The sequence below is a fragment of the Pagrus major genome, chromosome 4, assembly GCF_040436345.1.
Source record: "Pagrus major chromosome 4, Pma_NU_1.0".
Taxonomy (NCBI): Eukaryota; Metazoa; Chordata; class Actinopteri; order Spariformes; family Sparidae; genus Pagrus; species Pagrus major.
The window spans coordinates 36382162-36487368 of record NC_133218.1 but is presented as its reverse complement, the minus strand read 5'-3'; the positions used below and the strand labels follow the sequence as shown (position 1 = coordinate 36487368).

General features: G+C 41.8%; 2 protein-coding genes across 8 annotated transcripts; one reads left to right on the top strand and one right to left on the bottom strand.

Annotated features, from left to right (window-relative positions):
* The first annotated feature begins 15038 nt into the window (after positions 1–15038).
* Positions 15039–50948, top strand: ppip5k1a (diphosphoinositol pentakisphosphate kinase 1a). Of its 7 annotated transcripts, XM_073464642.1 has the most exons (31): positions 15039–15088; positions 19748–20283; positions 20781–20976; positions 21346–21436; positions 21547–21632; positions 22937–23091; positions 23775–23876; positions 24279–24440; positions 24547–24668; positions 24781–24882; positions 25396–25482; positions 25573–25648; positions 25791–25900; positions 26661–26746; positions 26872–26997; positions 28115–28236; positions 28927–29109; positions 30414–30555; positions 30885–31108; positions 31587–31714; positions 31801–31915; positions 32185–32292; positions 32755–32871; positions 32972–33112; positions 33410–33503; positions 36098–36223; positions 38274–38336; positions 43328–43507; positions 46101–46238; positions 46317–46430; positions 47555–50948. In XM_073464642.1, exons 2-31 carry the CDS (start codon positions 20140–20142, stop codon positions 48166–48168), a joined length of 4254 nt encoding a protein of 1417 aa, XP_073320743.1. In that variant the 5' UTR covers positions 15039–15088; positions 19748–20139; the 3' UTR covers positions 48169–50948. The 7 variants fall into 7 exon arrangements, with proteins under 7 accessions (XP_073320743.1, XP_073320738.1, XP_073320737.1 ...); XM_073464637.1 differs by lacking the exon at positions 43328–43507; XM_073464636.1 differs by lacking the exon at positions 43328–43507 and having other exon boundaries at positions 32755–32883.
* A 6816-nt stretch (positions 50949–57764) lies between these two features.
* On the bottom strand, positions 57765–100809 carry map1aa (microtubule-associated protein 1Aa). The gene is made up of 7 exons (XM_073464981.1): positions 100563–100809; positions 98111–98212; positions 67061–67143; positions 66256–66396; positions 59235–66147; positions 58902–59128; positions 57765–57920 (listed from the first exon to the last, which is right to left on the bottom strand). The coding sequence occupies exons 1-7, from the start codon at positions 100807–100809 to the stop codon at positions 57765–57767; spliced, it is 7869 nt and encodes a 2622-aa protein (XP_073321082.1).
* Positions 100810–105207: the final 4398 nt, after the last annotated feature.

The window sequence follows — 105207 nt, the reverse complement described above, 5'->3', positions numbered from 1 at the left end:
CTGATTGATTTTCTGTCAGTCACGTGCATGCAAAATTCTTGTACAGGCGAAGAGACTTAAAAAATAAAAAGATATAAGATAAGAAAGAAAGTGAGGTGTTCTTATTCTCTCAAAGCCGAGAGATTTGCTCTCTCTTTAACTGGGAGTCTGGGATATGTCTGGGATTGTAATTGGGATGGATGGATATACTATGTGCCTAGCAAGAGCCATGTATCTACTTGCACACAGAAATTCTAGTGTCAAAACGCTCCAAAAAGCGTAATGTGCATATTTGGTTTGGTTTCGGACCTTGTCACCTTCTTCACTCAGGAGTTTGCAGGTCTGTTCTTATTAATGTGTACTAAAATGATGATTATATTTGGTTATTAAAGCCACCTACTCTTGCCTGTTTTTGTTTTATGTAGGACACGAACCAAAACAGAAGATCAGCTGCCCTGATTGGTCTTCCACGCTATCTTCCAGAGAAGTCCTCCAACATAATCAGGATGTGTGATGTAAGACACTTTATTTACACATTTCATACTACCCTCACTTGTTTTAAGTTGAAATGTGAATAAGGTGTTTTTATATAAATGTTCTGGTTCGGGCATGTTTAAGACGCATCAATGTGCAACATAGTTCTTGTTATATCAAGATTTTTATGAACTGGTTATCATCTTCTGACATTTGCCTCATTGTACAGTCCCACACCACCTTTGTCTGTCTCTCTTTCTATAGCCCCGCCTTTTGTTTCTCTGTCTACAACCTTGCCTTGTGTCTCTGTCCATAATCCCACCCTCTTCTACAACCCCACCGTCTCTGTCTGTCCGTCTGTCTACAACCCCAGGGTTCCCGCGGGTACAAAATCGAACAGTTGTCAAGCACATTGTCAATGAGTTCTGTTGTTGTTTGCATGTCCAATTGGTTACTTTGATAATTTTTGCCCCAAATTACCTACTTTCCGCCACATGTTGGCTATTTGATCTCTCTGCTTTTTGTTATAAGTGTTATATTTTCTCTGTAAGCGTTGATATTTTCCTCAATTCCTAATGTATACATTTAATGAAAAGAAATTAAATGTTAAATAAACCTGATTTAACATGGTAGATCTTTTTGTATTGTTTTTCATATGCAGTTATATTGCTATATATTACTAACCTTCTAATCACCTAATGATGCAATTTCCACTTCCTTTGTGTGGGTCCAGTGCAGTTGAACATATGAAATAAGTTGAAGTAGGCTTACTGTATATTCCTGTAGTTGCAGGGAGATATTGATATAGATTTCTAACCATCTAACCTTCATTTTGAACCGCTTTGTCTATTCAGACTTCATTTCCTGTTATTTCACGACCTAGTAGATGACCCTTGGATAGTTTCACCCCTGTAATCATTCATTGGTATCACATAATTACAGAATAATCAACTCTGGTAACAAGTACTGATTGGGAAATACTATGTGCATGTCTTGTACAAGAAAAATATGTTTCTAGGCATTGTACTGTACACATCAACACTTAAATATAAAAGTGGCTGGTAGATTATAGAATTTACCAGCCACAGTAGCAGGTGGGCAAAAAAGTTAATTTCCATCCCTGGTCTGAAGGCATGTTTAAAATGTACTAAAACCCAATGTTTAAGTGCATTCATACTACTTTTAAATAAATATTTGAGATTCAAGAATTCAGTGTGTTGTTTAAGACAACATGCAAACTTGCAATTATTAGTCAAGATAACGTATACATGTAAATTGAAACAAATCTGGAATTTAAATCCCCTTAACTTGAAATGGCAAGTTGTATAAATGTAGTTAAGTTATTTTACCTTGAAACTGTGAATTACAATAATGCAAAAATGTGTGTTTGTACAACTAGGTTATGAAGGTTTTTCTCACATTGATAATGTAAAATCATCCTTTATTTAACTCACAGTATCAAGTTGAAACAACAAGTGATTAAAAGTTCGGTCAACTTCATAACGTGATAAACACTGTTGAGACAACTGTAACATTCTAGTTAAATCAACTTTATTGAATTTAATTTCTGAGTTGAAACAAAGATGAATGTCAAGTTGAGTTAACTTGCATTTTCAAGTTAAACCAGTATGAAATGCTTTACAGTGTAGAGATATTTTATGTTCCTGCAGGCCTTATATTCAACCTCTGACATCAGCTGATTACTGATGATGGGATGTGAAAGTTGTCATTTTCATCACTGCCACATTGAAAAACAGTTTGCATTTAATATTTATTGAATATTTGTTATATTCAATATTCAGTAAAAGATGTGAAATAAAATATTTTGGGACCTGAAACTTTCACCAAATGTTTTAACAAATCTTGTGAATTTAAAAGTGAAAAAAGGGAATGTGTCTGTTTTCCATGAAATGAAATGTTTCATACAACGTACCCTCAGTCAGCTGTTTCTTTCTTTCTCCAAACACAGACTGAACACATTAAAAACCTGCCAGAAAGTTACATCTGTTTGTTCAGAACACATGATGCTGAATTTTCCAGTGATGCTGCAGTTTGAACTTTGGTCTGAATGTCTGTTCAGTCACATTTTTTCAGACTCAGATCCGAAGTCATTTAGGTTTTTTCAAATGTGTCCACCTTGTTTTTTCCACATCTCCACCTTTAACGTCTGAAACATTCCCAAAACAGACACGATGCCAGTTTCCCTCCACAGTGAGGAGTAACACACAACAACCACACACCTCTGTAATGTTCAGTGATTACTCACTCGCTCTAACAGACGCCTCTTATTTTCTCACAGGAAAACAAGGAGCAGCAGTTCTTTCAAATGTAAATATTTGCTGTTATTCCATCAGAGGAACACTTCCTGCTCCTCCCTCCATCGACAGGCAAATACTCTCCCCAGATTCACTTTGTATATTTGTTCACATCATCAGAGGTGACAGGTCCAGGGGCTGAGTGGTCGGGGGGTCTAACAGGACTCAGCCTGGACAAGATACATTTTAAAGTATTTTCTCAATGACACTGAAGATTCAAAACTAAATTAACTGAAGAGTTTAACAGTAGCAAACAAATTTGCTTCACCAGAACTGATTGATTTACAGCTACGAGAGTTACTTTTCCGATTAAAATGTGCATCAGATGATTAATGAAGTTATTAAAATGTAACATTATGATGCTGCGTGCATGTCATCAGCAATAATAATCCAATAATGTGCTCTGAATGATAAAAGGACTTTAGGACAAATTTTCATATTTTGAACTGATGGAGTTTATTTTGCACCACTTGCTAACATTAAAAATGTATTAACTGACAATCAGAGATGAGCACACATACATCAAAAAAGTATCCTGTTACTAATTGGAAATACTTGTTTCTTAAATATATCAAAATAAAATACAGAATACTGCTGTTTTAGAAAATGTATTTCATTTAAATACAAGTTAATTTTAATATTTAGAATACAAAAAGGTGGACGGGAGCGCCGCTATTAAAATGATTATTTTGTTTATCATTCCAGTAACCTGGTGTTTAATCTATCTGTTCCTTTAACTCCTGATGTAGTTTACTCTGATTTTGCATTGAACATAGATCAATCATGTCAAATATTTACCAATAATCAGTTGTTGAGGCAGATGATTATCGATAAAATTCCTTAAAATTTGCGTCCCTACCTCTAACTAACGTTTTCCAGCTTCTTCTCTGAACTACACATAGTTTCAAAAATCAAAAACTTTAACTTCCTTCAGACACTTTGTAAAGAAGCCTGGAGGGAGTGTCTCCTCAGGACCGAGCGGCGCTGTTTGGACTAAGTGACAGTTCATTATAGCAGCTGAGTTGTGTGTGTGAGCCGTGCTGGTGGCCGGCTCCACACTGAGCTCATTCAGCTGCTGCTGAGGTCCACTCCCAGAGAGACCTGGGCCCATAAGACCAGATCTGTTCCCCCTGAAGCAGCTCTGACGACACCAGGGCGTATATGTAAACAGAGTCCTGCCTTTTCCATCACGTCTCAACACTGCTAACATTCAGCCAGGAGAGGTGGAAAAGTGAGACGTGATGGGAGGAGTGGAGGTGTGGTCAGAACCGGGCTGTGACCCTCACCTGTTTCTTCACGTGGGTTTTGTAGAACATGCTCTCTACATGACGCACATTTCTCAGAAGTTTAGAAACTTCAGGTTCATCATTGTGTGATGATTTACAGAAATACTGCCGGGTACATTAGACACACCTCCCTAATGGAAAGAAGTCACTGATGTTCCTACTATGTTGGTGACTTGGTGAAGTCCAGTTCTATAGATTTATTGGCTTCCTGCAGTATTTTCTCCAACATCATCTCTTTTTAAATCAAGAGCCAAATCAAAAGGTAGAAGAAGTGAGTTTCCTGACTTTAAGATACTCTGTTGTACTTTATCTCTCCAGAATCCAGGTGGGAAGTAACAAAGTACAAATACTATACTGTACTTGTACTGTAGAGTTGATTTTTCAGGTATCTGTACTTTACTTGAGTATTTATTTTTCGGACAAGTTTTGACTTTTCCTACATCTGAACACAAATATCTTTCTCCTCCTCACATTTTCAAAACAGGCTTGTACCTATCAGAGCACATCACGCAGACGTAGCGAGATGAAACAAAGACGTAAGAAGACGTAAACAGACAGAGAGGGAGGCTGGAATGGGGAGAAAAGGCGTGTTAGTGTCTCGTATCTGCAGAGATTTTCTTATTCTCTCTCTTTGTTGCTGCTCGGGACGCTTTACCAACCCAACATGTGGCTATTTGACGTCCTGGGAATGAGACTCAACAATCAACTATCTTTGTGGTGCGTTCAGGAACAGCTGGGACAAATCCTACCGACTCTACCTTTAACTTTAATAGTCTTTGAATTATATTAATATGATGTGAGCTTCAGTTAGCTTTGACCACAAACGTCCTTCAGAGGGAGACTTTTTACTCTGATACTCTGAGTACATTTCAGAGCCTGTACTCTATTACTTTTACTGGAGTAAAGAAGTTGAATCAGTACTAGTAATATCTGAACTTCTATTGGAGGAAAGGATGTGTGGACTGTTGACACCTGTCAGTATTAAGTAAAATAAATGAAAGCTTTGTTTTTAGTTTATCTAAGTTATTATATTAAATGCATTTTTATTCTAAACATTTTTATTCTGTCTTGTTTGTGTCTTAGGGTGGATTAAATATCATGAAATTGTACTGATACTGAGATTCTGTTTGTCCGGTAGAAAAAAAACAGACCTGGTTTCAAGTAAAAAAAACACAGTCACTTACTTAGTTTTAAAGTTATTTTTCCTCTTTAAAAAACTAAAATCCATAATGAACAAAAAGAGAGACGATGGAGTATTAATCCACAGGTGGAGTCTGAGGAGTTTAAACTCGTCTGAACTGCAGATTATTCAGCTTAAAATCACAAAGATGTGAATTAGCTGAAATCAATAATGTGAATAAAACAAAAAACAACTCATAAATACACAGTTTTAACTTTCTAAACCCTGCCAGCCTCTCATGCTGTGCACACAAACTAGTAAATACCAAATATATAAATAATACAAGGATGAATTTTTGCATAAAATTATGCACATGAAATCTAAAATGTGTCTCAGGATGGTTACTTGGGTTTGAAAGTGTCATAAAGCTTCAGTGAAGATTTTATAAATTGGAAGAACCCTAAATGAAAACTTGAGGGGATATTTAAGAGTTTAAGACATTTAACAAATCTGTCATATGAAAGCAGCCTCGTCTCCTTCGTTACTTCCACATTTCATTTGACCAAAACTAAACTTAACTATACAACAAAGTGTATAAAAGTGTTTTACCCACCTGTTGTAGGATTCTTCACTCCTGTTGAAGTCAGACTCTTCTTCAGTGGCGTATTTTTGTGTCAGCTGAGCTCCAGGTTGTGAGTTTAAAAGTCCCGGTGAGCAGCAGCAGCAGCAGCAGAGAGCTCAGGATGCTCGACTGTGTGCAGAGGAAAGAGACTGGGACCAGGTCAGCCTTCAAACCTCAGAGGGAAACACCGGAGTCAAGCTGCTCACAGTGAAGTCTGAGCTGCTCTGCTTTCAAAATAAAAGCACACACAAACGTTCCTCAGTTGATTCTCAGATTTTTTTAAAATCTTGAACCACTGACATGAGTGAGTTTGTGTACCGACACACTTTTCTTAAGCTCAGTTGTTGTTGTTGCTCAATTTAGAGAAAATCCGGTTTTTATTAGCTTGAAACCTGAAGACCACAGATCTTCTGAATCAGTGCACAATCTTATTCACATGTTTTTAAATGTAGTAACATCATTAACAGTTTCAAAAATGGGTCTAAGGTCTTTCAAAATGACACTTCTACTTTCAGTAAGATGACTCAAAAAAATCTACTTAACCTTACACCTTGTAGCCTTTGAAAAGTGATGGTCTCATATCTTTCTGACCATATCACAAAAATGTGTTTTATTTTGGCAGAAGACCTGCTACACAAGTTTTGTTTTTTGTTTAATTTTAGTGACAAAACACCAGATTTATGATAAAAACTTGGACACAAAGCTGCCACAGATGTCACATGATCCTCTGCTCTGCTGTCCTGCCCTCACCTTTGGACTCTTCATTGGCTCCTTAAACGTTTTCAGAGTATCGTGCCTCGCCCCTTTAACTTCTCTCCTCCCGCTCGCTTTCACTCGTGAATAGAAAAAAAAAAAAGCCTCCAAAAACTGGAGACAAAGCTGCTCTTTCAGTCAGGTACCGCTGAGCGCTCGCTGGGCAGGAAACGGCAACATGTGTAATCACAGTATTCACACGCCTAAAGATGTTGTTGCTACGGATACAAATGAACCCCACTTAGCTTATAATGGGAGTCCAGGTTGAGTTTAAGTGCCACATAATGAGAGTAATGCTCTGTTTCCAACTGCAGCACATGGTGCATTTAACTTTTTAGGTATTTAAGTTTTTGCACAATTTCTGTCCACATCATTTAGTACTTTTTTAGTGAAATATAAATAAAAGAAGGTTTCAGCCTGATTGTTTTAATGCTCAGCGATTCCTCGTTGAACTCTCCTGTACACGAGGTGAAGGGATCTTTATTCCTAAAATGAAAGATTCACAGTTTGGGTCTGTGTCTCATGTCAGTGAGGAAGGTATGTTCCTCAGCGTCTTGGCTCAGAGGCTGGCTAGTTATTAAGAAAGCTGCAAGCCGATCGATGCCTCAGTACAGAGAGTCTTAATGGGAGGTTTTCTGGACGCTTGGAGAACAAAAGCATGATCTGGCATAAAAATTCAGTTAGCAAAGAGAGAGAAGAGACATGTCACAATTGGGATTCATAGATTTAGGAAATGCATTTGGTTCTTTTGCAGTTTACTGTTCATCAAAGTAGACACAGTCAAACAACTAGTGAGGGAATATCTTCAGGACTTCCAGAGATGTTTCTCAGCTGCATGGTTTACTACAGTGTGGCAGCAGTGTGAGATGGAAAGGTGCACAACTTGTGGTTGACAGCCACAATAAAAGTGTTTTCTGCAAAGCACAGATATGTTGAAACTTTTCTTGTTCAGATTTAAATTTTATGTCGTGACAATGCTGTGCTTATGGATTCTGGTTAAGTTTAAGCTTGGTTAGGTGGTTAGGTTTTAGGAAAATATCTGGTTCTGTTGCCCCAAATAGTCTGGAAAATCTCCCAACGTCTCTTCAAAAATACCCAGTGGTTTCACTCTTACAAATGTTGAAATGCCATCTTGAACAGTGGTCTGGCTTGGCAGCTTTCTCACCTAGTTGTAACTAGTGGAGCTGATAAATTGGGATGACAGCTTCACTACTGAGTGGCATTAAAGGGATAAGCCAGTAGGCAGCAGTTAACACCAGGTCAAGCCTCAGATGATCTGCTCCTTGCTTGGGTCAGTTACAGGGTGCGCTGGGTCAGAGTTAGTTAGTTAAACATCATTTAAACACTGACCCAACTCGATGTCCTTCTGATTGTCTCTCCATCTCTACATGAACGCTGCTGAGAGGCTGAAGGGATGCAGGAATGGGGAGAATGCTGACTTTGAGCGGTACAGGGTGGACTTGTTCTCTGTGTGTCGGCCTCGCTGGATTTAAACCTGAATAGTGTACAGTAACTGGACCTGGACCAGGCTTCAAAGAGGGTGGAGGAGGTGGGGGTGGGTGGTTCGGGCTGTGCTCACTGTTCCTTTATTGCGAGATTGTGCCAGCAATTGTCCCATATTTCCACTGCCATGTTTGGATTTTTCCACTTTTGGAATATTTGTCCTGAGATTTTTGGGTCGGGGTGTGCCTGCAAACTGGGCTATTTATACTGGACGCAGGGTCGGGTGTAATGACTGAGTGTCTGACTAACTGAACACATTTTCACTCAGCAAACTGTCAACAAAGGAAAACTGTTCTGCAACGATGCAAAAATAACGGTAAACTTTAAAGTTCATGGGGCGTCTGAGGCAGACTGTATTTGTGTCGCTGGTTCTGGAGTTTCCTTAATCAGGTGGCAGTGAAGTGACCCACAGTGATGGATCAATGACAGAGTTTCAGTTGAGTCCTCGGGGATCAGCAGACATTTAACTTTATTCACTCCGTTCACAACAAAGGCCGCTCTCTGAACGGGACCGCTGTCTGAGAGCTGCAGCGATGAACACTGAGGGCGGTTGTTTGCTTTTGCTTGAGGGGGGAGTTTCAGTTTTAGACACCAGTGTGGTATTCTGGTGATTGTATGAAAATGTTGTTTGTGACATTATATTTAAGGGATTAATAATAATAATAGTAACACAGTCAAAAGTCAGATTACAGGAATAGTTACACCAACCCAGCTGCCAGAATAAATGTCGGCATTGTACGTTTCTGCAAACCACAGATATGTTGAGATGTGTTGTGACAACACTGTGCTTGTGGTCTGGTTAGGTTTGGGCAAAGAAACCACTTGGTAAGGGTGAGGAGAAGATCACGTTGGTTCTGTCCCGACGTCTTGTCAAAAGTCTCCAGAACACATTTTGAAGCTCCATCTCAAACATTCTCACTCGGCAGCCGTCTTGTTCAGCTGTGACACCACCAGCAGCCCATCATCCCCCTGCTGACATGACAGTCAGCTGACATACGTGTAACTTGAATGTGATATGACATGTTTTGTAGAAATGTTTAATATATCTGTGGTTTTTGCTGAAACATTTTTGAATTCAAACTTTTTGGCCTTTTGTTGCATCTACAAGATAAACCTGTGGAGAAGCTCACCTGTCTTACTCAGTAAATCATCACTGTTCATTGTTCTGTCTGGTGATTTGGGATTTTCCGAGCTGGTGAAGAAACTTCAACTAAAAACTTTTCCGACAGCTGAAGCTTCCCTGCAGTCGGGAAGTCTGCTCTCCTCTGCTGAAAGGATTTAGTTGGAAAACCTCTCAGGAGAACATTTGTTGAAAGCAGAGTGTGTTTATTTTTTCATGCCTTGTAACTACATGAATAGCTGCTGTGTGCAGAGCAGGATCGAGTCTGCAGCTTCACCTGGAGACTGATTCCTGCTTGTACACTATCTACAACGTGTCTGAGTCTGAAACTAAACAGGACCAATAAAACAAACTATCTGCAGGGTGTTTACTTTGGACAGAAGTGGAGGCATCTTGGATTTGACAGGATCAGAGTAAAGAGGGAAAACAAATACTAGCATAGATTTACTTTAACACAGGAACACAAGCTTCAGGCAGTAATCAATAATCTCTTTATACGGGTTGAGTTGAATAGCACAGCGTATTTTCTCTGCAATTCTGGTATCTAAGAAAAACACAGTTTTAGCGACATTAGCTTTGTAGGGACAGAAATGGGTCGTTGCTTGATGCCGACTTTTATCCATCTTAGAGTCGTCTGCAGTCGTTACAGCCACACGGAGCTGCTGGCACGGCTGGAGACTCTTGTTGTATCATGTTTGCATGAAACGTTTCTGCAAACCACAGATATGTTACAGTTGTACTTTTCATATCAACATTTCTGAAGTGACTCAGCAGGTGTTCTGAGTGAGACTGCAGGACTTTTCCAGCTGTGTTTGAGCCAACAAAAGCCAAAACATGATCTTTTACTCATCCTCACCAAGTGGTTTTTGTGCCTCAAACCAACCAGAGCATTAGCTGAGCAATGTCACAACATGAAATTGAAAATTGACACATAAAGTTGCAACATATCCACTGCAGTACGTAAGATGTGGACAAATTAATCATATGAAACTTAAAAATGTAACATCCGTGGTCAGCAGAACGCTCAGTGCCAACATTTATTCTGGAGATTGGGTTAATCATATCCTAAAAAAACTACTGGAAATCTACATATATCACAACATACGGTTATGAACTGTTCTGACAGCTGTTTGATCCAGGCTTAGCCTTAGTAAAGTGTGCAGTAGTTAAAAGTTTAAAGCAAATTCAAGGGTGTAATTTGTAAAAATAGCTCCAAAACTATAGGGGGCAGCATAACTGCTAGCTGCTGCTCACTATACTCTTTGCTGCAGCTATCTCACGCTGTAACAACTAGCTGCTGCTAAGCTCAATTAGCCATGAAGCTAAATTGCCCTGTTAGCTTACAGGAGTCTGCCTGGATCGCGATCTCAAAAGATGGAGAAGTCACAACGGCAGCAGGGCTCAGCTTAACTAAGTCAGGCATCAGCAGCTGACGATAAGAGCATGTAGGATCACTTCACACCTTACTCTGTGAATTGGGGACGTTTCAACCAGATTGTGGGAAGACAAACCAAGAATATTTTGGCAATGAAGCTCGTCTTGGTTCAGTAAAAGAGAGGAACTTTAATTCAGAAGGTGTAAAGTTGTATTTTTCTGTTTAATAAGATGTAGAAATATTCTTTTGTTTTCGTTTTAAACTTGATGACTAAGCATTTGTTGTTTTCTTTTCTAATTGGGTTTTGAAAGCTGTTTTCTAACCCAGGTGGTCTCTGACTGACGGCAGGTAAAAAGGTACAGTTACAGTTTTCCTGTCCACAATATGCCTGAGTAAGTGTGTTCACGCATGTCGACTCTTCTCTGTCAGAATGAGAATAAATACTTGTTTCTGACAGAACTGAACAGTGTTTCCTTTCGGCAGAGAACAGAACAGACTTTCTTCTCGCCGAGCAGAGCTTGAAAACACAGCTGATAAAAGACGACGTCCACCGTCGACCAGACCTCTGCCAGCCTGCGTTTACTCGACACCCGGAGTCATTAACCGCCACGTTACTCACATAGCTGCTCGGGTGTTGTGACACGTGCCTTCAGCCTCTGAAAGGAGTCTTGTACATGTTTTATATGGCTTTCAGACACCATACACACTGCACTGGTCCAACAGGACATGTTCACATTAAGTGTTAAAATAACTTTAAGCAACATGTAGCTCCTTGATAAATGCAGTTAGCTGTTATAATTTGCACCCTCTGTGGGCACTTTTTGTTTGTAGAAGCAAAGATTTTACTGAAAGGAGCACTTTTGTGTTTCATTACAACACATTACTTCCCCATCTGTGGAAATAAAAAATACAATGTGAATGTGTTTCAGGCTACTTCACATGAAGACGTGTAAATTTGTGATAAATGTGAGATATAGGATAAAAAAAACCGGTCTGAGTCCAATTTGAATGTGTCTGATTGTGAGCTGATATCAGAGTCGACCCTGAAAATTAATTTTCTCCATTCCAGCTCGCTTCCAACTGCCTGTGATTGTTTTTTTTATGTCTCAATGCATCTGATCACACAATATGAGTATTTTAGACAACAGGACGGCTGTGAAATGTGATCCAGATGAATTTTGCACTTTCTTTGTCTGCTGTGTTTTTAGAAAAAAATCTATTTCTCTGCTGTCAAAAGGAAATCAGATTTTTTTAGCTCTTTCCCATTTTTGCTTGTCAAACAACAAAACAGTTATTTTCTGTCATCATCTGATGAGACGTGAACCAACTGAAACTCTAAATAAAGGCTCTAAAAACATCCGGCCACCGTTGTTTTTAGCAAACATTGTTTAAACAGGAATGAATAAAGCATTTGGTGGGGACTGTTTTCAGCTGTGGATTTTGGGTCCTAGTGGGCAGCAGGACAGTGTATGTAGGATGAACTTAAAACATCGAGTGTATAAAATATATAGACTGAGCTTCTGGCCAGCAGGGGGCGACTCCACTGGTTTCAAAAAGAAGTCTGGTTATACATAAGCTTATGAGAAAACCCAACTTATCACTTGATTTATTACCTTAGTAAACAGTTTATGAACATCATGACATTATGATCTCAATCTCTAGCCTGAAGGCTTTTTCAATACATCAAACGTCTTTCCTCCAGTAAAAGTAATAGAGTACAGGCTCTGAAATGTACTCAGAGTATCAGAGTAAAAAGTCTCCCTCTGAATTGTTTTGTGGTCAAAGCTAACTGAAGCTCACGTCATATTAATATAATTCAAAGACTATCAAAGTTAAAGGTAGAATCAGTAGGATTTGTCCCAGCTGTTCCTGAACGCACCACAAAGATAGTTGATTGTTGAGTCTCATTCCCAGGACGTCAAATAGCCACATGTTGGGTTGGTAAAGCGTCCCGAGCAGCAACAAAGTGAGAAAATAAGAAAATCTCTGCAGATACGAGACACTAACACGCCTTTTCTCCCCATTCCAGCCTCCCTCTCTGTCTGTTTACGTCTTCTTACGTCTTTGTTTCGTCTCGCTACGTCTGCCATGCGTGATGTGCACTGATAGGTTGAAATCAGTCTTGTGATGTTGGGAAGGCGGCGTGCGATGACGTCAAATAAAAATAATCCATAATTCACCTCAAATGCATCAAACTAAAGTAACGAGTGTTTGTACTTTATTACTTTCCACCTCTGTCCAAGGATTCTGCCATGTTTCTACAGCAGCCCAGACCGGACAAACCACACACTGGCTTTAGAGAGAGCATTTTCTCGTGGGGGAGGATGAGACGAGGGGTGTTCAGTTGGTTGCAATCTGCAACCTCACTGCTCAATGCCATTAAATCCTCCACACTGGACCTTTATCGCCCGAGTTGAGGGTGGTCTCATCTACGTGGCTGCTGTCCACATTTATCAGTTGGGCTGTTTAAGGAACAACTTGGTTGTTTGAACAGCGAGCCAGGAGTTGGATAAGTGGCTGATAGCACTTCACAAACACTGGAGACCCAGCAGCTCCCAGAGAGAGAAGCAGCTTCAGCAGAGTACAGATCCTGGAACTGGATCCATAATGAGGCTCCTTGTCCCAGTCTGACCTGCTGCTGTAAGTTACAGAGAGTGTAACACCCCTGACTTGAGCAAATGGAAGCCATATGAGGGCAGAGGGCAGCAGAGGGCCTCCTCACAGAGGCTCTTTGTGACAGGAGCTGTAGGTGGTGAAGGAGGAGACGGGGAGCGTTTAGATGAATCCGACTGAAACAATCTATACGTGGTTTCAAGTGCATACAAACACCATGTTGATGCCAAAAGGGACGAGGTATTTTCATTTCTGTGCTGAAAATAGTTGGCTGATTTCTCCGTGTTCAGTTTGAATATAGAGGAGGCTTGTTTGCACACTGGTCACCCTGCTGTTTATAAAATGCTCTTTTCATAAGCAGTAAAGTGGCCCACAATGACCCCACTAAGTTAACAGCAGCCCCATCTGGCCTGCACACAGGTATGTAACGGTCAGGGTGGCACAGGGAAGCTCAGAGACACGCTGACATCAGTGTTGGCTCTTACATCAGCAGCAGCAGCAGGCGGGCGGTTTGCTCTGCTGAGTCTATTGAAGGAGGGCAGGGTCACCTTTTAAAAAACGCTGAGTTTGAGTAGGAGAGCCCACCACTGAACTTCCTGTTGTTGGATTCATGCAACACTCACAATCAATGAAGTGTTCCAGCAATAGAAGTGGTTAGAAGCAAAAAACTGAACCCCGCTCGGCACCTTACATGGCAGCAACTGCCTTCAGTGTATGAATGTGACAACTGTACTAAAGCGCTTTGAGCTGTCAGTAGACTGGAAAAGCGCTATAGAAATGCAAGTCTGTTGACCTTTATGTATGAATTTTTTTATTATCCGTTTTTATTATTGATCTTGGTTTTTCTTCTGCAAATAGTGTTTTTGGTGCCTTACACATCCTCTTGGGCACTTGTAGCTGCATGACACACATACAGGTGCCTTATAACTATTACTGCTACTAAAGCTAACGCAACAGGGGGTCAGTGATGGGATGTAACTAAGTACATTTACTCAAGCACTGTACTTAAGTACAATTTTAAGTAGTTGTACTTTACTTAAGTATTTCTGTTTTCTGCTGCTTTACACTTCCGCTCCACTACATTTTACTCCACTATATTTATTTGATAGCTCTAGTAACTAGTTACTTTACATGCTGCATTGGAGCCAGAGTATTTTTAAATGGTAATCTGGTTTTAAAACATAACCCACTGATTCTGTTAATCAGATAAATGCTCAATATCTGATCGCATAATCGACCCGTAGAATACAGTATATATGTAAATATATGTATAATTTACGTGTACTTGTACTTTTGATACTTAAGTACACATTTTATATCCAGAAAATAAATACTTAAGTATATTTAAAACCAGATACTTTACCCCTTTGGCTCAAGTACTATTCATTTGGGTGACTTTCAAAGTAACATTTTAACACGATATCTTTACTTTTACTCAAATATGACTTTTAGGTACTTTTTAAAACACTGCAGGTGGTTGAACATTCAGACTCTTTAGCCTCAGTAAAAGTAGGAATATTAATACCAAAAATATCCATTTACAACTAAAAGCCTAGCATTCAAAATGTGGGAATTGTCCTTTAAGTATCACATGAACACAGCAGATGGTCTGTGTCGCTACAATCATGTTGTTTTGACGCATTTTCTGTGAAAACAGCTGTTCTCAGTTTCACCACTAGAGGCCGCTGACGCTCCTCTCCTCTTCGGGTTTATGTTGTTGCACCCGGACTGGCTTTGGTCGATGCTTATTGGTTCATTTGCTTTTTCGGTCACGCCTCCTCTGAGTCGTTCTCCTCTCCCATTGGTTGTTTCGGGACTTTGGTCATCCGTGCGTCAAACTGAAAAAAACAAGATTGGTTTCACATGCAAACTGTCAAGAGTAAAGGAAGCGAGCGGATGGCAGCGATGTAAACCTCCCAGCCACACTTGTGAGTTCATTATTTAGTTGCTCGCTGGTATTGGAAATTTAAAATGGACACGCTTCTTGTGTTAAGCGCTAACAGTAATACCCGCACGGACATTCGGTATTCGCTTCAAATGCGGACAAAATGGCACTGGAAGACTTGTTTACATTGCCGAACAGCCGGGGTACTGGATAGCTGGATGCTAACATTAGCCAACATTAGCTAAATTAAATTAACGAGAGCTAACGGCGGTTTATTCGACAAATAACGTTGTTGTTGTTGAAGTCAACCAATCGTGATAGGTAGACAAGAATCCGTTCACAAGTGTTTAGCGTCATTAATCTGGATTCATAATAACTACGTCTTCGTATTCAAACATCCATTTTGCAGATTGCACTCAAGGTTAATGAACTTGTTGCCGATGTAACAGCAGCATCAACCGTCAATATGTTGTATAGTTAGCTTAACGTTAACCAGCGCTGCTTACTGTGTGGTTATTTAGCTCAGTTAAACATCCCGCCTTTGTGTCTTTTAAATTCATACAGCTAAGTCTGTCAGGCCCCCTTCCACCTGGAGCATCAGGTGCAGCTGTAATGTGTTTCAGGTAGCTATCTGTGTATTTGTGTGTATGTTGTAGCATCTGCAGACACTGGATTTTATTTTGATTTTTCATCAGAAGATATGGAAGAAAATGCTCAAGCTCACTGTACTGCATTGCTAGCCTGTTAACCAGGTCCAAAGCCAGGATTTAGGAAACAGGGAGGTCATTAGTCCAAGTTTCCTATTTAAAATCTTTACTCCACCTTCCTCTCTCTGCTCCACCAAACAGGATCTAATAATTCAGGTCTGTGCACAACTTTACTCAGTTTGAGCTAAGTCGATTAGATAACTAGTGGATTAGTTGAATGCAGAAAATGATTTACTGCTTTTAATTAATACTGTATATCAAGTCCCATTAAATGAGATCTCATTTTCAGAGGATACCTGATTACATAGTAAGCATATCAGTTAAACAGAAACATACAGTTTAAGATACAAAATCAAATCTCACAATTAAAATAATACCAAAATAGGAACGTGATAGTCGATAAATAAAATCCAGAATAATAACACAATAAATAGAAAATTAATAGTAATAATGCAATTAAAACAAATTTTAAAAAGAGACACAAAGTTCACTTTAACTTATTTCAGATATACAGTGCAAAGAATCTAAAAGCATTTTTCATGCATCTCTAAAGGCAAGTGGCAATAAATCATCGCCTACACACCCACTTCACTCTGCAAGTCTGGTTAGGTGTCAAGGTATCAATTCTAACTGCCACCTAAAATATTTTTAAACTGTGACTCCTTAATAAACAAGAGGTAAACATGACTGTGACACCCGTGAGGGAGATGAAAAATAGATTTATTGAAACGGGTGTTGGCGCAGACTCAGGCCCCACAGCCCTGCCTGGAGCAGATCCTGGCATGGCGCTCTGCAGGAGGTGTCTGAGCCTGCCCCAGCAAGGAGTCCTGAGTCATCTGGTTCAAGGTTGGGTAGAGGTGGGAGTTTGACAGACAAGAAAAGGCAGAAACTGAGGGAAAGGGCACATTTAATGGAAAGTGGTGCAATAGAGAGGCTCTGATTACATATATGAAATTAAGTGAGAGGTCAAAGGGAGGAGGAGAGGCAGGACTAAAGTTGAATGGTTTAGCCTTGATTCTGTCACTTGTGAATTAGAGTTGATCGTCAGGTGATTTTCTATGTTGTCGTATCAGCTTTTAGCAAAAGCAGCATGCATTTACTGCCCAGTTGCATCTCTCTTTTTTTGGCTTTAGAGCTGCAACAAGTAGTTGATTAATTGATTAGTCTTATGATATTAAAGGAACCAGAAGTTATTTTGATATTCGATTAACTGTTAGTCATTTTGTAAGCAAAAAAATCCAAACATTGTCTGTTTCCAGCTTCTCATATCGAAAGATTTGCTGCTTTTTCTGTTTTTATATATTGTAAATACATTTTTTTGGTTTTTGTACCATTGGTTGACAAAACAAGGCATTTGAAAACCTCACTGTGAATTGAAAGTATCGAAAGTTCATTAAAACCAATTGGATTATGTGAAAATATATTTTGATCAAGGTTAAAACAATCCATGTTTTAAAGTATGTTCCTGAAAAGTTGATGCAGTGGGAATACTGCCACGTGTAGCATGAAATCGTAGAATGTGAACTGCAACCCGGATCTCCTAAACCCCCATAAAACATAAAGAGAACACGACCTCCGTGTCCTCAGTGGGAGCTATGGCCGTGCTTGTAGCCTGAGTAAGCAGGTGTGATAGAAGAGATTAACTGTTATGCTCAAGCTCTGAAACACTAATCCACTTAGGCATGGACGGAGTTTATTTAAAATCAACTCGGGGCCAAGAATGAGTTTCTGTATGTGCACCAGGCAGCAGTTAAACATTTCTAATGTGGTTATACTGAACAGTTACAGAGTCGACTGGAATGAACCCGTGTTTTCTAACTTCCGTTGCCTTAAATGTGTGTGCACAGATGTAACTGTGTTTAAATTTAAAAATGACGTCCTCACAAACATCTATCAAATCCAACTGTCTACTACATGTCTTATTTCCCCCTTTTGAATGACACTTTCCAAAGAACATTTAATTACCAGGAAGGCAGCAGGAGGATTAGCCGTTCCTGCAGTCACACAAAGTATTCTCTAAAGTGATGTTTATTCAATATTTATGATTTTCTGTGCATTGCTTTCTTTATTATCTTTAAAAAAAAGTCCAAAAACAGTAAAGCATACATCACAATTTCCAAAAAGTTCCCAGTAACATATTTATTTTGCATGTTTTTGGTCCAAAAAGAGTCTCAAACCATCATAGAAGACAAAGAAAATAGTGAATTTAGCTGTTTTTCTAATCCTAGGAAGATAAGCTGAGTACTTTGTCTTTAAGGTCACGGGGACCTTCAGCTAAACAAGCAAATTCTGTAGAGGGAACTTGGCCTTTTTTCAGTTTTATTTGTGTTCCCTCAGCTTGAGATCCCAAGGCTTTGGACAGCGGTGTGGTTGTTTTTCTCATTTGGACCCCTTCATGGCTGCTTATGCTAATAACATAATTTTTCACTGCAGATAGTCAGTGTTGACCCTTGAGTGACTGTGCCCGATGGTGAAGCGGTTTGTTGTTCAGATGGGTGTCTTATAACGTGCCAGAGAGTAATGAGCAGTTGTGGTTTGTCTCCAGCCTGTCCTGTCTCCATGACTGGCTAATGTTTAGTGGTGATGATGGAAATGCAGATGAGAGGCTGATGGCCCGGCTGTTTTGCAGTACCAGACTGCAGCGTCAGGGTTAAATGTGTAACAGTCGAGTAAGTGTTGGAGGTAATTATTGCTCAAACACACAGACATTTCTGCTTAAACTGATGGTATCTTGCCTGAGATTTGCAGTACCAGACATGGTGTTCTTTCTTTACCATGTACTTTAAAGACCAAAATTACCCTCCCAGTTTGGCATAATGAGACATAATGTTGGAAAGAAACCAGCGGACATCCGGGAAGAAAGATGAGCACTGAGACGGTTTTATCAATTTAGAGTCACTGAGTGATTCTCCTTATTGATTTGAAGTCTGTCTGCATTCATTAATCCCTTTTTGATTTAGTGTTTAGTGCAGAAGGATTCATATATAAATGTATATATATTATATTTATAGTAATTTGATTCAATGGCTTAACTGTTTTACACACAAAGGATCAATATATACAGCTGCACAATGATGTGTAATATTTCAGCAGACATCGCAATGTGTGCATGTGCAGTAGTCACATGGCAGGATCTGTAATGTTATGTACAATTTACACGACATTTTAAATTGTCGCATTCAAGCTGAACGATAAGGTTACAGTACTTGATGAATATTAACAGTGTTGCCACTCACTAGTTCTTCATCAACTCAGTGGTTGTAACCAAGGTCACTTCCACCTACTGTGACATCATGTGCCTAGTTGAGAATTCAAAACAAAAGCATTGACAATAATTCACCATGCTTCTGCACCCACGTGTTGCAGCCTGACTCTGACTAACATGTAAAAATAGGAGCAGTGAAAGGTAATTAAATGTGTTAAAATTCTGCCTGATGCGTTCAGATGGAGAAGGCAAACTGGATGTCATTTTAAATGGATGAGAGCAGGATGGTAAAAATAGGTGAGGCCACCAGAGAATACCGAACACAATAACAACACAAGACAGTGCAGACCAGAGTTAAGATGTTTTAGATTTGTGCCGTCCTCTGCGGTGACATTTACAACCAGATGTTCTGTAGGCCTCTCACACAACAGGAGAAGCGGGTTTCATTTTGCTGTTCTGCCATTCTGTCAGTATTTACTTTGTTTCACCTGTACTGTCCAGAAAGTGTTGTCTGTCTGTCTGAATCCATGTGAATGCAGCAGAATAATGCTTGTACAGCTTAAAGGATTTTAACATGACAGGCTTGCCCCTGTAGCCCACTTTGGTAAAATGCACCAACATGTGCACAGGGGTACACAGACAAGAATGACGTGTGTAAAATATTTTTATAATGTGTCTATTGTGATGTGCAGGGAGACTATGACTTTGATTAGTGGCATGCAAATTAATATTACTCAACACATGAAGCAAAGTTGCATAAATAATGTGTATTGTTTTGTTTCTCTTGTAGGACTGTCGGTATTGAATACAAATGGAGGAAAGGACTGTCGTGAGATAATTGGAGCTGTAGCCTCCATGTTGCTAAAGACTCTTGAGAAGATGTCATGTGAGATAGGAATTTGCTGAAAGAAGAATGAGAAACTTGAGTAACAACATTGTTGCAGAGGACTGACGAGCACCGTCATTTCCCACAGAAACTTTTACTTTTGAGCTCTGCTCATTCAGTCTCATTCTGCTCTACTGCCACACACACCTTCATCCACCAGCTCTGCTGTCCAGCCGAGGCAGAGTGGACCCGTCCCTCTCCCCAGGCCCTGCGCCCTCCCATCGGCGGCCCGCTCTGGCGGTGTGTTGGTGTACGATGGCGCGGTGGGACGCTGAGGGCTGCCGCGGGGGACTGTGATGTCAGAGCCCAACAGCCCGGGCGAGAGCCGGCGTGGCGCTCCCAGATTCTTCGTGGGCTGCGAGGACGATGAGAGCGAGGTCCTGGAAGACAGCATGAGGACAGACATGGAGCTATATGAGGACGACGAAGACACAGACTCGGTGCGAGATTTATGTCAAATTACATAACTTGTTTCCTTTAATATATTCCTCCACTAAGCTGCTGCTGATAGCTGGAATGACCTTTCTAGAATATCATATTAAAAGCATCAGGTTATCTGTAAATGGTAACCTTGCAGATAAGTCACCAGTAGAGGGCTTTTATTCAACATTATGCACCCTTGGCAGCCGGTTCATCACTTTTTGGATGAAAGTATATATGAACAACTCACAAATATTTTCTCAAAAGCAGCATGGTTTTCTCAAAAAGAACAGATATGGTTAATATCTTTAGTGGTTTTGACAGGGACCAAATTATTTCATTTCGGCTGGGTGTCATCACAGTTCCTCAGAGAAACCAGGTTAGGCTGAATACGTCTACATGCCCTGCAGTAACCTTTCAATATGAGGTTATGGGTAAAATATGGGACAGAGCTGCCAGTGTCTCTCTGCTTCCTCAGACAGGTCATTGACATGTTGCTCTCCTCTCCCTCGTTCAGCCCCCGGAGCGACAGATCATGGTGGGGATCTGCTGCATGATGAAGAAGTCCAAGTCAAAGCCAATGACCCAGATCCTGGAGAGGCTGTGCAGGTTTGAGTACATCACTGTGGTCATCTTCCCAGAGGATGCCATCCTCAACGAGCCCGTGGACAAATGGCCTCTGTGTGACTGCCTCATCTCCTTCCACTCCAAGGGTACAACACGCATACACACAAGCAAGCACACATGATTGCAGACGGGTTTTTAATGTATTATATATGAATTATGTTTAATATCTTTCCTTCAGAGGTCTTGATTTTAAAGCTGCATAATACAGAATGAAATAAATCTACAATCACATGCTAATTTTCTATTTCCTGTGTGCATCTGTGAGACCACATGGGCTTCTCATCAACTGCCCAACTATTGTGCCAGCCATCTTTTAAAACAATGTGGCAGTATCTCTAAGTGTTTCCATCTTCTAACAGTTTCTCAGCAAACATAACTCTCAACTTGTTTTCCTTCTGTTGGTAACATCATACAAATTCTAACTGTGTGTATTTTCTCTGCATGTGAACCTGCAGGATTCCCGCTGGATAAGGCAGTGAGTTATGCCAAACTGAGAAACCCTCTGCTCATCAACGACCTGAACATGCAGTACTACATACAGGACAGGTACGTCAACATACCCCAGCTCTATAATTCCAGTATTGGATTAAATTATGCATGCAAAGCAAAGTGAGGCTTTATAATATGACAACCATAGTTAATTTCTTCTCAAACAGGAGAGAGGTGTATCGCATCCTGCAGGAGGAGGGGATAGATCTACCACGCTATGCTGTGCTGAACCGTGATCCAGATAATCCAGATGGTCAGTCTGCCGACTCATTAGTGATATTCAGTAGACTTATTGAGTCGTGTATCTTTTTTACTTCAACGTACCACAAAGAGTTTTTAACTGGTTGTGAAACATAATAAATCATCTTATATCGACTAAACCAAGTTAAATAGGATGCCAAGTCTACTTACAGACAGGTGACACATTTGGAAACATGAAACTCTTTAGTTATCCTTTAGAACGCTACCACAAAATGTAATTTTGGTTGTTTATTGCAAAATAACATGATCTAATGTTATTGAAATGAAGTACCAAGTATATATATGTGTATAAATAGCTAATATAAAAACATAGGTGTATGAACAATACTAAAACAAAGATAGCTTTTCCGTCCCATCATTGTGATAGTATAGTTAATAGATAAATTACCTCATCCTGCAAACAGCTGTGTTTAAAAAAAGAAAAATAACATTGAAAAGAAGCTGCATCTTTGTTTCACTTACAGAATCAGTAATACTTTCCCTGAGGGGGAAGTTTGTTACAGTAGCTCCTTCTAGGATAGAAATATAATAACAGTCAAATATAACACATGATATTTCACCTGCTTTAACTTCAGTAGAAAAAAGTATTTCACCGCTGAAAGATGGCCCTTGCATAAAACTGGGCTGTTTATGCAGTAAAAAGATGCGGATATTATTGAAATTGTTGCTTCATGACCAGAGAAAACTGAGAAATATGGGCTATTTTCTTTTCTTTTGCTTGAAAAGTAGAAAACCTGCAACAAAGCAAAATGGAGAGAATTGCAAATACTACCAACAATGTAGTGATAGAAAGCTGGTTACATTTCCTGTTTAACATCACATGGGGATAACTCAATAGAAAGCTGACTACGTTCCACTTTTAATTTAATTCATGAAGCTTTTTGTTCCTCCTATCCTAGCTTCTGTCCCTGCAGCGTCATGACACATTGATTTAAGACTGCATTGGTTTTATTTCAACTTGTGGATAAATATAGTATCAAATGTGAAGCAGTTGCAAGTGTACCATACTTAAGCGCTGTGATATGATGGATCTGTCATTCAAAGCCTGTTTTTACACAGTGACGTGGAGAGGGTCCCTGCACTGATGAGTGATCAGATGGTTTACGTCTCTACCTTCCTTGACACTAACGACTGTTTTTGATGAACATCACATGGTCCAGAGTGCAGAGCTGCTTCACAGGGCTCGAGAGTAAACATTCAGGGGGGGGGAAGTGTCATCTGTGTATATTAAAAGAGGTAATGAGAGGGGGCTTCCTGGTGCACTGACTCATTTGCTGTGTGTGTTTTTTGTTTTAGAGTGTAACCTGGTGGAAGGAGAGGACCATGTGGAGGTGAACGGAGAGATATTCCAGAAGCCTTTTGTTGAGAAGCCTGTCTGCGCTGAGGACCACAACGTCTACATCTACTACCCCACGTCGGCTGGTGGTGGCAGCCAGAGACTCTTCAGAAAGGTCCTTTGATTTTTGCTGTGTTGGCTTGTTTTTTGTCTATAAATCCAACAGTGTTCAAAAATTCCATTCCAAACATCCTGACATTGTCCTGACAGCACCTGTTTACTGTTGCCTTAATGACCACTCTCACAACCATTATGCTGATACTTGGTTGTTAATGCTGCAGCTAAAACAGACTGGTCATTACTAGTTGCTCCTGCACAGACAGTGACTCATCAGTGCATCCTTTCACTCTAATTTATGGTTCTGACTCGTTAGGCTTTGATCTGAAATTGCTTTTACACTCGAGCCCTTTTTTTCCCCTCTTAGAGTGCACTTATGCGCCTAAAGGAACGGCGCACATGTTATATTTGGAAAAGTGTTAGAGGTCCATGGCTGCTCTTGACATTTTCAGTGTACACCTTCCTTTTATCTCGTTCAGTAATAATGGCCACTGTTAATCAACTGGACAGACTAGGACACACCAGGCATTAACCTGCACCACTTAATAGCCTCTCTTGTCATTGTACATGAGGCTATTGCTCTGCAAGAGAAAGAGCATTACCATAAATTAGGGACACCGTTTTCAAACATGGAGCTGCAGCCTTTAACTCAGATCGTGATGGATGTTGGAGAGACTATACAGAGTTGAACAGCAGTGTTTTCAGAATCACAACATTTGTCTCGCTGTGTGGTTTGTGTAGATTGGGAGCCGGAGCAGTGTGTACTCACCAGAGAGCAGTGTGAGGAAGACCGGCTCTTACATCTATGAAGAGTTCATGCCAACAGATGGAACTGATGTTAAGGTAGAGTATTGATTATTATGAAAGGAAATAGGTATGACCCTATTCTGGGATGGAATGTGAGGCACTTGAAATGTACTTCTTATTGACACTTATTACTTTTTAACAGATAAATAGATTGTATGAGAAGGAAGGAGTCATTTAGGGTGCCCTTGATTGATTGAAGTAGAATAGCCATTTATTTAATCGGCATTGAACTCATCAGATGAACAACTGTGTTAAAAACATCTGGTTCTTTGATTAAAAAACATAAAGGGAAAAGCCTGTGGTCATAAAAACATGGAAGGTGATGTCAGCTTGACTCCCAAAAGGCATTTCATCAGTAAATGTACAATTAGTGACCTGACTACAGAAGTGCTATATAAATACAGTCCCTTTTATGGTGGGTGTTTGATGTGACCTCAGGTGTACACAGTGGGGCCAGACTATGCTCACGCTGAGGCTCGGAAGTCTCCTGCTCTGGACGGGAAGGTGGAGCGAGACAGTGAGGGGAAGGAGGTCCGCTACCCCGTCATGCTCTCAGCCATGGAGAAACTGGTGGCCCGAAAGGTCTGCCTGGCATTCAAGGTAAGCAATGGCATTGTCCCGATAAAGTCTGGTTTGTCCCATTACTGATACTGTCGCATCTCGTCATGAGTAAAACGAAACGTGTCCTGCTCTCCTGTTACTGCAGCAAACTGTGTGTGGCTTCGATCTCCTCCGTGCCAATGGACACTCTTATGTGTGTGATGTCAACGGTTTCAGTTTCGTGAAGAACTCGATGAAGTACTATGACGACTGTGCCAAGATCCTCGGGTACCACGTTTATTTTTTATCATTCCTGTCAATTGGACCATTTCCTTTCTGCTTTAGTTGATTTATGGTTCAGATCTGTTGATTGAATTTGTGTCTCTTTGTGGCTCTTTAGGAACATCGTGATGCGTGAGCTGGCTCCTCAGTTTCAGATTCCTTGGTCCATCCCAACTGAGGCAGAGGACATCCCTATTGTTCCCACTACGTCAGGGACCATGTGAGTTATAACAGTAGTCAAACCAGTTTGGCATGTTGTTTGCGTTACAGGCGTGTTCAGTATGCTTGCTTCCTTAACTATCATCATGCATATTATTATAATTGCCGTAAATGATTTCCTCAGCTGTACCTGAACATTCACAGTCTAGAACCTGAGACAAGGTCATATAATGTAAACTACTTAAATGAGGATAAGCAGTGTAATTAGGTATACTTTAAGCGACTTAATGTAGACATAGATATTGTTAACTTGTGTTCAGTCGCTCTATTGTGTCAATATTTTAGTATTCAGTATTAATCTAGCAAATTGTGCTCATCGTATTGTCTTTTTCTAACTGCAGTGAGAGTAAGATTGTGCTCTTTCTTTATTTCTTTGTACAGTTTATCTAATATAACCGACAGCTGTGATGTTTTCATTGTCAACCCCAGTGAATTAACAGAGTGCTGATTGATGGAAGAGGAGTCCATTTATAAGATGTTACTGATGATGTTAACTTATCCTGACACTCTTCAGGATGGAGCTCCGCTGTGTCATTGCTGTCATCCGACATGGAGACCGAACGCCCAAACAGAAGATGAAGATGGAAGTTCGCAACCCCATGTAGGTTGTCTCTGTTACTGCCTTCATTTGTGCTGCAGCTAAAGATTAAAGACTTTCGATGAATCAGAAATTTGTCTTTGATTCATGCAGGTTCTTTGATCTATTTGAAAAATATGGAGGATACAAAACGGGGAAACTGAAGCTGAAGAAGCCAAAACAACTGCAGGTAACAATAAGTCAGATAAAGAAACAGTTAAGTAGGTTTTACTTTGTAATACTTCACTAACATTCTCCCAGCGTGTGTGTGTTTTTACTTTGTGTGAACTGCTGTAAGAATTCTGACAGCTTGTTACTCTGAACCTCAACAGGAGGTGCTGGACATCACACGGCAGTTGTTAGCAGAACTAGGACAGCACAATGACTGCGAGATAGAAGAGAAGAAGTCCAAACTGGAGCAGCTGAAGACTGTTCTGGAAATGTGAGTTACGAGTAAACTGGGTCACCCTCTTAACCACTAGTCCCTGATCCCATATTCATTTAATTCTTTTCTAGGTCACCTCAGCAAATTGTGTTAAAACATGATAGACTGCAAAAAGGAATTACAGATTTTTAATCCATACAGGTTGTTTTGCAAACCTTGAAACTTTGCCAGAACGCCAACGTATGTTCAAGTAAACTGTACAATTAAAGGATTTAGGTGTTGGTTTGATGGATATCTCACAAATAAGACACATTTCCACAACAATTAGTTATATGGAAACCTTAACTTCCTGAATCTCAACTTCATGTTAAATATCCTAAAAGTGGTGTGGGCAGTTTGTCCTTGGCTTCCTCCTGTGCTTATGACAAATGAGTTTTTAAAAGGTCACCTCCTGCCAAACACAACTACCAAGAGCATAAGATGTGCTGCAGCTGCAGTGTTTTTCCTGTAAACAGCCTGGATACCGAGAAATGAAGACAATTGAGCACAACTTCAGTTGTGTGTTCTTAAAAACACATATTATGGATCTTTACAGCTCAGTGTGACAGATTATATCACTCACAGGAAAGGCATATCCTGATCCTGTTTCTACTCTAGTCACCACCACATTGTTCGTCGACATTACAAGTAATGGCAACCCCCCCCCCCCCCCCCCAGTTTGTTATCAGAGGTGGAAGAAGACATCCAACCATGTTTATCCATAAATAGCTTTGGCTTTTAATGACTCCAGATCCGTTTTATTTTCTTGCCAATAAAGGTATGGCCACTTCTCGGGGATCAACAGAAAAGTGCAACTAACCTACCTGCCCCATGGGCAGCCAAAAACCTCAAGTGAGGAAGAAGGTAGGAAGATGTTCAGGCGCTTCTTTGATCTCTTTCTCAAAGTAATGTGTCGCCAAGCTCAAGCTAGATACTATACAGAATACTTAAGTGACTGTTAACTGCGTTGCTCTGGATTCTGTTTACAGACACTCGTAAGGAAGGTCCGTCTCTGCTGCTGGTGCTGAAGTGGGGAGGAGAGCTGACTCCTGCTGGCAGAGTGCAGGCTGAGGAGCTGGGAAGGGCCTTCCGCTGTATGTACCCCGGAGGACAAGGTGAGACTCACAGCAGGGTTTCCTACTGAAGACACGTCATGTAGCGTTTCATTTCTCTCATAGGAATTTTATTATGGACACAAATAATTACTCACCTGCTGATCGAAAATTAACTTCATATATTTGTGATTAATGTTGTTTAAGGAGGTGTTAAAAAGTTAAGTCAAATATTTAATAACTAATATATTCAGAATGATCTTAAGCACATAAACAGAAATGTGCTAACCACCATGACTGCTGTTGTTGCTGCAGTATGAGGCTGTGGCCTCATGTTTGAGAGACTTTGAATTACTTATTGTGCCGCCACACTGAGCAGCCACTGATCCATATATGAAAGGTCAGAACAAGAGGCGGGAAGAGGGGCGTTAAAGGGGGTCAAAAATACCATTTTACTTGTGTAATACTGCCTCTCTCTCTCTCTCTCTCTCTCTCTCTCTCTGTGTCTCCCTCTCTTCCTTTTCTCTGCTGTTCTCATTATTTACTTTCATCTGTCTGGTTTAACATGTCCAGGACAGTAGGTGTGCACATATTGTAGATCAAAGGAGTGATTCTAACCAAAGTAAATACAAACCTGCAGTCAAGCAATCAAACCTTTGCTGCAAAGGAAAGAGAGAAAAAAAATGCACAATATATATATCTATACAATACACACACAATATTTTAGTTTAGTTGCAGACAGGGAACAGAAGGCCCTTTTCTTTTTAGATTTGCACACCTAATTTTGAACCATAAATAAATTGGTTTGTAACCCAAAAAATGTTTTCCAAGCTGTAATCAAAAAGAAGCACTTTGTTGCAGACTTGTTCCCTTGATAGCCCCGGGAGTCTAAGAATCTCCAACCGGTTTAAGAACCAAAGCTAATTTGGTGGGAAAGAAGTAAGAGTGGCAGCTGGGGTGCAAAGAGGTCATCTATCTAGGCCAGCAGAGGTTTAATAAAGAAGAGATTCTAAGTCAGAGTCCCTTAATACAAAGATGGTGACATCTTGCCACAGACTGTGCTGTGTTAAGCAAAATAAGGCCAAATTTATTTTGCAGCAAGTTTACTTTGACATTTTATACCAGTAGGCTCTGTGTCTGTGTAATCACTAATGTTGCTGTTGGCACTGTGTTGTTGTAGGAGACTATGCTGGCTTTCCAGGCTGTGGATTACTGCGGCTACACAGCACCTACAGACATGACCTGAAGATATATGCGTCTGATGAAGGCAGGGTGCAGATGACGGCCGCAGCCTTCGCTAAGGTTTGTTTTGATCTAGTATTCAAAAAAGCTCTGTACAAGATGTTGGTCTGTCACCACTGATACAAACTTAAGGGACCAGAGTTATGGCCAGATGAAAGCTTTGACCTATGTTATAAGTGTCATCAGACGGTTACTTGTTTCATTTACTGGATGTAAATCTTTACAGAAATGTCAACAGCTGTGTGAGTGTGGGATACATGGAGAATACTGTGTGGTTAAATAAAGCTGGAATCAACTTAGATTCCATCGTCTAAGTTGAATAGAAAGAAAAGAGCGCCACCTGCAGAATTGTAAATGAATGTTCTGAAACGAAATCCAACCTCCCCAGACTAGTACTTTTTCAGAGATTAACAGCTTCTTCAGATGAAGAAGGAATACTAAGTGATGTCCAGTACTGCCTGCTGTTAATATCTAATAACTGTGAAGCTAAAGTGCTACCACATTATTTGGTAAAATGTGTTTTTTACAGTGTATTCATACAGTGTAGAAATGACCGTCAGTGTCAACAACAACGGTCTCATGTCTGTCATGATATTTTATGTCCCAGGACAACAGCTCATGCTTGTTGTGAGATATCAAAGTATTGGGCACACTGTTGACAAATTATCAAATCATCACTTTGCATTAAAGATGTTGCCAAAACAAATCACAGATGACCACTTCATTCTGTCTGTGTGTTTGTGTGAGCAGGGTTTGCTGGCTCTGGAGGGGGAGCTGACACCCATCCTGGTGCAGATGGTGAAGAGTGCCAACATGAACGGGCTGCTGGACAACGACAGCGACTCGCTGAGCAGCTGCCAGCACCGAGTTAAGGCCCGACTGCATGAGATTCTGCAGAAGGACAGAGACTTCACCGACGAAGACTTCGACAGGGTGATTAGTCAACTGTATTTAACACTCTCAGCTGAATATATGTCTGTTCTGTGAGGGCCTGAGGAGGGAAGGAGGAAACAACATCGAGAAACACTGTTGTAAATCAGTAGACTGTGCATCTTCTGTGCAGCCGCTGGTTTGTACACAGGAAGCACCTTTATTTTTCAAGACCCTGGCTGCAGCATTTAGGATCAGCTACAGTACAACAACTTCCAGGTTAACTTCAAGTAAGAGATCTGTCTGTAGTTCACAGGGAGCTGTGGTTTGAGATTTGCTTTTGTAAATAAGTTAAGTAGAGATGCACGATATGAATTTTTTTTCAGTCGATATGATAACTGATGATTACCAACTTCTCACTGCTGATAGAAGATACAAGAAGCCGATTATTTCACATTTTTGTATGGTGAAAAGAAGTTCCTAAACTGAAGTTAAAGAGAGGCTGAGACTTTATCCTTCCTCTCTAAACCGTGTCAGGACATGTATTGCAATTTTGCAATCGTGTTGTCTGCCTCAGAGAGTGTAAAAAATGTCTTCTTCTTCTTTGTTTTCTTCTTCACCTTTTTCTTCTTTTTCTTTGTCTTCTACTTTGTCAACGTCTTCTTCTTCTTCTTCTTTGTTTTTGTCTTCTTTGAATAAATGATTCTGCCACCAGAGACCCCAGGACGTTAAAAGTAGAAAAAGCAACAATGCAGTGAAATGTTTACCTGGGACACAGCAGTAAAACAAGATGGCTGTTTATGATTCTGATTCTTTAGATATCCAGCATTTAATGTGAGCACTTGTTTACATCGCCATTTAATTCTCACTGCAGTGAATGTGCCATAGAGGCACTATTCCCCTGACTTTTACTGACTGTTTTGTGATTATACTGGAAGCGTATGTTTTTTATGCATTTTTAAAATGTTGTACTACTCAGTTTTACTCCCTCAAAACTGTAGCTTTAAATTGTAATATATTAACACTCCTTAATCTATGAATTCAAGTCTGTTTTTTGACAGATGTTTCCCACAGTATTTGTTCGACTTGGAGGCTGACATGTAGACACAGGGACTAATTGTCTGTGACCAAGTCTCCTTTGATCATTCAGAGGATTACTAACCTGTCATAATGGAAGCAGGAAGGATGGGATTTCTTGAGCTAACAGTTTGCAGATTGATTATATTTCTTCATTTGAGTCAAAGTCTTTTGTGAGGTTTAGCAGCTTCTGGCTTTTTGAGGTCTTTGTAATGTGAAAGCAGTCAGTATCCATTTGTTCTGTGTAATTGGTCTTTTTAATGAAAGTGCTTTGTGTATGTGTGTGACAGCTGGCCCCGACCTGTAGTGACTCTTTGGTGAATTCAATGAAGATAGTCCAGAATCCAGTGGGCACATGTGACCGGGTCTACGCCCTCATTCAGAGCCTCACTTCCCAAATCCGCAAAAGGATGGAGGACCCCAAGTCAGCTGGTGAGCAAAATCCTCCATCAACTTTAAATGATCTCAAGGTTTTAACCTTTATTTTTATTTTTATTAATTCTTTACTGCATTTAGAAGGTCAGATAAAAAGACTTACCACCAGTTGTATACAGCTGTGTACAGATGTGGACGCATTTTAAGATTTAAGTTTTTTTGTTTCTCCTCCATTAGATGAATTTAATATAATTTGTGACTCTGAGCATTGAAACATGACATTAGAAAAACTCAGCAGCACAGTCTTTATAGAATCAATATCATGACGCCTCTTTCAGGTGTAAATGCAGTGAAAATGTTAAAGTAATCTTCTCACCTCTCACCAGACCTGCAGCTGTACCACAGTGAGACACTGGAGCTGATGTTGCAGCGCTGGTCCAAACTTGAGCGTGACTTTCGCATGAAGAACGGCCGCTACGACATCAGTAAAATACCGGACATTTACGACTGTGTGAAGTATGATGTCATCCACAATGCTACTTTGGGCCTGGAGGACACTCTGGAGCTATTCAGACTCTCTCGAGCTTTGGCTGACATCGTCATCCCACAGGTAAGAGAGGAGGATGGAGGGTGGAGCGTTACATTCAGACTACTGCAGGGAAATATTTTCTACTACAAGCTTTTTGTGTTTGAGGATAGTTCCAGTTTTTTCTCTGTTCTTTAATGAGAAAACTCAGAATCAGGAGAGAAGCACAGTTGCTAGACTTAAAATTAACTTTCTCTCTGTACTCTCTTTTATTCCATGAAATCTTTCCATCAGAGGTAGTTTATTACTGTTACACACATGAAAATGTAAAAGTGATGCTGCAAATGAAAGTAATACGTATTTACAGTTAAAAGCCTGGAAGTTTAAGTGTTGATACATCTGAACTCTTCTCTTGGACCTTAAAATAAAGTTTTGTTGCTACTTTGAGACAAATGAACCCTTTTAATATACAATGAAAAGGAATTGATACACAAATGTAGTCAGAGGTATTACCACTTCAGAAGTTGTGTATCTTTTTAGCACATTTTTCTGTTTTTTGCAGGAATATGGCATAAATAAAGTGGAGAAATTGGACATAGCATACGCCTACTGCCTCCCACTGGTCAGAAAGATCCAGCTGGACCTGCAGAGGACGCACGAGGATGAGTCTGTCAACAAACTGCACCCTCTGTGAGTACATTTAAATTTGAAGGAAAGACATGATGCGAGGTGTTTGGACTGGCTGTAGTGACACAACACTGGTGTCTTGTTGGCAGGTACTCTCGAGGAGTGATGTCTCCAGGGCGCCACGTCAGGACACGTTTATATTTCACCAGTGAGAGTCACGTCCACTCCCTGCTCAGCATTTTCCGCTACGGAGGTTTGCTCGATGTAAGAAACCAAACATCAATTCTACAGATCTTTTGAATGTTTTTCAGATGAGGGTGAAAGTTGAACCTGAGTTTTTGTCTGTGTCTGTGTCTGTGTGTGTGTGCGCGTGTGTGTGTGTGTCTGTGTGTGTCTGTGTGTCTTCATCTCTGTGTGTGTGTGTGTGTGCGCGTGTGTGTGTGTGTCTGTGTGTGTCTGTGTGTCTTCATCTCTGTGTGTGTGTGTGTGTGTGTGTGTGTGTGTGTGTGTGTGTGTGTGTGTGTGTGTGACAGGAGGAGAAGGACCAGCAGTGGAAGCGTGCCATGGATTACCTCAGTGCTGTCTCTGAACTCAACTATATGACTCAGATTGTCATCATGCTGTATGAGGACAACAATAAGGTAGTGTTTAGTTTATTTTTGTCATACGCTGCCATTTTTTTGTAAGAATTTTTGAAGCATAAACTTGGCAACTTGATAAAGAGCAGTGCTTATCTTGTAGTAGTAGTATCTTGAAGTGAACATGTATGTAACGCTGTGATCCTACCCTGTCACTGAAGTTACATAGAGCAGAAACAAGTTATACAGGGCCGGAGTGGCTGAGACAGAGTCACCATTCACCCTATAACAAGACACTGTAGCATCAAAATGACTTTGAAGCTGTTATTTTAAGTTACAAAAGATAAATAATGTTGCTTTAAACATCACTTTTATAAGATAGACTTGATAAAAAAAATAGTCTTAAAAGAGATTTAAAAGAAGATATTGAAGTAGCCAGTGGTAGTTCCTCAGTCAGATCATTGCACAGACGAGGAGCTTGCTGGAGACGGTATCATTGTAACATCTCTGTTGTTCCCCCTGCAGGACATCTCCTCAGAGGAGCGCTTCCATGTAGAGCTCCACTTCAGCCCTGGTGTCAAAGGTGTCGAGGAGGAGGAGAACGCACCAACTGGCTTCGGCTTCAGGCCCGCCTCTGCAGAGGTAGCACGACAGGTAGAATCACATCCAAATATCTTCACCATGTTTCTGTTCTGCAGATAGCTGAATGTGTATGTTCTCTTCTTCTTCTCTGCTCGTTCAGAACGGGCAGAAACAGACGGACCCCGGCAGCCTGGAGGACCTCTCACGGGATGAGACCGACCGTGCCGTGCCGCTGTCTGAGCCAATCACCATTCAGAGGAGGTCCCCACTCATACGCAATCACAAGACTGGATCCATGGAGGTGAGGCAGATTAATCCATCTACAATTTTGTCCATGAAAACACTCTCAGACATCGGTTCTTTAGTCTGTTTAGCCTCCACAGAGCTGCTGTATTGTTTGAGTTACTTATGTAATCGGTGTGTTTTATAAACCCAGAGCTTCTCTCCTCTTGTACGAGGTCATATTTCACTCTGCAAACTGGCAGCCTGCAATGGAGCCTGGTACATAATATCAAGTGGTCTCAAACTACCCTGTTGTGTGCGTGTGTCTGTGTGTGTGCGTGTGTGTGTGTGCGCGTGTGTGTATTTTATCCACCAGGTTCTATCTGAGACATCATCCTCCAAAGTAGGCAGTTATCGACTCTTTTCGCTCTGCTCACGACAATCCCCTGAGATGAAACAGAGTGGATTAGGTAGGTGTCATAATGCCCTGTTTCCATGGCAACTGTGTGTATAGATGAAGTGTGCGACAGGTTGCAGTGAAGGACTTTTGTTATGGGAGGCCACTATCATCCAACAGCTGCGTTTCCACCACAGGAACTTCCCCAGTGACCAGGGTCTAAATTTAATGTCTCTCCTCACGGGGGGAGTCATTTTCAAAAGTACAGGAACTTTGGCAGTGGGGCTTGCAGTGCTGAACATGTCTGATTGGTCGAGCACTTGCAGCATTTTATTCCAGCCTCCATTTTAAAACATCTGAAGCCGCAAACCTGTATGTTTTGTGTTCATTGTGCTTGAAGACATCAGCGTCGATTCACAGAAGAATGCAAACATCAGATGGCCAGACATAGTTTTTGTGCATGACTACAGATGACACTGAGTGAAAACAGCTGTCACTTTTTAATACATCAGCATTATAATTTACATCATATTCACAGTGGAAAAGCAGACAACATCAAGCTGAGGGAACCTTTTTAGTTCCTTGAAAAGTAGTTCCTGGGACTAAACGTTCCAGGTACTTTCAGTGGAAACGTTGCTATTGATGTAAATAACGCACTCGGAGGGTGGTTTTCGCTTTGTGTTGAAATGCATGCAGGCAGCTTGTTTCTCCTGATGGAGATGTGCTGTACATGTCATATACATGTGTTTGTTAACGCATTCATTTGTTTGTAACGAAAACTGCTCTCCAAAGGGACTGACTGGTGAAAACTGTTGATAAAATGGCCGCTATATTTTATCTAAATCGGTCTTCAGCAAAACATTTTGACATCCGACAAAGCTCAGCCAGTAGCTGCTTTAAATACTTGATGGTCCACTTTCCAGAACAAACAAATCCTCCTGGAATAAACTGTGTGTTGCATGGAGAGCCTCCACTTGAAATTTGTTTTAAGGCCATCACTGTTTGGAGGATGAGCCCGGTGTTTTTAAAATGGTCTCAACATACATTTGTTCTGCATGAAGAAGCTAGTTAATAGTGTGATTTCTTCCACTCCATTCATGTGAGTTAAATGTTAATAAAACCATCAAATACTGGCACGAGTGACATGTTCAAATACTCTACTGAGGCGTTTAAGCTTTAACCTTTACATAGCTCCTTATAGATTAACATTTCACTGCCTCCTCTTTCCGTCGCAGTAAGCCTCAGATCCTTCCCCCTTCAATGTAATCCTGATTGAAGGACTGACTTTGCAGCTCTGATGTACTTTTCTTAAAGAAAAACCCACCCCAAGTTTCATTGCTGGGTCAGTTTTGTTGTTTGGTGGTTAGTGATTCTCATGACTGTCATGGGGTGTGTGTTGAGTTATTTTAAGCACATACAGTGGTGCAGTCTCAGAGATACACAACCAGTTTTGGCTTCAGTCCCTGAAAATTAAAAACAGCCACTTCTTTTAGCAGCTGCCATTTTTGTTTTTGTTGTTCAACAGTCAAACAGGAAGAAATTTTTCAAAGAAAAGTCACAAAGAACGTTCTCATTCTGTTGCTTTTGCCTCTTACTATTTTCTCTTTCTGTGTTACTCTTTTATGCTCTCTGTTTGGACATCCTAATTCTGAAACAAAATCACATTTAAAGGGAAATCCCGGTATTTTTACAACCTGGGGCCCCACAGCTGAATGTTATGGTGTGAAAATGATTCATACATGCCAAAATTCTGGAAATCGGTCCAGTAGATCCCTTCAGCTGGCTGCAAACGGTGCAATGTAATCCTTTGGGGGAACGCCAACGTCAGCGTTAAAGTGCTTGTTTTTGCTACTGACTGGCAGAGGTCGTTATTCTCTGACAACATCATGAAGTCATTCCAACAGAGATGTACCTTTTTGTGAAATAAGAAAAAACATTTTATTACCAAAAACAAAAGTGTTGCTCTGTAATCTCGCCAGAGGTGAATTGTTGCAGAAGACAACAGTGGAAACATGAGTGAGAGTTGGAGAGAAGAGTTTACATAGAGGGAATGCCAGCAAGAATTTATTGGCTGAATATTTAACTGATTTTGACAACTCACGTCTCATATTTCAGACAGAGACTTTGAGACTGTTTGAGACTTGTCTTGTTACAAAACGGATCTTATATTTTAACAAAAAGGTCTCTCGCCATAGAAACACAATAACAACGTCAGCCTGTCAGAGACAAAAACAAGCACTTCAACAATCAGAGTTGCACCAAAGGATTATGTTGCAGTTATTGCAGCCTCTTATTCCCAAACCTTTGGTCCTTTGAATCATTTATACACCACAACACGTAAACCTATGTTTAAAAATACCAGAATTCCTCTTTGAACACTGAATATGTCACATATTGTTCATATTGTTTCCTTTTAGCCACGTAGCCTGACAAAGTGGCTAAACTTTAAAAACTCTCCCACGCCTCCTGTGAGGAGATGGAGAGAGATGATGTTACGAGATGCATGGTCTCCTCTGGGTCATTGTATCTGCCTGTCTCTGCTGTTTTTCTGCTGTCTTTTTCTCTGTTTTCCTGTCTCCTTTTCTCTCTTGCTGTCCCTCTCTGGCTAGTTGTTTAAGTAACAGCATGAATATGTAGTGGTAACTAACCCCCCCGCCCCCCTCGCAGGCTCTCAGTGCGCCGGGCTCTTCAGCACCACTGTCCTAGGTGGGTCCTCTAGCGCCCCTAACCTGCAGGACTACGCACGCGCACATCGCAAAAAATTCTCCACCGGCAGTCTGTCCTACAAAGACGGTACGTGTTTGAGACGGCGCTCCTTCACTAACCTGCACAGGGCAACAGCAGATCAGTGTCTCACACATCCTCTTAGTCCTAATAATATTGTTAGTTTTATAATTTGAGCGACGCCCTGTTGGGCAAGCTGGGCACCTAAACATATGAGGTAGAAATGTGTACTGTAGGTATGTTTAGTATGAAGAAGTGTTGAGTAGAGTAGTTGGAGAAAATGCAGAATAGCAGCAGGAGAACTTGATGGAAGATTACTGTATGTGCTCGATGAGAGAAGTGAGGCATAAAAATCATGTATGCCCATACATGTATTTTATAGTTATGTTTTTAGTAATTTCTGTATTTTTAGACTCCATATTCATTGTAGCCACCAAAACCACTGGATTTATTTCATCTTTTTTTTTCCACCACACCACAACTTTGAGTAAAATTGGTGTTTTGCTTTGTCGCAGTTTGTATACATGCTGCCTCAGGCCCATTAAAACTTGCAAGACAGAATTTAGATCAGACGTTAGACTGTATGTTACATGTGGTGAAGACACAACCGGAAATGTTGCAAAAGCCAAAAGCTTTACCAAGAGAAGCAAATGTAACAAACTAGGGGTGAGTGAAAAAAATCGATTCACATGAGAATCTTGAATCTTGATCTCCAACGATTCAGAATCGATTCACAAATCGATTGAGTTCATTTCCAGCTTCTTCTTAACTTCTGTGTGTGATTCTGTTCTTTCTGTCAGCTGCAGTGGAGATCACACTTGTCATTTTAAGACAAATCAGAGATCAAACTCCAGGCTTTTTCATTCTGAGCAGCATACAATATGATTTTCTTTTAGAAGTACTGCATGTATGAAGCAACTGTTCATCAGTACGTGTCCGTTGAATGCCCCTCATTCTCAACAATCATGATGTCCCCATGTTTGTTTTGCATGGTCCATGCCTACACTGACTTCCTGTAACAGTCTGTTCAGTGCTCACATGATTACAGTGAAATCTACACACTGAAGATAAACTTGGTTATGGATACAATACAAACAGCCAGAAGAAAACATGATACTTCCAAGAGAAACTAATAATGATAATAATAATCTGGTGTCTTAAACTCAGTCATGTAATGTGACTCAAAGCAGAAATCAAACAGCAGTTTTACATCCTCATCCTCACTATTCTTTTCTGATTGCATTAGAAAGGTAGAAAGCGAAGGGCTGTGAGTGTTAACAGATAATATGTGAAACGAAATTATAGACGGTTGATAATACATTAATGATGCAGCATGGCCACTATAACTGGCCCTGATTGTGTAGATGACATTGATGTCTGTCGTCATGTTGTCCAGTAGGTGTCACTGTTGTATTATACAGACTCACAGTCTCCTCTCAGCTGCCATCCTCCTGGTTGTCTCACATGTAGCCTTGCTGTTGGTCCTTGTCATCCATCTTGTTACACCTCATTCTCAAGATTCAAAGGAGGCGTTCTCGTCTCGATGCTGTCAAATACGCACACATTGTGCCGGTTCGGTGCATGCTCCTCCGTGAGTTTCATATTGGTGAAAAACATTTCCATGCTGAAGCATCTTAATCCTGGTCAGGTGCACCAGTTGATGTATTTCATTGTTGTCTCAGTACATGACAGAGAGGCTGAATTATTTACTGGGATTGTTGTTTTTTTTGTAGCAGGAAGAGCGAATTAGACCTGAATATTGGGCTTGTTTTTCATAGTTTTATATTTCTTGGTGTGTACTCTTCACCTCCTCAGTTCAAACATTTCATATCACGTTGTCATCAGAAGATGTTCCATCCATCCATCCATCCATCCATCCATGCATCCAACATCTTCACACTTCACAAACATCAGATATCTGTTTTAACTTCAGCCAGGGCCTCTTTATAAACTGGAACAGATAGTTCTGATTCTTCAACCACTCTTTTGTGTACAGTAGGTTTTTTTCCACGATTGCGCTCCCACATTAGAGAAGAACAGGGAAATGACAAAACATGATATTCAAGTTACTGTGGCTCCAAGTAACACTAGTGAATTTTTTTTTTTTTTATTTCCTCAGAGTTGTTGTCTATGCCGGCAGTAAAACGATTTTCTGTGTCGTTTGCAAAGTATCCGACTAATGGTACGTCTGCTTCTTTCAAGTATTTTTCCACTCCACCTCCCTTTGTCTTGCATGTCTTCAAACTTTTGTTTTTGACCTTGGGTTTTTTTTTTCCACATGGCCCTCCAGCATTCCAGGTTTCCCTTATATATTTTTTTTCTAATGATTTAATTTATTTTTTGTTTGTTTGTTTACCCATATGCTTTGGACTCTTACTTTTCTAACACTACCTGACATTCTCTTTCTAACCAGGGTTCCCACTGGTCATTGACTTTATGAAATTTCAAGAAATTAAGAGACAGGGAATGTCAGCAAACTTTTACAAAGGCCTCATAGTGTAGCAAAAAATATAGACATCTTCATATTGATTATACCTATTAAAAACACCAGATGTCTGCAGGGATAAAAGGGAGTCATTTACCTGTTTAGTCTAAGAACTTCTCTTCTAACCAACAGAGAGTTAACATATAAGTACTCTAATAAACTGACTCATCCTGAGCTGCCTTTAAGGTACCTCAAAGCAACGTTTTGCTTGCCTGTTGTGCCAGTCAACAATTCACAAACATTTACTGCAAAACTTGCATTTACCCTTGCTATTGGAGTCTATTTGTTCTCTTGTGATACATGTCAGTAGTATTATTTAGTGTCTAGCAGTTCCCTACTTTCCACTTGAGTCCAGTTTAAATCAGACTCACGATCGTCGACTTCCCTTTGTATTTTCTGCAATTAGAGGCTGACACAAGCGTGCATCAAGTGCGTGTCAGATTTTCCCCGCCTGATCTCTTGATAGTTTTGGACACTTACTAATCATCATCATCATCTTGCGTCTTCACTGCCAGGCGTAGACTCGCATAACAGTTACTTCTCACCTTTAAATGTGGGGTTTACATACAGAAACACAGTCCACTTGTCCTGGAAGATTTCACTATCCCAGACAAACGGGAGAAAATCTTAAATATCATGTGAGTTTATTGAGCTTACAATCAAATCACAGTAGTTGTCACGATACTGTAATTTCTGACTTTGATACAATACCTTTTAAAACTTCAATACTCAATACCATCTTTGAAACCAAATTAACAGAACATTGTAGGTACAGATTTATATTAAAGATAAAGCAAGGTTCATTTATTTATCATTTTCCAACACCAGGGTTGCCAAACGAAACAGTTTGAGTCCCTTTATGCCACATCGCAGAAACAACAAAAACAAATCTATGTATTAAATATAAGAACGTTTGTGTAATGTGTGTTAAGCACAACAGCATCTAACTTAATTTAATTCTGACCATAGTCGGAAGAGTGGGAGGCCATGTGGGCACTGTAGTGGTGCGTGCAGATACTGCAGAAAGGGATATATCGATGTCTTTCACATCACATATTCAGACGCTAATGATGCCGTTAATCATCACTAGACCACTAGAGGGCGCCGCTCTGAGTCAAATCGGTCTCGCATGAACCTCCATTTTACCTTCACCGCCGTCCGCTCTCCTCCCAGCTGTTCTGTAGTAACTGTTTGTCTCTGTGCCTGGGCGAAGTAACATCATACAGATGTTTAAAATAACCTCTCGCCATTTTTAAAACGTCTTCCTCTCGTCCTGGTCGTGTCTTGCTTGAACTATTTGCTACACTGCCCCCCCAGTGTGACTACCGGAGGTGCTGCACCATTGGTCCATATCCGTAAGCTTTCAGAAGGCCTTTAGATAGATATTGCGGGTAAGGATCTGATAACTAACAGATAATAGTAAACCCTGGTGTACAGACACTACTTTTTCCTTCAATAGTGAATTATTTAGTAAATAAGGGTCATTACTGGCTCTGTGTCACCTTGTCTTGTTTGGAAGCTAGTTAAAGTTAGTTTATTTCTGGCACAACTTCTTCTGAGAGATCAAAACTGAAACAACATTCTTGTCAACGCATTTTGTTTTGTGTCCTTCCCGTGACTTCCAGAGTTTATTCAGCTAACTGTTTTGTTACAGTCGAAAAATAATTTCTGAGGGTGAATGTCAAAGATTTTTCTAATATCAGTCCTCATTTATTAAAGGGCCATTTTATATTAGTGTTGCTCTTTCATGAAGTTTGGGGACTTGCAAGAGACAAAGAAGGTTCAGACTGGAAACAGCAGCGGCTGACATATCCTGACTTTTAGTCCCTGATGTGGGTGACAGTCCCAAAACACTGGTTCTTACTCTGCCAATGCAACTCAGTAGTGTTTTGCATTAAACGTCCTTAGTTTGTTACGCAGACTTCCTGTTGAAGTTAGTCTCCAAGCAGATTTACCGTGAGCCACAGGAGACATTAGACAACTGTTTCCACCGGCTGAGTAGACGCTTCCTGTGCCTGATAAACCAACTTAAGAAAATCTGTTAAAATCTGCAGATTTCCTTTTTATTTTGTACAACTGACACTCATAATAACGAGTAAACCCTGAGTGTTTCTCTTTGGACCTGTAATAACAGCCCCTAACCCCCCCGGTCACTGTTTCATGTATAAAAAGCAGCACAACAATGTAAAGAGCCTCATGAAGGATTTTCAGACTGAACAAAGGGTGGGAACCCTGTTTAACATCCTGCATACAGTTTGTAAATTGATCACCATTACCCAATAATTCAGTATGTTCTTTTTCCCAATGGATAGATGTGTGTGTGAGTGTGTGTGCATGTGATAGATGTGTGTGTATGTGTGTGTGTGTGAGTGTGTGTGCATGTGATAGGTGTGTGTGTGTGTGTGTGAACAGAGTACCTACATAAAATCCACACCTGCTGCCATCATTGTAGAGGATGTGAATCGAGCTCATTGTTCAAACGCCACCAACAGCACATGAATGTTTAACCCTTCCTCCGACCTTCACGACTCCCTCAGTGATCATTTCTTCCACAGAGCTTCCTGTGTTATTTGGATTAAAGGATGAATACGGTTCAATCACAGCTGACAGATTCTGGATCAGCTCTTATTGACAAACAGAGGAAGGGTTAAAGCATCGTTCATCCCATCTTCTCCTGTGAAACATCGGTCAGTTTTGTTTTGACTCATAAACACACACATGCCTGTCAATGTTTCAGTGCACAGATGTGTTTGTCCAGTGTGCTCAAGACTTGAAAAAGGGCAAATATTCAATTATTAATGAAGAGGTGTAATGACAATGTTTGTGGCTACAGCTGAATGTCTCCACTTTAGTTGATTCAGGATTATTTGTGGACGGTCAGACAGAAGCACAGACGATAAGATCTGAACGTTGTTGTGAACCACTTATGTGATCCGTACGATCGGCTGGTTTTAATGGATTAAAAAGGGAAGATTTTTTCAGTCGTGACTTTGTAAATCTTCTCGTGTAGAATCTCTGTGTCTGGGTTGTATAATCTGGATTGCTTTGTATGAATATGAAGAGTTTTGTGTTGTTTTGGAAGTTTTAACTGGTCTGACTGGTGAAAATGTTCATCCACGTTCGAGGGTTGTTTGGATACTAATACAGGTATCGGAAATGCCTCCAGTACAGCCTGAAATGCTGCTATAAGTACCAGCAAGGTCTTTGCAACCCAGTGACAGCGTAAAATGGTGGATACATTGTTCTGAGCGCGTCATCCCCTGCAAAAATGACCCATTTAATCAGCATTTGATCCATTTGGTCCGATAAAATTTAGAAGGTTGAGAAGAGCCGCAGGATTAATGCTGCTGTGAGCAATATTTTATAATTAAGATAAGTGTTAACTAGCTCTGTATTATGACATTCTGACAGGTCCGGGTATTTTTGTACTCAGGAAGATGAGCTTTTTTGGCTTCATGCGCCACAAAGGAATGAACAGAGCTCCGTCTCTGGCGCTGTATCCACATTTCCGTTATTATATCCATTGCAGAATCTCATAAACCTGTATACAACCATATTTTATACTGCTCAAAGTAACCAATATCCATAAATGACAAGTGACTTGTGTAATTAGAAGCACATCCATAACATAACATCTATAATGGGGTTTGTTGTATTAATCTGTTACAAAAAAATAATCTACACTGGTACCAGATCTGTACATGGTATCTTCCAATACACAAAGTTCAGGTATTGGGAAGGAAAGAATGGTTTCACCAAGTGTTTCACCAAGTGTTTCAGTGAGTTTCTGTTAGAGTTGAGTCATTGAACACAGCACTAACAGGTGAACACGACACTCAGATATCACCACCTTCAAAATTCAAGTTACTCCAAAAATAAACACTTCCTGTTGAGATGATGCCATGCAAATACATTGAGTGTAACCTCCCCACACTATATGAGTATTGTTCTTTTCTGATATGTATTATTCACCACAGGAACACAAGATGACACATCCACCATAGCAGTGGCTCCACCTGTCTGGTGCACTGCGGCAGGTACGACGGCCCTCAGTGACGCAGTTTTGTGTTGGCACCAAATGTCCAGCTGCAGCTTTCTGTGAACTGTGTCATAAAATCACATCAGTTGTTCAAATTGTTTTTTAATGTGGACATTTGGATTTAAAGTGAATGTCACATTGAACAGCTTCTGCAGTGTTTCTTTGAGGTGGTTGCGAGCCTGATACCGCTTCCTGTAAACGTCTTGTGTTACACTTGCTCCTTCGTTGATTTCTCTTAATTGGGTTCAACGTTAATTAGACTTTTAAATTAAAATTGAGAAGCTGCAGAGGAGCAACATGATGTTTTTAGCCTCGGTGTTTGTTCTGAGCTTTGCTGAGCTTCTGGATGATTTTTATCACAGAAAGTTGCTTGAGATGTTTCGCTGCTGCTTCTGATCTGTGGCTGTTTGGCAGCCAGGACGGGCTGTTGGCTGCCTCCTGCCTTCACAGCACCACCTTCATGCACACACCACACCTCTCCTCCCTCCTATTTCTTCTCCCTGTATCCCTCCAAACTCCTGTAACGTACTTCAGTCCTTCTCTCTTCTTTCCTCCTCGCTCATATCCTATCGTTTCATGTCTTTTGTGCTGCTCCTCCTCCTCCTCCTCCACTGCTCTGTCCTTCCTCGCTCTCCCTCTTCTTCCTCAGAGCCCTTGGAGGAGCACCATGTGGCCCAGTTGTTGAGGCGTTTCTCCACCGACCTCAGCCTGGGCCGCCACCTCTCTCTGGACAGGGCGCTGGCCCACCACCTCCACCAGTGCTCCTACCACCTACGCCTCTTCCGAAACTGGCTCATCTCCGGCCAGGACCCCCTAGAGTACTTCTACGGTCAGCCCCTGGCCCCGCCCTCCATCCCCCCCCAGCCTCACGCCCTGTTCAACCACTGCTCACGGTTTAGTTTGGGACTGTGCTTGTTCTGTGGTTGACCCTCATGCTTTGCCTCTTGATGTTTCTGCATGTTTGCCTGTTTCTGTGGTGATGCAGATTGCAAGCTGGACTGGTTTGAGCTGTTTGGGATTTTTGGGCCATTTTTGCCACTACAATCCTCCCTCTCTGCAGTGGTGTCAGTAGCTTTTCCCCTCATTTTCTCCAAACTGTGAACCCTTTCTTAAACCTTACGAAATCAAATAAAAGCCATAGTAAATAGTAGAATTTAACTGTAACGGCGTATAAAAGATAGAGCTGCAGCTAGCAACTATTTTTATTTTTGAGCAATCTGTCAATGATTTACTATTTGATATATCCATTGTTTGTTGTATTAAATACCAGGAAAAAGGAGGAAATCCCCATCACAACTCCCCAGAGCCCAAGTTGACATCTTCAGATGTCCTGTTTTGTCAAACCAACAATCCAAAACCCAAATATATCGTCTAACAATCATAGAGGTCAAAGAAAACCACTAAATATTCCCATTTGAGCAGCAGGAACAGTACATTTTTCCTACTTTTGCTAATAACTTAAACAATTAAATGAGTAATTGTTTACATTTGTAATGTAAAAAAAAAAAAAAAGATTTATATAAGTCTGGCACCTGACTTAAAGGTCCAGTGTGTAGGATTTAAGGGGATTAAAGGTGCAACATGGAAAGATTTGACCACCTGTTGAACTCATCCTAACATAGGAGCATCATGTCAGTAACTGCTAACTGCTACTAACTGTACTCTGCATTTTAGCAGCCACTGTAGGGGAGGCTTTAGGCGAGGGGTATTGAGTAAGTTGCAGTCTGCCAACGTTTTTTAATACCTCAAACTGTGTCTGTAATGATTAAAGTAAACAACATGACATTTCGACTGAAAGACTGAAAACAACAAAATACAAAGATAGACACCCGGTGTGACGACTGGGAGGCGAGTTATTAATACTCACACTTCAAACACACATTTTTACCAACATTTGAAACCTCACAGGTTCTGACTACAGACTTTGTGTTCTGGTCTGACCCACTTTCTTTTTTCCTGTCACTCGCTGTTAAAAAAGGAACACATACTCTCCCCAATGTCAATACTACCGAGCTCATTAACAACAGCTTGTGCACTGTGAATTTGCAAGAAGCAGTTCAATCTAATATCCCAGGGCAAGAAACCCGGGATTATCTCTGTGAACATGAACACAGAAACACAAGAACACGCATAATTTACATTTTTCCTGACACTTTATTTTCTTGGCAGGAAAAAGAAATCATCACAGCAGCAACAGACAGGAACACAATGATTAGTTAACACAACGACAAATGCACAATAATAAAGGCTACAAAGAAAATGGGAGCAGAGAAATTCATCTTCACCAACGTCTGGTAAAATCAGACCTGAAAAGTGTCTGTAGCAGAAAATATCAAACTTTCAGTTTCAAAAGTTATCAAATGTTTTGTCTCAATCTCAGTCTTGTTGCTGTTTCTTTCATCTAAATCAGGAAACTTTGGACTGTATTTTGTTTTGGCTGCTTCTGTTCAGACCAGAATATGAAACACGGAGCAGTTGTTGTGAGGGATCTTGTTTGCGTTCCTCAAACTATTGGTGTCAGTATATTAAAAACTCTGTGAGATAGAAACGTGTACGTTATCGGCACCTTCCCCCACATAAATCAACATATTGCTCGTAGTGACGACATACATGTAATATATGAATATTTACTTGTTTAGTCGACACAGAAACAGATTGCTGCTGCTGCTGACAAAGCAGCTTCATGTTGACATCAATCTGTCTCAGTTGAAGATAAAAGCTCTGCACAGATAACCTATCATCAGCCTGATAGTCCATGTTTCATACAGATACACGTCACATTCGACTGTACGTTTGGGATCAGCTGCTCTGTTTGAATTAGATTCCTACTTGACTTTAACCAGCATGTGGTTCCTGCTTGTTTGCTGTACGTTGGGCGTACTCACACTGCGTGCAGGTGGGTGCAGTAAACACTGAGGTTTTTAGACGATGGAGGTGAGCTGTGGTCTGACGCTTTGTGATTGTGAGCGGCTCTGGTGACATGTGGCTTGGTTGGACTAACAGTGGATGAACTGCCTTCGATAACACGTGTTGGACCTGGAGCTGCAGTCCGGACAGATTTGACCTCTGTGAGCTGCAGCTTCTCTGTGTTTGTTGGGACTGACCAGAACGGTGCTGTTTTTTTTGAGATCTGCTTTTTGAGACGTTTGAGATGTGTTACCGTTTGATATGGTGTCATGTTGTCTTGGCGTCCAGCATGGTTTTTGCAACTTGCCTGCGTGGAAATGAAGCGTAGAGGCTGGCAGGAGTTCACAGCGGGTTAGGGCCGGTTCAGAGACAGGAGCACCGTGTTGAGGTGTAGTGGATGGGTGACATTGGGGCGGTGGTGTCGGGTGAAGTGGTTCTGCCTGCTCCTCTTCTGACTGCCTGGTCTAACTGAGGGCTGATGTGCCTGCGGGCGTCGTGTCTCTCCTCTGCCGCAGGCTTCGAAGGCTGCTCCATGGTGCCGTCCATCTATCCTCTGGAAACGCTGCACAACTCGCTGTCGCTAAAACAGGTCAACGAGTTCCTCGCCGGCGTGTGCGAGAGCGCAGGGGACCCACACACGAGGACCACCAGAGGTTAGAAACAAACACATTCATTTCATTATTATCATGATCCTCATCATTTTACTTGACCCGCTTGTTTTATCCCCGCAGCTCTGTCAGCCATGTTTGACACACACAACCAGCCGTCAGTGGACTCGTACATCCCTCAGAGAGTCCTTTCATCCTCCATCTCCCTCAGATCTCGTTCTGACAGGCCTCCTTGGTGTGAGTATCACAGCGTCTCCTCGTTCGCACAGAGATTTGACATTTCTAGGTTGGCCTCCTCGACTGTCTCACTTTCAGACGTCTGGATTATTTATGGAATACAAGTCGTCCATTACAGTCTCACAGTTTAGTCTGTGTTACTGTTATCTTTCATCTGTTCAGACTCTATATGAACCCAACGAACCAACACGCAGCACTTTTCTTGCAAATGAAACCTTGTTATGTTTTGCTTCTTTGTGCTACTTTTCAGGGACAGACTGAGGGCGTAAATGATATTTGATCAACCTGACTCATTAGATTCAATCTTAAATATAAAAAACACAAAAACATGTGGAAGATAATATTCTTAATGAACAATATTTTAATATTTTTAATATACGTAAGTGCTCTGACGTTCTTTTGGCCCCAGTAGAGTGTAGAGTGTTAGGTCGTCTGGTTTTTGATAAATAACTGGTTCATGTGCCCTTTTGTCAGGAAGACGAGCACATCAAGATATTTCATTTGATATATTACTTTACATTATTACTGTCAGAGTAAAGCATTACTAATTACAATACTTTTGTGTTACTTTTACCAGAATAACAGCAGAAGTATGACTCAGCTTTTTAAACTGAGAGTAGAGGGGGTGATTTTGTTTCACTACTATAACCTGGGATTAATCTGGTGTCTGTCCGACCGGGGCCTAAAGCAGTCTGTGACGCCGGTCTTTGCACGGTCACGCATTGAAATAACTTGGCTCCCATGAAACCAAACTACCCACCCATATATCGTTGGAAAGGGAAAATAATTGGCTAAAATCGTTGGTGACTAATTTGTTGATAGCCATTAACAGCTTGTTCTACAATGGCAACAAAGATGCACGAAAGAGCCAGTTTCCCTCTAAGCTGCGAGCGCTTGCTGTACTCCAGTGGCTGTCCTGTGGTGGAAACTAAACAGTTTCATGTTGTAGGCAGCAACATAACAAAAACAAACATACCCAACAACACAGGGCAGAAGTGTGGGCAATGGACCTGATGATGATGATGATGATGATGATGATGATGATGATGATGATGATAATAATAAAAGTCATATATATAATAAAAACTTCCCTCTCACACTGTGTTTGTTTTCTGTTCCTACAGACAGCAGCGGTCCTTCCAGCACAGTGTCCAGCGCCGGACCGTCCTCTCCCACCACAGCCGACACTTCCCCACGCTTCAGCTTCAGTGATAAAATCTCCCTCACCCCTCAGAGCAGCGAGGAAACTCACTCCTCTCAAAACATTTCCTCTCAGCCGGTGCCCGCCGTCCTCGACCCGACCTGCCCTGCTCTTCCAAACCCCGGTGAAGTCCCTCTGACTCCAAACAACTCACCCGAGGATGATGCTGAGCACTGCGCTGTCGCTGGCAATCCTGAATGTTCACAGGAAGGGCCAGAGGTGGCTCCTGCAACGGTGGACGCTGCCACTGGGATCGTTTCAGATCCTGGCATGAGACCGCCCTGCTCCGGGTTAGCTGAGCTCACTCTGGGTCGGATGGAGGGTTACTGCCTCCCAGGATCTCTGCCTGTGCTGTTGGAGCTCAGGGAGAGCGGCAGTGAGGCGGGCTCCAGCTCCCAGACGCCTCAGTCTCCTGAGGGACCTGACGAGTTCTTTGACACTCAGGAGTCGATGGAGTTGTGGATGGACAGTCCGGAGAGTCTCCCCCGTCCTGAGACGCCTCTGGAGGTCGGAGCCACTCACACAGCAGAGCCGTAGGGCCGCAGAGACTCATATCTGTCAGAAACTACTGTGGTTACATCTAAAACTGAATTCCTCCAGGATTATCTTGACTTTACATCATCATGATGCATCATACTGAGCTACAGCTGACCTGACCTCCCGCCTCCTCCAGCTCAGTGACTGTGTGTTGAGTAATACTGAATGGGCAGCTGATCGTCACACTCGGCTCCGTGTTGGGGAAACATGTGACAGGCGCCCCTCAAGCTGTTCATTGCCTTTTTAAAATGACGCTGGTGACCCACCAGTGACACCACTGAGCCTCCTCCCAGAGTCCACTGGTTCAGCTCATCTTGTCTGTTAACGTGTAGGAAGCCACTTGTTGTAAGGTGAAGCTTTATTGTCAAGTTTATCTGTTACTGTCTCTTACATACTGTTGCACAAACAATTTCCTTAAAGCTGTGTCAATCCATGTTTGGCCACTAGGGGGCAAAAACTCCTAGAGACCCACAGCCGTGCCCTGTTATTATAAGACACCTTAAAAACTGTAGAGCTGCAATGATTAGTCAGTTTAAAGAACATTAATTGCCATTTATTTTGAAGGTTGAGTAAAGCTGCTGTAGGTGATACATTGGTTTTAAATAGCTCTGTAACCCAGCAGTAATCACTGTTATACACGGAGAGGAAATTGGCTAAAACAACACTTACAGCAGCTTTAATCATTTCAGTCAAACATTTCCTGGTTCCAGCTTGTTAAATGTGACGATTTGCAGCTTTTCTTTATCGACATTAAATGAAGAGCAATTGCCAATAGAGTGGCAGAGGAGTAGTGCTTCACGAACGCAGGTATCAAAAACCAGGTGCTCTTTGGATCCAAGGACAGATGACGACAGGTGTGACTTTGCTTTGTGATCAATAAGTTATAACCAAAAGATACCGAGGCACACAGCTTCAGTAAACGTTCTGTGTGGACCTTCTGTGTTGTGCTGGAAGCCGGTCGTTGGTTTCAGATAGCGGACTCCATTTCTAAACTGACATTAACCGCTGTTAGGAGAGGAGAGCGGCTCTGAGACGAGGCACTCGAGAACGTTCATAAAGTCACATTCTGTGAACCGTCGCAGGAAATCTGCCCCGAGTCCTTCACAAAGATCCACAGTCCAGCAGCTTCAAACTCCTGAAACAAACTGTCCGCCGTCTCGTATAGACGACAGAGAGAGACATCATGTTACAGTCTGCTCACATATGACCAATAAAATGTGATTTATACATGTTAGTTACTACAAAGTGTTACATAGAGCCTCGTGTGTCCTCGTTATGACTTATTGATCACAAAGCAAAGTGCAAGTCCAACCTCTCTTTTTTTATTTTAGTTAATGAAGAGTCTGAGTTTAAGACTGTTGGTTCAGACATTAGGAGTCATTTGAAGAGGTCGCTTAGGGATCTTGACATTTTATACACTAAACGATTAATCGTGTAAATAATCAGCAGATTAATCAATAATGAAAATAATAATTGTCGGCTGCAGCCAACAGCCAAGACTGAACAAGATCATAATCCCATGATTTGATTCACTCTCCTTTTGTAGCTCTGGTTTGCGCCCCACCAAAATCCTGAGGAGAATATCTGACATTTCAGCTGCCAGACGTTCCACTGTGTTCTGTCGGGCTGCCATTTTGTGCCGGGCAGGTGGTGTACAGAGGATTTATGAGGGGTGGAAGAGAGCGTTGAGTCTTAATGTGCTAAAATAAGAAGAAAACAGAGGCGAAAAGAAAATATTTCACATTTCGTGTGTTCAGTTGGTTCATTGTGACCGTGAAGATGTTCATTAATGGAGCTTTAAACTGTGTAAAGTCTGTCTGGCGTCTCTTTTACCTTGGACAGCTGCAGTAGTGAAGTTTCAGCCTTCGCGTTAACAGCTTTCGTATCATCCATCACAGTCAGGTGACCTGATAACCTGCCACCGAGGCAGTCGTGCTTTTATCATCGCCGTGGAAGCACAAGCTTTTCTGTTTTCTTTTGAAGTGACTCGCAGTGCAAGACACAAAATCCAGTCTGAGGCACTTCTGCTCTTCATCCTAACGCCAGCGTCTGTCCTGTGCTGAGCTTCTGTAGCGCTATAAGTTGATTCCTGCATCTGTGATCTTAAAAACACAAAACAAAAGCTGAATGACAGCAGCTGAATCTTGATTACTGCCGGCGAATTATAAAGTGTTTAATCTCCAGGTCAAACCGTGTGTGCACTGCTTACTGCCAAAGTCCTTAAGCCTCATTGAAGATTTAATATAATCAGTAGGAATTGATAGAAAGAGAAAATAATATTTATTTTGAAATTGCATCTTGAAAAACAAAAAAAAGGTCTGATATTTTTGATACCCACATCAGATATTTAATTGTACCATAGCTGTTGTATATTTTTTTGTAAAATCACCTCATGATGTGGGAAAATCTGAAAGCTAATCTCTCGTGTTATCACTGAACAAACAGGAGGGGCATATTACATTAAATGTGCTTTTATTGTGGCGAGCAGTAATGTAGCAGGTGTGTGTGGGGGGTGGGGCGGGGGGGGAGGGGAGGGGGAGTGCACACACACACTTGGGAAGTCATTCAGGTAGAAAGAGTTCGCTGATGTCAGCAGGACCTCATGTTACATTTCGTCGTACTGTAGAGGTGAAAACAGAACTGTGACCTGTCAGCCTGTCAGTGTGTGTGTGTGTGTGTGTGTGTGCGCGCGCACATCATAGCGCTGTTTGCTTCTGTGCAGCAGATGTTTGCTTAAAGGGTCAATTCACTCAAATGAAATAAAAAACATCCCAACAGTCTTTTATTTTGTATTTTTGGTTTTGTTTGTTCAGGATGTTGAAGTCGTCTCCACGGCGCCGACCAGCGTCTGGCTGCAGCCGCTATTATCATTCTGGTGTTCACACGGACGTATAATGGGCCCGTCCTGGAGGTGGAGTCCAGTTCAGTGGCGCCTGAAGCCAAAAAAGCAGCTCGAATTCCTGGGTGTAAAACAACCCAATCGTCCATGTTGTGCACACGACGTCTGTCGACTCGAATGGGAAGAAAACGATAGACTTTCCACATTTTAATGGAACGAATGGATGAAATTTTGCAGGTGGCTGTGACACTCAAAAAACGAATCATTTACACTTTCACAGTCGCTTCTTTCACAATGTAAGCTTACGGGAAAAAGTCTCTGGGCACCGGTGCGTCACGAGACGTAATTTCACAGTTCGGCCGCTACGAACGCCGTCGTCAAAGCTTTTTGTTTTTCTTTTAACCAATCAGTCTTCTTGGGGACATGCAAAGCCCAGGACGGTTTAGGAAATTTGATTGGTTTGTGGCGTACTAGATGATGTCATCTTGTTTCCTGTGTCTGGAGAAGATATTAATCATAGTCATCATCATTTGTGACATCTTAAAAAAGTCCACGACATAAACTGGAAATCTAAATCCTGACACAATATTCTGTAGGATTTCACTGAAGAGTCCAAACCATAAAAAAAGACTCTCCAGGCAACAGACGTGTTTTTCTACCTGATGGTAAAACTCAGCAGGTGAATCACGCCTGGAGTCGGACAGCGCTGTTGCTCTGTGGAGTAAATCTGGACTCGGCGTTATCACAGTGTCGGAGTGAAGGTCGCTGCTGTGCAGTGAGACTGATGATGTTCAGGAGGAGAGAAATATTTCATGAGCTTCTGATGAATGTAAAACCTGAATCTGCAGCGTAACCAGTAACTCCAGCTGTCGGCTCCACCGGAGAATATTTCATGTCTCGGAGACGCGGAGGAGAAAAGTCCACGCTCTCACCACGTCAGAGCTGGACTGCAGGACTGTTTGGTACCAACCGAACCGATATTTGGATTTAGTATCAAACAGCAGCTCAGTTTGATGATTAATCAATATCAGAATTTTGCCAATTTTAAACTCTTTTATTATTTAGCTGCTTGTGTTTAGATTTATTCCTCCAGTGATGGAAGAACTATTCAGATTCACTATTCAGATTCACAACAAAATAAAACTGTCTAAGGCAGCTGGACAACCTCATCCACTGTTATTATTTCTTATCAATATATAATAACTATTATTTGAATATTATTACTGATGCTTTACCCTTTAAAGGGGCACTATGTAGTTTTGGAGAAGAATTTCAAACAGGTAATAATACAAACTCAGAGATACGTATTTTTTCCATAAGTGAATAAACAAGCTGGTCCCCAGAACACTGTTTGAAGCTAGAAAGGTGGCAGGGTCCGCCACATATAAACAAAGTAAAACAGTATGAAATTGTGTTTCTTTAGTTCAATGAAGATCTTTTTCTTCTGAGTGCTCCTTTAAGTGGCATCTTAATGTAGCTGGTTGAGGTGGAGACCATTTTACTATCCTGTCATCTCATCTCCTCTTTAATCTACATTTTACTGTAATAATACAATTTATTTTACAAGCTCACAGTTTATTTAATGTAAAATGTTAATCTGCAGAGTATCTACAGCTGCTGGATAAATGTAGTGGAGTAAAAAGTATAATATTTCCCTCTGAATCGAGTGGAGTAAATTAGTTTAAACTTCCTCAGTTTGTCCTTAAGTACAGTTCTTGAGTAAATGTACTTAGTTACATTCCACCATGGTATTCCTGAAAGTAACTAAGTATCACTGTGAATCAGTGCTTGTATCGAACATGTTGAGTGCTCAGCTTTCTACTTGAATAAATGCACTTTGTTTTAAAGAAAAGGAAACCGTCACATCTGTTGCTCGTGCTGTTCTCCACCCGGATCATGTGACCCAGGAGGTGATGTCATCGCAGCCTCCATTCAGCAGCTCCTCACAGCAGGGCCTGTCCTCCAGCCTCCAGCCTCCAGCCCGCTCCGTCCTCCGGCCCGGTATCAGCTTCACAAAGACCGAACAGTGCCACAGGAACATGGAGTTTATTCTCCACCGATCACTGGCGCCTCTGTTCGGCTGGTTTTGCATGACAAACGGCTCACACAGCAGCAGCGCGGGGCCTCGACGCGCTCAGCCTGCAGATCTCTGGACCCTCAGACTGTTGAAAAAGGGTTTACAGAACCAGAACAAAGCTCACACTGTTCCTGTCTGGATGTTTCTGTGGGGTTCAACCCCCGACTGGATTACATCATCCTCACACTCTCAGGCAGCGAGGAAGGAAAACTGGTGTCCACAAGGCCTTCAAGGTTCCCAGCCTGCGGGTCGGGACACCGCAACGGGTCGGGAGATAAATCAGACGGGTCAAAAAGATCAGAGGAAGAGTTTCTTCTGCAAAACATGTTTGTTTTGTCACAAAGGGAGTTGCTACCAGTGAACAGGGTCAGAATTTTAAAAGATATCAGCATTAAAATTTTCATTTAGTGCCATCAGCAGGTCAAAGTCTAATATTTCAATTATATTTCAAGGTAAAACAACATATTTGATACCTGTTAGCTACCGTTAGCATTCAGCCACTCCCTAGTTAACATTAACCAGCTGTTTGTCAAACATGTATTCGACTTGCAACCTGGAACACAGCAGCATAACGGCTCAACATGTTTGCACCGACGCTGTGAGAATGTTAGCATGATGACGTTAGCCTTTAGCTCAAAGCGCTCACAGATCTGTTTTTGTGTCTGTGAATTCTTGTTTTTAAAATGCTAACGTTTTAGCTCCTCAGGCCTCTAAATACAATAAACATGGATAATCACCCTTTGGTCAACGTGCCCGTAGATGCAACCGGTGAGGAGGGTAGCAGGCGACCAGGCTTCGCTTGACTATAAACAGTTAGATAAGTTAAAATAAGACTAAATAAAAACATTCATGTGACATAATGACCCCCAAAAAGTAAAAAAGAGACATTTTTCTTCAGTAAATGATGTTTTTATTGGTCTTCACCACACTTTTTCCCTTTTAACAATAAATCTGTTTTCTATTTTTTACCTTTTTTAAGCATTTGAAGAGAGATAAAGAGAATATTGCACTTAAAACAAGAGATGAAAGTAGAACCATGAAGCAGAAAGGAGGAAAAGAAACGATCACGAGGCTTTCTTTACAGCACAGCACAGCCAGGTTACATGTGCCTCCTCAGTACCGCACAGCTTAGCTTCTTAAATATACATCTTTTAAAATAGCGTTTCTATGTTAAGTCAGTTTTTTCTTCAGCTATTACAATACAGGAGAACTCAAAAAGGTACACATGCACGTACAAGCAGGGCTCACTGAAAACCAACAGTCGTTATGATTTGTTTCACGGCAGATGAGTCTGATGCCACAGATATTTTTATTTTTTATTTTCTTTTTGCACGATACGAAAATGCAGCGGTTATGTGTGTGTGAGTGTGAGTGTGAGTGTGTGTGTGTGTGTGTATTAAGCTGGAAAAAGTGTGAATAATAGGAAATCCTCTATAGATAAAAATGTATCGACAAGAGTGACCCGAGTCCCTCGTGTCTGGCAGTCTGGGTTTTTAAGTGGTCTGCTCGTATGCGAGTGATGTTTGTCTTGTTGTTATTAGCCTTTACAGTGATGCAGTAGTAAATATGAATGCAGATTACACTGTCAGTGACTGACTCAGTGGGTTAACATGAAAAACGGTGACATCACAGTTAACCCTGTTTCATCAGAGAAGCTGTTAATGGATCTTTTTTTTTTGTTCAGCAGGAAACAGGAGCCTCGAGCTCAACATCACTGTCTCCTCCATGTGGCTGTAACGTCTTTATCGCACTGACAACATTTTAATCTGCAGACACAAATCATAACCATACTAGAGCGTAATCACACGGTGGCCATTTTCCTTTGACGTCACGCTGGACGTGGATAGCACGAATACGCCGCTGCTGCGATCTGACAAAACGTTCTCATTTACGTTAGCGTTCGACCACTTTCTAGCTAACATTGTTAGCATTGTTAACATTGCCCACCGGTTATCATATACGTTGATTTAGCTTGAAATATAGCCTAGCGTCCCATGTTAGCATGGTAATATTTGCTACGATGCTGACAATTTTTTTAAATTTAGCTAACGTTGCCATTTGATTACATCCGGTGCGGTTTACTTCCAAGCTTAAATAAATGTGTCCAAGATATGTGCTGATAGTTGAGAATGAGTTTACACCTTTCCTATCGTGGAACACTATCAAACGGTAATGTTAGCAAGAAAATAGTTGAATGCTAATATTAGCTGTTGTCGAACAGAAGCTAAAGGTCCATCAGACATGTTGTTTTTCCTTGAAATATGGCCTGATGTCCGCTGTCTTTTAAGAGCAACCAAGAAGCAGTGAGATGAAAACAATTTGATCTTCCCGCCCTGAGCGTGAGGTCAAAGGAAAAATGGCCGCTGTGTGAACACGGTCTATTTATTTCCCATCAGCCAAAGAAAGAAACTGGTGGATTTAATCTGCACACAAAGTTTTCTTCCCTGCACAGAGTCGGGATGTATTGCAGGCTACAGTAAGAGGTGGTTACTGCCGGCGTGTGACCGATGAGTCACCGTTATGATGCACAGTAACCAAGGCAACCAGGAGATCGAATGTCCTCCACGGAGAACGTAAAGGTAATCTGCATCTTCACATTCAGCTGGAGCCGCTGAGGGTCGGCCTCCGCTCCCCGCAGCCCTCTGGTTTTTTAAAAAGCCTTTATTGAACATGCATCTGTTGTACATGCATCACTATGATGTCGAGGGATTAAAATATCATACAGAGGAAACATCTGGAGTTTTACTGCAGATCATAAAATAGCAACCCTTGTGAAGTGTGTTGGTCCTGTCGTTTGTTGTGTTAGTTGGTTTTTCTTCCTGGTTAAAATCTATTAAATTACTCAAAACTTATCAAAATATAAAAATCATCAATATCAAATTAAAACACATCTACACATACTATTAAGTTATTCAAGTGTTACTTAAAAACATCCACTGATTTACCACTGAAAGGAAAGAAAAGTGATTCAAAAACAAGATGTTCAGGTGATTGTGGCTGAAAATCAATTTCAAGACAAACTATATTTTTCTGCGATAATTAAAAATGAACAAGAAAAAATATCAGTGTAAATTCTGTAATTGTACATTTTTATGTTGCTAAATCTGAAAATAAGCACAAAAACAAGACAAAAAACGGCTGTAAGTTTTGCACACTGGTTACTGTTTGTGCTTCTTCGAGTGGCAGCTCCAGGAAATCTTAAAATGCAACGACTGAAATACTGAGTTGGTGCTTTAAAAGTGCCATTTTATGCTCAATATGTACAACTCGGACCTTTTTTGTTTTTTTGTGCACTGATGTTCTCACCGACAGAACTCAACAACAACAGAGGAGACCAGCTCGCCTCGGCCTCAGCCTCAGCCTCAGCCTCAGCTTCAGCCTCAGCTTCAGCCTCAGCCTCAGCCGCAGAGCCGTGGATGTACTGCACACTGAAACACTTCTACGACGAAAACACACATTTCACTTCCCTTCCAGCACAGCAGGACAGAAAGGCACATGTGGGTGACTGTCTAACCTCTACCATCACATCGTCAATCACCAGGCAAACACAATCTCTCCTCACAAACCACATGTTCCTATTGTTGGAGTGGATTACATTCTTCATTCTTTAACACAGCCGTTTGTATAAAGAGCTTTAAGACGCAGCAACTGATACGAGGTTTGTCTTCTCCCCTCTTTGAACAGAGTGCTGTTCTGTATGTAAAGATATAAACAGGTGATGTTTTGTCACTGTCATCACCGCCTCTGCCTTCAGGCGTCCTCATGATCCTCGGCAACGATATGTTAACTGGAAATACACTGAAAAAATACATCAAAGACTACAGAAACAATTATAGAGAGAAACGTATTCGTCAAATTCACCGTAAGAAATAACAGCCACCGAGAAATTCTTACTGTAACGATTGATTTTCACTTTTGAGAATAGAAATATCATATTTCACTACAATACAGATCTTCGAATATGGTCTTCCCTATGCTACGGCAAATATACTCAAAAAGACATATCGAAAAGGACGTGAACATTTTCTATCTCGCTATGTCAGCAGGAGGAACAGAGTTCAACACCGGGACTGTCGCTGTTTTAGTAGACGGACAGAAAGGGAGAGCAGAGGGAAGTAAAACGGATCAAAACGAGCCCGTAATGACGACTTTCTGTCAGCAAATGTACTGAATCGATCGCCTGTGTTGTGAAAGGCTTCGTGTCTCAGTGGAAGAAATTCATTTTCCAGTTTGTTGCTGGCGTTAAGGTGCGCAAAACTTGTGCTTTGATTTCAGCCAATTAGAAGGCAAGCAACCACATTTTATATTGCTTCCTGTATTTTTTTTTTTTTTTAACAATACAATGTGAATTTTGTCTCAGCCAATAAACAAAGAATTGTCTCGAAGGGTTTGGAAAAAAGACGAGTTAAGGAAAAGAAAAAAAACTCCTTTACACAGGACTGAGTAATAATAATGTAGTGGAGGACATCACTGTCTTTGTAATACAAATGGTGATAGCCACGACAAGCTTATAAATTAATAAAAATCTAGAAAAAAATAGACAGTTATCCAGATCTGTCTCTGCTTTGGGTCATGTGTCCACAGCAGAGACAGATTTACATATCAGGCTATAAGAGAAGAGCAATTAAAAACAGATCTACAGCGGGGAGGCCAGGAGGAGGGAGAGAGGAAACGAGGATCTTAAAACTCGATCTTGCAGGCGGGGAACGACTCGTCCTGCATGACGACGGTGCTGCTGGAGGCCAGGACCATGATGTTGAGCTCCTGCTGCTTCTCATGAGTCTGCTGGTACCAGTCACGGGTCACCTCGGTGTCGTGGGTGGGGATCAGCGTCACCTGAGGGGGGAGACGAGAGATCGGTCAGGACTGACACAGCTGAGAGGACGGAGGCGATAAAACAACTGTGAAACTGTCACGTTTTGTTTGAAAATGTACATTTTGCTTCAATATTTAATGTTTTATATTAGATTAGATTCATCTTAAGCACCAAGACAGTGACGTGATTTTAGTTTACAGAAGTAAATGAACTTTGGACTGAGTGGGCACCATCTTTGGGTTCGATATCTTGTACTATTTAAAATCTATGGGATCAACATCTCACATCGTGTTCCTGGACCAATCAGCCAATCACAGCCCTCTGACATCATCATTGTGCTGCTTCTCAAAGCTCAGCTGCGTTTTCCAACTTCAAGTAAGTTAAAACTGGACAAAGCCCTTAACTGCATGTCTTTAAGTCATTAGTATTTCATCTTTTTCATCTAGTACCTAACTAGAGCGGTAGCTATATGGGCTACTCCGGAGTTAGCAAGATAGCATGCTAACTAGGTAGGCTGTGCTAACAAGTAAGCCTGCAAATAAGCTAGACCATTTTTCACTAACATCAAAGGGTAAAGATGATGTAAGAGCACTGATTTTACTGTGGTCAACATAATTTGTAATTAAAATAAACAGGAATGTCTGCTAGTGTTGATCCACGGTGATTTGTTCATGTTGATCCAGGACCATCATGGCAATTTGCGAGAAAAGTGCAGGAATTTGTGATGTTCGGTAAAATTAAGCATTTGGAAGAAACAGGAAATAAAAGTGTTTTCGTTACCTGTGTCAAACCTTGTTATGTTTTTTATAGCTATTGTCTAACTTTGATTTGAGCTGATTACAGTAAGTGAGACCAAACACTTCAAAGTCAAAGTTAAACCTGTCTTAGAAAACATAAAAACTAAACTATATAGCAGGAGGTAACTTGAAACCCGGAAACAGAATATAAATAAATATTAGAATACAAGTTCACCTCAAACTAATCAGAGTTGGAAATATTACCTGGAGGTTTGAGCCCCACTGAGCTTTTCCATCCAACAGCGCATCAAGGACCCCTCGGCTTGGTTCACCGCTTGCTGCGTCGTTGCCGCTCACCACGTAGTACGCAGAGCGAATGCGTTTGAAAAACTCCTGGTCCACGTTCTTGGCACTGCAGTGGTTGGGAATGTAGGCCAAGTCCACATAAATAGGAAGGCCAGTGGCAGCTGAAGAGCCAGACTTCTGGGAACCTGAAAGGGGGAAACAAGCCATACTGTCACTACGTGCAAAATCATTTATCTTGAAAAAACTGTTTTGTAGAATATTCATTGTCATACAATTATCATTTTTGCTCACCTGAGCTGCTCTTGACACCATTAGTCAGCCCCTTGCCAGGGTTGTAGCTCGACCTGGAGAGGTCATCGTCTTTGGAGCCCTGTCCGTCCGACAGACGAGACATACGTGAGCTCTTGTCGGCCTCCTTCTTCTTCAGTGAGGCACTGCGAGGAGACGCCGTCTGTTTCACAGGCATGGGAGACCTCTTGCGCCTGGCTGGGGATGCTGATTTGGTTTTCCCAGAAGTCTTCTTTAAGGTCTTGGTTTTTTGCTCTTTCTTCACTGAGCCGTTATCCAAAGCCTCAGGATCCACCATGCAAACGTCGGGGTGTGGAGGGTGAGGGTAGCGGTCCATGAGGGGAGCAGGAGGAGGGTCATGGCTCCTCCTAGAGGAATGATGGCTGCCGCCTCCCGTGGCAGATAATTTATCAACAGGCATATAGTCTGCATCCTCATCTGAGTCCATGTTACCTTCCCCAGTGACTGAAGGGTAATCCTCAGTGCCTGGATGCACTTCAGAGTCTGACTGAGAGGCTAAAGACTCGCTGACAGAAGTGGGCGGTGTGTCCTCTGTGGCCAGACCGAGCCCTGCCGACATGCCACCAGTTTGGTGCAGAGAGCTGCTGTGGGACTGGGGATGATGGGGCTGTTTGTGAGCCCTTCTCTTGACCGACAGATCGTGCTCATCGCCCTGTGATTGGTCACTTCTGTGCCCTTGCGCCTCATCATCCTCGTCGCTAGATAACTGCCGCATGCTCGGGTTGATGAAGGAAGGCGAGAGGTCCTCTTTGCGCTGCCTGCAGTCAGAGGAGGAATATCCAGGAGAGGTGCGGCTGGTGTAAGAGGAGGTGGCTCCCATGGGCACATCACCAACAATATCCTGATCGCTATCATCATCGTCGTCATCATGCCCTCCTCGGCTGCACTCCTCAGCGTAGAACGGTGAGCGAAATGGTTGATCGGTTGAGGAGAGTGAAAGTGGGCGGGCAGGGTGCTCTGGCTCCATCTCACACTCCTCTTCAAACTCATCATCATGGCGGTAATGGGGAGGGGAGTCTCCTGGTACCATACCCATCTGAGGCTTCGACATTTCCCACTCATAAGAGCTCCTGTAACCCGTGGCTCCCTCTCTGGGCTCCACCTTGGCTGGGCCTGAAGATGCACCAATGGCTGCTGCTCCAGCAAGAAGGGTGGAGCCTGAGCCGACCTCTGTGGGGCCGTTGGCTGTGTCTGGCTTGCTGGACTGGAGAGAAGATGGCATGTAGGAGCCGAGAACATCGGGGAGCGCACCACCTGTCTTTTCACTGACAGCTGGAGCAACGGGCTTGTCAGAAAATGAGAGGCTACCAGCCAGGCCACTGGAGGGTGACCTTCGAGTCATCTCACGCATGTAGGCCTCCTCATCCTCTTCTTCGCTGCTGTCAGTCTCCTCAAAGTAATGTTTGCCTTCTATGTCAGGGCGTGGTGAGGAAGTGACGCCAAACAGAGCGGCGCTGGCTGCTTCTTTGTCTTTGGAGAGCTCTGAATGTTGAGAGAACGGTCCTGCTGAGGCTCCATATCCAATAGCTGTTTCCAGCTTGGACCCTGCAGACCAATCAGGCTTATAGAAACAGTCTGACTGAGGGCCTTTGTCCGTAACTCCACTTAATGAAGTCGTATGCTCCTTCTTGTCCTCAGCAAAGGCAGAGGAGGAGAGCGAGGGGAAGGATTTGACCTCCCCGAACGGGCTGAGGGGTGAGAAGCGGGCTAAACTGGAGGCGGACTCAGCCGTGGTCGTAGCGGGGATCTGTTTTTCAGACACTTCCAGATAGTCGTCTTTGGCGGCAGCAGAGCTGGAGAATGGAGACTCAGTGACCGGTGAGTGTTCATCTTTAAAGGAGGAGTACTCAAAGAGAGGCTCGGCAGGCGTCTCCAGCTCCTCTCCAAACTGACGGCTGGTGGAGAGGGAGCCCGAGGTGGAGGAGGAGTAGCTGTAGGCGGATGAGGAGGAGTAGCCAGGGGCAGCGGTGGTGGTGTACTGAAAGCTCGTGTCCAGTGATTTCTTACTCAGAAGATCTGGTGTCTTCTGTTTGTCATAATCAGGATCAGCTCCGTCATTCTGGAAATAACTGTCCTCCGTTGACTTCACAGTGAAATCTTCTTTACCTTTGTCTGTGGTCTGACTTGATGAAAATGAGTCCTTCTCACCACTTCCATATGAGTAGTCAAACCCTGAGGAGTAGCCAGAGAAACCTGTAGCCCCTAAATCCATTGGCTTTCCACTGAAGGAGGAGGAGTCGGTCTTAGCCTTGTCTTCAGTCTTTGTGACTGAGCTAGAACTGCTTTCTTTTGTACTCGGCTTCCCCTGACTGTTATAGCCGTAACCAGCCATAGAAACCATAAACTCAGGCCTGTTTGAGCCAAACATTTCACTGATTGGACTTTTTACTTCCTTCTCAGACTTCTCTTTGGCACCTTTCTCCATTTCAGAATCAACAGTGCCTTCCTCCTCCTCTTCCTCCTCCTCCTCTTCTTCGTCTTCGTCCTCGTCATCGTCTTCATCTATAACTTCATCATCATCGTAGTCCTCCTCGTCCCTCGCTGTTAGTTTTCTCATATCAACCTCCAAACATGCTCCCTTCTCGCCGTAGCCTGTGGCAGCAGGTTTGTCTACATCGAATGCTGTCATTGAGGAGTACGTCTGGGGCTTTGTGCCGTCAGTCTGGCTTTTAAAAGGGAAATCTTTTTCTGATGATAAAGAAGTGGATGAGGCCTCAGGTCTATCAGCCACTGAGGGGAATCGGCTACTTGTGCTGTAGTCGAATGTCTCATTTCCTTTGACCTCTTTTTCAAATGACGGTACAGCAGAAGTGCTCTTGGAGTCGAGCCACGATGAGGTGGATGAGATGGTAATTCCCTCCTTCTCTGACATCTTGTCTGTGGCAGTCACCGGGGATGGCGGCTTTTGTTTCTGCAAATCCACTTCACCCTTTGCACCGTCCTTTTCTGTCTTATCCAAGGACTCCTGACGATATGAATCAGAGTCCATTGAGCTCGTTTTACTGTCATAAACGTCACCATAAGAGAATGTTTTGCCGTGCACGTAGGGCGTGTCTTGTCTTATATAAATGGCCCTTTCTCTGGTGTCCTTCTCTGGGAAATCATAGAGACTGAAATGAACACTCTTCTCAGCCTCTTTCATAGCAGCATCGGTCTTCTCTTTGCTGCTGTCTACTTTGCTTTGATCAGGTGATAAATGCCCTACCCCACTTGGGAATTCATCAACTTTCTCATCCTCATCCTCATCCTCATCTTCATCTTCATCTTCATCTGAGAACATCACTTGAGGTTTTGGCTTCTCCTCCACAACAAAAGACACCTGCGTCTTGTCCGAGGCCTTGACCTCTGTTTCTGCCTTTGCATTTTTGGACTCAAAGTCGTCGTCCAGGAAGCACCCTTCTTTTGCCTCCATAAGCTTGGCCTTAACAGTAGGCTGTAGATCCTTTTTGACGTAATAGTCATCTTCCTCCTCATTGTCTTCAGTGGATTCCTCCGAGTCTTCAAGCGCTGTCTTCTCATTTCGCACACCGATAAAGGATGTATTGTCTGTGAGAGTGACTGATTTATCTGTTTGCTGGGAGTCAGCTTTAACATCAGTCACTGCCTCGTCTTTGTAGTCTACCTTAAACTGTTTCTCTTCTGTTGGAGAGTAGCCACTGCTCGTAGGCACAGACTGTGTAGGTGAGGCCAGTTTCATGGTGCTGTCATCTGGACTTACACATCTTTCCTCACTCTCCTGCCTGGAGTGGGACTCTAACCCAGGGGAGAAAGATGCAGGGGGTGAAGCCGGCTTTATTTCAGTCCCAGTCTTAAATCCCTCTGTGCTAAAGAGAGATTGGTCTTCTTTGACAGCCTGTGTGGGAGAGTACTGAGTGGTGGAGAAGGAAGGAGGAGAGAAGGTGGCAGGGGGGGATTTCTCTTTCTCCTGGCGCATCATGGAGGCTGCGTGTTCATAGCCCTCTTGGAGTTTACCCAGAGGGATGTCAACGTTCGGAGTCTGATCCTCGTCCTCGTCTTCCTCATCATCTTCTTCTTCATGGGCTGATTTGATCTTTGCATCGCCCTCCATCTCAGCAATGTTGGGCTGGTACTCATCAGAGGAAGGAGACTTAAAGCATTTGTCGTCCTCCAGCGAGGAGGTGGGTGAGATGGTTCCTGCTGAGTGAAGATAGTCCTTCCCTTGGACGGCCTCAGCACGTGAGGGGATGCTGTTGATGGTGTCAAGCAGGAGAGAGTTCCTCCCAACATCCTCAGTCTGAGGGGCTGTCACAGAGGTGATCGACTGATCCTCAGCTACAGACGTGGCAAAGGACGACAGTTTGTCGTATTCTGTGATGGATGTTGCTGAGGAGATGTGCTCCTCCTCTGCAAGAGGAGCAGCGATGATGGCAGGGTAAGGTGCAAGCTCTTGCTCGTGACCTCCCCCAAAGGCTCTGGGTTTGACATCAGACACGACGGAGCTCTTCATCTCTTTTATACCATGCATGGAGTCAAAGGTGCCGGGGACATCAGGGACAGAGATGTCATATGAGCCCACATCATAGCGCAGCTGTGGGATCCTGTCTTCTGGCTCTTCATGGATTTCTTCATCAGAGATGGTCTGTTCAGTCTCGGAGTATCCGGGTATGGTCTCGTCTTGGATGAAGGAGAATTGCTCCGAGGCCGTGGTTGCTACTTGTGCTGCGGTTGAAAAAGGTTTTTGTTCAGTTGGCTTGGCGTCCTCCTTTCCATTTTTTTCCTTTTTCGCCTCCTCTGTTTTATATTTCAGGACCTCGTCATCTTCTGTTCCTTCAAATTCAGCTTTTTCAATTACATCACCTTCCTCCTCTGAGCTCTCACTCTTCTTAGATCTGTCTTTCATGTCGTCCTTTACAGGGTATTTGTCGTATTTCTCCATTTTCTCCTCTTCATACTTCTTGTCAAAGCCATCGCTTACTTCCTTTTTTGCTGCAATCTGTTCAGATGCGCCCTTGTCATTGTAGTTGTCTTCCAGTTTGACGGGGGATTTGGGTGAAGCAGATCTGATCTCAGGGGCTGTGGATGTGACTTTCTCATCAGGGAAAACTAAGGAAGAAACTTTAGTATCTGTGTACAGTGAATGCCCAGAGATCACATCATTCTGGATAGGCACAGACTTTACTTTGGAAATCTCTTCTTGTTTCAGAGCCTCAAAGTCCTCAGTGAGGTCCTCTGGTGAGGACACTATGGACCTGTCAGCCAAAGCTGCTGCTGCGACCTCTTCAGGGATGTTCTTTGGGACTGGCTTTTTCTCATTTGCTTCATCTTTAACTGCTTTATTCTTGTCCGTCTTGGGCTTAGCCTGACTCTTGGCCTTATGCAGGGTTTTTCTGACTTCGGGGGTGAGCGGCTTCAGGTCAGGTTTAGTTATTTTCCTCAGCTCAGGTTTGCTTGGGTCCTTCTTTTTATCCTCCTTGGCTTTACTTTCTTTTTTGTCTTCTTTTCTTATGTTTTCATCTTTCTTAACTTTCTCTTTCTTTATTTCTTTTTTCTCTTTGTCTTTCTTTTCATCCATCTTGGAGACTTTCTCCTGCTTAGTAGTTTTTTCCTTGGATATTTTCTTCTTCTCTGACTTTTTGTCTGCTGCAGGGGCCACTGCACTGTTTTTCTGTTGTTTGGTGGCTTTAAGACTTTCACTTTTGGGTTTCTTCTCTTCTTTCTTTTCTACTTTATTCTCTTTGGACTCTTCCTCCTGCCCACCAGCATCCTTCTTTTTAGAGTGTGGTTTGGGCGAAGATTTGAGGCTCTCTTTGCTGTCAGTTCTTGATCTCATTTTAGTCTGTTTGATAATGGGAGGAGCTGCACCTGACGATATGTCTTTTTGGGTAGCCACTGGGTATCGCAGGAAGTCAAGGTGCTTCAGCTTCTCAAGGCCCTCGAAGATTTTGTTCTGTGGTGCATTTCCTGGGAAGAGCACCCTGACTATCTTTTCTGTTGGACGGTGAGGAATCCAAACAATGAGAGCGGTAACAGATGTCAGATAGGGGACAGATATTTCTCCTTCTTTCCCATTGGGCATCGTAATCCCTGTCTTGGCTTTGCTGTTTCCAGCCCATTTCTGCATGAGAAACTGCATCTCTTTGCTCTCTTTTACAGGATTCAAGACGTACATGTCTAACTTCCCCACACCAAGTTTGTGGAACAGTGTGATAGGTTCGATGGTGTTGCTGACCACCCTGTGAAGAGGCTCTGGTGTGATACCAAGCTTGTTCAGGTACTGAAGTGTAAGAGATGCCTCCTCAATGCTTCGCTTCACTTTCAGTGTGGACTCGGGCATCCTAAGCTTCTCCGGGACGTTGAAAAACACAATCCCGAGCTCAGGAGAGATCAGGTTCTTCATCCAGTCCCCGTTGCTGCTGGAGCCAGATCCTTGGTTACGCTCCTCCTCTTGCTCTGCAATCTTTCTCTGGAACAACCCATTAATGCCAGGCAGGTTGTCTGCACCGATATGGGTGAGCAGAACAGAGTCGATCCTGTCCAGGTGGCGGACCAGCTTCCAGAAGCAAGACTTCCGATCAGATCCTCCATCCACCAGGATGTTGAATCCATTGACGGCAAACAGAGCAGAGTCTCCCCTGCCTCCAGGGAAGATGTAGCAGCAGGGTTTAGACAGCTTCAGAAAACCTCCAGAGGTCGGGGGCTCCAGAAGGTCAAAGGATGACGGCACGTCCACCGTCTCTGAGACATACTCGGTGAACTCTGTGACTCCGTCCATGTCGGGGAGGTGGGCTTCGGGGTTCAGACGGTATTCCAGAAGATTTTGGAGCGACTGCTGCTCCTGGCTTTGGCCCAGGGAGCTCCAGCCCCCGTCTCCCTGACAGGAAACTGTAAGCCTGGACGGCTGCTCGGAAGAAGCCTTGGACAGGAGTTCAATCACCTGAGAACATAGTGACAGTGAAAGAAACGTAAAATAACTGTGCCTATGTGAGCTTTGTTGGTGATTCATACATGTACACTGTAAGCACGTATACAGCACTCAGCTTACTTGAGGGTTGGAGATGATGTCGGAGAAGTGTTGCCAGGTGAAGGGTCCACCTTGCAGTTGGACGTCACCTCCCTGCTCAGAGCTCTGGCCGCTCAGTATCAGCAACTTATTCCCAGAAAGGTCAGTGATCAGAGAGCGAGTCTGGGTAGAACAAAGAATAACCACCGTATAAGAACACAGATTGTTCTCATCTGTTCTCGAAACACATTATTTCACATATTCGTTTCTCACTGAGTAGTTAAAGTTGCTGCAGCATTGAGAATTAGGTCAACTGCAGCAGTACAGTGCAGAGCGTAGTACAGTATTACTAAAATGAACTTGGAAGGTTCAGGTTCTGGTGTATTACAGAGAAATTGACTTGCCACAGTACTACATTGGAAAAAGAAAGTTAGCTTGTTTCATTCAATGTTTACATTTCACCAGCAGTCACAGGCTAAGCTAATACATGACTAATTGTCATGCTGACAGATTGGATTTATTTACATTCAGAGTATCAAAAAAGTGTTTGTGTCTCACTCTGTAGAGTTCAGCTGAGACTGACAGTGACAGTGAGTGTTTTCCTGTTAATCAACAAAGTGATGATTGCTAACTGGAGAGACATGGACCTCCCATTGGGCCTAAATGTTGAACAGCAGGTGCTGCCGTCGCAAAACCAGCTTCATAACAGACTGAACACTTTGGCCTGAGACTCAGTAATGTGATATAAAAACAAATACAAAGCATTTCCAGGTGTCTTGTGGGAGTCAGAGCATCTGGTGATCGTCGCCCTGTAGTGTTTTGACCGAGTCGTCTGGGTGTGACTCACCTCTGAGGTGGCGGTCTCCTCTGATGGATTCACCAACACCACTGTCTCCAGGACATCACTCTGATACTGGAGCACCCGCTGGCCTACAGGAAACAGAGGTTAAAGAAACTTTACATAAGACACAAGAGTATGCTGAATATTATCGCCGAGGCCAGGAAAAAGAGAAAGAGCCACGGCGACGTCACCAGCAAGTCACCCAAGTCTCCAGAAACCCAAAATTGATTTACATTACGCCATTTACAGCCGAAAGCTAGACTGTGACTAAGCTAAAAGTGAAGCAAAACTTCGATTACGAGCTGTATGGAGCCAGGTTATGTTTTTTTCCCATTTGTTCCAGAAAGGTTTTGTGGACTTTAAAACTTCTATCTGTCCATCGACATGAGGATGAGAAGATAATGGACTGAATTTTCATTTTGGGGCGAAATTAAGTAATTACATTCATATTGTGGAGAACATGAATGATGAAAACTACCTAAAATGAGCGAAACCATCTTTGGGAACAATGTATTTGATGTGTACTTCGACTTTTTAGTTGGGCACATCTGCTAACATGGAGTGGGAGGGGTTTATGACCTCTACTGCAGCCAGCCAGCAGGAGGCGATGGAGATGTTTTGACTTTACTTTCGTGAAGCTTCCACTTTTATATACAGTCAACGTTAAATACAGATCGATGTTATCAATCAGCAAACTACCTCTTTCGCTTTTTGATACGGCCTCCCTGATAAAACATCTGCTTACTCATGCCGTGATGCTTCTCGTCCGGATATTATAATAGAACATTTTCCAATAACAAACACTTTATATGACTGAGCTGCCATTTACTGACAATACACAACACGACGGCCTCACTTCCAGCATCTGCCAACACAATTACTCTGCATCCTCAACCCCGCCCCGGCTCCTCTTCTGCTCACTTGCCATCTCATTCCTCCACCAGCACTCACTAAAGCCCCCTCGACGACTTTAATCCTGGAAATACTCTCCGTCCACATACAGTCGCAACAATAACACAAAAAATATAATCCCTCAGCCACGATTGCTGGATTGGTTGTTGCTATGGGGACGCTTCTCCGGCTGTATGCTGCTAGCTGAGTTACACTGACCCAGTCTTGGCTGAGGGAGACGCATTGCAGCATTTCTGAGCGAGGGAGGGGAGGCTCGTACTGCATGAGAGTGTATGCACGCAGCATCACATAGTACAGGAGGTGAGGGCGAGTGCCAGAGCAGCAGCAGCAGCAGCAGCATTGAGAGCATGCAGGCGCTTCATCAGGAGGATCTATATTTAGCATCAAAAGATGCTGCTGGCTCGTCCTCCACCTCAAAAATTGCGAAGGAGCTGACACGGGGTGCTCGTCTCTCCTTTCCCTCACGAAGGAGGAGGCAAGGGCAATGAGGGGGAAAACATTAATGCAGCACTTGGAGAGAAAAATTACACGCCTGGATAGTCAGAGGTTATATGTTAGGTCAGAGAAGATCAGATTCAGATACTTAATAGCAACAGTGTCCCAGTCAGATGCATCAGCCAATTTGTGCAAACTAACAGCCAACATCAGATTGGCAGCGTGTTTACAGAGTCAACACGGTGTGGCCCAGTTTAGATCTGCTGTTGTTTTGTTCTGCTGCCTGAAACAGGTTCACAATCTGTATTTGCTCAGCTAAACAAGTAGAGAACAACTGATGGCTGTTTTTATTAAACAACAAAGACATTCACTGTTTGCAGCAGGAACACTGAATATATGAATTAATCTATGAATTAGTGCTGGGAGACAGAAACAAGGTAAATATTGACGTTCATGTTTTTTATGTTGACTGGAGGCTCGTTAATTTATATTCAGGACCGCGCTCACGCTTCAGCAGCTGTTTTTAAATGGACAATATTTCCTCATTCCTCATTCTGATTGAAAGTTTTCGGATCAATTGTTTGCAGGGGGTGAGATGTACAGGGTCTGGTGTTTAAATACAACAACACATTTAATCAGAACAGGTGTGTGACAGGAGTTAAAGTGATGGCACGTCATGCAATCCTCTTCGTCATCGGATATCTGATCTCTTTGTGTTTGATCAGCTTCCTGTCCTGAAGACGGATATCTATCACCGTCTATCTTAAGTTCTCTGAGAGTTTGTAGTAACACAGCCGGGAAGTAATCAGGTTGTATCATTTACATGGGACAGTTTATTCTGATTGAGGTGTTTAGGGAGCATTTTTATTCTGTTTGGGCTTTTAAACCGATTATAATCAGAATATTAGGCTCCATGTGCCAAGTGCCGGCTGATTGTCTCTAAATGATTGCAGCTGTGGTCACTTCCAGTCAGCACACAGTGTGGCAGAGGCCGTCCAAACTGTGGTGTGTTTTACCAACATGATCAGATAGAGCAGTGATTGTGATGATGGTCAAGTAGCTGCAGAGTCGGTCAACAATTTGAACACCCACCCCACGTTGAGGGAGGGTGAGAACGAGCGAACCACTTAAATGTTGGAACTTTGTGTTTCATTTGGACATTTTCAAGGATTTATTTCACCGTCGGACAGACTGCTGAGAAGGTAGAGAGAGACTTCAGCTGTTTGTCTTGCACAGCTGTACAAAGACAACAGTGGAGGAAGTATAAACATACAGTTGAGTGGGTCACCGCTGGAGATCTGGACGTAGACGATCCTGCAGATCTCAGAGGAACTCCAACCAAAACAAACATGGACGCCAACCAGCTGCCTGCACTGTTTATATGATTAATGTGCTTCAGATGAGACTCTTTACATCTCACACACTAGAGGCCGGCTGATTAATTAGTCTGGCTGATTAATCCGCACTGATTGGAGGAGATGTTACTGAGGGTGGAACTTTGCTCCAATAGCTGCGCAGACTAGATAAAAAAATACAAAGTTTGTTTCATGTTTGGGTCAGATTAGTATTTGTAGATTTATTTAAGTTTGATAATGAGTCTTTTAGAGCCTCCCGTATTTCTCATGTATCTGCTGGTTTCAGACACTGACAGACTGAAAGAGTTTTAGATCACAGGAGTGAAACAAAAGGACTCGACCTCATTTTGCACAAAACAAATCTTCCAGAAAGCGACATTTTAGTTTCTTCAGGACATGTTCTTGCCAGTGAAGTTTCTCTGTTGCCATCAGGACGTCGTTAAGTTTAACCTGCTTGTGAAGCGAACTGCTATGAGTCTTTATACCCTCTGTGATTCATCTTTTCAATTCGCTGTAGACGTTTTTTTGCTTTTTTTTTACTGATTTTATTTCCTTTTCCTTTCCTTTTATTTCCTGTGTGTAAAAAGCTGGTCAGATTAATCGGCTGCCTCCCATCTCCTGCTCCAAACTAATATCATTATCAAGCTTTAAAAAAAATTATCAGCTGACTGTAGAAAATCAACTGACCCAGACTGAACCAGACCCGGTCCCACTTGGCCCAGTGCTTCACCACACCTCATCATATTCACAATCGCCTCAGTATTCATTAAATGTGCCTTAAGTGTTGTGTTATGTTTAAGTGGATATTCTTAATGTTTCTGGATTGTGTTAAATGTCTATCTATTCTTTTACTGTGGAAACTGATTCACATTTTCTCATAACATTTTGATATAAAAGTAATATTCAGTATCTTTTACAAGAATCTCAGCTTTGTTTCAGGAGGACTGACTGATGTGTCTGACGTGTCGTCATTATCTCGCCTCTTAGTGCCTGAAACTGTTCCAACATCACATTAATGTGACACCAGGAGAGGAGATGTGAAGGACAAAGTGCTGAACACAAGATAAACTCTCTCTACGACCTTCACATTGTGCGGTATGAACACTTTGTCTTCTCACTGTTGATCAGCAGAGCCATAAAAAGAAATGAAGCGAAGATCATTTTATTGATTAAAAGTCATGGATTGATGATGTAACGTACATTAAACGTGATGTCTCAGTGTAGGAGGAGTTTGTTTAATCTAAGACTCTTCCCACTTTGTTTGTATTGTAGGTCTCATCTGTAGATCTTAGACTTTTATTTCAGTCTTTTCTGGATTTGACACGAGATTTAATAAAAGTGTCTCACAGACACGACACAGCTGCTGTTATCTGAGACGAGCAGGATTTAAACTGGACTCAGTTTTACCTGCACGTCGAGCTGAGCTGAGCTGAGTGTTGTCTGACATTTTTATAGACCAAAACAACACTTTTTTACAAATTTAAGATATGTTAACCATTCAATGTGACAATGTTGAATCATCTCTGAACACAGAAAACCATAAAACAACCATAACTGACATGTAATAGTTTAAACCTCTGCAACTATCATTTATTTTCTTTACTGTTTAATCTTTTTTAAATTATTTTCTTGACTAAATGATTAATTACTTTGACTTTACAATGACAAATATCTTTATCATCTATCTATATCGCCACAACAGATGTTGACATCGGATATCATGCTGAAAGTTGTTTCTTTACATTTTGCTGTTGTGGCTACTTTTAGGAACATAAAGTACAAGTTCAGGCTTCTGTGAAGATCAGCTTTTGGCTTAAATTTCCTCGACGCCTCGTTAAAATGACCTGGTCTTGTTGGTTGAAACAGAAAGCAATTGTCTGTCACTAGACGGCTCATATACATATAATCTGACTGGAATATGATATGTTTTGTAGAAATATTCATGGATAAAAAGAACAAATTTAATATACACTTGGTTTGCAGAAAATGTACAATGCCAGCATTTAATTCTGGTGACTGGGCCGCCGAAAGCCAAAAAGATATTTATTTTACAGAAATTAACAACAAATCCTGTCAATTGAGAATCTAGACGTACGTTAATATTTGTCATTTTGATTTAAAAAATACTTCTGATGAAACAATAGCTAAAAACTAAAGTGAAAGTCTTTTATAGGCGGCACATTTCTACCAATAATCAAATCACATTGAAGTCATTCAGACTGAAACAACGCTGCCTCCCTCCACAGCCTCTGAAGAGGAAAACTGTGGTGAGAGTTTGTTTTTATATATCACAGACGAGAGCTGAGGTGTGTCTGTGAATATGATCGCTGAGCTCAGGTTGTGGCAGATGGAGTGACGCTGGTGTGCAGATGAGATGAGAGCTGGAGGCTGGACCATGATTCCTCTCTGTAACTACATCCTGCCTCTCCAATAAGCTCATATAAACGCTGTGCATGTCTGAGAAGCTCATTAACCGCCTCGCTCTTCTGGTTCCTATTTCAAGTTATTAAAATGTCCAAGGACAATCTCCTGTAATGCCACTTATGTTGCCCACACATCACTCAGACTGTTATCATGGAAACAAAATGTAGTCTGGACCTGCGAGCCTCTCACCAGGCTGAACACACGGACCAGTTACTGAGGGAGGAGTGCTGCTGTAGTACGGCTGTGACCCTCTGTCACCCTGTTTGTTGGCTCTGAGGGATGAAGTGACTCAAAAACAACCGGATCATATAATGACTGGTCGGTGTCGCCTGTGGAAGAAGTGATTTCACTCAGCAGCTTCAGGCCTACAGACACACCGAGGAGGAGCTGCTCAACCTCAAACTACTGAAACATCAGACTGTGACGTCATTATAAAGACGACACAGCCAGCAGTGTCGTTAGTGACGTCGTCTCCTGACTTAAACATTGTAGAGCTGCTCCTGTATATCAGCAGCTCACAGAACTGAACCAGAACCAGCTCTCCTTCCACAGAACTGCAGTTGTCAATATGAGCAGATTTATACGCCGGCAGCGATGTGATGGGAAAAGTATTTCAGTGATTTAACCTCATGACGTTCAGTAGTAAGAATTTGTTAATCTCATTTTTTCTACTAAATGAACTGTTATATGGAAATAAGTTAAATATATATATTGTGTGTGTGTGTGTGTGTGTGTGTGTGTGTGTGTGTGTGTGTGTGTGTGTGTTAGGGGGCCCTAAAAAATAAAGTCAGTCCAGTGTAATCAATCAGACCAACTGAAGAACTGAACACGACGCGAGCCGATGACTGACCTGGTTACTGTGTCACATTTTAACACCAGGAGTAAATGAGGTCACGGTGTTTGCGTCTTGATACGCTGTGAGGAGCTTCAGCTGCTAAATCGGTGGTAATGTTGTTTTGTCAGCTGCCAGTATCATGAATAAACTTCCTCTGTCTCATATTAGTGCACACAGACGCTCATAATCCTCCAGCTAATTCGTTTTGTCTCACTGAGCTTTACTAAATAAGATGGTGCAGAAAGAAAAAGCTTCCTTCTACACCCGATAATCTGAGTGAGATGTCTGATAGTGAGTGGGTGTTTACAGCGTTAAAGAATAAATGGAAAGCAGAGCGAGCCTACACACTCGTGCCTCTGGTGCATGATGGGAAGCAGCCGCTTACTACCCGAAGCTGCAGCGACTCGTTCTTCTGCCCAGTTTTTGCCAGTCTGAGGCTTCATATGCCACCTGAGGCCAAGAGGGACGTCAGCTGTGTGTTTATTAGTGAAAGTAGACCATGTCTCATATATGTCGGTCTGTGTGAGTTCACGTGTTGTGATTCTTCTGCTGTTCACCCACCGTGCTTCAAAATACAACAGGAAGATATGGCCTGAAAAACTCTGCAGCCGCATTTTCAGTGAGAACATGAAATATTGACTCTCACCAACACAACTCGCTATTTTCACCTCACATCTCAGCTGATAGTGACTTATATCTCAGTTTATCCAGCGAGAGTTCAGAATGATTTCTAAAGCGAAATAAGAGTCGAAGCTATTCAGACGCTCTGAAGAACAAACTAATGAAGTTCAGCCTCTTCTGAAGGCCGCTCGCTGCTCGCTCAGTTTGTTTATAAGCTATAGGCCGGCTCAGTGTGAGCGGCAGCATGATGAATGATATCGCTCCTTCATAAGAAAAGAATTAAGTTGGCCTCGTTATGACCGGTCAGACCCATTAAAGAGGGTTATTAGTCACAGCAGGGAAAAGCTGAATGTGGAGATAATGAGTGGAGTTCTTGGCCATGCTCTAATTATTAACACATAATTACTGTTTGTTACAGGAGCACTCTGAAAGATATTTCAGTCTGGACCAAAGTGAGATTGGTTGGGTTCAGTCACAGACGGACGTGTCACGACTCTCCAGGTCCACAATTTGATTTAAACATTTTTTATTCAGCACTGTGCTGTTGTTGGACTACTGAGTCCTGACATGTAAAGATCAACAGATCATTGGTTTTTTATGTGCTGACAAATGTTTACATTTCCAAATTCTTCTTTTTAAAGAAGAAGAAGCTTAGAGGTGTCGAGATATCAACGCGTTACAGTAATATATTTCTTTTAGAGGTAACAGAATAATATAACACGTTACCAATAATATTTCAGTCGTATATTACTACACTTATGTCACGTAACGGTTTACAATCCATGTTACTGAGCCTATAAGTTGTTTGTTTAGTCTGAAATGTAGTGACTGAAATGAGCCTGATGATGAAGACTAATGATGAAGACTAATGATGAAGCCTGATCCTCCGAGCGCACTTTAATTTACATTCTTGAATCACACCATGCATTCCTGGTTCCGTGGACTAAAAATAAAAAGGCATGGAAGAAGAGATGTTTGTCTCGTCGTGTCATTATAGGCGACATTATAGAAGCTATAGGTCTGTTGTGTTTCATAAGACTGAGCCTGAAATTAAAAATATTTGTTCCTATCTCATAATATATCAGACTGTGATCCTCTGTCTGCTCATCACTGGGACCAAGGACATTCATTTATTTAAACAAGATCTAGGCTGTTTCATTGTTGAAAGTAACTAAGAAGTAGTGTAAGTAATATATTACTCTACGCAGACAGTAATATTGTAAAGTAATATATTACTTTAAAATGAAGGTAACTAGTAATATGTAATATATTGCATTTTGAAAGTAACTTCATGATCTTAAAAAGTGAAATATTGATATAGTTAATTTAAGTTCAGTGTTAGTTTTATAAAGAGTAATCTCCTCATGTAACTAGTTACTTTTTGTACTAAGTACAGATAGTAGATGTCGTTGGTGCCCCAGCAGCTGGAAAATGTCACTACATTGAGTCTAAAATACGTCCAACAAAATGATTTCTTGTATAAATAAAAATATCTATATTTTATAAGTGATCTTCTATTTTATGTTGTAATAAATTCATTTATTCAGTCATGTGACGTGGCTCGTGTTCCTTCTCTTCAGCAGTCAGCGATTCAGCGAGCTGTCTTCATGTTGCACAACGAGCGGTGATCTCTGAGTGAGTCTGCATATTTCAGTTTTCAACTTCATGCGTGCGACTACTAAATGATTTTACTCCATCTGTGGTTGATGGTGTGAAAAGTCGTCTTCTCCAGCGGTGCTAACAGAGTGAATACACCAGCTACATGCAGGGTAATATGATTAATCGGTGCATCAGTAAATCACAGCTCTGTCCTGGTTCGTCAATTAACTCCTCGTCCATCAAACTGTTCAGAACACAGAGCAGAGCTGCAACTGCAGGGACGGAAACATTAAAGTGAATCATGCGTCCAACACGGACCAACAGGGTTATAAAAAAAATCCTTCCAGTGTACATGTCCTTAGAGGAACGTAACGGTGAGACTTGCAGGTGATTTGTACCTGCTGCTCGCTCCGTCAGATGTTTGTACACTGGTGCAGTTTGCAGGTGAGTCACGAGGGAAATAATCAAAGGGCTGAATTAGCGCCTGTGGTGCAGCAGCAGGCTCAGCGATATTAAAAACTACCTGACTGCTGCAACCAGCTGGCTCACATAAAGGATCAGTATGGACATGCTGTAAAGATATAATTAATGTAGGTATGACTGCAGCAGCAACAACTGATCAATCTCTTTTTATAATCAATTAATCAGTTTGAGAATTCTCTGATTGCAGCTTCTTACAGGTGCAGTTTTTATTATATGGTCAGAATTCAAAGGTATCTCCACACAAAGGAGGCAGCAGATCACCACATCTACCAACAACCTGCTTCTCTTTGCTAGCTAGTTCTGTGGTCCTGGACCAGGACCACAGAACAACAGAGGGAGTCAGCACAGGAAACAGTGCTTAGCTTAATCAGGCGAACACATCGTCTGAGACGGACAGAGGTCAGTCTGAAGACAGGGGATACAGAGGTGATTTACAGCAGCTCTGACCAGGACTATGACTCCGGGGACGAGAAGACACGGCAGGCGGGGACAAGAGAGGACAGAGAGAGCGAGTCGGACATCATCAGCGTGTAGAGCCAGAATATTTTCACATCTTACTGTGAACTGAGCATTTATTTGGACCGAACCAGAGGTGACTGTGGAGACAAAACCGTGACTGTTTTGGCCTTTACATCTTCCCGCTGAAACTACATGGTTTATCAGTTTGTTCTGCTAATTTTTTTTATATTTTAAACTCAGTTTCTGCTTCATATCTTACACATCGCCCCTTGGACATAATTTAATCCCCTTGAGACTTTATTACTTTTTTCCTAACTTGACGAGAATTACTTGAATTTGTTTAATTCGACAAGTAAATCTTGTGCTACTTCTGTCTGGGGTTTTTTGTGGAACACGTGTATTAGGACTGTTGATTATGCTGATGAAGATGAGATGAAGCAGCCACTCATGAATAAGTGGCATCAGGTTGCAATTTACAATCAGTTCACTGAATTTAATTTGGAAGAACATAAGAGAGTTCTGGATACGAATAAAAAAACATTCTTGCCTGAAACTTATTGACGATTGGTAGAAAATACATTATAATCTTTGTCTTGAAGTCAGATGATTTCCTGTCTTAAAGGTTGCTGGGATTCTTTTACTAAATCTTCCAAAATATAAGGTTGAACACGAAAGAAGTTTGAACGTAACTGATGAATCGTGATCTTAATCTGACATTCAGTTTAATTATTAAAACAGCCCCTGTGTGTTCAAAGAAATCTTTAAAATAAATTTTTTTCCTCAGTTTAACTCATTTAATTCAACTTTTGACTGATGCATCCAGATCTGCTCAGAATCATCATCTTAAGGACCTCTTGAGCACGAACACGTCTGATTAAATGAGCATTTACCGGCTGCGCTTCATGTGACGGGTGAACTCAAGACAATTTCAGGGTGATCCATCACAGCTGCAGACACTCAGACTCGCCTAGATTTCAATAAATGCCATTAATACTTTACTGTATCTTAAAATATCACAGTGACACGTCTCACCAAGTTGCTCTGAGGATATTTCACTTCTGTCACCTGCTGCAAAAAAACCTTTCCTTGGGTAACGAGCCTGTTAGCAGCATCAGAAACCAATTAACACAAGTGAAGGCGACACCATGTGTTGTACATACAGTATGTGCTGTCACCTATAGTGCTGCACGGAGCATCTTAAGGGACAGACTGGTGTTAGTCCGCCTCTCATTACTTTCTGACTTCCTGAATCTCTGTAGTAAACAGCTCAAAGTCCATCGGCTCCTACTGAAGACATTCGTCTTTAACTCCCTAAAAAACAGCTGCTCACTGTAGTTGTAATCAAACATTCGCTGGGGACTATTTTCAGCGGCGGATTAATCCAACATTTGCAGCTCTAGTGAGTATTTGTGGCAGCAGGATGGTGTGTGTGTGTGTGTGTGGGAGTGAGTCTAAATAAACTACAGTGTGTGTTCGTGGCGATGGAGGAACAACTGTGTGGCTCATTGATGTGTTTTTAATCGTTTTTGAACAGTAATGGAGCTCTATGTCTCAGAGGAAGAAGATTAACGAGGTGGTGATACACACACAATACTTGTTAGTGGGATCAATTCATTAAATTCAGAATTACACTGCACAAAAATCGAAATCTTACCGAGTGTATTTGTCTCATTTCTGGTCATAAAGTATGTCATCACACTCTATATATGACACAATTAACAAGAAAGTAGCATCTCAGTTAGATAATGGAACAAATATCAAGATATAAATCTTCTTCTGACACCAAATCCTGCAACAACAGGAATTAAGATGCACCATCAGTTCATGAGGAAAAGCCTGAGATGGCCACACCTCGACCAAACCAGAAAGAAAAGGAGTATCTGAGCTGCTGCTGTCTCCACGCTCCACCCTGCCCGATCCTGCTGAGCTCAGCACTCTGCCTCACCCTGCCTGAGGCATGATGGGAGTTCACTACAGGGTGGTGCGTGTGGGGGTGTTTCTGAGAGGAGGCAGGATTCATGCACGGGGTTTTTGTGTGTACAGGAGAATCTGATAATACGAAGAATACAATCTGATCTCATTCAGTCGACTTTATGAAGCGCAGAGAGTGAAACATGATTACAGACGAGCCGAGCTGCTCCGCTCCGTCCAAACCCTGTCAGCCGACTGAAGGACATTTCAAAGACAGACTCCAGTCAGGGTGGTTACAATAAACCACCGGTTGGTTAACTGTGTGATTTAGTTATAACGTACTGTAACGTACGAGTGCTGCAACTAACAAGATGCTAAAAACACTTCATCTGCAACAATTTGATCATTATTAATCAGGTAAACACACACTATGTAATCTCTGCCGCTAGGGGGCGCTCTATCAAAACAAAAGACGTTTGCTGAGTGTTGTGATGGACAGTTCTGGAGGAGAGAGTCAGCTGCAGATCCAGACCTTCTGGAGGAATAAACACCCGTCTCATCAGATTCTGCTCTGATCCGACAGGACACGGTCACACACATCATCAGTGTGTGCTGTTGCTCGCTAACGTTAGCTAACAGATAATGTAGACTTGTGGATTTCTCTGGTTTCAACATTGTTGGGATCATTTGAGTTAATGTAAGTACACAACGGTCCAGTAGTTTTAGACATTTTGACCCAGAATCCTTCCATATTATATCTTTAAGTCATTTTTCAAGCACAAATGTTGCTTTGCTTTGACATATGGGATCATAAACATAATATCTTTGGGCGTTGGATGTTATTTTTAACTGATTTACTTATAACATGAGTCAATCTGTGCCAGCGACCTCTGAAGAAACCCCACATCCATGGTTTAAATAAACACGACAGATTAACATCATCTGCAGCCGAGGCTTCTGGATTAAAGCAGCTGTCAGTCGTCTCTGTGTACCTTTCTATTTTTAGACATTTTTGTCTAGTCGGTTGCATAAGTTCGGGGTTATTCGGAGAGCGAAGCCTGATCCACATCGTCCCTACACAGTGTTTCATGTGATCGAATGAGCTGCTGCTGCTGCTGCTGCTGCTGCTGCTGTGAGTCTCAGCTGTTGCCTTCAGGTCAGAAGACGCTTTATTTTTTCCTCCACCATCAAAATCAGGTCACCCGAATTTACTCGACTGAATTGAGAGCAGCGAGTGCACTGACAAATGACCACAAACTATGTGAACGTGAGTCAGTGAAGCTGTTTACACCGAGGGGCCTGCTGTCACTTCAGTACTGTAAACTGCACAATCATCCTGATTCATAATAAGAGAGTTCAGCTCTGCCACAGAGGGACGTGACTACAACTGAGAACACAGAGCTCATGATGCTGAGTGTTGTTTCTGATGGAGCTGCAACTGACGACTGTTTTCACGGTCGATTGATCTGTTGATTATCAATCGATTTGTTGTTTGGTCGATAAAACTTCAGAAAATGGTAAAAAACGTCGATCAAGACCGTAAATATTCACAATTAAGAAGCTGAAATCAAAGAATTTTACTTATTTTTCTTTAAAAATGGACTCAAACCAATTCATCGATGATCAAAAATAGTTAATAAACGAATGAATTAATCATTGCAGCTCTCATTTTTTGTAATTTGGAGTAGTGATGTCACGATACTGAAATGTCTAACTTCGATACAAAACCTTGGAAAATATCGATATTCAATTATGTTTTCAATACCACGGAGAGAAATTGACATTGAGCGCATGAAATTTTTGATGTTTTAATAAAATGTCAATATAACGAGGTTATAACACGAGAACGAGACACAACTCTCCTTGGCGAGCAGCAGAGAGCTGCAGCAGGACTGTTTGTACTGATACTGCAGAAAAAACGAATTCTCGTGATGATATCAATGCGATATCTATAGAAATTAAACATGAATCTAATCTATCTTTAACTTTATCTTCTCTGTGTTTTGTCTCTTTTTCGGAAAATAAATGTATCTCATAATACGAGTGTAGGGAGGTGAGAGAGAGTCTGTAACCATGATCAATCACTATCAATCAATTACCAGTGAAAAAGATGAAGTCATAAACAAAAGATGCAGAAGGCCGAACATCATCGCTGGATTATTCACACGATATTATCACGTATGAATTATTAAAGAAGCACTATGTTGTTTTAGAGAAGAAATTCAAGCTCATTATTTCAATATTTACAATATTAATGAGGTAATAATACAAACTCAGAATATTTATTTTGATGCTAGAAAGGTGGCAGGGTCCGCCACATATAAACAACAAACAACAGTATAAACTGTGTTGTCCTTTAAGGTCAGCTTGTTTATTCAGTCATGAAAACAAAGAGCGTTTGATTATTTAATCGTTCAGTCAATGAATGCACCTCTAACACGATGTATCAATATTACATTTTTTAGTCACGGTTATCACAACATCGCGACGCCCCTGATTGCAACTGTTTCAAATATTCAGCATCGATGTATCGTCATATCACACTAACCACTAATTTGGGGGTTTTGACAACCTGACAAGATGTTTACATCCTAAAATTACACATAAACATAATTTTTTTAGGCCAAACATAAAGTCATAACAATAAGATAAAGGGATTTCTTACTTCTCCACCTGAATTTTATGTCTGACATCGTGAAAAAGGCTCTCAAGCATCATTTAGTCCATCATGAAGGGAGCTGACATCAACAGAGAGGATATTTTAAAGGAGCACTCTGTAGTTTTAAACTGAATAAACAAACTGACCTTAAAGGACAACACAATTTATACTGTTTTACTTTGTTTATATGTGGCGGACCCTGCCACCTTTCTAGCTTCAAACAGTGTTCTGGGACCTTGTTTACCTCTTAGAAACAATCAATATTTCTGAGTTTGGATTATGACCTCATTAATATTGCAAATACTAAAATTCTGAGTGTGCATTTCTTCTCTAAAACTGCACAGCGCCCCTTTAATAATACACGTAAGATAAATATTGTCGATGATGTGCATCTATTGTTTATGTTTCACTAGTAACTGTAGAAGTTGGTAGAAATTCTTCTTTTTAGTCACTTTTTTACGGTTACAGACGCAGAGACAGAACGCACAGTAAATAAAGGTAAAGATCGATTTGATTGCTAATTCATTTCTATAGATATCGCAATAATATCGTTATCGTGAATTCGTTTGTTTATTCAGTTATTAGAGTTTTTATTATCGCCTCGTTTAAATTGTAAATATTAAAATCCTGAGTTTGTATTTCTTCTCTAAAACTACAGATTGCTCCTTTAACATTTAAATGTAATAAAAAGCTAAATGACCTCTTCTCCTCTGGGGCTGTAACGAGCTGAGCAGGTTGTGCTGTGGACTCTCACATCCTGCCTGCTGTCCTTTAACCAGCAGGCACATACTGTGACCGAAAACCGCAGCACATGCATGTATGGATGCTGGAATTAAAGGAGCATTGACACCATCTATAGAAACAGTACAGACCTCTATATATCTGCAGAGAAGTGGATCATCACGAGTCATGATGTTACTCACATTATATCTCGTCCACGGCCTCTGAAAACACGACACTGCCTTCACGCAGTCAGATTCCTTCAGTCTTTACGCACAGCGACGCTCCAGATTAACGATGCGGTGTTATAAAACCAGCAGCCCGACCAGAACCACCGGCTGAGCTCAGCCTCCAAACCTCCCTGCGCCCTGGTTTTATAACATGTCTCGAAGGAGCGGCTGTCCAGCGCCCTGTCTGCAGCCTGTCAGCGGCTCTACAGCGACAATAAACGGTCAGTGAGGAGTCTTACCGTCCGTCAGTGGCGCGGAGGATGGAGCAGAGGATGGAGCAGAGGATGGAGCAGAGGGAGGGGCGGTGCTGCTGCTGCTGCTGCTGCTGCTGCTGCGGATGAGGATGAAGGCAGGGTCGGCCTGCTTCAGCTCAACACCTACACTCTATCTGCTGCCTTGTGCTGCATTCAGGGACCAGTCGTACACTCCAGTTTCAGATGGAGCAAAAGTGATCCAGGAGCGTTCAATTGAATCAGGGAAAAGACAGCTTCAGCTTAATCCAGGGCCGTAACCAGTATGTTAGAAATACTGAAGGCATGAGTCCCCCCCACGACACACCAGAAATAAATGACACTGTTTCTGTTTCTGTCCTGCTGCTCATCATCCCAAATGTTTCCGACAATATTGAAACCGGAAAATTCTGTGTTTTATTCAAAGTAACGGTGCGTTTTATCTGGTCGCCTGACGCAATAACTTCCAGGAGAGTCGGAGTGTGAGGAAGGAAGGAAGGAAGTCGGCTAACGGGACTAAAAATGAACACGAATAACAGTCACGTCAGACAGATTGTCATTTCAGTCATTTCATATTGTGTTTTTATTGCTGATATTTCTGACTTGTGTTGTGCTGTAGATCCTGAGTCTGCACCGGGTGTTTTATTTTGAAAATTGACAGGATGCACATTGCCACTCCGCTGTCTGACTTCCTGCCTGGCTCCATCAGCTTTGTGCAGCCCTGTTTAAAATGTTCGGCTCCGGTGACCGTGTCGCAGCCGTAACACGACGTAGACGTGCCCAGTGGAATCTACCGGCAACAACAAAGACAACAACTCCCATGATCCCACGCTGTTCAGTCTGTTGTTTTGTTTTGATTGAGAGACCCCTAGTGGCAGAAACTACATACTGTGTGTCTTATCTGCAAAAATCACAAGTAAATGCCAAAAAAATTAAACTGGCTCCAGCTTCTAAAATACGAATAGTTTCTGATTTTCTTCCTCTTGTGTGAGGAGTTATTGAAGCTGTAATTTTCACAATTTTCTGACATTTTATGGTCAAAATTATAAATTAGTCATTAATATTATCTGCTGATTATAATATATATAGTCATTAGTTGAAGCCTCAGTAGCATGCGAACATTTAGAGTGACAATATGCTAAATGTTAGCATGCTAAACAAATCTAAACAAAACAAAAAATGTGAGTAGTGTGGGATCATGGGAGTTGTTGTCTTCACTGTTAAACAGCTCACACTGCTGATGGAAATCTGCTAAATGTTAGCATGTTGCATGTGACGTTGCTGTTTAGCCTGTTAGCATGCACAATGAGTTTAACCTCTCTCAAGTCTCTGCAAACTGACTTCCAAACAGATTCAATGAAACCAGAAACCATCGCTGTGATGAAGTACAAATCATTTAATAATCTTCAGGTAACTGGACAAAAACATGGTTTACAGAAAATCTGAAAGATGTTAAAGTTTGTCATTGACCCTCAACAATACTTACCAACATGAATCACTTTAAATCAATCCCACATACAAAGTTTACTGTGGCAGCGAAGTGATGATGCATGAATGTTTTAAGTATCTGGACATTATTATTATTATTATTATGATCGAGTGGGAAGCGAGTGGATTGTGTGTTCAGAGAAGGGGACTTTTCAAACAGCTGTGACTCAAACAGCAGCTGCTGGGTGGGACAGAGACAAACTAAAATAGACTCTCAGCTCTGCCAAACTTGTTCCCTGTAAACTATGAATCACAGCATTTAACTTACAGACAGAAAGACTGAAGCTTTTCACAGAGACAGGCCGTCCCCGTCAAAAAATAGTCTCCACATTTATCACTTCGTCCCTTAAATAACTGTTTTTGGATCACACAGAAAATGATTTTCTTTGGTACAGGAATAACTCACGAAGCAGGGCAGAAGAAACACAGTGAAATGTGGTGAGACTGTCACTGATCAACTTTGAGATTTATGTGCAGAAAAAAAAACAGATCTTTGGAAAGAGTGATGCCTGGGGTTGCTCTGGTATCTTAACCTCCTCTGTAAAAAGCCTGTTAGTGAAACTCAAGAGCATCACATCCACTCACTGATGCAGCATCATCTCAGATGACCGGCAGTCTCCTCTAAATGTCAGACAGCTGTTAGCCGTGCAGCTCGGACGCCCGGCCGGCCGCGCCCTTCTCTCCAGACGTGCCGTTTGTCTCAGCTTTTCCAGTCCTCCTCTCCTCCTCTCCCACCTCTCCTCGTCTCCTCTCCTCCCTCCTCCCTCCTCTCCTCGTCTCCTCTCCTCCCTCCTCCCTCCTCCACTCCTTACATCACCCTCAACTCTCTCACACACTGAGGAACACACACATACAGCAGCTGGTCAAGGTCACATGTTGTCTTGTTATTTGTAGACTGAAGTGTTTCCGCCGTGACGGACTCTATTCTCTGTGACCTGAGGGGAGCAGCTCATCAGCCCGAGCTGTTAAATATAACCTACATTTCTGACCAAGTGTTTTATAACCCAAGGTCAGAGAAGGCATGTAAATACTGTATGTCCCGCACATTTATGGTAAAGGCTTGCCTTGGGCCAAGCCGCAATCAAATTATGACAAGAACTGCAAAATGTCACAACATTTTGTAAGAAATTCATTTGTCCCCAGAGGATGAATCTTAATGATCCTCTGATGTTTCCTCCAGCGCCACCATGTGCTAGCCCCGGCGGCTAGTTTGACATCCATCCATGAAATTCTGCACACGTGAGTATCAAACCTAGATCTTCAAACAAGTCTCTTGCAGCCATGACCTAAACCCAACGAGAAGTTGGCCATTTTGAATTTTGTGATCCGATCATCTGATTTTGCTGTGGCTGGTTTGCTCATCATACAGATATGAAACAAAACGTCAGTATTTGGCGCTGTGGGAATGAGACCAGGCTGGTTTTGAATGTGTTGCAGCTTCTCTCACCTTTTTTCTGCCCAGTTGCATTACATCAAAAACAGTCTTACAGCAGCAAATTCTCAGACAAGGCCTGTTAAAACACTAAAAATACACAATGTTTCCATTGTTCTTTTTAAAGCCAGTGTCAGTCTGAAAATCTATGTGCATCAGCCTTCAGCTCCCTTCAGGCCAATTACTGTAGCTTATTGTCAAAACTTCCCCAGACTGATGGATGGACTGTCGACTGAAGAAAACACCACAAAACAAAAAGTCAATTAATCGACAGAAATGTAATGAACAGCAGTTTGGATCAGGAATTGATCATTTGGATCATCTGTTGTGCAAAAATACAAAACATTCGTTTGTTAAAGCGTTTTGGTGTTTGCAGCATTTCTTAATTCATAGTTTTGTTGGACGAAAAGAGCAATTTGAAGACGTGATGACAGACATTTTTCACTGTTTTATAACATTTTATAGACCAAATGATTGATGGTTTAATTTTAGTGTTTTACTTTGTTTACATGTGGCGGACCCTGCCACCTTTCTAGCTCCAAACAGTGTTCTTGGACCTTATTTTCCTCTGAGAACAGCTTCTTTATTTGCTTATGGAAACAATAAATAATTCTGATTTTGTATTATTACCTCATTGATATTGTAAATATCAAAATTCTGAGTTTGAATTTCTTCTCTAAAACTACACATAGCACACACACATATATAAACATCCGTTTCCAGGAGCCATGATTGTCTCTTTCTGTCGGTTGGAGACAGTCTTTCTGAGTTGTGATGGTATCAGAGTCGAGCTGGAGGGATTTTAATGTGTTGCCACCAGCCCATCATCTTATCACTCTTGTGTGCCGATGTGAGTGCAAGCAGCAGATCAGGTTCAGTGTGATTCTGACAACAACACGTCCTTTTATTCTCTGCATCTCCTTTGTCCTCTGTCTCCACACATGCAGGAGACAGTTCGTGGGGACGAGAGGGGGAAGCAGCCTGTATTGATCAGGCTCACATATGCAGACTGCACGTCAGAGTCTGTTTTATTACCTCATTAATATTGTACATTATTCTCCAACAACATAGTGCCCCTTTGACATAAAAATAATTAATCAGTGATGAAAATTTAAATAAGTTTTAGCCTATATAAGGGGACAAAAAGGAATTTATAGCACCTTTTCACATTATCCAATCTGACACCACCACCAGTGACTACGACCTCTAACACGTCCTTAATCACATTTGTTATCAACATAAACAGATCAGCCTCTAGATGAGTGACTTTGCTGCAGTGCTGCTGAACCAGATTGCAGCAGACTCAGTGGATGCACCTAATAAACTCCACTCCATTACAAACATCCCTGCAGACGCTCCTCTTTCACGGTGCGGCTCATCTTACAGTAATCTCACCGTCTTTCACTTATTCCAGTGCGTGTGCGTGCGCTCACACATGTGCACACATGTGTGTTGCCAGGTCCAGATGAAAGGCTCTGGAGCAGGGGGACCCTCCTTCTTGATGTACAGCCCTGACTGCAGAGGAGCTGAGGGACGGATCAATAAACGCCCGCTGAATTATTAATCAGCTCACGTTCTCCTGAGCCGCGCCCAGAGCAAAATGCTTGATATTATGAAGGCGTGTCATTAAAAACTTTAACTACTGATTAGATAACTGACAATGACACAGATTGCACGTCGTTCCCGCGGGTTATCCTCCAAACCATACCAATCAATGCTCCTGTTCATGCGTGTGACCTGCACGTATTGCTTTCTCAAAGCACGTCTCTGTGATTTGTTGTGTATTTGAGTCCTTTCACAGGCGGAAATCAATGCAGGAGCAGATTACTGTAAGACGAGCATGAGTGTGAGTGTGAGAGAGGCTCATCTGTGGGGATCAGCATTGGGAAAAACTTAAAAAGAGAATAAAAGAGAAACGTAAATATTGCATTACATGAGCTGTGAGTGTAGTTTATAAAGTGTAAATGCAGTTGTCGCACACAGGAAGTACACTTGCTGACACTGCAACATTATTTTACTGCCCACTCATGATGCATCTGCCTCCATTACTCTGGATATTGTTTGCTCTGCCCTTTTTCCCTCCTGTCTCCCTGCCAACATGTCTGATGTGTGTACGTGAGGAGAATGAAGCGGTGGAGATTATACCTGCGTGTGTGTGTGTGTGTGTGTGTGTGTGTGTGTGTGTGGAGGGTCTTTAATATTGCTGCTCAGCTTCCCCGACAGCCTCTTTTTGGTTGCAGCCATCACTCATCTCTGTCTCTGCCTGTCAGCTTCAGCCTGCTGTTACGTCCGTCACGCCCTCTGAACACCCACTCAGACTTTAGGTGTGTGTTTATGGGGAAGTCAGGTAGTGTGAACACTCCCTTTATTCATAACATGCTGTAATGCATACATCACTGCATGCGTCTCCTGTTTGTGTTTTCTGGCTCTGGGGATGGCAATGTTGGTCTGTTAGAAATCTGCCTTCTTCTCAAGCAAGAGAAATGTAAAAGACCCCTGATCTAGTGCCATCATCAGGTCACCAGCAAAACTAATGACATTCCCATCAGCCTCAGCTGTAGAAGTTAGCAAACACTTTACCTGTTTAACATCAACATTTTAGTATTGTTGTTGGGAACATTTTCTTTCCTTCTTTCTGCTGGTACATCACGTTTCTGCACTTCTGCCACAACAGTGTGAAACCATCAGCTGCATCCTCTGCACATGCTAGGAGAGCACCAGACGTGAACACGGGTACCTGCTCATCAACACATTGTTCCAAAAACTCCACAGGGTACCTTTAAACAAGATGATTTTATATGTATCTTTGAACAGAGGAGGTGGCCTACGATGTTACTTATCACCCACCTACGATGCAGTACTGAGTTCCCTCCCCAGACAGCTTAACAACCATTCACACCTGGGCTCACCTAGCCCTAACAACCCACATGAAGCCCGGTTGAAGTGGCCCTGTAATGACTCTGTAAGGACACTCCCACACAGGGTTTTAAAGTCTGCGACTCCCCTCCACTTAGTAAGAACTGAAGGAGCCTCTTGGATGAGAGGTGAAACGTCTTCAACAAACTGAAACAAGTCCAGTTGCCTACGATACAGCACCTAGAATATTATATGTTGTGGAGCTGAGTGACAAAAAAAATAGTCATAATGCTCCAATCATTTTGGTTCATTTGGTGCTAAATGGTTCATATTCTGAAACAAGTGGGTATTTTAAAATTTGCCAAATCATTAAACTCGAGGCTGAGCAGCATCCCAACAGATGGACACTGGCTGCTTTCTGGGTTCCTTTGCCAAATGTGATTAATGTGTCCTGTGTAGACTGTATTCAGATTTACGAGATTAAACAGGGCTAATTACTAGTTAGCGTGCATAACACAAGATACACATCATAAAAAGGTTACAACATCGTCTCAGTGATCAGTTTAGTTACTCGTCACCTGCAGCTGGATGAAATCAATGTCACAAAAATAATTAGAGTATTTTTTCAGTGTCATTATCTGTCATGAAATCTATACAGAAAATAATCAAACTGCTGTTCAAGGCAATAAAGACTTTAATGCATTACAGCAGACAGCTAAGTGACAGCACAACACAATCATCTGGTATGATTCCACTGCAGGACATTAAACATTAATATTGAATTATTGCTGCTGCCCACTATTGACTACATTTCCCCTGAGGGCTTTGCGATGCCACCAGGTTTTGTTTGTCAGCCATCAGTCTGCAGTGCAGCTCCACTGAGTCTTTATTAATTGCACCGTGTGGGCGACAGCTGCATTCATGGAGACCATTACAGCCACCCTCCTCCTCCTCTCCTGGGATGAAACCTGATCTTTTTTCGTGCTGCCAGACCGTCCCTGCGTCTGCATCACTCAATCAGGAAGCTGAGGGCTGGGACACTAATGGACATACAGTGATGGATGTGTCATACTGTATCCATTTCATCATGACGCAACAGACCTAAGAGGACGTCAACATGTACGGCTCCTCTGGGAATCTGTGAGCGTCCTCAGGGAGACAAAAAAAGAGGCCACGAGGGGTTGTAAAATCTGACATGTTGGGATTTTAAGTGACACTCTGAGAAACACGATGAGTGTTTTGACTTTTTACCTCTGGAGTTATTACTTTCTGACCATAAGCAGTTTTAATCAGCTAGTCTCAACACAATAGCCAAGTGAAGGGGATTATTACAGCCAACAAGGCTGCCAAACGAGCAATGTTTTGAGTGTCTGGGGACGTTTCCGGCCGTTTTATTGGCATCCAAAACTGGCTATTTTTCAGGGGATGTCGGATCATCTGCGGGCGTTTTTGTGGCGACCAAAACAGGTGTTTCAACAGGATGTGGAGGGGACGGAGGTGGTGTTATTACAAGCCACAAGGCTGCCAAACGGGCGGCCACAGTTCGAGTCTCTGAGGATGTTTCCAGCTGGTTTACTGGCGACTAAAACCAACTAACGTTCAGTTTTAACTTATCTGTGCAGAAACGTACTTATCTCACATTTATTCTGAATCTGAATCTGAATCCTTTCATTAAAGTCAGTAAACTTAATTGAAAGATATAATAAAAATATAAATATAAATAGAGATGAAAACCAGAAAATATAGAATAGACAATAACACACTAAATAACAATAAAGATATGTACAAGTAGGAGTGCAGACATCTGGCCATATGTGCCGTCTTTTGACCTGGTAATTAATGCCCATTGTACTCTTTCCCATTGGAGAAAAAAGCCACATGTTGGTGGTGATTGTGTGTTTTTGGTCCAGTGTGAAAAGGGTTTTAGTGACTTCCTACAATACTAAGACTTCCCCTCAAGCCTACACAATAAAGTACAATTGACATTTTTACTATCCGATGTGTCTTCACGGTGAACTAACATCTGATGATCCAATCTCCAGAATAAAAAACGTCTCTGCAAAACCCCAGAGAAGTTATAACTGAACGTTTCTTCATGTTGAAAATGTTTGTATATGTTGGATTTTCTGTTTCTCTCTTGTCATCACGCTGTGCTCATGCTCTGGTTAGGTTTAAGCACAAAAACCTCTTGGTCAGGGTGAGGAAAACATCTAAATACTTGGGGGGTTTTTTGCCCCAAAAACAGCTGGAAATGTCCGCAGGTGTCCTTTAAAAATATCCATTGGTGTGACTTGAAATGCAGTCGGCCGTTCAGCAGCCTTGTTGGCTTTAATAACACCACCACCGTCCCCTCCACCTCCTGATGTGGGAGTCAGCTAATAAACAAATACTGCGAACATGATGGACTTAAAGAGACGTTAACTGCGAACATTATACCCTGGAGACAGGGCTGTATCTGATCTATTCTGTGTCGATGTCGCTGTAGCAGTTGAATACAGGATATCTCCCTGTGTGATTGCTGCTACCTGCTCTCACTTCCTCACATCCTCGTCCACTCCTTGAGTATCTTGTTATCTGTGCTGTATCTGTGTGTTAAGGCAGCTTAGACACCAGCTCTATAGAGGCAGAGCGGGGCCGTCGGGATGCCTGTGAGACTCGAGGGTGCTGGCTGTCCTTCAGCACATATGCCACCCATCAGGGAGGTCACTGCCATTTTGGCTGCCTGAGCTCCTCCACGTTGGCATCGGAGGGGCTCGAGTCTGGAGGGAAACACTCACACAGTGGATGCTGTTATTTTCCTGCAACCGGTCTTTCTCCTGTCAGATGTTAATTAAAAATGTCACCATGGCTGAAGAAGTAATTCCACTTTATAGAGGAACTGAAAGACATTTCCTTCTTCTGTGTCTAAATATGTGCTTCCCTGCTGATGAGCAGATTACATTCTCTCCTGAAGCCAGTTGGTCCTGATCGATCACAGAAGCCTCCCTGTCATCTTGGTCGTCTTTCTCTTTGGGTGAGCCTGTCAGCCATGGTGACTGTGCACTCCTCCACCGACTAGCATATTAGTATTCAAGGCACAGACGAGGAGGAGCCGTAGTAATACACTCAGGCGAGCCAATCCTGCAAACATGTCGAGGGTGATGTGAGAGGTTTTTCCTTAGAGGTAAATACGAATCAGGAGAGAATCTCTGAAGCCCTCTGAGCATGAAAAGAGTCCCTGGACGACACCCACCCACGTCTGAACGGAGAGTTTTTACTGCCTGGAGCTGATCAATTTTCCAATGTGACCTTTGCAATGCCAGCAAGCTACACAAAGCACGGTCATTTCATCCCACCCGACCCTCCACCAGCTGAACTGTGAAGCCCCCTGAGCTCAATCCAGATGCAGTCAGGCTTGTAAGCGATATAGAAACCAGTAGAGCATCAAAATTATTTCTTGACAGAGCAGGATCAAATGTTTTAACAGGGATAAGCATCTTTTAATGGCCACACAGTATCTCTCACAGCCTCTCATGGCGCCTTTATGTCCAGTATTATCCTCCCTGCATCCGGTGCACCTTCTCCCCCCCGCTCTCTCCTGCCGCAAAGAAAATTGATCGCCGTCTCGGCTCACTCATTTTTATTCAAACCGCTGACGTCAATAAGAACCGACCCAGTGTGATTCTGGGAACGCAGCCTACAAATCATTACATCGCCTCCGGACATCGAATGGTTTCAAGCAAGAAAATGCCAAATTCTTGAAGATCTTTTATTTTGTTATTTGAAAAAGAAATGCCACTTCAAAAATAAGTTTTAAGAAATGAATACAAGGTGAACACAAATCGTCTAAAAACAAGTTCTGTTATCGGACTGAAATGCTTCGTGTAATGAGATATTCTTGATTAAACATTAGGCAAATATACTTCACAAGATTTTGACTTCCTGCAGTGTAATGAACTGATCCTGCAAACAAGTACGGTGTGTGTTTCAGAGCCTGATATATATCTTCTTCATCTGAGCCGTAGAGCTCCACTGTTGTCCAAAAACTATTATAAACACATCACTGTTGCACAGGGTGACCTCATCGCCATGAACACACACACTGTAGTTTATTTAGACTCAATTATACACACACACACACAAACACACCTTCCTGCTGCCACAAATACTCACTAGAGCACCAACTGTGGATTAATCCACCGCTGAAAATAGTCCCCAACGAACAGCACTTTTTCCTCCTTTTTTTAAAATGAAACAATATATATTTGTGGCACGTTTTTAAAGGAACAGTCCACCCAAAAATGAAAATCCTGACATTATCTCCTCACCCCCATGCTGATAGAAAGTGAGTTTTGTAGTACACAAGACATTTCAGGAGCTTCACAGCAAAACAGCGTCGCAGCTTTCTCCTACAAAAATGGCAGTAGCTGGGGACTTGTCTCGTGCTAACACTTTTAGCTTAACGGCTACATTGAACATGTGTAAATAACATCTGCTCAAAATAATTTGTGCTCTCAGGGCTTCTTGAGACTTGGATTACGTCAGATGAGCTGTTTGGAGCCATTTTATGTTTTTTTAGTTGCTTTTTACATTTTAGTCTCCAGCTACTTCAGTCGTTTATGAGAACGCTGCAACGCTATTTTGCTGTGAAGCTCCAGAAATGTTTTGTGGGCTTCAGAGCTTCACCTGACTTTCCATCACCATGGGGGTGAGGAGATAATGACGGAAGAAATGAGATGAAATGGGCGCCAGACAGAGCCGAAGACAGGATATGAAGTTAGAAAGCCTCGAGCAGTTGGCACCACGTATTTTGGTCTTTTTATGGGATTTGCTGACAGAAACATGCAGGACAGCACTCGTCGTTTCCTTTCAGAAAGTCAGACTTTGGTGCTGCCATTTCGTCTGGGTCTGTTTCTTGATGTTAGCCGGTTTGAAGTCTGCGCCTCGGGCAACGTGGCCTTTAAATCTCACTGTCAGGGGTTCAGTGAATTTCCAGCTCACTCCACACACAACGTCCCGTCTTCAGTTTATTTTATGTATAAATAAAAACATTTTTCTTGTTTCTGTTTGCTTCTGCTGTCAAATAACAAAACGCTCCAGAGTCAGAGGCTCCCTGTTTTTAGAGACAGACTGACTGTATAGAGCCTGTGTTCACTCAGGGGAAATTATACAGCAGGTTTTCTATTTTTTCCCTAAATTTCATTCACAGCTGAGACTAGCACAGTTAACTGAGCTGTTACTGTGCCTTCTTATTTCCCTCTAGTGTGAGCCTGAGCTGAATTTTTTACTTTCGTTTGTGCCTTTAGGGAAACGAAAAGTAAAAAACACGATGACGAGAGTTTACTCCTATCAAATAAGTGTAACATTTATTTTGAGAATGATAAGTATAAATGTGGCACATTTGTCTTGTTAAATAATGTCTTATTTTCCAGTTAAATCTACAGAGTTTTTCAATTAAATTTCTTGGTGGTTTTGGCTCAAATCTTCAATGTGTTCAGTACTTTGGTTTATGACGACATATCTGCAAAACAAACTCGTCTGTGTTTTGTGTATAGTGCTAATCAGCAGTTATGAGCATCCAAACACACTTAACTATGATGGTAAACATCGTAAACATACTTGCTTAACGTTAGAATAAATTAATGTTGGGCTGCGAGCATCACTGTGAGCTTTCTTGTATCCACAGAGGAGTTGAGCTGTACTCAGTTTATCAGTGCACAGAATATGTATTTTTCCACTGCTGGTAAAAAAAAAAACACATCGTAGGACTAGACACTACCTACGGTGTAATAACTGAATGCACACAAACCAGCGCAGAGTGGATTCTATAATGTGATTTACTGGAACATGCAACACACAGAAAATCTCTTACATCTCTGCTCGTCCACAGGCGGTCTAGACAAATCCTGCAAATTACTGAAATGCAATCCTGTAGCTGTGTGTGTGTGTGTGTGTGTGTGTGTGTGTGTGTGTGTGTGTGTGTGTGTGTGTGTGTGTGTGTGTGTGTGTGGCCTCAGCAGGCAGAGTAGATGTCTGCAGCAGTCTGGTGGTCCTGAGGGACACACTGTACTGTTTGCTTTAGGCACACATCTCTGTATGCTCCATCTCTGCCGCTGCCCGCAGAGTTTACTGCAGTGGGCTCCGACTGTTGCTGGAGGAGATTCTAGTCTGTGTGAGCGGTGAGGCAGAGTGAACGGTTTTCAACCAGCAGCCAAAGACAAAGACAGAGAGAGAGAGAGAGAGAGAGGGTAATCAATAGCATCAATAGCATCTGTGTGTGACTGTGATCGAGCACCACACGATGCAATCAGTGTGAATTGCAGCTGGTTGTGTTATAGAGTTTCTCGCTCTCTGCAACAGAAATGTTTTTTTATCCTTCAGCACATAAACACAACGTAACAATCAATCAAATCACAACATCTGTGCACTGCTAAAACTCACATTTACACACAGCAGGTCAGCATCAGATGAATCACCTCATTATCCTTATTTTTGATATATATTATTTTTAACTCTCTCGCACTACATTTGTGTGTTTCTGAGATGGGTATGTATCGTCAGAGGTGACAAAAGTCCACACATCCTTTCCTCCAGTAGAAGTGCAGATACTTATGTTAAAGAACAACTCTGGTTCAACCTAGTTACTCCAGTAAAAGTAATAGAGTACAGGCTCTGAAATGTACTCAGAGTATCAGAGTAAAAAGTCTCCCTCTGAAGGACATTTGTGGTCAAAGCTAACTGAAGCTCACGCCATATTAATATAATTCAAAGACTATTAAAGTTAAAGGTAGAGTCAGTAGGATTTGTCCCAGCTGTTCCTGAACGCATCACAAAGATAGTTGATTGTTGAGTCTCATTCCCAGGACGTCAAATAGCCACATTTTGGGTTGGTAAAGCGTCCCGAGCAGCAACAAAGTGAGAAAATAAGAAAATCTCTGCAGATACGAGACACTAACACGCCTTTTCTCCCCATTCCAGCCTCCCTCTCTGTCTGTTTACGTCTTCTTACGTCTTCTTACGTCTTCTTACGTCTTCTTACGTCTTCTTACGTCTTTGTTTCTTCTCGCTGCGTCTGATAGGTTGAGGGTGCAATGACGCCAAAATAACAATAATCCATAATTCCCCTCAAATGCATCAAACTAAAGTAACGAGCCTGTTTTGAAAATGTGAGGAGGAGAAAGTTCAGATGTTTGTGTTCAGACGTAGAGAGGGAAAGTCAAAGAAATACTCAAGTAAAGTACAGATACCTGAAACATCTACTTAAGTACAGAAACAAAGTATTTGTAACTGCGTTACTTCCCACCTCTGGTAATATGTCAATATGTAATACTGATGTACGACAATTACAACTAAAACCAAGCAGTACATCGATACAAGGCTTTTTTTTGTTTGCCTACACCATCTTTACTTGTTGCAACGAGTTAGAGTCCTGTGGTGGAAAGTTTTATAACTCTCTAACACACAAAAAACAATGAAAATACAGCCACACGCCACTGGATTACGAGCTATAAATGGGTATGAACGTATGACTGTAGCAGGGTTAACTCCACCAGCAGAAGAAATACTCTGCCCTGCAGCACGTCTGCTCAGGCTGGAGCCAAGATGATGCTCCCTGTCAGCCATCGCAGCTCTGAGCATCTTTCTGTGCTTCAGTGAAATCACCACATCAGGAAGGAGAGAAATACAGCAGGGCGAGGAGAGAGATGAGGAATAAAAAGAGTGTGCTGACTGACAGGGAGGCGAGGGATTCAGACAGCAGAGGAACAGGATGACTGTGACAGAGGTGAGACAGAAGGAAAGTAAGAAAATGTTAAAAAAAAAAAAAAAAAGATAATTAATGGAGAATGACGAATTATTCATGCAGGTGCTGCCAGGAAAGCTAGAAAACAGCAAGGAGAGGCAACACAGACACGCTCTGATGGCTGCCACATTAAAGATGGCAGAAAGGTGATGAAGCTGTTAAATATTCCAAGTGAATTGAACTGATACACAGAGAAAACATGCTGGTGTGTGGTGTTAACGGCAGTGTGAGATCCAGCGGAGGCTGAGGGTTTGTGCATCCTGAGCTGACTGTGATGGTGAGACGATGACGTAATGTGCAATTATGCAGAGCCGAGTCGATCGAGCGTCGAATAACTTGAAGCCTCAAGAGACAAAAGTTTGACCTCTGAGCAAACATGAAAGTTTGCAGTTTATAAAATGTCATTCTCCAAACTCAGATATGCTTAAAAATCCAAATACGCACTCCAGTTTAAAGGAATAGTTCAACATTTCTGTGAAACATATCTGCATGTTTGATACAGAGAGTTAGATGAGACAGCATGATAATTACTTCGATGTTACCAGGAGCAGCATCTATCCTCCTTTGTTCGAGGTGAACCGTCTCCCCATACTTCAGCCCATAAGCTAAGTCTGTGTAAGTTAAGTTAAGCTAATAAGATCTCAGCTCTGGCTTCATACTTAGGCTGGAAGTGTGGTTATACAGTTAGCCTGCACCTTGTACGTAGGAGACAGTCTATGTGTCAAGCAAAACCAGGTGTTTTTCACAGGAAGTTGGACCATCTCCAGACGTTTTTGTGGCGACCAAAACAGGTATTTTAAGCCCGGCCATGACTGTTGCTTAATTTTAGCCATTCTTTTTGAAATGTGTCTCTCATAAGTCAACTTTATAGAAGTTCAACAGTAAATCACTGCAGTTTTCCTGCAAGATGAATTCCTATCAAAAATGGTTTGATCATGAAATGGTTGGACGCTGTTTGTTTGTTTGTTTGACAGCAGTGATGTCAACAAACAGGTGTGTTATTTCTGCTCTTTACGTAACAACGCCAGCAGCCACAGAAGTGTGTGGGAGAAAAGATGCACCGAGATCTGAACTGCTTTCTTTTTAATCGCTGCTCAGTGAAGCTCGGTTCCTTTTATTCAGCCCATGCATCTTCTCTTCTCAGCTGTTTGTTTGACCTCGCTAAGCTACAGTAAACGCTGAATACTTATTATGAATGCGTTTGACACAAGCGTTTGCTTTGTAAATACGAAGTAGTGACCCAGAGAGCGGCCACATTCACAGAAACACTGGCTCCATTCACCTGATCTTAAATTCCCCCTGCAGATAGATTTCACTCTCACTCTCAGCCCTTATTGATTCCCACTCTGACATGCAGTCTGCATATGTGTGCCTGATCAATACAGGCTGCTTTTTAGCCTCTTATCCCTACAAAGTGTCTCATGCATGTGTGGAGACAGAGGACAAAGGAGATGCAGAGAAGAAAGGACGTGTTGTTGTCCTTTGCAGTCACGTCTGCACACTGGCTGCGTACTGTAGGAACACATGAGTGATCAGATGATCGGCATTAAATCCCTCCAGCTAGACTCTGATACCATCACAACTCAGAGCTGATTATTGTCTCCGACCAACAGAAAGAGATAATCGCTCATTGAAACGGATGTTTATAGTTCTGTATAGTGGAATTGTTGTTGCTTTTGCCTGCTGCTGTTGACTTTCAAAAGGGGCACTGTGCACCAGAAGAAATTCAAACTCATAAATTCAAATATTTGCAATATTAATGAGGTAATAAAACAAACTTAAATATAAGTATTTTTTCCATAAGTGAATAAACAAGCTGTTCTCAGAGTCAGACTCTGGTCAGTTTATTCAGTCATGAAAACAAAGAGAGTTTATTTCTCTTTGGATCAAATGTCTCCCTAAAAACTACATAGTGCACCTTTAAAGTATTTGTATTGGGGAATGTGGCCTCATCAGTCAGCTCCTGATTATTTAAAGAAACACTTGATGACAACAGCGACACTGGAAGTCGGTCACAGTTACAGGGAGTGCGTCAATGGTGCGCAACATTCATGTTTTTTGTATTAATTTAAAGGACAACTTCTATGTTACTGTTATTAACAACAATTTAAAACAATTTGAGAGCTCTTTGCATTACAGCAGACCAACACCATCACCAACACGCTACAGGTCAAAGCAGGCACAGCAAGTACAGCAAGTACAGGCAGCAACAGCAAGGAGATGAAGAGGCAGAGAAATTCCCCAGACTCCCTTACAAAGTCGCTCAATTTTGTGATTTGTTGAGCTAAGAGGAACTTTAGAAACTTTGTGAAACAATGTCAAAGATAAACTCTTAATTATTTGGGCCTTCTCGTAAATTCGGCGTAAATGTTTATCTTAAACAAAACATCGTGTCCCTTTGTTCCAGTGATGTACGTGTCTAATAGCATGTAGGAGAGCCGGGAAGTGAGCTCTGATCACAAGTGGTCACTAGAGAGAGCTGTCCCCCTCTGATCAGATTACCAAAGATGCATTTTAATGCCAGGGATAAACAGCATCATAGTTATGTAATAATGCAGCACAGTGAGGATGCACGTGTTCCTCTAATGTGTCTGTACAGTTTGTGATTTACAAGGATTCAGACTGACCTTTGACCTGTGAAGAGAACTGAGCGGTGTGTCTGGCCTCAAACAGCTGCAGCTCCTTGTTCAGGTCACAAACAGTCAGATCGACGTTCCAAGATCGCAAAGCTGTTAAAGAAAGGAAAGTGTGAATGATGTTCGTCAGCAGTGAACGTGTGAGGGCTGATTGATTAGTTCACGGCCTAATGCAGAAGGAGATGAGTTATACAGCTCTCGTTCCATGTTCAGTTTAACTCTTTGAGGGATTATACAGTATCTTTTTTGATATTTCTGTTTCAGGTAGCCCCACAAGTTCACAGCGACCATCCAGAAATTTGAACTCATCCAATACTCGCCTTATTCACCTGACTTGGCACCCTCAGACTACTACCTCTTCCCCAAGATGAAGAAGAAGCTCAGAGGTCGCCATTTTGGCAGTGACGATGAGGTAATCGCTGCTGTGCATCACTTTGTGGAGGTCCAAGACATGACTTGTACAAAGAAGGGATCCGTATGCTCCACGACCGCTGGACTAGGTGTGTGAATGTGGGAGGGGACCATGCTGAAAATAAATGTGCTCACTTTTCTGAAGCTGACTCCTTCTACCTTAGACCACAAACTTATCAATCACCCCTCGTACTGTTCTGAAACTAATAACCACAGTACAGTCTACAATGTGCAAACTAACCAGCAGCGTGAGGACAGCAATATATTTGCTAGTGTAGATCTCTGTTTCTGTCAGTACTTTAACTGCACTGGATCTGGATTTGGATTTTCAACATGTATCTCAAACACTGACTGCAGAGTATTTAAAGACATTTTGTTGTTGTTAAAAAAGACAATCAGAAGCTGAAGTTGTTAGTTGGTATTTTAACACATTCCTCCCACATCTTTAAAGTTTTAGGACTTACTGTCCAAAAGATTCAACTGCACAGATCTCCGAAGATATTCTGTGAATTTGTTTTTACAGCTACAGAGTCGGTTACACAAGTCCTGTACATTTAATGTCAGGTACTGGTAGTGTATTTATTTATACATTACTCATTACTCGACTATATTTTCATTCTCCATTGCATTTATTTGAAACGTATCTGTACTAGATACTTTTAAAGATAATGACTTTAACATGCAAATCGTTTGATATGCCTTATACAATATGATGTGCTTCTTTATTGTTAAACCAGCCAGTAGTGTGTAAAGTATCTACATCGACAAACTACAACATCACACGCTGCTTTATTATGTATTAATCAGTAATCAATCAGACTTTTACTTTTGGTGCTTTTTGATGGTACTTAACTTTTACTTCATCAACATGTCAATTTTCTTTTACAGCTACAGAGGATCAGGATGTATTCAAGTACTTTTACTTTATTTGAGTATTTTCATTTTAACATTGTACTTTTTACTTGACTGCTTTTATTTTAAGCTTGTTTTTATGGGTGTCTACTCAGACTAAGATTTAATAACGTATATAAAGCTTATCAAATATGAGTATTTTATTTACATTTAATGCTGCTTACATATATTAAGAAGTAATAATAGACGATATACAGTTTGATATGAAACTGAAATATTATGCATAATTAGTAATTTTACTTTGATATACAAAGTACTTTGTGGTGCTTAACTTCTACTTATTCAACATTTTGAAGTAGTATTTTTAGTATTTCATGGTATTTGTATTTGTATTTCATTAAAGGATGAGACTTACTGGACAGGTAATAAGAAACAGAAGCTCTTTCCTGACAGACTCTAAAGGATTGTAATATTTTACAAATATTGAGGACTTACTGCATGTTTGTCACAAAAAAAAACACAAAAGAACTTTACAGATCTTTACAGATTTTCATATAGGGTTAGGGTTAGTATAAGTATAATTACTCAAGTACTTGTACTTTATTTGAGTTTTTTCATTCACACTTTATACTTCTATTCAACCACATTTGGGAAATATTGTAATTTTTACTCCACTACACCTATTTTTACTTTTCAGATTAAGATTTTTACATGATGATCTTGGAAAATATGATGCAGTACTATAATATTAAGGTACGCAGTAGTGTTTAAAGTACCTTCATTAACAAACTATAACATTTAAATGCTGCTTACATGTATTAATTGTAATTGTCCACGATACAGTTCATTTAATACAGTCACATTTAAAGTGTTTTCTGCTGTTATGTGACTTTTACGTAACATTAAACATATTAACATTTTTAATTCTGTCCTTTAATGATGAGAATACATCAACCACTCAACAGGTAATATGAAATTTGAAGCTCTTTACTGACAATATGAGACTCTCAAAGAGTCCTTCACATTATTTTTTACAAATATTGACAGACTGACTGTTTGTACGTCCCTAAATGAAAGTACAGTGTGAGCGTAACAGCAGGTTACAGAACAGTGAGATGTTTCGAGGCTCACACACAGTCACCTCCTCACTCCGGTCAGCTGCAGCAGCAGGTCGTCTTACCTTGTGTGATCTGTTTCCTGGCAGCGTCCAGGTGAAGTCCAGTTGAAATCTCTCCGATCACAATCAGCATGCGATAGTTTCTGTGCTGGGATGCAGCGCCTGTCGTGTGCTGTCCATGGTGCTGAACAGACTCCTCCGGCTCTGCTCGCTCCGCTGCTGCGATGGGGATTTCCATGGTAACAGTGCCACCAGTGGACGCTGAGCTCTTTTCCATCTCCATGACAACTGCATCCGGATCGAGCACCATGACAGTGCAGGACGAGCGGGGAGGACCGGTGGGTGTGGCTCTTCGGATGGTGAATTTTTGATTGGATCGCAGGTTATGTGGCTATTTGACGTCACAGAATCTCATTGGACGAAAGGAAAAGAGGGATATGAGAATTTATGTTGATCATATTTCTTATATGACACTGCTGAAGCTCACTGTAGATCTTATTTCATATTGATCAGGACTTATTGTCGACATATTTCCCAAAGTGAATATAATTAACTTACGTGCACTTACATTTATAAAACAGCAGTGAGTTCTTACAGCAAACATTTGTCTCCAGCATGATTTTCTGGGTTGTTCAGTGTAATCAATGCCACTTACAGTATCCCTGGTGCTGCTCTGTTTTTGTCAGACCCTTCCAGACAAAAGGGGCTGAAAATAAGACATTTGTGCCACACAAAGCTTCTATTTATATCCGTGTCACTGCGAGTACCAGGCAATGTGCTTTGGATACTCAACTGACACCTCTTTGTTCACGTCGTGAGCACAACAAGGCTTCAGCTGTGCAGAGACAACACTGACAACAAAGACTCGACGTCTGCAGAGAAAAAATATTATTTTAGGCTTAATAAGACATTTGAATGAGCTCATTCTGCAGCACAAAAGGTGAAAGTTGGCATTATATTGACAACACGTGGGTGATGCAAGTCTAATGAAAACTACACACTAAACATCACGGGGGTAAAACTTGACCCAGGATGGGTGAACTTCACTCAGTACCAGTGGGGTGTTTGACCCTGTGTTGGTTTTATCTTTGTTACTGGATCGAAACATTTTTTCTGCTGCGGGAACTGGAAGGAATTCTTGAGAACTGGCTGAACTCATCACTGAATAAGGTTCAGGAGACTTGGATGTATTACACTGAAACATCTATTATAAATATTACAAGTGGGAACACTGTGTAGCACCAGACTAATTCTGAAGGCTACTCTCTGAATGAGGAGTATTCGACCCGCACCAGACCTACGAGACTAAGTGTCCAAATAAAGTTACTCTAAACAAGAAACTATGTTTTCTCACATTATCCTCATTCACGTTGAGTGATCCTCGGGTCACATGTAACACATTAACAGACTGTTTGTCTGCCTGTAAGAGTCTGAGGCCAGACAAGCCGTCATATCTATTGGTCTTGGTTGCTCTGAGACAAAGACTGTGTTATCAGGACAGCTGCTCTAACCGGCCCAACTCAGCAGACACTAAGCTGAACTAGCTCAAAACACAACTGGGACATTTTACCTTTAGCCTAAAGTAGGGAAGTTGTGAAAAACGTATCATTATTTTCAAAATCTGGCGCCTACATTAGCAACAATGCAATTTAACTACTTAATGACATCACTGGATGCAATTTATCAGATTACATACAGCTTCCTCTGGAGCCACAAAAGGCTTTAGACTACTTTCTTCACATTATTTTTTTCATTCATTTATTGTTTATTTAGCAGGAACAATGCACAATACATGTATCGCACCAGATGTAGCTTAAAACTCATTTTCATATGCAGTCCCTGGGCGGAGTCCGCCACTGCTGCACAGGTTACAGAAAATACAGATCAATTATAGTAAACCAGATACCTTACAGTTAATACCATCAATAAAAACGAACCAATAAGACAAAACCAAAAGAACCACATGAAAACTAAACAATGATACAACTACCCTACACACACAAAAATAATAATAATAATAATAATGATGATGATAATAAAACCAAATTCCCATCCACATATGCAGCAGAACTCCTCAAGACCTGTAAACACACTTTAATGTGTAGAATTGGTGGAGTAACCCTTTAAATGTTTATTGCAACACATACTTAGTCCCGATGAAAGTGCGTTACAGTAATTTATGAAGCTTTCGAAGCTGAACCTACTATGTTCTTCAAGAAATGATAATGGTGCCATCTCGTGAGTTTTATCGTCTGGTTATAGAGTGATATAATGGGTTTCATACCAGGAAGTAGACTGTTGTGTTGACTACATTCAGCTGGGTGTGCTGAATAGACTCTAGTGTGCGTGATTAGCTGAAGAAAATGTTGTTAGCTGTACTAAAAATAAATACATTTTTATGTGTCATCATAATGTGGTGTTAAATTCTTAATGAAGTCATGTTTTAGTTATCAGTCGATGGTCAGCGATCCTCCTCTCTCCCCGTCATCACAGGTTTCTCTTCACATGAATGTTCCAGATCAGAGGCTGAGCTGCTGCTGACACCTCCTGCCCTGCTGATGGATCACTGTGGGCTTTAATTTGTCTCTTCTCTGTTTAAATCTCTGCTCAGGAAGTTGTGTTTTGGCAGCAGTGAGTCAGCACTCTGCTCTCAGACACTCCAGAGTGTCCACTGACCTCTGCTGGGAGGACATGGAGCTACAGGGGAGCTGCTTTTATCACATTTCAAGCGCTTGCAACCCAAGAACCCAAATGCAAATAAATTATTTCAGGAATTTCGAACAATTTGACTGAGAATTAATTCAGTTTTCTTTTGAAATGCAGAAGAAATGTTGTTATAGATTAAAGATTAAGGAAGTTTTTGTGATACATTTAGTTGTAAAAGCATATAACAGAGAAATGATAGATACAAAGACAAATAAAATGAGGCTAACTTTATGAAAAATGAACTCATAAAAGACAAAAACCAAAACAGACAAATATATATCATTTAACGAAGCTAATACAGACACTAGAGAAACGTTATGCATGTTGTAAAAACAGTTGAACAAACCAACACTATTTGTGACTTTTAACAGCTGTGAATGAATTTAAAGCTGCAGTAAGTGATATTTTCTTATTAAAATAAGTGTTAAAGGGCTCTGTGTTCCAGTGTTTGGTTAGTAAGCCATGTATATCCTCTTACTGTTCATGCAGTAAAAAAGAAAAGTCATTTTCTGGTATCCCTGTCTACTTTATCCAATCAGGACCGAGAATGTCATAAAGAGGCGGTCCTGCCTGCTCGTGAACATACAGAGAGCAGGATCCTCCTGTTTACTGGCCATGACAGCACAGGGAAAGCTTCTGGTGACAGGTAATACCAAATACGTCAAGCGAAGAAAAGTAAGGAAAAGTAAGAGGCAAAGGAGTCGTGTGTGGTGACGTAGAGAGGAGGGAGGGGAATGTTGACTGCAAAACGGACTGGAAGTTAGCTAAAGTGACGACAATGCTTGTAGCAGCTTTAATACATTTTCTGGTAAGAAAAAGAAAAAAGAGAAAAAGCACAGGACAGGCTCTACTTCCTACAGAAACTTAATAAAGCTAAATTCTGGTCAGCTTTTACAGAGGAGAAATAGAAAATATCCTGACCGGAAACATCACAAACTGGCATGGTTCATCCCGGCCCAGGACAGAAAGGCTCGACAGCGGGTGATTAAAACCACCGAACATCACTGGTACCATCTACAGAGCATCAGTGACATCGGTGAAGTGAGATTTCTGCACAGAGCCCAAAGATACTAAAAGACAACACCCACCCAGCCACAGTCTGTTCACCCTGCTGCCATCTGACAACAGATACAGAAGTATCCGCTGCCGTACCACCAGACTACAGAGCAGCTTCACTCCTCAAGCTGAGAGACTCCTGAACTCATCATCGACACCCCATTTTCTAAAACGGATGTAGCAGGACACTTTTATTAAAATCCTTGTGATTTAAAAAAATGACAATATATTTACAGAAGTATCTATTGCCGTACCTCCAGACTACTGAGCAGCTTCACTCCCTCGGCTGTGAGACTCCTCAATTCACCATCAACACTCAATTTTCAAAATAGATGTAGCAGGACTCAAAGCACTCAAACATTGTTTCGTTTTTTTTTTTTAAAAATCCTTGTGATTTCAAAAATGACATTACGTTTACTTTGTAGCTTGTAATAGATACAGACGTATCTGCTGCCAGACTACAGAGCAGCTTCACTCCCTCGGCTGTGAGACTCCTCAATTCATCATCAACGTCCACCATGAAGATATTTGATCTTTTGTTGCATGAAGGGACTACAACTTGCACTTCATTTGTCAACCCTGATGTTGTAAATTTACGATTAAATGAACCTGTGAAACCTTTTTGAATTGTACAAACTATATATTTAATTTAAAAGTCCTCAGTTTAGTCTAAAAACACATGATAACAAAAGGCTTTTATAAAGTCTGTCTGGCACTATTTCTTTGTTTCCCAACAGATACATTTCCACGCTCCAGTTCAATAGATAGAGTAGGTTTGAATGATCTGCAAAGGTTTCCACTTCCACTTAACCACTGAATAAACGTGACATTATAGCTTTTGACATTGATTTGACAGAACTGAATGATCCATTACAACTGCAACAACCGAACATACATTTAAATTTTATCACATTTAAACCCTGAAAACACACCGGACTGTACGTTG

Excerpts from the sequence above, each read along its gene's own strand:
- ppip5k1a (XM_073464642.1), top strand. The coding sequence starts at position 20,140 with ATGTCAGAGCCCAACAGCCCGGGCGAGAGCCGGCGTGGCGCTCCCAGA. Across the intron at positions 32,293-32,754 it reads TGTATGAGGACAACAATAAG|GACATCTCCTCAGAGGAGCG; the intron begins GTAGTGTTTAGT and ends TTCCCCCTGCAG. Across the intron at positions 33,504-36,097 it reads GATGAAACAGAGTGGATTAG|GCTCTCAGTGCGCCGGGCTC; the intron begins GTAGGTGTCATA and ends CCCCCCTCGCAG.
- map1aa (XM_073464981.1), bottom strand. The coding sequence starts at position 100,809 with ATGGTGCTCGATCCGGATGCAGTTGTCATGGAGATGGAAAAGAGCTCA. Across the intron at positions 67,144-98,110 it reads GTTCTCTTCACAGGTCAAAG|GCCAGCGGGTGCTCCAGTAT; the intron begins GTCAGTCTGAAT and ends TGTTTCCTGTAG. Across the intron at positions 66,148-66,255 it reads ACATCATCTCCAACCCTCAA|GTGATTGAACTCCTGTCCAA; the intron begins GTAAGCTGAGTG and ends CTATGTTCTCAG.